General features: G+C 37.7%; 2 protein-coding genes across 8 annotated transcripts; one reads left to right on the top strand and one right to left on the bottom strand.

Annotated features, from left to right (window-relative positions):
- Positions 1 to 62409: 62409 nt before the first annotated feature.
- Positions 62410 to 106101, bottom strand: GTF2E1 (general transcription factor IIE subunit 1). Of its 6 annotated transcripts, none has more exons than XM_047726126.1 (7): positions 105597 to 105695; positions 102350 to 102492; positions 100414 to 100880; positions 83757 to 83958; positions 76212 to 76450; positions 71696 to 72119; positions 62410 to 62647 (listed from the first exon to the last, which is right to left on the bottom strand). In XM_047726126.1, exons 3-7 carry the CDS (start codon positions 100859 to 100861, stop codon positions 62641 to 62643), a joined length of 1320 nt encoding a protein of 439 aa, XP_047582082.1. In that variant the 5' UTR covers positions 100862 to 100880; positions 102350 to 102492; positions 105597 to 105695; the 3' UTR covers positions 62410 to 62640. The 6 variants fall into 6 exon arrangements, with proteins under 6 accessions (XP_047582082.1, XP_047582086.1, XP_047582109.1 ...); XM_047726130.1 differs by lacking the exon at positions 105597 to 105695 and adding an exon at positions 105426 to 105588; XM_047726153.1 differs by lacking the exons at positions 102350 to 102492; positions 105597 to 105695 and adding an exon at positions 105826 to 106101.
- On the top strand, positions 105859 to 137666 carry RABL3 (RAB, member of RAS oncogene family like 3). 2 transcript variants are annotated; one of them, XR_007126657.1, is made up of 8 exons: positions 105859 to 105927; positions 110498 to 110589; positions 119791 to 119920; positions 123476 to 123590; positions 127385 to 127535; positions 129356 to 129478; positions 131655 to 131726; positions 135346 to 135384. XR_007126657.1 is itself a non-coding variant. In XM_047726174.1 (8 exons), the coding sequence occupies exons 1-8, from the start codon at positions 105882 to 105884 to the stop codon at positions 136011 to 136013; spliced, it is 711 nt and encodes a 236-aa protein (XP_047582130.1). In that variant the 5' UTR covers positions 105860 to 105881; the 3' UTR covers positions 136014 to 137666. The 2 variants fall into 2 exon arrangements, 1 of the variants encoding a protein (XP_047582130.1); XM_047726174.1 differs by lacking the exon at positions 129356 to 129478 and adding an exon at positions 135948 to 137666 and having other exon boundaries at positions 105860 to 105927.
- Positions 137667 to 144179: the final 6513 nt, after the last annotated feature.

Raw genomic sequence — 144179 nt, 5'->3', positions numbered from 1 at the left:
TTTTCTCTCTGATAAATTCTGCTACCACCCTTGGCCAATCTTTTACACACCCTTTTCTCATGTTATTCTGACTGCCAATGACCCACTGAATTAAGTCCACATCTTTATTTGGGCTCTACTTATCTAACTTTATCCATACTACTCCCCTTTTCCTATATGTTGTCTTTGCCCCAGTCAAGCCCAGGATCTTCTGTCACTTTACCCCTACATCTCTGTTCATAAGGTTCTCTTCATCTAGAATTTTCTCCACCCCCTTCTTTTTTTTTTTTTTTAATGAAAAAGCCAAGGCTCAGAGAAGTTTGATGATTTTCCTGAGGTACTGCAAGTGATTGAGTGGATTTAAACCTATTCTTCTGATCCTCAGGATAGTCTTTTCTTTCCTTAACCTCAACTGCTGGCTTCAGAATCAGATTAATACAGGATAAAATCCATAGATGGAAATTCAATATACATTTGTGGTATCTGCCTGATTATAAAACACTACCAGCTCAGGACATTAGCCTCTGAAGACTGTCTCCCTTATACTGGACCCTAGCCATGGCAAATGAAGACATTTTGACATACCCAGCCAAATTATTCTGAAAAATTAATTTTAATAGCTTTTCATCCCTTAAAGAAAACTTAAAACTTAACATTAAAAAAAATGATTGTGGGTTGCTCACGATGTTTTTCAAAGTTACTGAAATTCTCCAAATTTATATTAAATCATTAGGGGCATTGCTCCTAGTTGTCCTAGGTTTGTACTTTAAGCTGCACCCAAAGTTCCAGCACTGTTTTGTTTTTTTTTTTATGAGTCTAAAAAAGGATCAGATAGCATATGTTCAAGCTGAGCAAGCTACTAGGATGCCAATAGTATGTTTCTGTAAACTTTCGATTGTAGATTTCCTATGCAAATAGGATTTCTCAGAGTTCTGGTTAGTGTTGCTTTTAGATCGAGACATGACCTCTTAGTTTAAACAGATATCAAAGATTACTAGACTCTTACCCGAAGTCTTTCTTAGGTGTCCCTAAAATGCTGAGATCTGTATTTGTGATCTGGCTGCAAGCTGCAAGCTTGCTGAATAACCAACATATGTCTTCCTCCATCTTCATTTCCTTTTCTAATGAAGGAAACTAACACTTGTCTCTTTCCATTCTCCCAGGGGTATCAAAGTATTAAGGATATTGTGGACATCATTAAAAGAGAGGTTACATTTTATTACATAAAAATCTTATGAATATAATCACATTATGGCAATAGATGAATTTTATTACATTGTGTACACAATGAGCAGTTTTTTTTAATTTTTTTTTTAAAGATTTTATTTATTTGACAGAGAGAAATCACAAGTAAGCAGAGAGGCAGGCAGAGAGAGAGGAGGAAGCAGGCTCCCCGCTGAGCAGTAAGCCCGATGTGGGGCTCGAACCCAGGACCTGGGATCATGACCTGAGCCGAAGGCAGCGGCTTAACCCACTGAGCCACCCAGGTGCCCCTCAATGAGCAGTTTTTGTTACTCATTTAGTCAGCTGCATTTTGTCATCATCACGTTTATATCAGTTTGAAAAGTCAGATTCTCAGAAATGTAAATATCAAGTTGATTCAGTTTCTCAGAAACATATATATCAAAGTTGATTCAAACTAGCAATACTGATGGCCCTGACAGAACTTTGAGGAGAATTAGAAACTAGGCAGTTGTGAATATTCTTCTCTTTTCTTGGATTTTAGTGTTTGAGTATCAGAGGCTAGTTGCTAATATTCTTCTCTTTTCTTGGATTTTAGTGTTTGAGTATCAGAGGCTAGTTGCTAATAGTAGCAGAAGATGTTAACCCCCTCTTCAAGCCATGATCAAAAGCTAATAATCTTGTGAATACAGTAACTCCTTTCCACTGTCTTCCCAGTAAAAGAAAAACCACACATTATATCGCAAGCCATATATCAGACCATTCTTTTATTAATTTAACATCTACAGAGTATAAAACTTTCTTTGTAATTATGGGGGTGGGAAAGAAAGTTCAAAACTGAATAAGACAGTCTCTGTTATCTAGGAACTCATAATCCAACAAAAATTTCTTACACTATCGATACCATAGTTTGTATTTCATATCTAATAACCGATTTTTTTTTTTTTTTGCTTTGCTTTTTTTTCTAAACCTCAAGGTTTAGACAAGTGGTTCAAAAACTTGGGTCTTGGGACTGGCTCTGACACTGATCAGTCTCTTGGACCTTGACAAGTTTATTTCTCTAGGCTCCAGTGTTCTCATTTGTAACGTTCCAAGCATTAGAGTTCTACTCATTCCTCCAACACTCATCAGCTATTCTTGAAAGACCTACTATATGTGAGGCACTGTTCCGGTTACTTAGGTTACCTTAGTGACGTCAACAGACACATGTTTCTGCCTTCTTTTTCTCTGACATTCTATATGGGAGAAAGACAGACAATGAACATGATAAATGAATAATATAGTATATTAGAAGGTTGTAATGCTTCGGTATAATCAGGAATGTAGGATGGGGAGAAGTTGTAATTTTACACAGAATGATCAGGTGGGACTGAGAAAATGCCATTTAAGCAAAGACTTGACAATGCCCTGTCCAATGCTCTCTCAAAGTATTCTCTCCTATGTGGTAAGAAGGGAAAGAATTAGAGAAGCGCTAGCAAACACCACAGAGATGGTTCAACCTTTCTTTCCTTTGCTTCTTTTCCTTCCTTCCTAGCCAAAGTTAGATATATGACTTAGAACTTCTCTGTCCAGTACATAGGAGTAGCCAGTAGCTCCATGTGGCTGTTGAACTCTTGCAATGCAGTTAGTCCAAATTGAGATATTCTGTCAGTACAAAATACAAAACAGATTTTGAGGAGTGTAAAATAGCTCATTAATGTTTTGCATTGATTGCAAGTTGAAATAATAATATTGTGTATGTTGGGTTAAATAAAATATATTTTAAAATTACATTTTACTTTTTTTAGTGTAGCTATCAGCAATTTTAAAAATAATACATATTGTTCACATTATATTTATATTGGGAAACTCATATCTGGAACATGGGGATTTTTTTTTTTGAGGATTTTTTATTATTATTATTATTTTTTCAGCATAACAGTATTCATTATTTTTGCACCACACCCAGTGCTCCATGCAATCCGTGCCCTCTACAATACCCACCACCTGGTGCCCCCAACCTCCCACCCCCACCCCTTCAAAATTCTCAGATCGTTTTTCAGAGTCCATAGTCTCTCATGGTTCACCTCCCCTTCCAATTTCCCTCAACTCCCTTCTCCTCTCCATCTCCCCTTGTCCTCCATGTTATTTCTTATGCTCCACAAATAAGTGAAACCATATGATAATTGACTCTCTCTGCTTGACTTATTTCACTCAGCATAATCTCTTCCAGCCCCGTCCATGTTACTACAAAACTTGGGTATTCATCCTTTCTTTTTTTCTTTTTCTTTTTTTTTTTTTAAGCTTTATAAACATATATTTTATCCCCAGGGGTACAGGTCTGCGAATCGCCAGATTTACACACTTCATAGCACTCACCATAGCACATACCCTCCCCAATATCCATAATCCCACCCCCCTCTCCCAACCCCCTCCCCCCATCAACCCTCAGTTTGTTTTGAGAGATTAAGAGTCACTTATGGTTTGTCTCCCTCCCAATCCCATCTTGTTTCATTTACTCTTCTCTACCCCCTCAACCCCCCATGTTGCATCTCCTCTCCCTCATATCAGGGAGATCATATGATAGTTGTCTTTCTCCGATTGACTTATTTCGCTAAGCATGATACCCTCTAGTTCCATCCAGGTCGTCGCAAATGGCAAGATTTCATTTCTTTTGATGGCTGCATAGTATTCCATTGTGTATATATACCACATCTTCTTTATCCATTCGTCTGTAGATGGACATCTAGGTTCTTTCCATAGTTTGGCTATTGTAGACATTGCTGCTATAAACATTCGGGTGCACGTGCCCCTTCGGATCACTACGTTTGTATCTTTAGGGTAAATACCCAGCAGTGCAATTGCTGGGTCATAGGGTAGTTCTATTTTCAACATTTTGAGGAACCTCCATGCTGTTTTCCAGAGTGGTTGCACCAGCTTGCATTCCCACCAACAGTGTAGGAGGGTTCCCCTTTCTCCGCATCCTCGCCAGCATCTGTCATTTCCTGACTTGTTAATTTTAGCCATTCTGACTGGTGTGAGGTGATATCTCATGGTGGTTTTGATTTGTATTTCCCTGATGCCGAGTGATATGGAGCACTTTTTCATGTGTCTGTTGGCCATCTGGATGTCTTCTTTGCAGAAATGAACTTTTGGGATTTTATCAAGATCAAAAGCTTTTGCACAGCAAAGGAAACAGTGAACAAAACCAAAAGACAACTGACAGAATGGGAGAAGATATTTGCAAATGACATATCAGATAAAGGGCTAGTGTCCAAAATCTATAAAGAACTTAGCAAACTCAACACCCAAAGAACAAATAATCCAATCAAGAAATGGGCAGAGGACATGGAACATGGGGATTTTGCTGTTAGAGTAAATGTCAGTCTTGCTTTGCTAGGTAAGTCATCTCTCATTTTGCTGAATGTCTTTCCTTTGGCATTCCTCAAAAGTTTTCCCTTTGTGGCTTCTGGGTCAAGGAATGCAATTACAGGGTTCACATTTCTAGAATTCAGAATACTTCACGACCATAATCAAGATTCAATGTGGTAGAAGCAGGAAAGAAAAAGGATTTAGATTCTGGGATAGAACATTGGTATACAAAGGCAAGTCTGAGCAACTATAAGATAGGCTATTTTGATTTGGTTGTTATACTAATTAGAAAGAATTATTTCTATCTTTAATATTCATTCTGAGCTTAATGATAGAAAAAGATGGCTGTCATGAGTGGTGAATGAGAGGAGTGCTGGTATAAAATAGAAACCATTTCTTCAAATCACAGCTGGCCTCAGAGGTCAATAAGCCACTGAGAATCAAACTTGAAATTAGAAGAAAGGCCTATATAAAATACGGGTACCTCTTGTTTTGTGTTCTTTTGTTTTTTATTTTGTTTGTTTGTTTAGAAAGCAAGTTTATAGATGGGAGTCAAATCAATATACAGGTCTGAACGGTTTATTTCTAAAATGCTGAGCTTTCCTTAATCATGTTTTTGGAAGTATTCTAGACCCAGGGAGAATGCTGAAATTTTGTTCAGTTATCTTTCTTTAAGGAGGCAAAGAACTAAATTCTCCAACATAGGAAATCTTCTGTTCTCTTTAGGACGATTCCCTAGTGATAGCAATAGTTATTGAATGACTAGAGATTCCCCAGTCTCCCTTAGGAACCCATCTTAGTATTTAATCTAATAGTAAAGAGCTTTGCGGGTATATAACCAAATATAATATTCTTTAATCTGAGCCCTTTCTTTCTTTCTTTTTTTCTTTTTCTTCCTTCCTTCCTTCCTTCCTTCCTCCCTTCCTCCCTCCCTTCCTCCCTCTTTCTTTCTTTCTCTATCTTTCTTTCCTTCCTTCCTTCCTCTCTCTCTTTCTTCCTTTCTTTCTTTCTTTCTTCTGTCAGTGGAGAACAACTAGTCTCTTAAAATTTTTCAAGTATATAAATAGTTTGAATTCAATTAATTCCTCTTTTCTTCTTCCCTTCAGAATCATTATATTAGTTGCAAAGTTCTACACAGTTGCACAATATTGTTCCCTACCTTACATTTATATTTTTGTGGCTCTGTCTTAAAAACCAACTTGAATTTTTAAAATTGGATTTCATCCTGTTGTTCTATTTTCTCATTTATCAAGGTCACTATGAATTTTTTTTCTTCACCTCATCTTACCGAGTAGATGTATACCTGAATCTATAGTATGAGAAGGTCATAAACCCTGGCACTACTAAAATATATGTTCCAAAAGGGAACCAAGAGAAACTAAGTTCTACTGAAAAACATAGATGAGAAAGAACAAAGAAGGTGATATGAGAATTTCAGTAATTGAAAAACATGTAGGAGCCACTTAACACAGAGCACCAGGGAAGAGGAAAAGATGAATTTACTGAAAATAAAATGATTCTTAAGTAGCCAGGGTTAAATTATATAATCTGGATTATCTCAATTAATAGGCTATTTAGAAATCCCCTGCTCATCCAATTTAAAACAATTCAGTTTAAGTGATTTTATTTAGAGCACTGTTCTTTGAGATCAATGGAGAATAAACCTTGTTCAGGTTCTAAATTCTAGTAATTCTTTGTAGACCAATATCACTACTAGTGAGTTACTCATTCTAACTGCTGTTGTTTTGCTGGGCACCAAACAAAACTCTAACTTATGGGCATCTGGGTGGCTCAATCAGTTAAACATCTGACTCTTAGTTTTGGCTCAGGTCATGATGTCAGGGTCGTTGAGATTGAGCTCCACCTCGAGTTCTGCACTGAGCATGGAGCCTGCCTAAGATTCTCTCTCCCTCTCCCCCTGCCCACCCCTCTCTAAACATAAATAAAATAAAATAAAATAAAAGTTCTAACTGAGAGAAATATAACCTTTTTCCATTAATCTAAAGAATCATTGCCTCAATAAAAATGGAAAATGCTTCTGAGTTAATTGCTTACTGATGGATCAATTATCTTGGGAGTAGAGGGTAGATAATACTGTCTTTTTTGACTGTGTGGGTGGGAAAGGGGAGGATTGCTACAAAAGTGGATGACAATTCCAGGTGTTTGATAAAATTGCAATTATCTAGTTTTTTCACTGTCTTCGTCACAAGTGTATAAACTCCTTGATGGTAGTGATTATGTCTTTTTCATTTTGGGATCTCTTGGTCTAACTTCAGGGCTCAGGACAAAAGGTATTCAATAAGTAACTGTTGAGTGAATGAATAATCTACAGATGAATGAATAAAGCCATCTATTTATTCACAAAGAAAAGTAAGTAGCAATACCAATATTTCAAAGCAAAATTATTCACTTAGTTCTTCCAAATATATGAATAATGACATAGTTTATGTATTATTCCAGTCTATACTGATGAAACATTAAAGTAGTAAAGTCCCCTAATTTTATGTAAGTTAGTTTGAAAGATAAATAATATTAACATGTAAAAAGAAATATATATAGTATATTATATATATTCATTTAGATATAGAAGTGTGTGTATATATATATGTATATAGGTGATCATACATGAAAATGAAAATCACAGTTATCATTAGTGTGACTTAGGTTTAACTGTAGCAAGTAAATCTTGAATCTGATTTTAACTGAATGATGGCCGTGAATTGATGGAGAGATATCGAGAGCCACCCAGGCAAAGGGAAAATTATTAAAAAGTGAACAAAAATAAGAATTAACTAAAGTGGGAAGGAAAATGGTTAGACTATCAATTTGACTTACACCAAGCAGAGAATACTAAGAAATGAAGAAATATTAATACATACCCTATCTACATATCCCTTTATATTTGAGTCAATAGGCAATTAGAAGAAATTGGTTCTTGAGCAAGAGAATTACAAGATGAAAAGTTTGTTGTTGTTTTGTTTTTTTTTAAACATTGTGCCAGGAAGAATTGAGGACCAGAGGAGAAAGTCCAGCTGGGAGGATACTGTAATGATATAAAGGTGCAGTGATTAGGGCCTGTACAGGGATGACTACAGGCTCAAATAGGAAAAGAAAAATGAAAGATATTTAGTAAAACAAACCACAGAACTTTGTACCAGGATGTATATATGGAACAAAGCAAGGAAAAAAAATAGTAAATTTGAGCTGAGTAAGGGGAGATTGAGAATACATGTGTCATTAATGATAAAGGAGAACTTAGGAAAGTATAATATTTTGAAGTGACCTGTTAAGTTTTAGTGTCATTAAAATAAATACAACTAGAAGTAGCTGACTGCTGAGGTTTCCTTCCTCTCAGCCTGATTGCTTCTCTACTCTAGGAATGATTTTCTGTTTATTTGTTTGTTTTATGTTTTGGCTTTGGACTAAATTGTAGACTGACCTCTACCTTTATAGGAAACCTGTATGAGCCTCTGAGCCAAGGCTATTCTTTCATTTATTCATTTATTCAAATGATATGAACTGTGTACCTTCTCTGTGTTAGAAATAATGCTGAGTGCTATTAACACAAAGACAAAAAGATGGCCTCTTAGTAGTTATCCAAACAAATAGTTATAAAAAATATAATTACCAGTGAAACCTAATGAAACCTTACTTTTATCCTTGTTTGAGGGTAAAATTCAGGGTACAGGGGCGCCTGGGTGGCTCAGTGGGTTAAGCCGCTGCCTTCGGCTCAGGTCATGATCTCAGAGTCCTGGGATCGAGCCCCGCATCGGGCTCTCTGCTCAGCGGGGAGCCTGCTTCCTCCTCTCTCTCTGCCTGCCTCTCTGCCTGCTTGTGATCTCTCTCTGTCAAATAAATAAATAAAATCTTTAAAAAAAAAAAATTCAGGGTACAAAATTCATCATGAAACCGTCTCTAACTCTGTCTTCAATCTACTTAGCAGAAAACCCAGCCTTTTCAAAATCCTCCAAAATAGTTAAGGATCCCTTAGAAGGGCCACATGTTTTCTCTCAGCTATCACATGGCATTGCTTTTACATACTAGGGTATGTGGAAAATTCTGGATCTAAATCTACTTCAGTATTGCTAGAATATAAAGTATGGAGTGAAGACTAGTAGGATATAAAGCTGAACAAACAAGAAGTCAAATATTCATAGTGGATCTGTCTGGCCTCTGTAAGATTTCTTCATAATTTGCTTTTATGAAATGGGACCTAGTCTTCATAGGAATATTCCACAGAACTTTGTTCAGAGGAACAATGAAAAGCAAACAGATCTCTTTGTTCTGCATACTTGGAAATCTTTTGGTTTGAAATGGCAGTTTTTTCTTTTTTGTGAAATGCTGCCATTTGCCCATTTGCCTTTTTTGGATTCTCCATCTTTCTGTTTCTCATCTTTTTTGTCTGGTAACAGAGTCTGTCACCAGTTTTTCTCGTGTTCTTCATAGCCATGTAATTTCCTAGTCCTCTACCTTTAGGCTTGATCACTGCTTTGGAACTTTTTCCTAAGAGGGTCCTTAGAGCTGCCTGATCTTTAACTTTTGCCTGCTTTGCTGGCAGAGGAAAGGAATCTGTTCTCTCCCCAAGAGGTGCCATCCTGCCCCCTGCAGTAGTGTTGGCTCTCTATTTTCAGGTTTTCCCAAGTCTATCTTTGTTTCAAACTGCAACTCATTATCTGCCTCCAGTTCCTTAGATTAGCCCCTTTCTCTTGTCTTCTTTTTATGTAGTTGATAATGCTCTTTTCAATTCTCCAGAGATATCCTAGACCAGTGCTTTTTGTACTTTAAATTACATAGGAATCATCTGGGGGTCATGTTAAAACACAGATTTTAATTTAGTAGGTCTGGGGGCTGAGATTCTGAATTGCTAACAGTATCCTAGGTGAAGCCACTGGTCCATGGATCACACTCTAAATAGCAGGGTTCTGAAGACTTACTTCTGGGGTCTACCCTAGCTCTGGTCTAAGTAAGCTACCTCATTTGAAAATGAAATGGTGGTCACCACTGCATCTGCCTGCCCTAGTTATAGTTCCTTTCACTGCATACCTGGATCCCTGATCTTCCAGCTACACCTCTTGGGGGACTCAACATGAGTTCAAGTGCAGTTAACCTCATGTCTGGTCACCAAATGTCAGGGAACTTCACATAAGTGCTTCTACCACTCACCTCCAAGGTTTCCAAAGCAGCTCTCTGTGTCTTCCTGTTTTTCTTTCTATAGCTATTGCCATCTTTGGATATCGTTTCACTCCTAGCTTGGTTACAGATTGGGACACAGACTTCTTAGCTCCTTAGTCTCACAGTCTTTTAAGGTCCATAGGCACTATTGGTTTTAGAATGTTCTTTCTGTTTTGGCAAAACAGTTTTGTTTTTGTTTTTGTTTTTTCTACTATGTTTGTAGAAAGAAATTATAAACATAAGGAAGTTACAGAGATTTAAACTCTTAAAATCCTGGTCCCTGTTTTGGAACTGTAGCTCTCTTCCTCTGAGATGGTAAAATGAATGCCTAAAATCCCTTCCCTCTGTTATCAAAGTCCTACTTTATTCTGGATACTTCCTACCAATCACCTCTCCCTGTTTGGTTTTGTGATCTCCCTCCTTGTTTGCTCTCCAATATCTGACCCACCTTCTCATGACACTGGTCCTTTTCCTGCTCCAAACTATCCAACTCACCATTTTGCTTCCAAGGAGGGAAAGAACTAGGAAAACCCTGTTGGTTTGACAGCAATCTTCTAGGTGTTTTAGAATGCTGACTTTGCCAGTCTTACTTGACTTTGTTCCCCTGGACTGCAGATCTGGCTCCTGACAAGTACTTTGGACCTCAGTTTTGTTAGCACTATGACTTTGTCAACTGCCTGGGCATGCCATTGAACTGATTATTTTCTGCCATTGAATTTGGAGTCCTTGTTTCTATCCTCATATTCTGGTTCTAGTTCACAGACCTGTTGCCAAACAACAAGTATTTAGCATAGAGTAGTTAGGGCCAACTCTCACATTTGTACATGACTGACTATTAACAAACTATTTTTGTTACCTTTCAAGAAGTTGGAAAATCCAAATTTCAAATATTATAGATCCAAATATTATAGATTCAAAGTAAATTGAGAGGGAATATGCATTTCTTCAAAAGTTGACCCACTAATCCTCAACTGCACTGGCCCCTTTGTATATGCTGTTCTCTTTTAACACTCTCCCCCATCCCAGCTCTTTATATGGCTCATTCCTTCTTCTCGTTTATGTCTTAGCTTAAACATAAACTTTTAGGGACACTGAAGTCCTATCTAAGAAGTTTACAACTTCTTGCTTCATCTTTTATTCTTCTTATCTTTTTCATTGCCTAATCACAAGTTGAACTTGTTTATTTACTCATCTCATTAATTTTTTTTAAAATCTATTTGGTAGGCTATAAATTCTACGGGACACAGGAACTGAGTCTGGTTAGCCAAAATTACCAGCATACTGATTTAAATAAATATATAAACCAGCATGTTATATTGTAGGTATTCAATAAATACTTGATAAATAGATACTTAAATTGGATCTAACCTTGGTATAAGACAAATATGCCTGAATTAACTCAACCAAAAGAGTGCTTTAAGAGCCTCTCAGTGATGATGGAGGTCCAAAACTCTGAGTTGAAACAGGTTGAATGGGAAGGCTGTAGAGTCAGGTGGAGTTCTATAATTCCAGAAATTCCAGACAGATTTCAAGACTAAGCAATCAAGTACATCTGGTCACTTGACCTAGTTTTTACTGAAATCCCCCCCTGAGACCATCAAACATGATCAATTACTGGATTAACAGACAAAGGATTAATGGTGCCTCCTTGTTCAAATGGTTTGAAAGCTGGTATAAGACATTTATATTTTTAGTCTGTCCCTTGAAAGATTCTTCTTTTTTCTCTGCCCTTAAGTTATTTGTTATAGCTCCTGTATATGACTGAAAAGGTTATCCCCTATTGATTTTTAGAGTTTTTTTTTTTTTTCAGTACATTTAAAGAAACAGATTTGAAGTCTCTAGGTGAATCAAGAAGTGAATGGAGAGAAGTACAACATTGTATGATTAAGGAATGGAACTCTGCATAATTTTAGAAAAGTTAAGTATATGGTTAGAGTTCCCTGAAAATAGCACTGAAAAAAATTAAACCACTTTTCAGTCATGGTTGTGAAAAAGGAAAACAGAAACATAGTGAAGGCTTATAGGTAGCATTCTCAATCTCTGTTCTCAGAAGACAGCTCCATTAGGATTAGACTGTTCAACTTTATTAAACCCAGGAAAGGCAAATAAGCTCCATGTAAAAGAATGACACATAAATGAATGTGGGTAAATGTGACTATAAGAGGGGAGGAAGAAGAATGTCCTTTTTTCTATCATAGAAAAAAAAGTTCTTTTCCTGGACTGTGAAACCATTACAACTTCAAAAGAGATTCTTGAACTAAAGCCAAGTATATACATGCCATATGACTCAGCAATTCCATTTATAGAATATATCCAATAGAAAGGCATAAAAACATGTATTGAAATGTATATAGAAGCACTACTTATAGTAGTCTCAAGCTGGAAACGACCCAAATATCTTAACAAAAAAATAGAATGGAAAAATAAACAAATACTATCCTGTGCTGGAGAATTAAGATCTAAAACTGTACACGACAATATAAGACTTCACAAATGTAATAATGAGCAAAAGAAAACAGACTCCAAGAGTATATATGATATGATTCAATGATATAAAATATGAATACAGGCAAATCTATGCTGTTAGAAATCAGGATAGCAGTCATGCTTGAAGAGAAAAGTAAGGACTGGAGAGGAGCACTGGGGTTTAGGGTTTCTAGAATGCTGCTAATATTCTGTTTCTTGATCTGGTTATTGTTTAAATGGTGTATTCAATTTGTGAAAAGTATATGCACTTTTCTATATATTATATATAAGTTTGTAAAAGGTAGTTCTCTTTGCAGACTAAGGGTGCTCTATTTTCCCAACTACCAAATTATTACCCTCTTTTCCTTCTGCTTTCAACCATTTTGGTTGTTATCTTGAAAATTTAAAAGAGGAAAGAGGAACAAGAAACAGTGATTTAAATGGCCAAATGCAAATGAAAAGGGTGAGAATCAAAGAAAGTTATTTTTGTGTGTATGTTGTGTGTGTGTGTGTGTGTTTTGTTTTTTTTAAGGAAAGAAAGGAAGAAAAATAAAGAGAAGGAAAGAAAGGAGAAAAGACATCCCATCACCTAGTGTCATCTCTTATCACTCCCTTCTGGTGCCTGAGTTACTAGACCTTTTTGCTTAGACAGCCTACCTTTTTCCCTTAGCTTATCCAACACAGTACCACAGAGGAGCCAAATTCTGGGAACTTTGTCAGGAAGCTATGGCTGAATGGATAAAAGAAAAAGAAAAGAAGGGTAGGAAAGGGTAAAAAGAAGAAAAGGAAATCACCATCTTCAGTGACGCTCATTACCTACATACTGCTTTGCAAATTTTACCTATTTTCTCATCATTTAACTGTTCAATAGCCACTTTGGGGAATACACTCAATAAAAAGCATTAATTATAGTTTTCAACTCAAATACATTTAAACTAGATACAAGTTCTCCATTTATTCCTTAACATAAGCAATAACACTAAAGTTACTTATTCTTCCAATACCACTACCAGATTTTATCTTATCTCTCTTTCAAACAGTATTTATGTAAGTGAATTGCTTTCATTCTCAAAAATTTCAGTGGCCTACAGGAGATAAAACTAAAAATGACTCTCTGATAAGATTTCTGAGTGCCTGAAAAAACTGACTTGAGTGGGGTTGGTGAGTTAAGTCACAGATAAAAAACAGAGTATAATAGTTTGAGCCCAGATATCACTGATGTATAGGATGAGATGTATAGGTTGGTTTGTAATGGCTCTTATCTATTCCTGGATGTCAGCCTATAACTTCTAAATGAAAAAGCCCAACTGGCTCTTTTGTATGCAGAATTCCAAACCTTCAGAAACATCTGGATAATCGATTTTCCACCTAGAAATGAAGCATTAACATAAATGCTGTTACTATTTTCCAATTAGCTGATAAACTCTGAGAAGTCAAAAGAAACACTGGAGGTAGTCCTAGGTAGAAAAACTCCAACAATCACTGGGGGCCAATTCTTCATTATATAGATGAGGAGACAGAGGTGAAATAACTCACTCAAGTTTATGCAGTGAGTTGGTAACTAGAGCCCCGGCCAGTCCAGCTGGGCATCCATGGGCAATATGTGATGCACATTGTCATACGTTATTTTTAAGTCTCTAGTTTCAGCTCAGTTCAGGGCACAGAATAGAATAGAATAGAAAACTATTTTCAGTTTTACAATTCAAGGTATAATTATCATAGAACTGTGAGTATACATTGCAGAATAAATGGTCCCCAAAAGGTGCTTCTTTAAAAAAATGTGTTCTTACAAGGATATTTTCTTTGTCTTTCATCTTCTCTCCTATAATATTTTCCCTGCTATTTCCCAATTTCACTTAGTTTTTCATTACCTATTTTTCTTCCCTCAATCTTTTCATTTCTATGTTCAGCTGAAAGATGATTTTAAAATAATTACATTGGTGAAAATGTTTACCTAAATTACCTTTCACTAATTTAAAGGGCCTAGTTATAAGAATATTGAAGTAAGGGGGAGCCTGGGTGGCTCAGGCAGTTAGGCATCTGCCTTCAGCTCAGGTCATAATCCTGTGGTCCCGGGATTGAGCCCCACGATGAGCTCTCTGCTCAGTAGGGATCCTATTTTTCCCTTTCCTTCTGCCTGCTGCTCCCCCTGCTGTGCTCTCTCTCTCTGCCAAATACATAAACAAGACCTTAAAAAATTAAAAAAAAAAGAATATTGAAATAGGAATAAAATTCTGTCTTATACAAAATTTTATCCAGTTCTATTTCCTTTTGAAAATTATTCAGAGTTGGGGCGCCTGGGTTGCTCAGTGGTTAAAGCCTCTGCCTTCAGCTCAGGTCATGATCTCAGGGTCCTGGGATCGAGTCCCGCATCGGGCTCTCTGCTCAGCAGGGAGTCTGCCTCCTCCTCCTGTCTCTCTCTGCCTGCCTCTCTGCCTACTTGTAATCTGTCTGTCAAATAAATTAAAAAAAAAATTAAAAAAAAAAAAGAAAATTATTCAGAGCATCATCCTAAATTCTTAAAAATAAATTATTTTTCTCTTTAATCTTGAACAATTGTGGAAATTTAAAGACTATTTGGTAGTAAATAAATGTTTTGTTACATAAGTAAATTTTTTACCAAGTTTTTAAAATAAGAAAGCATTAATATTTTTCCTTTGGGAAAAAAGATGTTTAAAAGAGTTGTCTTAGATACTAGGATATCCTGACATGAGGATATCATCTTATGCAGTTTACAAAGTATTTTAACACAAGTTAAACTTGCTTAATCTTTATGAAGTATGAGAATTAAATGAAGAAACCTTATTATTCCTGTTTCACAGATGAGAAAACTGAGACTAAAAAAAGTTTTGCATATTCATAGCAATTTGGTGGCAAGAAATGACTTAAAACTAGAATTTTCTTCCCTTAAATTCTGTTTTGGTTTTTTTTTTTTAAGTGCTATGAAATGGTTGCTACCCTTCTCCCTTGCTGCCTCCCCTTCCTTATACTCAGGGCCATCCTCATTCCACACCATACTTCTAAGGTAGACTCTTCAGAGAATAAACTCAGGAAGACATATTGAATTAAGAATTCTGGCTGTACAAGCCTCCAACCTCCTACCCAAGTAAAAATTCTGGCAAGGCCATCTGTTTAGTCAAGCATGTGCCTGATGGCTGTGGGAGGATCGACAACTGTACCACCATGGATTCAGGCCCTAGAGAGTAAATATTGAAACATGTGTTTGTTTCTGTACATGTGCCTCAGGGCTCAGTGATGGGCACATTTTAAAAATCTAAATAATAATAGTGATGGTGTTTCTGCCAGCACTATTCCTATTGCAGTACCTGAGCTTCACTTGAAGGAGAGACATGGTCATTTTGCTGATTACACATTCCCTTTCCCATTCATGCAGTATCTCTAACCAAACCCCTGCTGTCCCCATACCTGCCTTGGTTCTTTCCTTCCTACTCTCCCAGCCATATTTTCTATTTTGAAGTGCCCACTGTATATTTATATTCTCCACGGATGTTTGACAATCTATTTCTTCTAAGAAGATGTCTAAGTTCCCTTTCCACTCCTCTATATGATGGGCTACCTCACTCCACATATCTAAGAAGCAAGAAACACAGTCATGAAGTATTTCTTTTTTTTTTAAAGATTTTATTTATTTATTTGACAGAGAGAAATCACAAGTAAGAAGAGAGGCAGGCAGAGAGAGAGGAGGAAGCAGGCTCCCTGCTGAGCAGAAAGCCCGATGCAGGGCTCGAACCCAGGACCTGGGATCATGACCCGAGCCGAAGGCAGCGGCTCAACCCACTGAGCCACCCAGGTGCCCCAGTCATGAGGTATTTCTTGAGTAGAGTATGTATCAGGTGTCATGGGACTATACAAAACAAATAGAAAGCTGTACCAACTCTCAAATACCATCACAACTAATTTGGGAAGCAAAGGATGTGATCTTCTAAGAAAGGCAATCTTAAAATAGGCATCCAATATTATACGTGATGGTACATATAGGATGATCAAGGAAATTCAGAGTAAAGGAATCAGGTGGGGTTGTATGGGATAGCTTTTAGAAAGAAGAGAAACATTGTCAAATGATGATTTAGGTGGGTTAGACCAAATAAACGCCATTGGCATTCCTTCCCCAAAACCCCAAACATACCATCCAATTTTTTTTTTAATTAGTTTTCCAGGAGGACAAAGACGGCAGAGGAGTAGGAGATCTAAGTTTCATCTGGTCCCAGGAATTCAGTTAGATAGTTGTCAAACCACTCTGAACACCTACAAACTCAATAGGAGATTGAAGAAAAGAATAGTGGCAATTCTATGAACAGAAAAGCAACCACTTTCTGGAAGTTCTCTTCTGATTTATTTAATGTATATTTTCCTGGGGTCACTGTTGCCCTTTTAACATTTTGTTCTCTCATTCATCTATTCTTCTCTGGGCAAAATGACAAAGCATAAAATCTCACCTTGGGGGGAAAAAAAAGAAGAAAGAAAGAAAAAGAAAAGAAAAAGAAAAAGATGTACTACCGACTTCTAGGAACCTAATCAATATGGACATTAGTAAGATGTCAAAAGTAGAGTTCAGAATCATAATTATAAAGATACTAGCTGAGCTTGAAAAAAGCATAGAAGATACTAGAGAATCCCTTTCTGGAGAAATAAAAGAACTAAAATCTAACCTATTTGAAATTAAGAAAAAGCTATTAATGAGATGCAATAAAAAATGGAGGCTCTTACTGCTAGGATAAATGATGTAGAAGAGAGAATTAGTGATATAGAAGACCAAATGATGGAGAATACATAAGCTGAGAAAAAGAGAGATAAACAACTACTGGATCATGAGGGGATAATTTGAGAGATAAGTGATACCATAAGATGAAACAATATTAGAAAAATTGGGATCCCTTAAAAAGCAGAAATAGAAAGAGGAGCAGAAGATATATAGGAGCAAGTTATAGCAGAGAACTTCCCTAATTCGGGGAAGGAAACAGGCATCACAATTCAGGAGGCACAGAGAACCCCCCTCAAAATCAATAAAAATAGGTCTGCACTCCATCATCTAATGGTAAAACTTACAAGTCTCAGAGACAAAGAGAAAATCCTGAAAGCAGCTCAGGACAAGAGGTCTGTAACCTACAATGGTAGAAATATTAGATTGGCAGCAGACCTACCCACAGAGACCTGGCAGGCCAGAAAGGATTGGCATGATACATTCAGAACACTAAATGAGAAAAATATGCAGCCAAGAATACTATATCCAGCTGGGCTGTCATTGAAAATAGAAGGAGAGATAAAAAGCTCCCAGGAAAAACAAAAACTAAAAGAATTTGCAACCACCAAACCAGCCCTACAGGAAATATTGAAAGGGGTCCTCTAAGCAAAGAGAGAGCCTAAAAGTAAGAGACCAGAAAGGAACAGAGACAATGTACAGTAACAGTCATCTCATATGCAATACAATGGCATTAAATTCATATCTTTCAATAGTTTTCCTGTACGTAAAAAGAATAAATGTCCCAACCAAAAGACACAGGGTACGAGAATGGATTAAAAAAAAAAAAAAAAAACAAAAACAAAAACAAAACAAGACCACTGATACAAACTGTTGAGACCTGATTTGTGACACAGAATGCTCTTTAGCCTCCATGTATTTGAGTTCTTTCCAACTTTCCTTTTGTGATTGAGTTCTAGTTTCAGAGCACTGTGATCCCAATCTTTTGGTACCAGTTGAGACCTCTTTCCACAGTTTGGCAATTGTGGCCATTGCTGCTATGAACATCGGGGTACAGATGGCCCTTCTTCTCACTACATCTGTATCGTTGGGGTAAATACTCAGTCGTGCAATTGCAGGGTCATAGAGTATCTCTAATTTTAATTTTTGAGGAATCTCCACACTGTTTTCCAAAGTGGCTGCACCAACTTGCATTCCCACTAATAGTGTAAGAGGGTTTGCCTTTCTCCACAACCTCTCTAACACTTGTTGTTTCTTGTCCTGTTAATTTTGGCCATTCTAACTGATGTAAGATGGTATCTCAATGTGGTTTTGATTTGAATCTCCCTGATGACTAGTGATGATGAACATTTTTTTGTGTCTGTTAGTCATTTGTATGTCTTCTTTGGAGAAGTGTCTGTTCATGTCTTCTGCCCATTTTTTGACGTGATTATCTGGTTTTTGGGTGTTGAGTTTGAGGAGTTCTTTATAGAGCTTGGACATCAGCCCTTTGTCTGTAGTGTCATTTGCGAATATCTTCTCCCATTCTGTGGGATGCCTCTCTGTTTGGTTGACTGTTTCCTTTGCTGAGCAGAAGCTTTTGATCTTGATGAAGTCCCACAAGTTCATGTTCACTTTTGCTTCCTTTGCCTTTGGAGACATGTCTTGAAAGAAGTTGCTGTGAACGATGTCAAAGACGTTACTGCCTATGTTGTCTTTTAGGATTTTGATAGATTCCTGCCTCACGTTGAGGTCTTTCATCCATTTCAAGTTTATCTTTGTGTATGGTGTAAGAGAATGGTAGAGTTTGATTCCATATGGTCCTCTCAACTGATGCAGAAAAAGCATTTGGCAAAATACAGCATATCTTCCTGATTAAAACTCTTCAAAGTATAGGGATAGAGGGAACATTCCTCAACTTCATGAAATCTATCTATGAAAAACCCACAGCGAGTATCATTCTCAACAAGGAAAATCTTCCCTCTGAGATCAGGAACACGACAAGTATGCCCAGTCTCTCCACTGTTGTTCAATATGGTACTAAAAGTCCTAGAAACAGCAATCAGACAATCTTCTTATACATTAACAATGAAAATATAGAAAGGGAAATTAGAGAATCAATTCCATTTACTATAGCAACAAGAACCATAGGATACCTGGGAATAAACCTAACCAAAGAGGTTAGGGTCCTGTACTCGAGGAACTACAGAACACTCATGAAAGAAATTGAAGAAGACACAAAAAGATGGAAAAGCATTCCATGCTCATGGATAAGAAGAATAAACATTGTTAAAATATTTGTCTATACTGCCCAGAGCAATCTGTACTTTCAATCCCATCCCAATCAAAATTCCACTGGTATTTTTCAAAGTGCTGGAACAAACAATCCTAAATTTTGCATGGAACCAGAAAAGACCCTGAATTGCTAAGGAAATGTTGAAAAAGAAAAACAAAGCTGGGGGCGTCATGTTGCCTGATTTCAAGCTTTATTACAAAGCTGTGATCACCAAGACAGCATGGTACTGGCACAAAAACAGACACATAGATCAATGGAATAGAGTAGAGAGTCCAGTGGACCCACAACTCTATGGTCAAATAATCTTCAACAAAGCAGGAAAAAATATCCACTGGAAAAAAAGGCAATCTTTATTTTTATTTTATTTTATTTTATTTTACTTTATTTTTATTTTACTTTATTTATTTGAGAGAGGGAAAGAGCACATGCACAAATCGGGGGAGGGGCAAAGGGAGAGGGAAAAGCCGATTTCCCACTGATTAGGGAGCCCAGTGTGAGGCTGGATCCTGGAACTCCAGGATCATGTCCTGAGCCAAAGGCAGCTATTTAACTGACTGAGCCACCCAGGTACCCCCTTAACTTTTTTTTAAAGATTTCCTTATTTGAGAGAGAGGGAGAAAGAGCATAGGGAGAGGGGTAGAGGGAGAGAATCTAAAGCTGACTTCCCACTGAGCACAGAGCCAATGTGGGGTTCGATATCATGACACATGAGATCATGACCTGAGCCAAAATTGAGTCAGATGCTTAACTGACTGAGCCTCCCAGGTGCCCCTATTTTTAACTTTTTGAGGAACATCCATACTATTTACCAGAGTGGCTGCTCCAGTTTTCATTCTCACCAACAGTGTAAGAGGGTTCCCCTTTCTCCACATCCTTGCCAATATCTGTTTTGTCTTGTGTTCTTAATTTTAGCCATTCTGACAGGTGTGATGTGGTATCTCATCATGGTTTTGATTTGCATTTCCCTAATGATGTGTGGTGTTAAGCATTTTTTCATGTGTCTGATAGCCATCTCTGTCTTTGATAAAATGTCTATTTATGTCTTCTGCATAGTTTTTAACTGGGTTATTTTTTTGGGAGGGTATTGTGTTTGAAAAGTTCTTTGCAGGGTTTGGATACTAAAAGCCCTTTAACAGATATCTCATTTGCAAATATCTTCTCCCATTCCATAGGCTGACTTTTAGTTTTGTTGATTATTTCCTTTGCTATGCAGAAGCTTTTTATCTTGATGAAGTCCCATAGTTCATTCTTGCTTTTGTTTCCCTTGCCTCTGGAGACATGTCTAATAAGAAGTTGCTATAGCCAAGCTCAAAGAGGTTGCTGCTTGTGTTCTCCCCTAGGATTTTGATGGCTTCCTATCTCACATTTATGTCTTTCATCCCTTTTAAATTTATTTTTGTGTATGGTGTAAAGAATGGTCCAGTTTCATTCTTCTGCATGTTTTTGTCCAGTTTTCCCAACACCATTTGTTGAAGAGACCGTATTTTTCCACCAAGTATTCTTTCCTGCTTTGTCAAAGATTAGTTGACCACATAGTTGTCGGTTAATTTTTAGGTTTTCTATTCTGTTCAATTGATAAAGGTGCAGAAATTAAATAGTATGCTCATAAATACCTTGTAAATCAAAGGAGAAATCACAAAGTATATTATTGGTACTTTGAGATAAACAAAATGAAAACAAAATATACTAAAACTTATGGGATGCAGCTAAAGTAGTATTTAAAGCAAAATTTATAGCTCTATGTGTGTAGGTTAAAAAAGATAGGGGTGACATCACCCAGATGGTAACATAGGAGGTTCTTGAATTTTCTTCCTCCCATGGATGCACCAAATAGACAGTTATATAAGGATCGATCCTAAGAAAAATTGAGAAGCTAGATGAACAACTCCTACACATTAGGTGACTGAGAAAATACACACATCAAAATAGGTAGGAAATGCTGAGACATAATTTTGTCATAAATTGGTATAATACCTTATAACCATGAGGGAATGTCTAACTCTCAGTATCTCCCTGAGGAGTGAAGGTTTTGGACCACACATATCATTCCCTAACTTTTAAGTCACCCTCCCCAAGGGATGGGGCCCAAATCACCTATCTCTGGGATCCAATGACGTTTGCATTCATAAGTCTAACAAGACAATAGCAAACAAAGAAGGAGTTATCAAAAAGGTGCATGAACTATCCTCTCAGGCTCAGCACAGAATGAGCAGACAAAAACACCCATTTCCCAGTTTTCCCCTGGAAGAGATTTGACTGCATAATTTACTGCGGCTACCTGAGAGTCTAGCCTCTAATAAGCCCACATCGGATGCTGACTGGAATCTTCTCCAGAGCCTGAAAGAGCCAGTCGGCATTCCCTCACCTTCTCTCTCTGGCTCATTCCAACAGCAAAAACCAGCATCAGCTGGAAAGGAGCTAGTCCACACATCTAGCATCCCAACTTTTATGGCTGCCAAGTGAAGGACAGACCCCCCCCCCCCCACAAATTACCTTGCTCTGATAACCAATAGGGTTTACATTTAGAGTCCCACAGGATAGATAATAGCAAATAAAGAAGAAGCTTTTAAAAAGGCATATGAGCTCTGCCTGTGGCTTAATACTCAGGCTCAGCATAGAGAGAACAGGCAAAAATGGCATCTCTGTTTCTCCTTAGAAAAGGTTTACTGCATACTTAACTAGCTGTTGCCTGAGAGTCTGGCTTCCAATCAGCTTTGCATAAGTGATGACTTGGATTGTCCTGGGAGCCCAAAAGAGCTGGTAATTATCCTACATTCTACCTCTGGCTCACTCCAACAATGGAACAAATCTCCAGCTTCTCCCTGGAAGAAGTTTGTCCACATACTTAGCATTCCAACTTTTGCATGTGCCCACCGTCCTCCAAAGGGATGGGCCGTCAAACCACCTAGCTCTTTCTGATAGCCAATGGAGTGTAGTATTCACAAGACCCATGGGACCAAATTAAACAAACAAACAAACAAACAAACAAAAGTAGTTTTCAAATGGATGTACAGGCACTATGCCTTCACACACCCCCAGACTCAGCACAGAGAGAACAGGCAAAAATGCCTATCTCCCAGTTTATCCCTGGAAGGCTTCTGACTTCATATTTTACCAGATGCTGTCTGAAATTCTGACTTCTAATCAGCCTGCATGTGGAAACTAATTGGAATCCTTCCAGAAGCCTAAGTAGACATGTTTCCCATTGCCTCCCCTGTCTCACTCCAACTAACTGCCACCGAAAGGACTGACTTCCAAATTACCTAGATGTAGGAGCTAACAGAGTTTAGTATTCATGAGTCCCCCATAATCACACAAAACAAAGAGGTGGTTCTACTTGGGCTCATAGACACTCCCAGCAACTATTCCCTCTGATTCAGTACAGAATAAATATCAAAAACAAAAACATGCTCCTGATTTCTCCCTGATAGGGGCTAGACTACATATCAAATATCCTGATTTTCCAAGCCTCTGCATGAATGAAGGTCAAGCTTCCAATTAGCCTGCATCATGTAGCTGGGTTGGGGGTGGAGGGGAGAAAGGAATAAGTAGTCTTCTGGGAATCAGAACAGGCATGCATATGGGCGTTTCCCATGCCATCGGACCACCAACAGGCCTCAGTGCAACCTCACCTACTGGGAACAAAAGAACAAAAATAGCAATGGACAAAGGTTTGACAGGCAATCAGGAATTTGGGCTGGGCTGATGGATGAGGTTAATCTCTTACATTAGAGCAATCTATCAAGGCTAAAAAAGGTGGCTTTTTTATTTAATGGGCAAAAACCAACACAGAGTTTCAAGTAAAATGAAGAAATAGAGGTAAATGTCCAAATAAAAGAATAAAATAAATCTCTAAAAACCAACCTTAATGAAATGGAGATAAGTGATTTACATGATCGAGAGCTAAAAATATTGATGAAGATGTTTACTGAGGTCAGAAAAAGAAATGAGAATTTCAGCAAACAGAATATATTTTAAAGTACCAAACAGAAATCATAGAACTGAAGAATATAATAATTGAACTGAAAACTTAAGTAGAGGGGTTCAACAAAAGACCAGATCAAGTAGAAGAAAGAATTAGTGAATTTGAAGACAGGACAGCAGAGTTTATTCAATCAGAAGACCAAAAGAAAAAAGAATGAAGAAGAGTGAATATAGCTTAAGGGACTTATGAGACATCAAGGAGACCAATATATACATTTTAGGTGTCCCAGAGGGCATAATACTATAGAGAGAAAACCCTAAAGACTCCACCAAAAAACTACTAGAACTGATAAATAAATTCAGTAAATGAATACAAAATTAAAACATACAGAAGTCAATTATCTTTCTATACGGTAATAATGAAGTAACAACAAGAGAAATTAAAAACACAATCCCATTTACAATTGCAGCAAAAATAATGAAATACCTAGGAATAAACTTAACCAAAGAAGTGAAAGACTTGTACTCCAAAAACTATAAAACACTGATGAAATTGAAAATTATGCAAACAAATGGAAAGATATTCTGTGTTCATGGATTGGAAGAATAAATATTGTTAAATATCCATTCTACACAAAGTGATCTCCAGATTTAATACAATCTTACCAAAATAGCAATGATGTTTTTCACAGTACTAGTACAAATAATGCTAAAATTTGTATGGAACCATAGAAGACCCCCAAATAGGTAAAGCAATCTTGAAAAAGAACAGCAAAACTAGAGCTATCACAATCCACAATTTTAAGATATACTACAAAGAGGTAGTAATCAAAATAGTATAGTACTGGCACAAAAATAGACACAAAGATCAATGGAACAGAATAAAGAGAGTCCAGAAATAAACCCATGATTGTATGGTCATGTAATCTATGACAAAGGAGGCAAGATCCCACAATGGGAAAAAGATTAGTCTCTTCAACAAGTGGTGTTGGGAAAACTGGACAGCTACATGTAAAAGAATGAAACCACTTTCTTTCACAATACACAAAAATAAACTCAAAATGGATTAAAGACTTAAATGTGAGAGCTGAAACCAGAAAATCCCTAGAAGAAAACAAAGACAGTAATTTCTTTGACATCATCTATAGAAACATTTTTTTTTCTGACAAGGAAAACAAAATCAAATTAAACTCTTAGTAGACTATCCCCAAATAAAAATCTTTTGCATAGTAAAGAAAGCCATCAAAAAGATGTAAAGGCAACCTACTGAATGGGACAAGATATTTGCAAATGATATATCCAATAAAGGGTTAATATCCAAAATATGTAAAGAATGTATACAATTCAACACAAAAAAACCAAACCAAATAATCCAATTAAAAAATGAGCAGAAGACCTGAATCATATTTTTCCAAAAAAGACATACAGATGGCCAACAGACACATGAAAAGGATGTTCAACATCACTAATCATCAGGGAAATGCAAATAAAAACCACAATGAGGTATCACTTTACACTTAACCAGAATGGCTCAAATTAAAACACACACACACACACACACACACACACACATGAAACTAGTGTTGGCAAGGATGCAGAGAAGAGTGAGCCCTTATGTGCTGGGTTGGTGGGAATGCAAACTGGTGAAACCATTCTAGGAAACAGTATGAAGTTTCCTAAAAAACTAAAAATAGAATTACCATACAATCCAGTAATTCCAATACTGGGTATTTACTCAAAGAAAATGAAAACACTAATTCAAAAAGATACATACACCCCTATGTTTATGGCAGTGTTATTAACAAAAAACCAAGTTATGGAAGCAAAACAAGAGTCCATCAATAGGTGAGTAGATAAAAAAAAGATATGGTATATATACACAATGGAATATTACACAGCTATAAAAAATAAAATATTATCATTTGCAACAACATGAATGGACCTAGAGGGTATAATGCTAAGTGAAATAAGTCAGTCACAGAAAGAAAAATACCAAATGATTTCATTAATATGTGAAACTCAAGAAACAAAACAAAAAAGTAAAAAGACACAAGCAAAAAACCAGACTCTTAAATACCGATAACAAATTGGTTGTTGCTAGAAGGGAGGTGGTGGAGGGGTGGGGAGAGTAAAATAGGTGAGGGAAATTAAGAGTATATTTATTGGGATAAGCACTGAAGAATGCATAGAATTGTTAAATCGTTATATTGTATTCCTGAAACTAATATAACATTGTATGTTAATTATACTTGAATCTGAATCTAAAAAAAATAAAAATAAAAAGACCAAATAAACAAATAAATAAACTGATGGATGTGTTAATTAACTTGATTATAGGAATTTTTCACAATATATACATATATCCGACCATCATGTTGTGTACATTAAATATAATACAATTCTACTTCCCAATTATACATCAATAAACCTGGGGGGGAAAAGTTTTAAAAATCATAAGTCAGTAGTCTAATCTTCTACCTGATGAAATGAGAAAAAGTCTACTTAAATCAAACAGAAAGAAGAATATAATAAATATAATAGAAGAAATAAATGAAATAGAAAATAGAAAAATATCAAGAAAATAAAAATTGATTCTTAAAAAAATTCACCAATTAATATATCTGTTAGACTGACCAAGAAAAGAAAAAGAGAGAATATCCAAATTACTAAAGTCAAGAATAAAAGAGGGCATTATTAATGACCTCACAGAAATGAAAAGGTTACACAGAAATACTATGAACAACTGTATGCCAGGAAAATACATAATGTAGATGAAAATGGACAAATTCCTAGAAGGACACAAACTACCAAAATGACTTGAGAAGAAATATAAGATCTGACTACACCTAAACAAGATTTGAATTATTTACTGACATACTTTCTCCCCCAAAAGCCCAGCTTTTCAATATTTCACAAATTCTTCCAAAAAGGAAAAGGGGAGAAACAATTCCTAACTGATTCTATGAGGCTATTAGTATCCTAGTACAAAAATGAAACAAACAAATTCCAAGGGTGGGGGGGTACTACAGACTAATATCACTTCTCAGTACAGACACAAAATTCCACAGCAGAACACCAGAAAATAGAATTATACAACCCAACCAACTGGGATTCATGCCAGGAATGCATTGGTAGTATGACATACAAAAATAAATGGATGTGATACATCATATTAATAAACTAAAGGACAAGACCACATGAGGTAGTAGAGCGTAATGGTAGTCGCATGAGCTGGGACCAACTATCCAGTTTTCTCTAGTAACCCTAGCCATTTGCTATGTGACCCAGGGCAAGTCAAAAACATAATTATGCCTTTTCTCTTGATGATTTTGAGGATTAATTTAATAGAATGTAAATGACTTAGAAGAGTGCTTAGGAGCTAGGAGCTAACAGGGTTTAGTATTCATGAGTCTCCTGCTCACAACTAGTACATAGTGCTAGTAAGTTCTGGTCAAATATTTTCTGTTGTAATTATATGGCTACTTCAAAAAAATTTTTTTAACTAAACTTGCTAAGGATCATAAAATTTTTTACTTATTTAACTCCAAATTGTATTTGTGGCTGTGCCACAAGTCTCAATTGACATGTTCAATTTACTATCTTTAAATGCTATAGAAATATTTCTTAAGGAACTAGAAAAAGATGAGCAAAGCTCAGAGGTAATAGAAGTAAGGAAATAACAAAGATTAGAGCAGAAATAAATGAAATAGGCGCACCTCGGTGGCACAGTCAGCTAAGCTTTGAATACTGGTTTTGGTTGGTTTTGTAATCTCAGAGGAAGTCTGCTTGGGATTCTCTCTCTGTCCTTCTGCCCCTCCTGCTTGTGCTCCCTCACTCTCTAAAATAAATAATTAGATCTTGAAAAAGAAATAAACAAAATAAAGACTAAAAAGACAAAGAAAAGATCAATGAAGCCAAGAGCTGATTCTTTGGAAAAAAAAAAAAAACCCAAAATTGACAAAGCTTTAGCTGGGTTCATCAAAAGTAAAAAAGGGAAAGGACCTAAATAAATAAAGTCAGAAATGTTACAACAGATAACAAAGGATCATAAGAAACTATATAAATAATTTTATGCCAATAATGTGGACAACTTAGAAGTTGATAAATTCCTAGAAACATACAGCCTACCAAGACTTTCATCTTTCTCATGATGAAAGAGAAAATATGAACAGACTGATTACTAGTAAAGAGATCAAATCAGTGATAATAATAATAAAAATTAACAAACAAAATTCTAGGACCAGATGACTTCACTGGTGAATTATACTGAACATTCAAAGAAGAATTAATACCAATCCTTCTCAAACTCTTCCCAAAAAGAAGAGGAGGGAAAGTTTCCAAACTCATTTTACAACACCAGCATTAACCCTGATTGATACCAAAAACAGACAAGGATTTCACAAGAAAAGAAAATTACAGGCCAATAGCCCTGAAGAACATAGATCTAAAAATCCTCAATAGAATAGTAGCAAATCAAATTCAACAATATATTAAAAAGATCACACACCATTATAAAGTGGGACTTATTCCAGTGATGCAAGGATGATTCAACATCCACAAAATCAGTTAATGTGATATATCATATTAACAAAATGAAAGAAAAAAATCATATGATCATCTTAATAGATATACAAAAGCATTTAACAAAACTCAACATACATTCATGATAAAAACTCTTAATAGAGTGGGTGTAGAGGGAGTATACCTCAACATAATAAAGGCTAGTATATAACAAGCCCACAGCTAACATTATACTTAGTGGTGAAAAGCTGAAAGCCTTTACTCTAAGATCAGGAATAAGATAAGGATGCCACACTTGCCAATTTTATTCAAAATAATATTTGAAATCTACCCAGAGCAATTAGGCAAGATAAATAATACATACATACATGCATACATACTATTCAGAAGGGAGAAGTAAAATCATTACTATTTGCAATAACATGATATTATATATAGAAAACTATAAAGGTGGAATCAGAAGAAAACTGTTAGAATTAATAAAGGAATTCAGTAAAGTTGTAGGATACAAATTCATACATAAAAATCTGTTGTATTTATATATCCTAATAAAGGACTATCAGAAAGAGAAACTAAGAAAACAATCTCACTTACAATTACATCAAAAAGAGTAAAAAACACCTAGGAATAAATTTAACCAAAGAGATGAAAGACCTGTATATTCAAAACTACAGTACATTAGTGAAAGAAGTTGAAGAAGACACAAATAATGGAAAACTATTCTACACTCATGAATTAAAAGAAGTACTAATTTTAAAATGTCTATATTACCAAAAGCAATATACAGATTCGGTGCAATCTCCATAAAAATTCTAATGGTAGGGGCACCTGGGTGACCCATTTAGCTTAGCAACCAACTCTTGGTTTCAGCTCAGGTCATGATCTCAGGGTTGTGAGATGGAGCTCTGCCCTGAGCTCCACACCCAGTGTGGAGTCTTCTCAAAATTCTTTCTTCCCCCTTCCCCCTCCCCTTTGCTCCTCCCCCTGCTTGCACTCTCTCCCTCTTTCTCTCTCTCAAATAAATAAATAAAATCTCTTAAAAAATAAAAGATTTCTAATTTTAAAAAATTCTAATGATATTTTCCAAAATACTAGAACAAATGATTCTATAATTTGTATGGACCATAAGAGACTCCAATTGCCAAAGTAATCCTGAGAAAAAAGAACAAAGTTGGAGGCATCATGCTTTCTGATTTCAAACTATATTTTAAAGCTACAGTACTTAAGCAGTGTGGTATTGGCATAAAAACAGACATATAAATCAATGGGACAGAATAGAGAGACCAGAAATAAAACCACACATATATGGCCAATTAATCTTCAACAAAAAAGACAAGAACATATAATGGAGAAACATTAATAAATGTTGCTGAGAAAATTAGCTATATGCAAAAGAATGAAGCTGGGCAACTATCTTACACCATACACAAAAATTAACTCAAAATGGATTAAAGACTTGAACAAAAGACCTTGTCGCAGCTGGCGCAACAAATTGACCAGGAACGTGAGGGTAAGAGGATGAAGAAAAGAACTCGAGAAGCAGAGAGATGGGGGCAGGAGGAGCACTGAGGAGGATGTCCAACAGTGCTAAGTTTATTCAAAGCATTAAGGCCATATATATAGTGATATTTCAATAGGAGAAACAATACATCTGTGTCTAGTTAAACAACCGTGAGTTCCCATAATAAGTTTCACAAGTAACTATAAGCAGACCTCGTGACGCCAAATGGCTGATGCCAGTACAATTGTTCTGTATTGATACAGCAAACCTGAAAGTAATTTATGGGCTGTACTAGGGCAGCAAGGACCAGCTACGAACTTATGACCCCAACCGAATTGTTCTCATTTGTTTAGCAAGCGTGTGAAAAGTCACGTAGGTGAGCGCACAACACATAGCACAGACCCTTTCTCAGTGCTACTCAACTTTTCCTGTCCTAAACCTTTTGTTAGGTTATTCGGACTTTCAAGGAGACACAAGTCAGGACCTAGTTTGGTCCTTGTCTCAAGCCTTATTGCGGCCTCCCACAAGACCTGAAAGCATAAAACTCCCACAAGAAAACAGAGGCAGTAAGCACTTTGACAAGCATCTTAGCAATGATTTTTTTAATCTGACATCAAAAGTAAAAGCAACAAAAGCAAAAGAAACAAGTGGGGCTACCTCAAACTAAAAAGCATCTCCACAGCAAAGGAAACAATTAACAGAATAAAAAGAATAGGAGAAAATATTTGGAAACGATATACATAATAGGAGGCTAATATCCAAAATATATAAAGGATTCCTACAACTCAATAGCAAAACAGCAACAACAAAATCCAATTAAAAATGGAAAGAATGTCTGAATAGACATGTTTCCAAAGAAGACATACAGATGGTCAACAGGTACATAAAAAGATGCTCTACATCATAAATCATCAGAGAAATGCAAATCAAAACCACAACAAGATACCATCTCATACCTGTTAGAATGGCTATTATCAAAAAGACTAGAAAAAACAAGTATTAGTGAGGATGTGGAAAAAAGAGAACACTTGTGTGCTGTTGGAGAGAATGCAGAGTGGTACAGCCATTATGGAAAACAGAATGGAAGTTCCTCAAAAGTTAAAAAACAGAACTATCATATGTTCCAGAAATTCCACTTCTGGGTATTTATTCAAAGAAAACAAAACCACTAATTTGAAAATATGTATGGGTCCCCATGTTTGTTGCAGCATTACAATAGCCAAGATTTGGAAACAACTTATGTCCATCAATGGATGAAAGGATAAAGAAATTGTGGCTATACACTTACACACACACACAAAGGAATATTATTCAGCCATCAGAAAGAATGAACTCTTGTTATTTGTGACAAAATGGAAGGTCCTTAATGGCATTATACTAAGAGAATACATCACAGAGAGAAAGACATACACCAAAAGACCTTTCTTATAAGTGGGATCCGGATAAAGGTGTGTCTTTCCAAGCTCATAGATACAGAGAACTGATTGGTGGTTGCCAGAGGCAGAGGGTAGAGGTAGGAGAAATGGGTGAATTGTTTTGTTTTTTTAGTTTAAATTATTTTTTTAAAAAGGAATGTTATCGAGAATTAACAAATGCTTTCAGCAATTAAAATAAACTTATCAATATAAAAAAATTACTATAATCAAAACCTTGATATCCCCCTGCTTAAACCTACTCTTCCTCAAATATTTTCCTTCTTAGAAAATGACACCATAGAGTTTCTGAGGCCAAAAAGAATTTTAAGTTCTCTTTGGTTTCTTTTTATTCTCCCTCATATTCAATATTCAATGCACAAACTTTTCAAAAATCATCCCAATCCATCCACTTTCTGCCTCCTCAGCAGTAGCATGCTAGTCCAAGCTGTTCTCATCTTTGTTATTACCATACTAGCCTCCTGACTGGCTTCTCTGCTTTCACTCCAGCTCCCATACATGCTAGACTCCACATGACAGCCAGAATCACACTTTTAAGCTGTAAACCAGATCATGACAGTTTTTACCATGCCTTACCTCCATAATCTGGTCCCTGGATACTTTCCTGACTTCTAATATTAACTTTTCCTACTTTCAAAGCCAAAGCTGTGTTGATCTTTTAACATGATCTTTGTGTTGATCTTTTAACATGACATCATATTCTTGTTCCAGGGCCTTCGCATTTGCTGTTTCCTCTGCAGGAACACCTTTCCCTCATGGCTCCCTCTCTCAATTCACTCAGATCTGTACTCAAATGTTACTACCTCAGAGAGGATTTCTCTGGCCAGTCTATCTAAAATAGGACCCTTCTTCTCAATCTTTTTACCCTGTTTATATTTCTTCATAACATTTACTGCTACTTGACTTCACACATTTATCACTTGTTTATTGTCTGTTTCTTCCCATTCAAGTTTAAGCTCCATGATTTTGTTGTTTTGTTCATTGCTGCATTCTTGGTGCTGAGAGAATTAACCAGCACGTGGTAAGTTATCAACAAATGCTTGGCAAATGAAGGAAGAAACAGCCAATCAGGAGATCAAAAAGAAAGTAGCAAAGACAATATTATTTAGAGAAGCCATATGTTTCTCAGAGAATTGGAGAAAGCAGACAGTCTCCAGGACAGCTTTGGCTCCCGCCAGATTTCCAGACTCAATTATAGTCCAAGTATATCCTCAGGATAGCCACCCCTCTTCCTCATTTGTCTCTGTTCCTTACAATCAAAAGAACTTAACCTGAAATTGTTGCTAGGATTGGGTTGTCAAATATTAGGCATGAAGAAGTGTTACTCTGGATTACTGGCTCTGGATTACTACCAGGGTGAGGAACAGGGGCATCTCCCCACCTTAGTATGAGAAAGTAGAAGTATGAAATTTGGGGAGGTAAGGCTGGAAAGATAAGCCATGGGCTGGGATATCTTGGGCCCCTGAAAGACAAATTTTTCAGGAACTTTGTGGTCACTGCCTTAGAGTATTTCTGGGGAACGAAAGTAAAGAATAGTAGTTTATTACTTTTCACTTTCTTAAGTAAAGTACAGCAGGAAAGGAGTAATCTTTGTTTCCAGGTTGCCCAGATAGTTGCATATGGAGATAAACAGGAGCAGTGTGTAATCTTTTTGCCTCTGTCCTATGTCTTACAAATCAACATGGTAGGGATCATCCACACCAATGCAAAGAAGAGAAAAATTATTTTGCCCCATATGGGAGTATCAGGCAGAACAGGTCTGCACTGCAGGATGTTCCCTTATAGGTAACTCCTGCAATAGTGTGAGAATTCAGACAGTATTACTGGTGTCCAAAAGACAAACTCCTCTCCAGATAATCGAGAGTATAAGCTGATACTTATGGGGACCCCCTGGTCCTTGTCATGTATTCTGTCATCTGTATAAAGATGGCCTTAGAGGGCAAGCTTGTGAGGAGGGAGCAGGCATTACTGTAGATTGACAGCCTGGAGTGCAAGTAGGCAATGGATGAACTGTATATACACCCACAGGGTTTTTCCTAGAGGTATTGCTCTCTTCAAGCACCCTAATGTTGTAAATTTAACCTGGTTATAAAGCATAACCTTTGCCCCGTTGCTTTAACAATTGTTGCTGAGCAAACCAGGCAGGCTTCAGATCCCAGGATTGTTTAATTTGTTAGTAAATGTTTCCCAGTTGCCTTTCTTTGTTATCTCAATTCATAAGAAGAAATGAACGTTTACAAGCTATAATATAAACTTCAATAAATTCAAATAGACACCTGCGTTCTCTTCTGCCACATTTAACAACCGTGAATATTCAGCTATTTAAATATTAAAATGATCATTTTTTAAATAGTCATTTTAAAAATTACAATGAAACTCATCTTAGTCTTTGTTTCAGAAACTTTTTTCTTATTCAAAATTTGAAACTCTGGATCTATTCATTAGGATTAGGTATGCCAGTTGGTAACAGTGACTTAAACAAGGTAGGACTTGATTTCTCTATCTGGTAAAAGTAAGGTGACCCAGGCTACTATGAGAATTGACAATCCTCAGGTATTAATTTTCTTTCCAGCTCACTGTTTTGACATTCTTCTGACAAAGTCTTTGTCTTCAAGGTCCAAGAGACTAGCTAGAGTTCAGTCATCACCTTATTTTTTTCAGATGGAATGATGGAGAAAGGGATGAAGGTAAATGGGGGAAAACACTGACCAGATGCCTTTTAAGATGGTTTCCTAGAAGATGCTGCACAATATTTCTTTTTATTTCACATTAGCTAGGATTTAATCACTTGGCCATCTCAGCTACAAGGAGACCTGGAAATATCTATACTCTGACCGGCTATATACATTGATAAATATTGGGAGTTATATTATTAACAAGAGAAAAGAATAAATATTGAGGTTAATAACCCACTGTTATGCCACTCTTCAGGCTAGAGCTCTGGAAATTCTGTTTTCAGAGCACGTTAGCCACAGTTGTTGCTAAGGATGAGAAGATTAATCCATGTAATTATGAAGATATGCCTAGCTAGAGGTAGAATATAAGTGGAGGTGAACAAATAGGTTAGAAAGCAGGGATAGAATGTTTTGAGTTTAAAATATAAAAAGGAAATTACTAATAAAAAGTACAAATGGGGGTTGAAAAGGAGGGCTATGCTCTTAATGAATATTTCAACTGCTCTTCATGCTATAGAAGGGGGAGGGTAGCAGGGTTGAGAGAGGATCATGTTAAAATGTTAAATGATGAGTAAAAGCAGGGGTTGACAAATTGTCCGGCTCACCATTTTTGTAAATAAAGTTATAGAACATAGCTACACTTGTCACTTACATCTTTTTTATTATTTTTGTATTTTTGTATTTAAGTATAATTAACACACAGTGTTATATTAGTTTCAGGTATACAGTATAATGATTCAACAATTCTATACATTATTAAGTTCATCACTTAATCACTTAATCATCCTTACCTATTTTACCCATCCCTCCATCAACCTCCCTCTGGCAACCACCAGTTTGTTATCTGTATTTAAGAGTCTGGTTTTCTGTCTCTTTTTTCCGTTGTTCATTTGTTTTGTTTCTTAAATTCCACATGAGTGAAATCATATAGTATTCATCTTTTTCTGACATATTTCACTTAGTATTATATCCCCTAGATCCATCCATATTGTTGTAAATGGTAAGATTTCACTTTTTTACAGCTTAATATTCCTGTGTATGTGTGTGTGTATTACATCTTTATCCATTCATCTATAGGTGGACACTTGGGTTGCTTCTATAGGTTGGTTATTGTAAATAATGCTTCAATAAACATAGGTGTGCATATATCTTTCTGAATTAATGTTTTTATTTTCTTTGCATAAATAAGCAGTTAGAGGAATTACCAGATAATATGGTAATTCTATTTTTAATTTTTTGAGGAAACCCCATACTGTTATCCATAGTGACTGTACCAATTTATGTTCTATCAATGGTGCATGCAGGTTCCTTTTTCTCCACATCCTTGCCAACACTTGGTATTTCTTGTCTTTTTTATTCTAGCCATTCTGACAAGTGTAAGGTGATATCTCATCGTGGTTTTGACTTGCATTTCCCTGATGAGTAATGAGCATTTGAGTAATGAGTAGTTGAGCACCTTTTATGTGTCTGTTGCTCATTTGTATGTCTATTACAAAATTTTGGATATATATCTTTTTGGATATTTTGGATATATATCTTATCAGATGTCATTTGCAAATATCTTCTGCCATTTAGTAGGTTGCCTTTTTGTTTTCTTGATGGTTTCCTTGACTATACAAAAGCTTTTTTATTTTGGTGTCTAGGCCAAATAGTTTATTCTTGTTTTTGTTTCCCTTGCCTGAGAATATATATCTAGAAAAAGGTTCTATGGTTGATGTCAAAGAAATTATTACCTATGTTTTCTTCCAGGAGTGTTAAGGTTTCAGGTCTCACACTGAGGTCTTTTAAGTCATTGTAAGGGGATTGTTTTTAAATTTCTCTTTCTGCTACTTCATTATTAGTGTATAGAAAGGTAACTGATTTCCGTATATTAGTTTTATATCTACCAATTCTGGTAGCTTTTTTGGTAGTCTTTGGGGTTTTCTATGTACACTATCATGTCATCCATAACTACAGAAAATTTTATTTCTTTCTTACCAATTTAGATGCCTTTTATTTCTTTTTCTTTTTATTTCTTTTTCTTGTATGGTTGCTACAGATAGTAATTCCAGTACTATGTTGAATAAAAGTGGTGAGAAAGTACATCTTTGTCTCATTCCTGATCTTAGGGGGAAAGCTCTCAATTTTTCACAATTGAGTATGATGTTGGCTGTGTGTTTTTCATATATAGCCTTCATTATGTTAAGGTGAGTTTCCTCTAAGCCCACTTTGTTGAGAGTTTTTATCATGAATTAATGGACCAATATAATGGTTAAATGTTTTTTCTGTATTTATTGAGATGATCATATGTGTTCATCAGAGATATTGGCCTGTAGTTTCTTAGGTTGGAGAGATTGGGGGTTGTTTCTGATAGTGTCTTTATTTGGTTTTGGTATCAGGGTAATGCTGGCCTCAAAGACTGAATTTGGAAGCTTTTCTCCCTCTTTTATTTTCTGGAATAGTTTGAGAAAAATAGGTTTTAACTCTAAAAATGTTTGGTAGAATTCACCTGTGAGGCCATCTGGTCCTGGACTTTTGTTTGTTGGGAGGTTTGGTTTTTTTGGTTTTTATTTTTTATTGTTACTGATTGAATTTCATTGCTAGTAATCAGTCTTTTCAAATTTTCTATTTCTTTCTGATTGAATTTTGGAAGATTTTATGTTCCTAGAAATTTATCTATTTCTTCTAGGTTGTTCAGTCTGTTGGTATATAATTTTTCATAATATTCTCTTATATTGCCTCATATTTCTGTCATGCTGGTTGTTATTTCTCCTTGCCTATGGCTGCTATATAAAGGCTGAGTTGGGTAGCTGCAGCAGAGACCATGTGGTATGCAAAGCTGAAATGAAAGTATTTGCTATCAGGACTCTTACAGAAAAAGTTTGTTGACCACTGGTTGAAATACCTGAATGAGGCAGCTCAATCTCTGACCTTAATACTTGGTGTGTTTTTAAAGCAGTTTCAGTGGATTATAAATAAGATCTGAGCTATGATCATAAGGAGGCAATAGTTGTATATTATTGAAGAATGAGCAATATTTCTTTTCTTAAATAATATGTTGTCATTTGCTCTGGAGAAGTTCCTATTTTGTATTGTAGCTTGTGTTCTCTCTGGACTGCACATTCTCTCATTTCCATTAGATTCTTTGAATGACTATTGGAACAGCTGAATATGGACCAAGGCTCTTATATAATAATATCTATATATATTATATAGATATATAATAATAATAATCCCCAAGGAGTCATCACACATATTGTTGCTGCTGTTGCTTTAATATAAAATGGAGATATTTAATTTTCTTAAGTTAATAAATTTACCTAATAAGCAAATTATTAAATAAATAAATTTACCCAAATAAGCAAAAAATCAATGTGCAAAACAAAATTAAAGAAAAGGAAATTATCTTTCAAATTCCAGATTAAATGTCACCTCCTCCATGAGGGTTTCATGATCTACTAGATGGAATTAATCTTAGCCTCCTCCATCTTCACTAGTATGCAGCTTGTACTTCTATTGAATCTGTCACATTATGCTTTGTTTTGATATTGTCAATCTATCTCCTTCTCTAGATGTGAATCCCTTAGTAGTTTAACTTTCATCTTGTTAGCTTGAATGCCCAATGCCTGGTACAATGCCTGGCACCTAATAAGTGCTCAATAAATGTTGGTTGAGTTAAAATGTGAAAAGAGCCAATGATTAGCCTCTACCACATCTCTTCTCTTTCTTCCATATTGTAGAAGTTGTCAGATTTGCCTCCAGCCCATATTGTTTGGTCCATTATATTCTTTTTCCCTTCTCATTTTATTGGCTCATTAATGGATCTACATAAACTATATATTGTGCAAAAATGTGGTTTTCACACAGAAATTTTGAAAATATGGCTTTTCTTCTATCCCTAGAACTTTTCACTCTTTGCTACTTTTCTTCCCTGGACAATATCTTACCTCACCTCTTTCCATGTCCTGAAATTATATTTACCTTTGTGCACTCTGCCAAGCAGTGAAAACAGAAGAAAGAGAAGGGGCTTTATTTTCCTATATTCCCCACCTCCATTCCTCTTGCTCTACCAATCCAAAATACTTGGACCTGTCTTGGCAAAAACTGACTGTGGTAAGAAGTACAGCATCTTCCCTGCCCTGAATTTTAAGCTTCATAATACAGAAAGCTTCTCTTCTTACCTCCACTTCATCAAAACACTGCTTTTGTTACAAAGACATATTATTCCTAAGTTTTAAAAACAAACTTATGAAAAACTAATCATGATGAAAATGGGAATCTACAAGAATAGCTACTGCCATGATGCCTTCTGCAGGCCATGGAATGGCTCTGTCTTTATTAGCAAAAAGCCCATGACAAAGGCCAAAGAATGGGTTCCTTTCTGGCTCTAGTCTACTGTCTGTGGGCCCTTTTGCCTTTTACTGGTGCTGCTGCCAGGGCTGTCTCTTAGAGTTACAGCTTCCTAGGCACCCGCCAGATGCAGCTGCCAGGCTGAAAGGAAAGAAGAATTGATTTCTGTTTCCAACTTGAGAATGTCCTCACTGCTCTGACCTTGAACAGACTATTTCACTTTCTTGCCAGTCCTCAGTACATAGCCAGAATTTTGCCCTCAGCACTGTTTTGATGCATTTCCCCAGGATTTTTTTTCTTTGCTTCTTCTTTGTGGCCTCTCATCTTGGCTGGCCCTGTGCCCTGATTCTCTCCAAACCCAGCAGGTCCTCCTCGCCAACCAGGATAATAATGGGCACTAAGAGAGCTGCAGTACTGGCTCTTGGCAGGCTGACAGGCACCAGGGAGGACCAGTGGCTGGGAGAGAACCAGGGTTACCTGGTCCATCTCTCCTAGTCTGAGAATCTCCTTGACCTTTGTAAACAAAGAGAAACTGGTCCTAATATCAAGGTGTTGTGACCTTTGACAGGACCTATTTTTGCCTCCTTTCTTCATTTATGTATAAGATTAAAATAAGACCAGGAAAGCACAAATATTCACATAGATAAAATCAATGTCAGAGTAGTAGCAAGATCTCCTTGGAAAAAAGCAGAGATTGTTTGGGGCTAGAGCTATTAAAGATTTGAGGATGTAGTGCAGAAGCACTCAAATCCTATCAGACTTCCCTGCAGTAAGGTCCAAACTGGATTAGGTAACTTTGTAGTCAAGTAATTATGCTTTTCTTTCCAGTGAGGGTATCTTATTTTCAGAAGTCAGGCTTATCTAGGAAATACTGATTCTTTCATAGTACTTCTATTCTAGAACCTTTTATGCATACCCACAGTCCATTCCTCTGCCCCCAGACCACATTCCATCAAAAGGTGGCAGGGTGACTCTCTGAAGCAAACTTTAGCCTTACTGCTAGGAAACAAAATGGAGATTCTTAGTTTCCTCTCCAAGCTGGAAGTCAGAAAAAAAGAGACACACGATCTGGTACCAGTTCTATCTCAGCTACTTGAGCAAGATGCTTTACCTCTCTCAGTCTCAGTTTCTTTTCCCTACAAAGTAAAAAGACTAAATCTTTCTCTAAGTTGCCTTTTAGACTCTGCTGCAATAATTCATTCTTAACTGCATCAAGTGTATCACAGCTCTGAGGGCAAGAGGAAAATGACTCTCAGATGCACTGATTTCTCTTCACAACCCAAACAGAACCTTTACAGAGGATATTCCCAGGTAACCTTAGACATGGGGGGGAAGAGAGATATGATTAAAGAAAGATATACTCCAGAGTCATTGGACATAGATTCCTCTTGAGAATCTGTAGCATCAACTCATTTTCCTCTACTGGTGTCTACAGAGGCAGCAAGAATCATCATCATCATCTTCTTTTTTTTTTTTTCTTTAAGAATCATCTTCCTTAAACATCATCCCTGCCCTCCACTGTCCCTCCAGTTTAGTACACATGGAATGAGCACTTTATGTGCTGGGCACTATGAGAAATGCAAAAATTAATTAGGTAAGATGGCTTTTCAAATCAAGCTCATGATATACAGTAGGAACAAGGACCCAGCAAGGCAAAAACCCAAGGGTCCTGGTTGAAGAGTCATTCTGATCCTCTTTTTCACATTCTCAGGAAGGGAATTAAGTAGAGGTACAGAAGGTCTTTGACATCATACACACCTGGATTCAAATTTGAACAAATTAATCTCTGTCATTCAGTTTTCTCAATCTTCAAAATGATATAATAATAAAACCTCTCTCAAAGGATTAGTGAGATAATCCATGTAAAAGTTCTTACTGTCTCGCCACAAATGATTTTTGAAGGCTTTTATGTACTTTGGAAGATAACTAAGGATATAATTTTGAGTGGACAAGTGGTTTCCTCCCTCATGAATTTTCTGTGTGGGGCAAACACTAATTAGATACTATACAAATATATATGTTTAAATAGTGATAAGTGGTATGTATCATTTGAGTCCTCCAGGGGGCAGATGAGAAGACAGAATTAGAAGCATAAGAGATTTATTGGGGGTAATGCCTGAGAACCATTGAGAGCACAAGAAGCAGAACTGGGCAGGAAGAGCTTCAGACTGCAATGCAGATCTGTCAAAGACTTGGCTAGTTTGAGAGGGACTTAGAAGCACAATTGCCTATTTGAGGAATCCTACATTGGACAGAAATGACCAGGACCACCCACTAGGACCACCCACTGTGTCCAGTGGTTAGATTTGGGCTGCCCAGGAAGAATGTGGCCTTGGCTAGAAACCTGAGGCACAGCCAGAAAGCACTAAAAGAAGGCACTCGGTCAACTGCACACTTTGCAGCTGAATAGCAAATTCTTGAAGGGAGATCCACTTGGTATACCTCCATGGATGCCCATGCTATGAAGGAAAGCTATAAGAAAGGTTAATGTAGAACCTAACCTAGGCTTCCTTGACAGTGTTATCCAAATGGAGATGTTTAGGACAGGCCGTATTAGCCAGACCAAGAAGGGCAGGCAGCAGTCGTCCAGGGTAAGAAAGAACCCCTGTGAACCATGAAGCCAGGAGAAGAGACCAAAATAAGGGCACCTGGGCGGCTCAGTTGGTTAAGCAGCCAATACTTGATTTTGGCTCAGATAAGGATCTCAGTCCTGGGATTGAGCCCCGCGTTGAGCCCCCATTGAGTCCCACATTGAGCTCCTCACTCATCAGGGAGTCTGTTTGAGGATTCTCTCCCTCCCCCTCCCCCAACTCATGTGTGTGCACATGTTCTCTCTCTCAAATAAATAAATCTTTTTTTTTTTTTTTTTTTTTAAAGAGTGACCAAAGAGGGGCGCCTGGGTGGCTCAGCGGGTTAAGCCGCTGCCTTCCGCTCGGGTCATGATCTCGGAGTCCTGGGATCGAGCCCCGCATCGGGCTCTCTGCTTTCTCGGGGAGCCTGCCTCCTCCTCTCTCTCTGCCTGCCTCTCTGCCTGCTTGTGATCTCTCTGTCAAAAAAAAAAAAAAAAAAAAAAGAGTGACCAAAGAGAATAAGACTTGAAGCTTAAGAGGTTTGAGCAAGATCTGGCAGGACCTAGAAGGTCAAGTTAAGGATTTGGTCTTTATCATAAGAGCAAAGAAAAGCTGGTGCATGGGTGCCTGGGTGGCTCAGCGGGTTAAAGCCTCTGCCTTCGGCTCAGGTCATGGTCCCAGGGTTCTGGGATTGAGCCCCACATCGGGCTCTCTGCTCAGCAGGGAGCCTGCTTCCTCCTCTCTCTCTGCCAGCCTCTCTGCCTACTTGTGATCTTTGTCTGTTAAATAAATAAATAAAATCTTTAAAAAAAAAAAAGAAAGAAAAGCTGGTGAAGGATTTTAAGAAGGGTAAGGGAGGAGCCAATAACATGATCAGATTTGCATTTTAAAAAACTGTGCCTGCTATGTTGAGGGAAGAATTAGCAGAACAAGAGGAAATAGAGGGAGACCATTTAAGAGATTCCTGCACAAACCTTGTATATAGTAAGCCCTCAAAAAATAAGACTGATCATCATTGTTAATAATTATAAGTCTCAACGGCATAGTATTACTTTTGTTCCCTGCATTAAATCTAGACATTTTTGCATTTCCTTTAAGCTCTCTACCAATTACCTTTGGCCTAGTCTTCATTCATCACAAATCATATGATTTAATAACCTCACGTTTTATTGCTTTGTTTTAAACATTCTGCTTCATTATAATGACCTTACTCTTGCCTTAAACAATTTATACATTTTTACTCCAAATCAGAGTTCATGCCCATCTGGATGCCCTTCCCCATTCTCTGCCAAAAATTATTATTTTTTTCTCTTCCCAATTCTGATAAAGTCCTCCCAGTGCACTCTGCCTAGCTTGATATTCGTCCCATTGCACCATCCTTCTGGCGCTAACAGAGCTCTCTGTGAGGCTATGGTACATGTATTACAATGCGTTCATTTCATACTATTTTCACTTCTTTTGAACTCCTAGGAACCAAAGACTTTAGGAGATTTTATGTACTTAGAATAAGAAAATGTAGAATATCTTATCTTTCCAGAAGTTTATCATTTAAAAAAAAATTTTTTTAAAGGAAAGAATAGTTATAAATTGTTGATACAGATTGTTTGTGATAGAGAATAGGAGCAAATGGGAAATAAAAAACCGCCAGAAAAGGAAAAATAAATGTGACATGCCAGGAAAAAGTAGCTAATAATAATAGAAACAAATTGTATTTAGCACTTACCTTGTACCAGTCACTATTCTAAGAACTTATATATATCATCTCATTTAATTTCTCACAACAACTATATGAAGCATGACTCTTGTTCCTATTTATAAGGTCGAATGATGAAGATCACCCAGTATCCTGAGCTCTGAAGAGAAAGAACATTTTTTTCTTCAGCAAATTGTTATTGAGCTTTAGTTGTACCATGTGGTGTGGAGGGGAGAGGGTCACTGGAAAAGCTGATGGAATCCAAATTACTTCAGAGATGAAGTTGAAGAGGGAAATAAGGATTGTAGGAAGCACAAGGAGAAGATGCAGATAAGAAGGAAGTAGGATTTGGAAAGGAGAAGAGTTCACAAGATATTTTAAAGATGCTTTGCCTATCTCTTCTTCAACTCCTTAGGAAACTTTAGGGAAGATCTACATTGCCCTTTAGAATTTTCTGCCTCAGGTTTTCTTGAGTCTCTATGAATGTGCTGAGTCTGGCCTTGTTGAGAGCCTGATAGCCCAGCTCCTTCAGATATTGTTGGGAGGTAAGTTCTCAAAGAATTTTGAGAAGGTGTGAATTAAAGAAATTAACTTTAGAGAGAGAAGCACCTCTTTCCCTGGATCTGTAGGGTTAGATGAGGAACTAAGGATGGGGAGCATTTTCTCTATGTCAGTAAAGGAAGATTTTGAAAGAGCAGTTCCATGGAATGACGTCAATGCCATGTGCTAAAAATGAAAGTGGAATCTTGGAGCAGAAACCTTAGAACCTCCAAGTTTATCAAAGCAGTCTGAAGGCTTAGGGAGACCAAAGAATAGAGGCGACATTGAGGCCACAGTGAAGGTGAAGAGCCTAAACTACCACTGAATGTGGGCTAAGTCTGCACTGTTCTGCTTCCTCTTGCTTAACATTCTGCTCACTGACTTTCCCCCCAACCCAGGAAACAGACTTCACCTCTTATCTTCAAGTTGCTGGCAGGAAGAATGAGCAAAGCTTTGCTCAAAGAAGAGCTACCGTAACTAAATAATCATAATTAGTGTGATAGTGCAGGGAGAGAAACTCCATTTCTTTTGTAGAATTCAGGACCTTATTTGCATTTGAAAAAATCTCATTAGAGCAATATATTAGATTATATTTTCCAGGAAGATATTTTGGAACAGCCACAGTAGTCTCTTGCATGTGTGCACATGCATGCGTGCACACACACACACACGCACACACACACTCTTCATTTTCCAATTAAAAGTACATACATACTTTCTCAGTTAAAAAGCATTCAGAAAGTAAGATAAACTGATCACTAGATGTTCCTAAATTTAAAGAGAGAAAGACTTGTGAGGGTTTAAAGAGAAATAGACTGGGAGTTTAGAGGAAAAGACATTAGGGAAAGCTATATGGCAAGGTTAAGAAACTTATAGAAATTAATGCTATTTAAAAATCATCCTGTTAAACATACTTCTAAGGGTATTAGTCCATTTCATTGAGTAGGTGGTTGTAAAATAATTTCTTGTTTCAGACATTTTAATTGGGTGACCATTATTCATGGGGATCCTCTCCTGGTGCTAGAGTTGAAATCAGCATGTTCAATTCTTCGACAGGGTATGGTAAATCCCCCAATCCAAAGGGGTTCCATATAGCTACCATGCACCAAAAATCACCCCCAAAGAGTTTTTACTCTAGGCTAAACCACTTTCTATGTTAGGCTATTTATTTTCATTCTCCCTTACCCTTACCTTGAAATATACTTCATAGTTTTCTCTTTGTTCAACAATCACAGAAAATCAAACTAGGATTGCCAAGAACAGTAATGGTCATCTTGTCCTATTCTCTCATTTTATAGGTAAGAAAATGAGAACGAAATAGGTTAATTTCCTTGGGATCATGCAGCTGGTTGAAGGGAGGGGTGGTGAAAGCCCTAGAACCAGGGTCCCCTCCCACAGGCCTCCTGCTATGCTAGCTGCTCTTCAGTAGCTTTCCTGGGGCAGTTCTCTCATCTTCTGATTTTCCCTCCCAGGGGCCTTTGCCAGCTCATTACGGTTCCCCTATGACACGGAACTCACCATGACTCATACACACAATATGTTTATGCAAGGGCAATCTCAAATGCCCTGATTTGTTTCCTAAACACGTTTTGTGGCCTTTCGGCCTACTTTGCACATCAGGCATATGTCTCATTTTAAGTAGGCTGGGCCAAATGGCTTCCTTCTACAGGGAGTCTTAAAATAGGAAAAAGGAACTTAACAGAAAATCCTCTGTTTTTTAAAAGAAAATTTAAAATAAAACAAATGTTTTATTTGTGTTTTTTATTTGTATAAGTTTTATACAGAACAGTAGAACACTAGAAAACAGAACAGAACACTAGAAAAGTCATGATACTATTATTTTACTGTCCACTGTAAAGATCACTATGATGTACTTCCTCCAGGCTGTCCTCCTAGGCATCACAGTTTAATATCCTTGTACCTAATCTTCAACTTGATTTAGCTCACACAAGTATTGAAAAAAACAGAATATAAACTATCTTTCTCTTCCTCAGGATAGTGAAAGGACATCCAGAGAACACCCATACATCTTGAGCCTCACCCAACACATAATTGGGAGTTTAAATAATTTTTTTCTCTTATTTTATGGCTGGGGGGTTGTGGCAGAGAATGCTTCTTCTTACTTAATATCCATATTTACCTTTTACCTTACACCAATTTTATTTAAGGCAACTAACTGTCAAGCTTAAAAACTATATTTCTACAGACTATCTTTCAATTAGGATAGGTCATATGAAACAGATTTGATGAAAGATGTCAGCAGAAATAACAGGGTATAATACTGCAGAGAATCCTCTTTAAAGGGGACACTGATAAATGCATGTGCGCTCCCTTCTTCATCCTACCTGCATTGTAGATGCGACGGCTGGAGCTGCAGAAATCGACTGTGAACATGCGGCCATCTTGAAGATGGAAGCTACAGGCTAAGGATGTCGGCATCTGAAAGAATCAGACTGGGACATCCATGGCATTGTGGTGTTACTATACCAGCTCTGGACTACCAACTTCCCAACTTTATGTTATTTAAGAGAAAGTATATGTCCATCTGGCTTAAGTCACACTTTCATCAGATTTCTTTTTTCTTTCTTACCTTCTTTCTTTTTTTAACTTAAAGCTAAACATTACTAGCTGATACAGTGGGCGGGTGGAGGGAGGCGGTCAGCAGACAACCCCGGAATGTTTCCAGGGAGAGTTTCCCCTTAAATGCCTTTTTTGGATGCCCTTAATGGTTCTTCAAAGTCTGGATCTTTTGGTTACTTGGGATCCCCCAGTCCTCCCTTTGCATCCTTACCACCCACACTGGTGCCTTGGCAAGGCCATACCCTCACACCTTTGACTCTTTGGACTTGACTCTCTGGACTCGCAGGGCTGGATTCTTTCCCTCTTAACTTCACTATTTTAAGTTGCATTCCCAGAAAGGGTCTGGCTTTACCTGGGAAGCTGCTGTTCCCTCTAAACCCCACCTCCCCCTCACTCCTACCTTTTTCTCAATTTAGTTTGTGCACCTGCTTACTGGTCATTCTGACCAGCTTTCCACTAAATGCTTAACAGAAGATTTACATGTAGCATTTCTTTGTAGGACATCCTATAAGATCTTCTTAAATTTTATCTAAAATTTCCAGATTTTTCGTTTCCCTTCCTTACAGTCTCTATCAAACCAACTAGTACCCAAATAATTCCAGCAAGGGGTAGTCATGGCTGATTAGACCCATCTGAAAATATATCCATAGGTGATTAATGAAGAAGCTTCTGGCTCTATGAAATTTCCCTCTGAAGGTTAGCCATAGAAATAAGGAGGTCCTTATTTATTTTACCCCTTAATCTTTTTCATTGAGTTATGGTTCTGATACCCCAGGATCTCTTGGGGTCCAGGTTTACTTAATGGATAGTGAGAACTTTCTTTAAAACCTGTGGCTATAAATAAACAATGTAAAGCAGAAAAGTAAACAGTAACATAGTTGCCTAGATTTTAGTGGTAAGTAAAATTCTTCCCTGGGCTATCACTCAGTAACATTAGCTTGTGATTATAAATTAGTCTGGTCAAGTATTTTCTCCTTGGATTTTCCCCCCATAACCTAAGTCCTCAGGGAAGTGATCTTTCTGGTCCAAGTTTTCTACTAATAAAGCACTCACAGGAGTGCTTTATTAACTAATGTGATTTAAATTGGCTCATGTGTGTTCCCATTTCTATAAGAGCATGACTTGAGATAAGGAAATAAAGAGACCTTGTTGGCTGCCCCTGGGGGGAATGAGTCAGAGAAGACTGAGTTGGAGGAGATGGAGGGCTAGAGCAGTGGCTCTCAGCACAGCTGTTTCAGGCTTGGCTCTCAAAAACTTATCATTGCATCATTGATCTCAATGAATTGAGAACTGGTGTAAAAGACATCAAAAAGGTAGCACAAGGGCAGTTGTAAAACTTAGGGCCCTCCATGGCTTCCTTCTCTGTCTATAACAGGGGCTGCTCAGAAGATCTAATCCAGAAATTAAATAATTTCTTCCCTAGGGAATGTCATTTACCTCCCTGTATTATGCAGAGCAATTCTACACACACACACAACTTTTTTTTTTTAAAGATTTTATTTATTTATTTGACAGGGACAGATCACAAGTAGGCAGAAAGGCAGGCAGAGAGAGAGAGAGAGAGGGAAGTAGGCTCCCTGCTGAGAAGAAAGCCCGATGCGGGACTCTATCCCAGGACCCTGAGATCATGACCTGAGCCGAAGGCAGCGGCTTAACCCGCTGAGCCACCTAGGTGACCCCCCACACACAACTTTTAACCCTGCTACCCATCATGACTTGACAAGCAGAGAGCATTCTAGCTACCAGGACCCTCTCTCAGAATTATAAATAGTGGAACATTATTTTCTCTTACACACAGATTAAAAACATGATGAAAATGGCTCCAAATCAATTCAGGTGGTGGAATTATCAGTAGTTTCTTTTTTCTTTCATCTTTCTATTTTCAGTTTTCCCATACTTTCTTTGATTATATTACATATTAATGAGCCCTAACATTTCCTGAGTACTGACTCTCCAGAGCCAGGCACTCTGCTAAGCACATTATATATTTTACTTTATTCTTCTTTACAAATCTATGGGTTTACATGTAAAGAAATTAAAGAAATTAAGTAACTTATCAATGGGGAGCCTACACCTGAATTCGGATTTATCTGATATTAAAGTCAAGTCTCTTAGCTCCTACACTATTACTTTTATAATGGAAAAAGTACACATTTAAAAAAAGATTTTATTTATTTATTCATTTGAGAGAGAGTAAGAGTAAGAGAACACAAGCAGGGAGAGCTGCAGAGGGAGAAGGAGAAGCAGGTTCCTGGATAAGCAGGCAGCCCAATGCGGGGCTCCATCCCAGGACACTGGGTTCATGACCTGAGCCAAAAGCAGATGCTGAACCAACTGAGACACCCAGGCACCCCAAAAGTACACATTTTTAGAATAATTACAAGATGTTGAAACTAGAAACTTAAGTCATGGATTTATCTTCAGGTTTGATAGTATATGTAGTATGGTGGTTAAGAGCATGGATTCTGGAGCCAGAATTTGTGAACTCCTGGCTTCCCATCTTGCTAGCTCTGTGACCCTGAGCAAGTGACATAACTTCTCCATGCCGTATTTTCTCCATCTAGTAAATGGAGATAAAATAACACCTACCACAGTGTTATTGTGAAAGTTAAATGAATCATATTTGTAAAATGCTTAAATAGTTCCGGGCACATAGTAAGTGTTATGGAAATCATTTGTTATTGTTGTTATTCTTGTTGTTGTTTATTATTATTGGTATTTTATTCCAAAAGATTTTGAAGCCAGGCTTGTATTCTTTTGAAAAGAAATTTGGGCTATAATTCTCCTAAGCTCCTAGATCAAGGCTTTTAAGAATGAGACTGCCTGCCTTTTCCTATGGGATAACTATAAGGTAAAGAATAATGGAGGATGGTGATCAATCTCTTTTGGGGCTGAACAGAAGCACTTTGCAGGAAGAAGACTCTTGGTATCATTTTAACCGATATCATTTAACTGAAACTTCCTGTTCATCTTTTTTTTTCCCTTTGTGTAATACATTAACTAGAATTATCATTAATTAGAATGATCATATTACCAAAGGTTTATTCATCATTTTTATTTTTTTTTTAAAGATTTTATTTATTTATTTGACAGAGAGAGATCACAAGTAGATGGAGAGGAAGGCAGAGAGAGAGAGAGAGAGAGGGAAGCAGGCTTCTTGCTGAGCAGAGAGCCCGATGTGGGACTCGATCCCAGGACCCTGAGATCATGACCTGAGCCGAAGGCAGCAGCTTAACCCACTGAGCCACCCAGGCGCCCCTTATTCATCATTTTTAAAAGCAGGAAAGAAAGTTTCTAGGATTTACCAAATAAAACTCAAAGAAATTAAGGCCCAATTTGTGGAATAGTAAAAATATTTTTACAACAAGAAGGATAATTCCCTAATATAGGCTCAAAAATTAAAATGAGTCTTTCCATTTTAAAGTAAATGTATGAGTACAAAAGCTTGAGTGTCACTATGGGGGAGAATGGCTAAGGGGCTCATGCTTTCCAAGGGGGAGGTCCTTACTCAGAAAGTCACAGGCCTTGAATCCTCAGGCCTGATCCTCCAGCTGATGTCAGGAGCTTCTGTATTGATGCCCAAGAAAAAATATGAACTATCAGGTGAAATCAAGGAAATGAATCCAACTGGAGAAAAGACAGAGACAATGGTGGTTCCTTTGGTATAGGGAATATAAATTAAACAAATAATGCTTCCTCACCACTCACCTGGCCTCCATGCAGTAAAAGTAAGGTCTCCTCCCAGGTACCCTTAGCCAGAGTACTTCTAGAATCTGGGAGGTCCCTCTCTTTGGGACAATATCTCAACTGTTGAAAAGCCCCTATGCTAACCTGACACTGTCTCTTTAAGTTTTACTCCTTGGTCTAGCTCTTCATCTTGACAGAGAAGAACAAATTTATTTTGCCGTCACAGAAAAACCTTTAAAATATTTGCAGACAATGATATGGTGTTTTGTAGGTTTGGGTTTTTTGTTTGTTTGTTTTTTGTTGTCTTTCTGGTTAACTTTTTTTTTTTCTGTCCACACTAACAGTGACCATTTCTATGAACTATCTCTGATTTCCTGACTCTCCTTATCCTATTTGCCTTACTCTGGATGGTCAATATCCCCCAAGAATTGTGGTCCCTACCACAGAACCCAGTACTTGAGTGTGGTCTGACCACAGCCCACTGCAATAGGACCAGGGCTGCCTGTTATCTCTACTTCAATTCCATTCATGCAGTCAAATATTGGGTTGTTTTTTTTTTTCCCCAAGAGACACATCATGGTTTTGGCAAATATTCAACTTGTGGTTAAATTTCCCAGTTCTTTCATATAAATACTGTCCAGGTAATCTCCTCCATCCTAATCCTAAATAGCTGGTTTTCTTTCTTTCATTTTTTTTTACTCTAAATATAAAATTCTGCAGTATTTCTGATACACTTCATCTTATTGAGATAGACAAAACACTCCAGACTGTCTAGACAATTTTGAATTCTGATTTAGTTATGTTATTCTGCTCTCTAGCTTTGTCTCACTTGTAGGCTTAGTAAAAATGCTATAACCTATTGATGCATTGCAAAAGTAAAGCAAACTTTTCTGACATTATTGAAAGTGTAGGCTTGGATACACTGTGCAGAAAGACTTCTAAATTAGCTTGAGCAATTTATAGACAGTCTTTTTCAATTCTCTCCAGCCCACCTGCATGACATATAATACAAGGCATACAAAGAAGAAAAAGAGGTCTTTTTAGTGTGGGTAGTGAGCAAGGAGAATAGGAAAGTAGTAGTGACACTACCTGTACTTTCCTCCCGATTCTCCTATTTTTGGTCTCAGGATTGGACACCCTTGTGGTCTGATCCAGGAGTACTCCCCTGGAGGTAGATGGGGCCAATGATGAGTTCATAATTCCTCCTAGACCGTGGCTCATTCTAGCCACCCTATTACCCTGTACAGGAAGATCAGAGGCAAGAGGTTGGTATCAAGGCATCATTTGAAGAGAATGGACGTAAATGTCCTAGCCCCAGTCTGTACAAGATTCAGCCCTCTAATTGGTCTCATCTTCCTGACACCAATCATCACTTCCTCCCTCTTCCCTTTACTTCCACAAGATTGGTACCAGACAGAAAAGGAATTTTTCCCTCATTGATTTATTTCTTCTTAACTAGACCCAGTCAGAGGAACTGGAGCCTCACTTTTATTAGCTTAGTGCTAGGAAAACCAAGTGTACTAATAAAGTTAATGAACAGAGCAATTTTATGGCCAGAGACTGCTGACCAGTATGTTTTCTCTGATACTGTTGAAATGAGAACATACTCTAAACCTAAACATACTCAGTCTGACATTTACTCCCCTCCCAAAGAGAAATAATCATAATAATCATTTCTAGGAAGTTTCCTTACCTGAGCTGCTATGGACTCCTTTTTCCTCATATTCCAAAGTCAGATAATCCAAATGTCCTCCACATCAGAGTGGGAGCCATAAAACAATAGTGTACAGGGAACAGGATAATATTAGGGAGCTGGCCCCAGAATCAGATCTGGATTTCAGTACCAGCTTCTCTATCGACTAGCTATGGGATACTGGGTAGATAAAAATACAATTGATATGTTAAGACTTATTCGGAAGTTTGTAAATTAGTACAGTCCTGGAATCTATGAAGTGCTTAATAAATATTAGTTATTTTCTTTTTTTTTAAAGATTTTATTTTAGTTATTTGACAGACAGAGATCACAAGTAGGCAGAGAGGCAAGCAGGGAGGGGGGAAGCAGGGTCCCTGCTGAACAGAGATCCTGATGTAGGGTTTGATCCCAGGACCCTGGGATCATGACCTGAGCTGAAGGCAGAGGCTTTAACCCACTGAGCCACCCAGGCGCCCCAATATTAGTTATTTTCAAATAGTTTTCTAATATATATGTTCATTTCTTTTTTTTTTTTAAAGATTTATTTATTTGAGAGAGAGAGAGAGCAAGACCATGAGCAAGAGGGGCAGAGGGAGAGGGAGAGAGAATCTTAAATAGACTCTGTGCTGAGCACGAAGCCCATTGTGGGGCTCGATCTCACAACACCAGGATTATGACCTGAGCTGAAACCAAGAGTCAGAGGCTTAACTGACTGTGCCACCCAGGCACCCCCAGCTTGCTCTTTTCTAGTATTCAGTTGCTATGCTTTCATCATAAAGAAACACTGTAATAGTTGTCACCAGGTCCTTAGAATCCTAGCATATCATTAGAGACCTAGTATGACCCTCCTTTTGCAGATGAAGAAATTGAGGCCCAGGTAGGAAAAAGGACTTTTTCAAAGCACACAGTCAGTGAATGGTAGAGCCAGGCCTCTAAAGCAAGTATTCTGGTCCCTAACCCCCAATCCTATCCCCAGTTATATACTCCTTTTTTTTTTTTCTTTCCAGGAAGGAGTAAGAATTAGCTGTTTAACCAAATGCAGATTTAGATACTAGTATATATGATATATAATTATATATATACATATAATTATATATATACATATAATTATATATATACATATAATTATATATATATATAATTCTGTATAGAGAAATTTAAAGTATTATCTACAATGATTTAGCAAATGCGTAGCACAGTGAAGTTTATGCTGAAAACTCTCACTTCAAAACCCTGTTCACTAAGCAATATGGAATCATGGAAAGAACATAGAACTTGGAACTGAGTAGGCTTAGATTCAAATCCCAATTCTACTACTTACTGCCTGCATGACCTTTAGTGATTTGTTCAACACCTTTGAATTTAATTTCTTCATCTAGAAAATGGGGATATTAACCCTATCAATGTTTTTTGTGAACGTCAAGTACGGGGGCACAATCCCCACCATACATTGGCACCCCTCTTGATTCCCCTGATTTTGGTGCTCTGCAGGAAGCAAGACACTCTCAGGAGCTTGTGAGATGGGAACTATGTTTGAAAGGAAAGATAGTGATCTGTTTTCTTTGCCACTAGTGGAACGGGAACATGGTACTTGGAGTTTCCCCTCAAGTTTGCTTGTGAGCATAAAGTTGTTTTGTAGAAGACATCAGCTCAGGAAGTATGACAAGACCTGGGATTACTTACCATGGGTATATTGTATCTAGATTGTTCAATGCTGGGCCTTGGTTTTATTGGCTGGACATAGAGCCACCTATGAACCAGGATTATATATATCCTAATCCTCGCAACCCTCCCTTGGTAAACCTTCTTATGCATTAGGTATTTATAAATATTTATGGCAGGAAAAAGGAGTAAGGGAGGGAGGGAGGGAGGGAAGGAAAAGAAGAGATGAAGGAAAGAAGAAAGGAAGGTTGTTTCAAGGATGCAACAGTGACTGGCTCTTGAGAAGTAGGAAATAATATTTTGTTTTGAGAGTTAATCTATACAATCAATCCATAATGGATCAGATCAGTATATGCAAAGTCATCTTAAAGAAATAGTATAGATTCTTAGACAAATAAAACTTTTTTAAAAAATCAGTTGTTCCCCAACCTGGCTAATGATCCCTGTGAACATTCAGATTCCTAAACCCTTCCACAGACCCAATACATTAGAATTTCTAGTAGATCCAAAAAGGTCTTTATTTCATTATAAGTCTACAAGATGCTTTTGGGGCAATCAGCCCCACCCTGGCCAGCAGACTGGCTTTGGGAACTATAGTCCCACTGTAAGAAGTATGAAAATGAGAGGCACCTGGGTGGCTCAGTGGGTTAAGCCTCTGCCTTTGGCTCAGGTCATGATCTCAAGGTCCTGGGATTGAGCCCCGCATCTGGCTCTCTGCTCAGCAAGGAGCCTGCTTCCCCCCTTCTCTCTCTCTCTGCCTGCCTCTCGGCCTGCTTTTGCGATCTGTCAAATAAATAAAAATCTTAAAAAAAAAAAGAAGTATCAAAATGATTAACACATATAAAGAGCAATGTGTAGTAAGAAAAGGGTTGTTCAGCAAAGGAAATGAGGGGAAAGGGCACACTTGGCACAGTCTAACTAAGGCAAGCAAGGTCCTGGAATTTGATCCCCTGCCAGAAACATCTAGAACATCTGGAGGGTAGATTCCTGTTAAGAAGATGCAGAGATGAGCAGAGCCTGACATTATTGAACATTTGAATCATCTAAATCCTCTTGTCAAAGTTCCTTGCTCACTGAGCAACATTCTGATGATCTCTCTTCCCTTGCAACTGGCCTATAGGGAGAAAAGGAGATCAGGTCAAATGTTTTTCCAACTGTAAATTAATAAACTTGTATTCTGGTTATATGTCAGTCTCTTGTGAGTTAGTATGAGTCAGCATCCCTGAGTCTGATCAACTCAGGAGCTCTGCCAAGATTGAGTTTCTGATGCTGCAAAGCTGAGAGCCTGAACTGGGACCCCAGTGGATTCACGAGTAAAAGTATCCCATTCAGGCTCCACAAAGCCAGCTGGTTAGCCTCTCCTGGGGAGAAGAGGTAAAAAGGAGCCCACTTCCCAGGGAAACACAAGATGAAGGACTTTCTTGATACTGCATGTGCTTTACTGGGTACATGAATTTGAAAGAAAGGGTTAGGTTCTTATAATAAGAACCTGTTTCTCGGAGATGAGGAATCTGAGCACAGTCACTTACCTCAGACCAAAAGTAAATGACACAGCTAGGACCAGAATCTGGATCTTTTGACTCATATTTTCCTCACTTCTTCTCTCATTTAATAAAGAGAATACCCTAAACAGAACCCTAAAGGGGCACTAGAAACACCTGAGTAAGAGTAGGGCTGCATTTACATGCGTGTATGGGGGCTGGGTTAAAGACACAGATATGCAGGGACAACTTGAGAGAAGAGTAGTAGAGAAATCAGATCAGTGGTGATAAGAAAGTGCATCAGAATTTTTTCTTATCCAAGAGGACTGAGAAATGATTTAATTTAATTGAACATATTATTTGTTGAGCACCTATTGTGTCGAAGGCCTTTTGTGTTAGGTGCTACCAAGAGGAGCAGAACTCAGGAAAGAACACTTTTTAACATGTATTTTGGTGTGATGAAGATTGAACCCCAAATCTTTTTTCCTTCTTTATGATAGCATCGAAGAGTGCAATCCACCCTGAGGGTGTTTAAAGGGAGGTGGGAGAGAGGAGATTGTGGTAGTTGAGAGGCTGACTGTAATTGGGACTCTGGCAGCCAAGATCATTTGGAAACCCGGGCTTGATAACATCTCATCAGGGTTGGATGCTTGTGTAAAATCCTAGGGCCGGAGCGGGTGGGGAAGATGCAGCTTCCTCAACACTTTTTCATCATTGTATTTTATCTTAGGTCTTTAAGTCCTTGGTAACTTCACCAGTGACAGCTCCCAAAATAAGTCCTGTTTTTTTTTTTTTTTTTTAATGCTTTTTGTAATCACATGAAAACAAAATCTAGATTTTGGAGATCCAGGAATTATGCAAGGGGCAAGTCTCTGGGCTCCTCTTTCTCCTGCAGTGACACATGGTTCCGCATGACCCACAGTTGGGACAAGGGGCTGCAGCCAGACCTCTTTTAATGAGCCCACAAACACTGCTCTGTGGCTTGCCTCAGTTCTCATATTTTGCAAACTGATTGATCCATTTTTCTCTGTATAAATCTGTACATTCTGGTGTGAGCAAACATTCTGGGGTGGCAAAGGGAGAGAAAGCTGCCTGTTCCCCACCCAATCGGTTCATGTCTGGCTGGATCAGCCTCCCACCTCTCTGGCTGATTCATCAGGCTCAGTCTATTCAAACAGATGGGACTTCTATTTAGGTATTTTAATAGCATGTATTTAATATACCCTATTGAGAATTTGATCTTACAGAGGTTTGATGAAGTGTTGATGTGTTAGGCTTACTAGGCAAACAACTTCTCAAACCAGATAATTTAAATCAATTCAATCGAGTATGTAACTAAGGGCCTACTGTGTGTCAGTGTGTGCCCAGCGTTGAGTTAATAGAGCCAGAAAAGAAATGGAATGCTTAGCAGACAGGCCCTTGGGAGCTCCTTTCTCTGGGGAGAAATAGTGCATGCGTGGATGTCTTGGTAATTTTATGAACATTTTTGACTGCCTACAATGTGCAAGAGGTTTACACAAGCAAGCAGCTAAATAGGGTAGTGCCCACACCTCTTTTACACCAAGGTTACATCAAACATTTCAAGGGGAAATGGCTCTTTTGTGTCATAAGAAAAGCACCTAAATTGAATGTTCTTCAGTGCATCATGTTCCTTCTTGACACCATGCTGTTGCTTTTACTGCGCTAACTTTAAGAGATATCCAATCTTTCACTCTGTTGTGCTTATCCAAATGTCATCTTTTTTTTTCTTTAGATCAGATCTGACCTTTTCCAAAAACTTCTTACTCCTAAATTTCAGGCAATAATGGTATCTGTTCTTCACAACCTTTATTGTTAGTAACATGTGTTTTAGGACTTTAATTTAGTACCTAATAGCTTATACTGTCTTATATTTGTCTCTAATCTTTCAGGTTTGTGAGACTTGGATAATCAATACTATAAGCTCTTTGAGGGTAAAACTCAATTCGTACTTATTTAATCAATATTTGTTGAGCAACTACTTTGCCCCAAACACCATTGTAGGAGAAACAAATATAAATAAGAAAATATTCTTGCTTTCAAGGAGCTCATATATGTTGGCTACTGTGAAATGGAATCCGAATCTCCTTCTGTAAAGTACTTAGCCCTGTGTCAGATACATAGTAAGTCTACTAAAAATGGACACCATTATTAATTATTATTTCACTGAGACTGGATGGGAGGCTGGAAAGTAGAGATAAGAATGGAGATAGGAAGCTACAACTGTTAGGTTTGGAGGTGTGTAATGGAAAACCCAAATCAAATGGCTTAGGCAGCAAAGGGAATTTATTGGCTTTTCTAACTGAGAAAGACCAGAGTTACAATAATGATTGCTTATGATTCAGTCAGGGCTTTGGCTTCATTTCTTTATTACTCCTTTTGGTACTATCCATGTGTTGGCTTTATCCTCAGTCTGGTTGTAAGATGGCTGTAGTAATTCCAGGCTTCATATTTACACATAACATCCAAAGGAAGGGAGTATTCATCTCTTCTGGTGGCTCTCTTAAAAGTGAGAAAACTTCTTTCCTCAAGACCCCAGCAAATCTCCTTTCTTATCTCAGTGTACCAAGTGAGTCACAAGCCTCAACCAATTCCTTGACCAAGGAGTGTCATGGACTGCTTGGCTTAGGTTAGTTAGGTTCCTTGTGCAGACAGGGTGAGATTACTGTGAGTCAGAATGGCCTGCTTATACTGCAGTTAACAGCCAGCCAACTCCCAAATCTCAGTGGCTTAATACAGCAAAAATTTATTTCTTGCTCTCTACAGGCCAATGTAGGTCAGCAGGGGGAGCTCTACCATTATGGTCACTCTGGGACCCAGGCTGATGGGAGGCTTCATCTTGACAAATGATTTAGCATCACTGTAGCAGGGGGAAAGTGACCTGGTGAATCCTACACTGGCTCTTAAAAGTCTTCCACCTGGAAATTATGTAGATCACTTCTATTCACATTTTATTGGCCAAAGCAAGTCACATGGCCACACCTAACTAGGAAATGCAATCTTACTATGTGTCTAGGAAAACTAGAATATTTACAAATAGCCTGAATCATGACTACAAATACTCCTGGCTCAATCAGGACCGACTGTATGTATGACTGTAGAGTTAGCTTCTCCTTAAGTACATGTACTTCTTTGGAAAGGAGATCCCTTAGCAAAAATCAGGTACTACTAGGAAGGGAGCAATGGATGTTGAATAGGCAACCAGTAATGTTTATCACAGAGGTTATATGCAGGCAAACTGATCTCAGACATCAAAGAAATGGAGAAAGCAAGATAACATATAGTTTGGCAAAGGTCAAGAAGGAGAGAAGCAACCACTGTAGGAATGTAGCCATCTAGAGATCTGCACAGCTCGAAGGGCCCAGGTGAAAATAAGCAGCATAGCCAGTAGGACATGAGTTAGTTCTTTGCTGCTGCACTCCCCAGCCCAGGCATAGGAGCATAAAAATCAGATCAGGAAGATATGCAGGGATGATGGATGATTTGAAGGGCTTTGTGGGAGATCTTCAGTTGTTAAAGAAGTGGAAGAACTGAAGAAGTCAATGGGTTCTCAAATGGCCAATGGGGCCAAAGTTATAATATAACCCAGAGGCAGTCACATTTTGAAACTAGTTTGTCTTTGAGAAGTAACCTCTAACAGTAACAAAGATTTGTGGTACAGACAGATGAAATGGAATCCAAATCATAGAAAATGGAGAACAACCAACTGAGAGAGATACTGAAATAAAGATGAGGACTTCTGTCCCACTAGGCCTACCCATAAAAAGAGGGTCTCCATGGGAGAGGAGAGTGTGATTTTACATTAGACCCATGTTTCTACCCAGGGGAGGCAACAACAGAATATAAAAGAGAGACTTCTTCTAGATCCACAGTCGGGAAACTTGAGTTTGAGGTCCAACGATGAATATAAATACAATGTGGTCAAATCATTATAAATTTTTTCAACTTGTTTCCTTAACTGAAGAAAGAAGGTAATAATCTCTCTTCTACCTTCCTGAGAGCTTTATGTGAAGATCCAATGAGATAGGAAAGTGACTTGGTAGACTATAAAGCCCTGGATGGATTGTGTGTATGGGACTATAATACTGATGCGATCAGTGGGAATAGTTAAGGAGGTTTAGGATTTAGGTGAAATGCTATCTCCAAGTGAATAAGACCCAAAGGGAAATACAGAGTGAAGGTAGAGTTATCAGTGGGCTGCCAGGCATTGTGTCAGACTTTTTTCTCTTTCAAGATCTTATTTAAATGCAAGATAGTTCACATATAGTGTAGTATGTTTTGGGGATAGAATTTAGTGATTCAGCATTTGCATATAACACCCAGTGCTCATTATATTAAGTGTCGTCCTTAATGCCCATAACCCAGATACCCCATCCCCCCACACAACTCCCCTCCAGCAACCCTGTTTGTTCCCTATATTTGAGTCTCTTATGATTTGCTTCCTTCTGTCTTTATCTTATTTTCCCTTCCCTTCCCCTATGTTCATTTTGTTTCTTAAATGCCACATGAGTGAAGTCATATGGTATTTGTCTTTCTCTGACTTATTTCACCTAGCATTATACACTTTAGTTCCATCCACATCATTCAAATGGCAAGATTGCATTCTTTCTGAAATTATATATATATATATATATATATATATATATATATATATATATATATATGTATATATATGAAATCTTTTTTTTAAGATTTTATTTATTTATTTGACAGAAAGAGCACAAGCAGGGAGAGCAGGGGAGGGAGAAGTGTGGGGCTCAATCCCAGGACCCTGTGATCACACCTGAGATGAAGGCAGCCACTTAACCAACTGAGCTACCCATGCTCCCCTCATACCTTTTTCTATTGATCAGTTGATGGACATTTGGGCTCTCCATGTTTTGGTTATTGTGGATAGTGATGCTATAAACATTTGTGGTGCCTGTGCCCCTTCGAATCAGTATTTTTGTATCCTTTGGATAAACACCTAGCAGCGTAATTGCAGGGTAGTTCTATTTTTAACTTTTTGAGGAACCTCCATACTCTTTTCCAGAGTGGCTGCACCAGTTTGCATTCTTACCATATCCTTTCTCTGCATTCCTGCCAACATCTGTTATTTCCTGACTTATTAATTTTAGCCATTCTGACTGGTGTGAGGTGGTATCTCATTGGGGTTTTGATTTGTATTTCCCTGATGATGTGTGACTAAGCCAACAAATTAGGAAATCTGGAAGAAATGGATAAATTCCTAGAAACATATAAACTACCAAAACTGAAGCAGGAAGAAATAGAAAATCTAAACAGACCCATAGCCAACAAAGAAACTGAATCAGTAATCAAAAAATCTAAGGCCAGCTAACTTTCCAGGGGAATTCTACCAAACATTTAAAGAGTTAATACCTATTCTTCTCAAACTGTTCCAAAAGACAGAAATGGAAGGTAAACTTCCAAACTCATTCAATGAAGCCAGCATTAACTTGATTCTAAAATCACAAATACCCCTAATGAACGTGGATGCAAAAATTCTCAACAAGATATTAGCTAATCAGAGCCAACAGTATATTAAAAAAGATTATTCACCACAATCAAGTAGAATTGATTCCTGGGCTGCAGGGATGGTTCAATATCTGCAAATCAATCAACATGATATACCACATTAATAAAAGAAAGGATAAGAACCATATGAGCCTCTCAATAGATGCAGAAAAAGCATTTGATAAAATACAGCATCCACTCTTGAAAAAAAACCTCAAGGAAGTAGGGACAGAGGAAACCTATACATCAATGTCATAAAGGCTATATACAAAAGGCCCACAACTAATATCATTTTCAATGGGGAAAAACTGAGAGCTTTCCCCCTAAGGTCAGGAACAAGACAAGATGGCCACTCTCACCACTGTTGTTCAACATAGTACTAGAAGTCCTAGCCGCAGCAGTCAGACAACAAAAAGAAATAAAATGCATCCAAATAGGCAAGGAAGAAGTCCAACTTTCACTCCTCATAGACATGATACTTTATGTAGAAAACGCAAAAAAACCCCACTCAAAAATTGCGAAAACTGATAGACAAATTCAGCAAAGTCACAGGATTTCCATACGCCAATAATGAAGCAGCAGAAAGAAATCAAGGAATCGATCCCATTTAAAATTGCACCAAAAACCGTAAGATGCCTAGGAATAAGCCTAATTAAAGAGGCAAAAGATCTGTACTCTGAAAAGTACAGAACACTTCTGAAAGAAACTAAGGAAAACACAAAGAAATGGAAAAACATTCCATGCTCATGGATTGGAAGAACGAATATTGTTAACATGTCCATACTTCCCAAAGCAATCTACACATTCAATGAAATCCCTATCAAAATAACACTAGCCTTTTTCAGAGTTGAAGCAAACAATTCTAAAATTTGTATGGAACCAGAAAACACCCTGAATAGCCAAAGTAATGTTGAATAAGCCAAGACTTTTAATTGCAAGGGATAGAGCGCCAACTAAAATTGACCTGAGAATAAAATGTACCAACCCACGTAACAATTACAAGAGTAAAATGGCTTTGAGCGTGGCAGGACTCAAGTGTTACGGTTAGAAGTCTTTCTCCATTTCTAGTGTCTGCCTTCATTTTCAGACAGGTTGTCCTCAATTGGTGACAAAGATTGTTGCCATCAACTACCAGTTAAGTAACTCTAGTAGAAAAAGAGAGTGCCTTTTTCTCATTTCAATAAAAATCCTGAGGTAACTCTGTCTGGCCTGATCATATGCTCCTCTCTGAATCAATCACTATGACTGGCATCAATCCCAGCTGAATCACATGGAAGGAGCATGGGGGAGTAAATGAAAACCACCCACTCCTATCATAGGAAATAGGCTAAAAGGTTTGTTCCAGAAGGGATGATTATGGAGACACAGGACAGAGGAAGGAAGAAAAACAAGGGAGAATTCAAGGCAAAGGGAAAAAGGCAAGTTTAATAACGGACTCACCAAGGGCACTTGGGGATGGGTACATGGTTTAATAAAATAGCTGCCGAAAAAGAGATCTGTCCACCAAAAGAGACATGTTTAAGAATTCCCAAAGTGGCCCATTGCACTCTTTGAGAAAAAGTACTCGAGGAGGCAAAAGTAGGCACTGTTACAGACTTACAGTCAGTTCTTTGCTTAGTAGGTGCTTTTGTCCCTGTTAGGGGTGAGGGAGGCAGGGAGGGAAAAGATAGTGTCTGTCTTATGGGAGGTAAACTAATGCATGAGGCATGGCCATAGATGCCCATAACACTGCCATAACTTTGTAGCTCAGTAGGAAAAACAGCAAAGAAATTATCACTAAATTTACTAGAAGTTACAGCCTGTCAAAGAGATGTGAAATCTGACACACAAAGCACAGTAGGTCCTCTCCACCCACCCACAAAACATAAAGGCCCACCCTGTTGTGCCTTTTTTCCACCCTCCTACATACACATTACACCTGCGCACAGGCACGTAACAGCAGGGAAGGATTCTCTTGAAACACTATCAGAATCACTGTTTCGATCTCCCAGGTAGATCACTACCCTGAAATGAAAAGCTGCCAGCCTCCCATTTTTGAAGCCAGTGGAAGAGGGCTGATTAAAGCTGACTTCATCCTGAGCAAATATTTATGAAAGGCAATTTAGTTCTGGATCCCTCATCTGGATCTTAACAGTTGTCCTCACCACCACCCTGACTGGTACACTTCCAAGCATGTTCAACAGAAGGACCTCACTTCATATTTAACCAAATGAAGACATTAGCCCATTTCTGAGCCTGGACTTAAGGCTTAACTATGTGACAGAGAATAGGAGCGAAGAGATCACAGTTCCAAGTGAGGGTACTGGGAGGCCAGGATAAGTGTCTCTTACGACTTAGAGTCTGAATACCAGAAATGGATGTAAAGAGGAACTCAGAAGCTAATTTCTCCAGGAAAGAAAATCCATGACTCTTGAATTCTTACCTCATATGTAGCCCTTCTATTACTCTGTCCTCTGTAGCTGCTGCCAGGAAAGGCTGTCTGGTTAGAAACCCTAGAATTCTGGTATTCTCTGCTGACCCTCACATCCAATACAGACATCTGGGTTATAAGCCTTTCTATAATCCCCAATGAATGACATTAATTATCACACACAGTTCTGACAAATGTATCACTTTAAAAACAAATGGCACAGAAACACAGAACTATTATATGACCCAGCAATTTCACCCTAGGTATATAACCCCCAAATTGAAAACAGGTATTCAAATGCTTGTACACAAATATTCACAGCAGTATTATTCACCACAGACAAAATGTGGAAACAATCTAAATGTCCATCAACAGCTGAATGGATAAACAAATTGTGATATATATAGATATATATATATATCTAGATAGATATCTATCTATCTATAGATATCTAGATAGATATCTATCTATCTATAGATATCTAGATAGATATCTATCTATATATATATATATACATACACAATGGAATATATTCAGCCATAGAAAGGAGTGAAGTACTGATACATGCATGCCACATGGATAAACCCTGAAAACACAATGCCAGAGAAGTGAAAGAAGCCAGACATAAAGATCACAAACTATACAATTCCATTTATACAAAGTATCCAGAATAGGTAAATCCTCAGACAGAAGATTGGCGGTTGCCAAGGACTGTGAGGAGGGGAGAATGTTGACCAACTGCTTAATGGGTACTGAGTTTTCTTCTGGGATGATGAGAATGTTTGGAAACTAGGTTGATATATTGTGAAGGAACTAAATGCCAATGAATTATACACTTTAAAATGGTTAATTTTATGTCATGTGTATTTTACCACAATAAAGACATCCCATAATAAGCAGTGAGGGATACTGATCAGTTGGCATATACCTTTATCCCCTTACTCCTTCCCTTCTTTCTACCTGAAGGTGTAAGTGGATCAGCCATTAGGTGCCCATGAAGCAACAAACATTTGCCAAGAATGGGTCTTTGATATCACGAAGAAAACCACAGTAACATCAATTTTATTATGAGACAAATAAAACCCCCCATTGAAGAAATAGCACGTTCTTTGTTCTTACAAACTTCCTCTTCAAAAAATGACCTTAACACAGACTAAGTGAACAAATTCACACATAAGCCTTAGGTTAGATTTGTTATATGTACTTTTGGTTGGATGGTTTCACCAGTTGCCGGGAAAATGCCCTTTGCTACGCAGATCAGCACTCACCATCTGTAAGCATTCCAAAAGGGAGACAAAAAATACAAAACAGCATCACAAACATTAGGTATACAAGTAACAACAGAAACTGAAAATAACTATCTTTTATATAAAGGCCATAGTTTACTCCTGGCCTGAACAAACATAATTGTGTAGTCATTCAGTATGTATTGATGACTACTTACTATGTGCCAGGCACCGAAGCAGAGATGGGAGCCAGAACACTACCATGAGCAAGAAAGATAAATTCTCTGCCCTCGCGGAGCTTACATTCTAGCGAGAAGGCGATGCAAACAATAAACATATAAGCAATTTCGCATACAATATATATGAATACAATGCATAGGAAGAAACATGGTGGGCTTAAGGACCAGCTCTTAGCTCCTCCATCTCTGGCACAGCTCTGCAGGGTCCTCAGTCCCCTCAGTCCCCTAGGAGTCAGCAGCACTTTCAACACCGTAGCCTTAGTCTCAAGTAGTCAAAAACATCTCAGTTCCCCACTACCATTGCTGACATTATCCCCACATTTTATCTAACTTCAGGAAAAAAAAAAAATAAAAAACCATGCCTCACCCCAACCAATCCCAAACCTAAAAGGTGAAAAATTAAACCCAAAGCAAAATCCATTCTTGTTCCCAAGGACAAAGAGCCTACAAACAAAACAAAGCCTATCTTTCTGGTAGAGAGCCAGGGAGGAAAGGAGGGTGGACACAGCATTCAGGTCAAAAACTTGTATATGAGGAAAAATGCAAATAATAACTAAGTACGAAAGATGTAACTTTAGCACCTGAAGAAAATGCCCTTGACCAGTGCTGTCCTAGAAATATAATGCAAGGTACAAATGAGAGTCATTTTTGCAATTTAAAATCTTCTAACAGGAACACAAAAGTAAAGAGAGGTAAATTAATTTCAATAGTATATTTCCTCTAACCCAAATACCTACAGTATTATATTTTTAACATATAATCAATATAAACATTATTAATATGGTATTTTACATTCTGTATTCATTCCCATACCGAACCTTCAAAATTTGGTATGTATTTTATGTTTATATAAAATTTATATATAGTACAGCTCAATCTGGACTAGATACATTTCAAGTACTCAGTAGCCACATGTGGCTAGGGGCCACCTTATTGAACAGTGTAGCCCTAGAAAAAAAAAATTACCTTTTCATGAACATTAAAGCTAATGGTTCCCTAGAACTGAAGCTTTTAGCTGTCTTTTTGGCTGTTCCAAGCTATATACTGGCACCCTCCATTCTTAGTCCTGGGGACATAGCCTTGGTACTGTGAATCACAAGTTAACATAATTAACTGATTAAGAGACTATACATATATTTGCAAGTTCAAGCGGGGAACAAAATGATCAGCCTTGGTGGGAAAAAGGATGTGTTCACCTTGCCCATTCATCTGTCGATCCATCCATTCAACATTTATTGGGCCTACAATATGCCAGAATTAATTCTATATGCTAGTATCCTGCCTGCAGGGAGTTTATCCTTTTAGAGGAAGAGTTGAGAGACATAAATAATTAAATAATAAACAAGTTCATTTCAAACAGTAATTTTTCTAGGAAGAAAATAAAACTGGAAAATACCATCATGAATGGAAGAGGAGATTACTTTAACTAATAGGGCAGAGGCTTCTCTGAGAAGGTAGCATTTAACCTGAAAATAAATGAACAGGGACATGAGTGGAGAACAGTGTTTTACACAAAGAAAATCAGGCAAAGACTTAAGGCAGAAAAAAGCTTGGTATATTTGCAAAACAGAGAGAACGTCAATGTGGTTATAGAGTAGTTAACAAGGAGGAATAGCAGAAGGTCATAAAAGTAGCCAAAAGCCAGATCACTTAAGGCCCAAAGAAAAGGGTATGGGCTTTAGACATTATTCTAAGAAAAAAAATCAGTGAGGGGTTCTGGGTGGGGGGGGCGGGGAATCATTTGACTTACATTTAAAACAAGACTGTGTGGAGGGAATAACCAAATCCCTGCATGTTTGGGGGATGGTTTAAGAGTGAAAGTGGGGAGACCAGTTGGCAGGCTGCTGTAGGAGCCAAAAAGAGGTGACGTGGCATGGAGTAGGCTGGTAGTGGTAGAAGTTGTGAGAAGTCAGATTTAAAGATTTTTTTTTTTTTTTTAATTTGACAGAGAGAGATCACAAGTAGACGGAGAGGAAGGCAGAGAGAGAGAGAGAGGGAAGCAGGCTTCTTGCTGAGCAGAGAGCCCGATGTGGGACTCGATCCCAGGACCCTGAGATCATGACCTGAGCCGAAGGCAGCGGCTTAACCCACTGAGCCACCCAGGCGCCCCGAGAAGTCAGATTTAGAATATCCTTTCAATTTATCAGCAGTTCCTGTCAGCTCTACCTTCAAAATTAGATTATATAGATTGTATTTTGAATCTACAGGACATGCTGATGAATTACATTGTGAGATGAAAAAAGGAAAGGCTGGCTAACTAATAGAATTTTGCCTGGAGTATATAGTTGGAATGATGATGCCACTTATGGAGATGGGGAGCTGAAACAGGAGCAAAACATGCCCCTCCTTCTGAATTTCCAATCTCAGTAAATGGAACCACCATCCAGACACCTGAGCTTCATCCAAGGTACTGCCCTATTCAGTCACCATTATCCACTAATTCTGTCTTCCCAGTTTCTCAAATCTGTCCCCTCCTTCCCATCCCTGACTTGGTTCATTAGACCAAATTACCTACCAACACTACTGAAACTGCCTTAATAATCCACAGTTTTAAACTCCCAACTTAATTTCAATGCTACAAATTATTCCCCTGCTAACAATTCTCCAACAATCTCTATGAAGAGTAATTTGGCATTACCTATCAAAGTTTAAAACGGACAAGCCCTCTGATTGGCTCTCCTTTATGATTCCATCCTATAGAAATACTCAAAGAACAAAAATATGAGGGCACTTTAATAGTGGAAAACTAGATACTACCTAAATGCCATTCAATAAGGAAACTGTTACATAAACATCACACAACTGTATTATAAAATTCTATTTAGTCCTTTATTTATGTATTTATTTAAGTAGACTCCACACTGGGTGGAGCTTGAACTCACCACCAATCCTGAGATCAAGACCTGAGCTGAGATCAAGAGTCTCATGCCCAACTGACTGAACCATCCAGATGCCCCTAGTCCTTATTTTTTAAAATGAAGCAGATCTAAATATATTGATATGAGAAGATATCCAAGATACTTGAAAAGCAAATGGCAATGAATACGTGGTTGCATTTATTGAAAAAGCACCACAGTGTATCTAGAAGTTCAGTGTGTATGTTGTTTCTAAAGGCCTAGAGAAGGTCTGGGATGACAAACATCAAATTATCAATAATGGTTTACCTCAGGGTAGTGAGATGGGAATGGGTTGAGGTGGGGGTTCTTTTTTTAAAACTATATATATTTATCATTGGATGGATTTTTAAATAAAGTATTTCTATAACAGCAACAAAACTGTACAACCATCCTCTATGCCCTAACGTGATTCAAGGCACTTTAGGACCTCGCACTAGCCTTCTCTTCAGACTAGTTTCTCAGACTTACTTACATTAGGTAGGTGAGAGTATGCTTTTGTGTGATGGGAAATGTGGGTTGATTGTTGAAACTGGGTCATGTACTAGGTCTATCTGCTTTGCAACTGGAAGAAAAAAGGCATCCTCTAGTACTCAGAATGGAAAACTCTTTCTAAAGAGAAGTAAGGGGTGCCTGGGTGGCTCAGTGGGTTAAAGCCTCTGCCTTCAGCTCAGGTCACGATCCCAGGGTCTTGGGATGAAGCCCCACATCGGGCTCTCTGCTCAGCAGGGAGCCTACTCTCCCCCTCCATCACCCCCAGCCCCGCCTGCCTCTCTGCATACTTGTGATCTCTGTCAAGTAAATGAATAAAATCTTTTAAAAAAATAAAATAAAATAAAGAGAAGTTAAGGTGCTCATTTCTCTCCTTGAGGGCACAGCATAATCAGTTTATTCCTTTAGTTCTTCAAAAGAAGAAATAAAACTTCATGACTCTTTTCTCAACCCATTTGCCTTTACGTGGTTTAAGAGTACCTGTACTTATCTTGTTCAGTTTGCTTCTTTCATAATATAAAAGGCCAACAGAATAGACAGTAAATTGACCATAACACCAGTTCCTTTCTGAAAATATTCATTTCCCCAAGAGATTTTTAGGTAGTTAAAGAAAAACAAACTGATAGCATTCCAGCTAGTGATCTGCTAGAGATAACACATGAGAAATAGCTTTGGTGGAAACAAAAAATGCTAAACAGAAGGTAGAATTAGACCTATTTCTAAATTCTAAAGAGTTTCATATTTGTTTTTTGATTTCCACTTCTTACTTTTTTAGACTTAGGAATAAAGAGTACAGGAAAATATATATTTAAGTCTTTCTATTGTTGTCCTGGCTGGGAATCTAGCCATAGAACCAACTGGTAGAAAGAAAAGGAACTGCTCTTCCCAATCTTGTTCCCATCCAGTGTCCAATTCTCTCAAAAGAGTACCAAAAAGAGTTATGAAATATTCAATTATTTCGTCCTCAGTCATTCAGATAGAAATGAAGCACCTTGACGAGATAGGAAAAGAGAAACCTAATTAGCAATTGTTTAGGATGAAGTTTGCTGCCTTATAATCCTAAACCTAAACCTATAAATAATCCTAAACCTAAACCTATAAACCTAATCCACCTACAGCAGTCCCTCAAATGAAATATCCTTCACCTGGTTTGAATTGCTATTGCACAGCAGAAAACTTGTTGGCTGTGTTGTTATTATTAGGCCGCATTTACCTCCATAAGACATCAGAGCAGAAAGGAATCACTGTGATTCTAGCATAATCCTCTCCTTATTGACAGCTGAGAAACTGGTCCAGAAAGACTGCATCAGGTGTCATCCTGCAAGTGTCTATTTAACCTGGAGCTGGGACCAGAACCTAGTCTTCTGAGCTGGAGGCATGCCAAACTGGATAATTTCTTTTTTTAATCATCTAAACTTAACACTCCTTAAGTAGTAGAAATACTAAGTATTATTTTGGAGAAAAGGGGCAACTAAATGAGAAAAAGGCTTCCACTTCAAGGACAGATAGAATGAAAGCAGTTCTCCACCCAATATAAGGTTATATGGATCACCTAAAGGCCTAGACTGTTTATTTATCACCTTACTTTTGGCAAAGGATAATGAATAATATTATTTAGTGGCATGGGAAGAGAAAAAATTTCCTTTAAAGTCAGTTAACCTCTCATGCTGATCCTTTAAAGTGGGAAAATGGCTCTTTGGTTAGGGAAACATCTTGGATAGGCCACTTTGGACATAAGAGCTTTCAAGGTACTACTTGAAATAGAAATAAAATAAAGAAATGTTCTTTCCTCTAGTACATTTATAACTTTCCAAGGTCTTTGGGGAAAAAAGGGTGATGAAGAGAAGGAAACAGGAAGCTAAAGCTGAAATTTTAGCAAGATTTGAAAGCAGGATTCTATTTGGAATGAAACGTGAGGATGGTAGAATAGAAACTCTTTAAGAACAAGGATCTATATGATCTACTCTTGTATTTCTTGACTCTGCGATGCCTAAATAAGATGGCCCATCGCTGCCCACCTCCTCCCCACTACTGTAAAAACTTCAGTGAATATCTGCTACATAGGCCATGGGAGTTGGAATAGGTGGTGTAGAAGAGGAAGAGAAGCTAGGGAAGCAAATAGGCAGAGTAGGAGGAGCCCTTTCCACAACTCGCCCCACCAAATAAAAGAGAAATGAAACTGGAAGAAGTATCCCATGATATGAAAAGTGTTCTATTTAAATCTTACAGGAGAATGAAGGGTTGGGACACCTGGGCAGCTGATATTCGAATAATAATAATACAGCCAACTTCGGAGATGAGTTCCAGGCCATCCCTTATTACAGGCTGAAAGTAGTAACAATTCCAGCCACCCTGAAATCCACAGACACTGTGATTACATCTACTGACCAACCTCCTGTGTGAGCTTGCCCTTACTAGAGCTTCAGAGGCTGACAATTGGCAGGGTTCCCATTTTTAGTCATTTTTGTCACTGACTGGCTTTTCTCACCAGATTATAATGCCATTCAGTAGACATAAATCTGTCTGATGAAGTAATTTCAAACTCTATTGAGTCCTTAGGTATGTTGTTGAAGTCTAAAATTTTACATACTGAATTATATTTTTCTATTAATTTTGAAAATCAGAGACCTTTCTCTAAGGAAATGATGAACCCAGGATTTTTTAAAAGTACCTAAGTCACATCTACAAGTCCTAGTATTAATATAAAAAGTTTGCTTTTATTACCCTATTTCTTTAATGCTACTGCACATTTTCTACATGCACTTCTTTAAATATCTATTGGATCCTTTTTCTAAAACGGGAGTATCTTTTCCATTATAACACATTAAGACTGTAATTGTCATCTCTAATTATATATATCTTTAAATACAAATATCTACCTCACAGGTTTGCTTATACAGGATTAAATGAGTCAATATATGTAAAGACACATAGTAAGTACTATTAGAAACTTTCTTCTTTACACACACACGTGGAAAAACAATCCTTCTATACTTAACACATAATGGATATCTTTTCCCATCAATATATTCTTTTTAATAGCTACAGGACTACATGGAAACATAGTTTAATTCCTGATCAATACATATTTAGAACATCCATGTATCTATATCCCATTTCAAACAGTGTTGCAATAAATACTTATCCATACTTGTATCTTCACTCACGACATTCTTCTGTAGCACAAATTCCATACATACACACACACACACACACACACAGAGAACAAACCATGCCTTGAGGTATGCTCATATGTACAGCAGAGGAAGAAATAAAGCCTGAAGACTGAGAAGGAATAGCCAATGAAGTAAGGAGAACCAAGACAGCATAATGGCTAGGATACCAAATGAAAATGTTTCAAGGAGAAAGCATGGATTGATAGCATCAAAAACTGAAAAACAGCCAAAAAGACTGAGGAGTAAAGGTTTGTTACATAGGACACTTATGACTGGAGAAAGCCATTTCAGTGTAGTAATCGGGCAAGACACAAACCGCAAACAGGGAGGAAAGAAATATGTAACTAGTTTATATGATTCTCTGAGAAGCTGGTAGATAACAGAAAAAGAAAAACTAGAACAGTAGCTCTAGGAAGTAGAACATGCAAGTTGTCAGACTCCAGAAAAAATATCCAGAAACATTTATTGACTAAAATAAAGAGCTTAGAGTTCTCTTACAACTATATTTTTTTTTCTTTTTTAGGATTACTTATTTGAGAGAGTGAGCAAGCAAGTGGGGGGAGGGGCAGAGGGAGAGAGGGAATCCTGAGCAGACTCCCCACTGAGTGCAGAGCCCAATGTAGGGCTCAATCCCATGACCCTGAGATCACGACCCAAGGTGAAATCAAGAGTCTGAAGCTTAACTGACCTAGCCATCCAGGTGCCCCTGAAACTATGTTTTTAAACACCTGATTTATGTTTTATTTAAATGAGTTCTTTCTAGAACTATGAAAGTTTAAAAACAATGTTTAAAAGTTGAATAGGCCCATACAAACAAGATACATACATAAAGTCTTAAGGCAGCTTATTGCCAGAGAAAATTTATACCATGTAACAACTGCATCTGTTATTTGAAACATGACTATTAGGAGAAAGAAGTCTGAAACATTGCTTTAATGGGAAGAGTATTCATTTTAATTATGCTCCAAGATGTTACAGACCTAGAAATTAACAAATTTCAGTCAGTATAAAATAGATTTACTGTCAATATTCAGTCATGAATACAGCTTAGGTAAATGAAACAATCACTTCATACAAGGCTCAGATACTCTAAAATCTATCTTCACGCATGTACTATAAAATGATAAATACTTAAAAATGACAATGCAAGGAAAAAATATTACAAAAAATACAATTGCTATAGCCCCTTGCATGAAAGTTCTTTATTTTTAAAGTTCTGCTTTAGGGGATAATACCATGCTACAGATCAGAACCAAAAATAAACTATGTTCCTTGAGGTTACAATGTTCAACAATGTAGTGGACGCACTCTAAAACACCATGTCTGACAAGAATCAAAAAGAGAGACAAAGAAAGGACTTCAATGATGTTGAGAGAAAAGAGAAAAGTCATCAATTGTTATATGCTGATTTCTGCTGGAATGGCCTCATTAGACAATTTCTAACACTGTAGAAGACAGGAGAAGGAAAGGGACCAGTCTTAGCTTTCCATAAAGGATTTATGAATCAGCACAAACTCAGGCAATTCTAAAAGGCACTGTTTCCAATGCTCTCCACTCTTCAACCCTGTAGGAACTCCTTGTTCCTATACCCATGTTTTTTTCCTAATTTTTTCATAAGGGTTTACCAAGTATACTTTGTTTTCTACCATCCAACATCCAAACCAAAGGGCATTAAGCAAAACAACAGACTGTCTGTCAAGTCAGTTCGAAAGACATAAATTTTGGTTTAGATATTAATCAAGAGATTTAGGCACACTTATCACTCTTCCTCCCCTCACATATTGACTCCAATCCTCAACCATGTGGCAATATGCAGTTTTAAGATTTTTTTTGTCTCTCATCAATAATTTGTCTGTTGCCAAGCTGTTTGGCAGCAATACTGGGACTTGTTTAGAATGCTTGGTCAGAACAGATTTTTAAAAGGATGTGATCAGTGAATTAGTGATCATAGTGGGCTTCTACAGGCAGATGGGAAGAATTTACCTCACAGATCTCCTGCACTCATTTCAGAAGGGAGAAAAATGGGTCTCAAAAAGGAAAAAGATTAGGGTAAACATGAAATACAGTAAGATATTAATACTGTAGTAACAGCAGGGAAGGAAATGCTTATATAGCCAACCTACCTGTGGGGAAGCTTCTGGCATAAAAAAATCAAACCTTCTCTCCCATTACTGTTTAGCTGCTTTACTTTGAGAAGGGCAGAATGCCAAAAAAAACCCTTTCCTTCAACGGTAAGAAATTTCTTTTTGAAATGAGCATTAGAGAAAGGAAGAAAAGGTAGGGAAAGCTCACTCAAAAAGGTCCTCAAACATGCGTTGTCCCATTGCTATGTATGCTTCCTTTTCCTCTGGTGTCATCTGCGCCACCAGCTCTGGCCGCTGGCTCACTTCACTGTAGGAGAATGGACGGCCAGCCACCATAACAATGGGATCATCTGCTACTTCCTCAAACTCATCGTCCTCCTCCTCATCCTCGTCCCGATGATGCGCTGCCACAGCTGCTGGTCGAGGTGGGGAGTCATCATCTGACTCACTGGTCTCACTTTCTGAGTCACTGCCATTGGCAGTGGTCACGGGAGCAGCTGCCCCCACTGAGCCTGCTGTGGCTGAGGGGGTCTTCTTCTCATGAATGAGTAGTGCTCGCATGACCTCTTCATTATCATCTGGCCCTGCACGGCCCTCCTCACGCTCCTGAAATGCATCTATATCTATACCACCTGGAAAGAAAAAACCAGAATGTCAATTTCCTTACGTAGAAAAGGCATTTTTTATAACTAAGACTTCACTAGTTCCAGTTTTTAAGGAACTGTCCATAACATATTAAAAATATTTCTCACAAACTGGAACTTAAGTAGCATGGTTTAAATACATGTGTTTTAAGAATAAAAAAGCCTGAATTTGAATCTGGGTCCTTTCAGATGTAAGCTGTACTGCTTTGGTCAAGTTTTTAGTCTGTGAATTTCAGTACCCTTTCCTGTAAAAAGGAGTGATAAGAACATCTACCTTACAGAGCTCTGGATAAGAACATATGTAATTATGTCTAAGAAGGACCAAGTACTGTAGCTGGTAAAACGGGAAATCAAAACATGGCTCCTCATCTTGCTTCAAGTAAAAGCCAAAAGCTTTACAATGGCTTAGAGAGTGCTATAATATTTGGGACCCCTCCTGCTCACATGCTCTTACCTACCTCTGCTCTTTCCCTTTGCTTATTCTTCTCTAGTGACAGTAGCCCCATGGTATTCCCTATATATATAACATTCACTCCGACCTTAAGGCCTTTGTACTCCCTGTTTCCTCTACCTGGGATATTTTTCCTCTATGTTGCATAGCTAACTCCCTCACATCCTTTATGTTTTTATTCAAATGTCACCTTCTTATAATTCACCCCACCCTATACTCCCAATGCTCTATTTTTTTCCCCATAGCACTTACTTTCTAACATAATAATTCTTGTCTACAGTCCCTATTACCTCCTTTTCCAAGAGGTACGTTCTCCACAAGCAGATATTTCTCTTTTTTATTCAATGATATATCCCAAGTACCCAAAATAGTGCCTACCACTTATTAGGCACCAAATGAATACATGAGTGAATAAATGCAATTTTATTTTCCTGAAACAAACTCCGCATACTTTGAACTCTTTATAAAAAGGAATCTAGTATCAGGAATGAAGGTTCTCTCATCTCACCGCACACCTCCTATCATTTTGCCTATATATCACACCTGAAAAATTACAGATGAAAATTTAAGAAAAACACTTATATTCTGTATTCTGAGTACCAAATATACTGCTACTTAAAACATATAAAAGGATTAAAAATGTTGTTTGGAACCTAACTCCTTGATTCAAATCCTGATTCTAACACCTATTAACTATGATTTTGGCTAGGTTACTTCATTTTTCTGCTTCAATTTTCTCAAGTACAAAAAGGGGGGAAAATGAGTACATACGTCACTGGATAATTGTGGGGATTAAGTGAATATCTGTGAAGTGTTTAGAATGAGCCTGGCACTTAGCTTACTGTTATCTATCATCAACATCGTCACCAAGAAAAGGCTCAGAAATTACCAATTCCAGCCATGAATGAAGTGAGAGCATCTTCTCATTCACATATTAGAATGGATTAGTGTAATCCTGCACAATTTAGAAAGTGTAGAACTCCTGAGATATGAGATTGGGCAGCTTAAGAGACAGAAAGGAAACAGGAATTAAGAAGTTAAAAGTTCTAGTCAGAGAATATAGGCTTTTGATAACACGGATGTAAAAATGAGAATTAAAATCAAACTTTACTACTTTAAAACACTGCTAAAGGCTGAGGCTCCTTCCAAGAGTCCTTACTGCCAATGCAGTATTGCAACAGGGAGAAAAAAAAAGGAATTGTCTCTAAGGCAATCATCACTCCTATAAGAATTTTCCAATAAGCTTAATATTATCAACATAATAGTTTGATTAATGTTTAAAGTAAACATAAAATTAGGGGAAGCACAATTTAGTTCTGTAAACTAAATCATCATATCTAAAAGATTTATGACAAAGGTCTTGAGAGGTTTGGGGAAAAAAGGAACTGCTCTGTTACAGATGAAGACAGACAACAAAAAATGAGGATAAATGAGCAAATATCTGGATGGTAAAGTAGAAACACTAGCTCTAGGAACAGTCTTATTTAAGTTATAAGTTACAAAAAAGACATACATAATGGGAAACTGTCAAGTTCACTGGTGATGCTAAGCAATTCTGGATGCTTAAATAAGGCCAAGCTGATGGCAAAAAAAAAAAAAAAAAAAAAAAAAAAAAAACCCCAACACAGGAAGAGCTGAGAGTGGGCAGAAAACTGGCGGATTTATTTCTATACTAGCAAGGGTAAGAAAATCTGCCTATAGAAAAACAATCTAAAACATATTGAAAGACCTGGTCCAAGTTATCTGATACAGGGCAAGGAAGGATCTTTAAAAATCCCCGTACATGGTTCCAAAGTTGTTGGTCTTAAAATATTGCTTCTTGACCCAAAGTAACAAAGTATCAGATAAAAACCAGAAGGACATTTTAAGTAAAACTCAAATCATTTATGATGGATCCATGCATAAACATATATTGTTCTGGTTACTAGATCTAAAGTAAAGTATATTATGGTTGGAGAAGGTCTAGACAAAGACAATTTAAATAAAACCAAAAAATGTAGATGTAGGTGACTTCAGGAAAGAGGACTATTAGTAAGAAAAGTAGAAGGAAAGAGAATTAGAATAGATCACTATGCTTTCAGTATAGTAATGAGCACATGATTAAGGTCTGTAAAATTCTAAAAATATTAAAATAACTTGAAGTCTGAGGAAAATTAAGTGTAGGACAAACAAGACTCTCTTCACACATTCACTAGAGCCTATTCTATCATAAAACTTAATACAAATTTAGACATGAGAGTATACTATCCTATTTTATACAGAAAGAAAATATTCACAAATCAGAATTGGGTAGACTTGATAACTTTTTAAGGGCCCTTATGATTCAAATTCTATCATTCTAGGAATTGTAAACATTGAATGTTAAGCTTATAAGCATAACTGCATATGACATGGGCTAACAATGGTTTCATTTAATTCAATTCTGTTTCTAAGTTCAAAGAAAAGGTTTGGTAGCTTTAAGAATAGGCAAGAAGCCAAGTTGGGGAAAACAAGCCTACTAAATAGTTGACACTATCACTCCTATATAAAGTAAAACAATTTGAATCAAATATAACTAAACATCATAGCCAAGCTTTTCAGCGCTAAGGAGGGTGGGTAAAGTATGACTGCCAAAGAAAATTTTTTTTCTGATTGTGATTGAAATCAAAACACCAAAATGAATCCTACTAGAGGCATTATCTGATTTTATTATCACTACCCAACTCCATACTACTACTTAATTCTTAGGATACATAGTTAAAGAAATGCTAATATAAAGGGGGAAGAGGTTAGGAGAAATACCAAAAAACAGGCAGCTTTCAGTTTCAGGGATTAAAGAACCATACTCAGGTGATGTCTTAGAAATGATACCTAACCTGGGTGTAAGGCCATGTAGATTCTACCGCCGACAAAACCTAACCAGAAGTACTAACTCCCTTTCATCTTTGCTTCCCAGTTTCCGAGCAATCTTTGTCCAGTCTGAGCCTCACATTTTCTACTTTTTTAGTCCCATACATCACCACCCAAGTCTTTGAATCCAGTAACTTTACAGGTTTAAAAAGTAAATTGCTGCAGTGCTCAAACTGCTGGTTACTATGTAATTCTTAAGTCTTTGGGGATCACTGAGAGTTCTAAAATCTTCTAATATGGAGTTCTGTCAGTCTTCTTAGATGATAAGAATCCTTAATCCTTTAACCAGGTGGCTCCTTTTTATATATTTCAGGTAGCACAAACACAATTGGTATTTATGAGGAGACAATATAAACAAGTTTGGACTGTATATAGTTTTGGTTCCCAATTCAGAGAAATAAAAAGGAATATAAGTTAGGGTAACAGAAGAACAAAAAGAAGAGGTGAATTTGGCCACTTTGAACATAATAGGACTTTTCCATGAAATTAAGACAAAGAAATGGTAATTTCTTAATTCTAAAAATGGAGATTTAAAATTTACTTATTATTTCAATGAAGTTGAAGGATAATACAAGTATATATTGGTTAGTTTTAAAGCTTATTAATTTCTTACTTCCTGGCATAACACAACTGTTTTGTAAAACAGATATAATGAATTACCAATAAAACTAAGAATTGCCCACTAAGTCGATTTTCCACTGAACCCAAAATATATTCATTTTAATGACTTCTACTCTTACCTTCCTTCATCTCTTCAGAACTATATGCTCCTTGGACAGTGCTCTCTCTCAACCAAATGGGTCTCTCTTTGGCAGATTTCCCCTCCAGTGAGGCTCGATGATCTTCTTGGTCATCCATGTTAATGACAACATTCTGAGTGTATAGGTCCTCATAGGAGGGACCTTTGGTGGCCCATGCTTCCCGGTGGTGCCCACCTGGCAGGCCAGCAGCTCCTGCAGTAGTTGCTGCCCGGTCCTTGCTATAAAAAAGATGAGAAGAGGGCAAGAAGAAAAAGTAAAGTCTTGGTGTTGGAAAAGAAGCACAACTGGGGAGGTGGTTACTGAAGAAATAAATGCTATCTAGCAATCATATACACACGCTTTAGCAATTCTGAGAAATCGCTTATAACACAGGGTATCATATTTGTATTTAAGTTCCTCAAACACTGGGTCCACTGGCACGTATATAAATGAATGAGGTTTCATAATTTAAGATGTCTCAATAAATCTACTTAAGAGGGGAGAATAATAAAGGTGACATAATCCACTTAAAGACAATAGCTGGCAAAAATCTCTCAGTCACACCTTTCAAGAGTATTCTGTTTAAAAACAAAAAAACCCCAAACAAACAAAACACGTTACCTTTTTAAAAACCTCTCTCATCTCAACCAAAGGATTCAGAGTGGTTCTGTGTGCTTTTTTCTCTTTGTGTGCTGAGAAGCTAAAAAAGTATTCTACAAAACCAGGCCTCAACTTAGAATTAATGTTTCCCTCCTGCTATTCACCAAATAAGGTACATCATTATGCATAATTAATCTCTTTTATACTGAGTTGTATCGTCCCATTTCTGTACCTACACTGACCCTGGTATCTATCCCCAACCATTATTTCCACCCTGCAGTAACCATGATCTATTTTTCAGTCTATTTTGCTTTGCTTTATATCTCTACCACCCATGATCTACTTGCCTGTTCCAGGCCTGATCATTCCTTATCTTTCCCTAGTTACTTATGTTTCCTCATCTCTGTTAGTTAAGTCAGGTTTTCAGTCTTTTGGCAGTTCTGTGTCTTATCTGCTTGTTTCACTTTCAATCTGTTCTTCATTCTTTTTTTTTAAGATTTTATTATTTATTTAAGAGAGAAGACAGTGCACTAGAAAGAGAGAGAGAGAGAGAGCAAGCACAAGTGGGGGCGGGGAGCAGTCTCTGGCTGAGCAGGAAGCCCACCATGCCGCTCCATCCCAGAACCTGGATTCATACCCTGAGCTGAAGGCCTTGTCTTTCTGTGCCTGCTTCTGATGTGTTTTCTACATGAACTTCTATGTATAACTCTCCCTTGATCTCTATGTTTTATCCCATAAACTATCTCCATGTTTCATGAACTATCTGCTTACTTAGTGCCCGCTCTTGATACCTTTTGTTATATTCCCTTAAGTGTCTACTAACTCTCTTGGCCCATTTCTTTACTTCTCTTCCATTTTTCTCTGAATCTCTTCCATGGATCCTAGACTATCTTCTGCGTGGAGACCTGTCTCATTGTGCCTAATGAATAAATGCTCATTTGGCTTTATGCCCTGTCCAACTCCACTCTCTCAGAAACCATTCACTATTTTCCCTTTTCTTTGGTCCTACTTCATCTCTGCTTACTCCATTGCTCTTCATTTCTTCCTGGGCCCACTGTATCTACTTGAGTTTTTGGTCTCATGCTTGGTTGAGGTTTCTCTGAGGTACATCTCTGTCCATGTATCTGACGGGCCCATTACATCTCTCCCTGAGAATACTGTGTCTGGTCATCCTCTGGCAGTAATCATGGGCTTATCCTATCTCTCCTGTTCTTCCTCTGGATATTTACAAGCCCACTCTCTCACTTCTATTATTAACAAAAAAAAAAAAAAAAAAAAAAAAAAAAAGTGCTCTTTCCAGTCATCCAAACCACAATGATCCATGCCTCTAGTGGTACTAGAGCTGCTCTGTAAACCATTCTTTCCCATAGCTTTTGTATCATGTCAACTCCTGCCTCTAGCAGTACCCAGGGCTGCTTTGTAAACCATTCTGTCACATAGCTTTTGTACCAGTTATTTATTCTCCCATTCTGAGTCTAGGCCTACTAGGCATCTCTCCATATCCCATCTATCTATTTGCACATTATATTTTAAAAGTCTTATGTTACAGATGCAAATAACTGGTTTCTCTCTACCTCTTCTTTCTTTCTACAATCATCTAATGTTACTTTTTGCCCTATTACTGTGTCTGTCTCAATTTAATCCCTATCTGTTCCTAGTCACTTTCTGTGTCTATCCTGTTCCATGTTATCTTCTAAAAGGCTGTGTCACTGCCTTCACTAGAATCTTACTGTTTGCTTTGGTATAAGTTAGCTTTTTGAATTCAGATCTCCCCTGAGCATTCACTTTTCTTTCTCTTCCTTTCTCTCTCAACCTGATCTGTGTTTGTTTCTGTGCTCAGTCAACATTCTGACCCTCTCCTTTCTTACCCAGTTTCCCTGACTCCTTTTCAGGTCTCTTCCATCCTCAGTCAGCATCCTTATCTTGCTGCATTGAGCCTGTCTGCCCCAAATGTGTCTCCCTGAGCTAGCCTTATGCCTTTTCTGTCTCTCTACACCCACTCAATGTTTCTCTAGCTCTGACCTGGCAAACTACATCTGTCCTTATCTTTCTCTCCTTCATCCAGACTCTTAAATGATTTCCTCACTCTTTCTGAAGCTACTGTTTTTCTCTCTATATAACCTAGAACACACAGTTTTCACCTATGCTCTATCTTTAGCATTAAATCTGAAAACTATCTTCTGAAGGTCAACAAGTATTCAGTACTTGAGTAGAGAACAAGAAGAGTAAAGAAAAAGAACAGGACATCTAAAATAAATGTTAACATGGGATTACTTTTAAAAGTCTTTGTTTTCAGTACTCCATTATGGAAACTCAAGACCAGTTTTACTCCAGTTTGAAGCAGGAGGGATTTCACCCCAAGTCAAACAAAAAAAAGTTTTTTTAAGATTTGTTTACTTATTTTAGATGGGGGAGGGGAGAAGGAAAAGGAAACAGAGAATCCCAAGCAGACTCCCCACTGAGCACAGAGGTGGACACAGGGCTCGATCCCATTACCCCAAGATCACCACCTGAGCTGAAATCAAGAGTTAGATGCTCAACTGACTGACCACCCAGATGCCCCTGCAAAAATCTTTAAATTTGGAAGAACTTTTTAAAAATATAATCCAGATATCAACCCTCAACTCTATGGTCAAATAATCTTTGACAAAGCAGGAAAAAATATCCAGTGGGGGGAAAAAAAACAGTCTCTTCAATAAATGGTATTGAGAAAATTGGACAGCTATGTATTAAAGAATGAAATTCAACCATTCCCTTACACCATACACAAAGATAAACTCGAAATGGATGAAAAACCTCAACATGAGCCAGGAATCTATCAAAATCCTAGAAGAGAACATAGGCAGTAACTTCTTCGATATCGGCCCCAGCAACTTCTTTCAAGACATGTCTCCAAAGGAAAAAGAAACAAAAGCAAAAATGAACTTGTGGGACTTCATCAAGATCAAAAGCTTCTGCATAGCAAAGGAAACAGTCAACAAAACAAAGAGGCAACCCACAGGATGGGAGAAGATATTCGCAAATGACACTACAGACAAACAGCTAATATCCAAGATCCATAAAGAACTCCTCAAACTCAACACCCAAAAAACATATAATCATGACAAAAAATGGGCAGAAGACACAAACAGACTCTTCACCAAAGTGTATATCTTCATCAAAGAAGATATACAAATGGCTAACAACCCATGAAAAGATGTTCATCATCATTAGCCACCAGGGAAAGTCAAATCAAAACCACACTGAGATACCACATTATACAAATGGCAAAAATTAATAGGAGAGGAAACAACAAGTGTTGGAGAGGTTGTGGAGAAAGGGGAACCCTCTTACACTGTTGGTGGGAATGCAAGTTGGTGTAGCCCCTTTGGAAAACACTGTGGAGATTCCTCAAAAAATTAAAAATAGAGCTACCCTATGTTCCTGCAATTGCACTACCGGGTATTTACCCCAACGATACAGATGTAGTGAAAAGAAGGGCCATCTGTACCCCAATGTTCATAGCAGCAATGGCCACAATCGCCAAACTGTGGAAAGAGCCAAGGTGCCCTTCAACAGACGAATAAAGAAGATATGGTCCATATATACAATGGACTATTACATAGCCATCAGAAAGGATGAATACCCAACTTTGTATCAACATGGACGGGACTGGAGGAGATTATGCTGAGTGAAATAAGTTAAGCAGAGAAAGTCAATTATCATATGGTTTCACTTACATGTGGAGCATAAGGAATAACATGTAGGACATTAGGAGAAGGAAAGGAAAAGTGAACCGGGGGAAATTAGAGGGGGAGACAAAGCATGAGAGACTGTGGACTCTCAGAAATAAACTGAGGGTTTGGGAGAGAAGTGGGGTGGGAGATGGGTGAGCCTGGTTGTGGCTATGAAGGAGGGCACGTTTTGCATGGAGCACTGGGTGTGGTGCATAAACAATGAATCTTGGAACTGAAAAAATAAAAAAATAAAATTAAAAATAAATAAGTAAAAATAAATAAAAGGTACTTTTAACTATGGACAGTTGAGTGTACAGATTTTATTTCTACCTTTACAACAGTTACAGACAAATCTAATAGCAAATGTGACACTAAAGATAATCAAGATGAGAGACAGGTTCACTCCTTCTGCATATTTAAATTTCTTCTATGGAAAGAATGTACACATTCTACTTAAAGATGACAAAAGTGACAATTCAGTTTTGAATTTTTTTACATTATTTAAGAAATTTTAGAAATTTTAAGACCTATAACTCACTCAGGGGTGAGGGAGGAATATTTCAAAACTAAAATTTTAAAGATCTTTAAGGTGAGTGTTAGGTAAGAGATGACAAAAAAGGAGAGATTGCTGACAAAAAAAACTCTATTTAAGAGAGAGAGACTTTTTAAATATCACCAATGGGTTGACTTGCTGAAAGGCTGGAACTGTCTATCAGCTCTTGAGTTAAGACTACAGAGTTCTACAGAGGCAGCCTCTGGTTTCTAATCTAGGGATAAACTAGAATTTAATTAGTTACAGATCAGTAACCCAAGTAACAATGAAGCCACTTGTTTCTTTTTTTAATCAATTAATTACTATCATCTCTGAGCTCTCATGCCATCCTATTTGATGTTTCTCTTCTTATACCGGGAGCAAGACAGCTATTATACAACTGTTATGCTCCGAAGCAGATCCTACAGTGCAGAAAGGCTAAATCAATACCATTTCCAGGATGTCATATCCAAGCAGTGGAGCTTGTCAAATGCTTGGTGAGGCCATCTCAGCCAAGGTAACACCTTCTAACCCAGTTCCAATAGTCCTTCTCCTGACCACATGAAAGCAACTGGACTTACTTCTGGCTGGCTGCTCCAGCTACTCCATTCTAGCTCTCTTGCCTGCCTCCATTTCTCCCTTTCTTCCCTAGTGACCAACCTGTCAGCCTTTCCTGATCAGTCTGTTTCCTCTGTTTCCTGATTCTTCTTAATCCCTGGAGTAACCATCATTCCTAATGAGAAACCAGGTGACTAGATACAGAGCTACTATCATGCCTCCAGCATTGCTGTACCACCAAGACTTGTCTCTGGCATGGAGTGAGGGATATTTTTATAAATACAGTTCCTTGAATGGGAGATGAACTGTGTAAGGAGGAGAATATTAGAGATGGGATGTCAGTGGTGTGCTGAATGAATGCTACTGTAATGGGAAAGCATCTTTATAAGCAGAAAAATCACTATATTTAGAGGAAGAAACACAAGAATGATTCACAGATACTATTACATTGTGTAGAAAACAATCAGAGAATGTTGAAGCATATTTCAACATGAAATGACCCACAGGCTTGGAAAATTATATGTTTTTGTAAAATCAATTTCCTCATAGGCTTCTATGTCAGGGTTATGGTATTACTTAAGCCAACAGAAAGAGATATAAAAAATACTTCTTGATAAGAAACCAAATGACCAGTACAAAAATTAGAAGGTATCTGTGATGTGGATGATATTAGTTGCCTACCAATTGTGGTTTCTTTCTTTGTTTGCTTATTGATCTTATTCAAATACCAATGGCTATTTGCTGCAAAGGACTCAGGGATCTTCTCCAGCCCTAAGAGGTAAACCCTCACTAATCTAAGCAGCGACCATGTGATCTCACTTCCTTTGCCAGATGCTGGTTTAGAAATAAACATATGCAGCAATTCTGGCTGGTGAGACAATGGGGGATAGAGTAGGATGAAGGTTGTCCTCTGGGAAAGCCTTCTTCAATCTTAAAAGATGACAACAGGAAGAAGCAGTTCCCTTTTCTACATTTGGACATTTTCTTCTACTTGCAGAAAAAAAGACAAAGCCATCAGAGGCTAGCCCCTCTTGTGGTCCCAAGAGGAAAACCAATAGCTGAGTTCATCAGAGCATAAACATGGAACAAATTTAGATCCTTGAGTATGTAACTGAGCTGTGAAATTACTTCTGAACTATACTACCTCAGCATTTCTGGTGATAGCAGGCAGGTTTTTCTTACTGTTTAAGCCACCTCTGGTTTGGTTTTCTGTTATCACAGATAAAGGCATCCTAACTAATCCATGACACTAGGCTAGAAAATTCTTAACAACTTATATAGACATAAAACTTTCTATACAATTGGATGGTTCTTAACCATCCAAAAGAAACTCAAGTTGCTCAGGACTGACCAGAATTGGCTTTTCTATAACATCAGTACCACAGCATATACAATACTGAGAGTGCTCCTGAAAACCATACAGTTACAACACCGGGTTCTATGGAAAGGTATAAACTATAAGCCTCCATGTGGCACCAGAAAAGGGGCAGAGTAGAACACTCCCTAACCCAATTCACATTTATGTTTTGCAAAAAAGAATATAAACAACTTTCTATGGCACATCAAAAGCAAGGTTACCTTTGTAATTCAAACTTTAAAGCACACTAATAAAAACAGGGAGCCACAGTAAAAAGTATTAACCCATATGTAATACCTACTATACTTTACTTTCAAAGAAGTTGCACTGAAAACTAAGACAAGAAATGTACAGTTAAAGCTTCAAAGTAAAGAAAAAAAGAGAGAGAGAGAGAGCACACAAATGCTTTATTCCTCAAAGAACTTCGTCCTTCAGGACTTGGCTAGGAAAATTCAAATATCCCCAAGAGGCACTTCCAGTTTAGGATTAGCTAACAATTGGCTGATTTGCAGTGGGTCCAAGCAGACTGAGTTCTTAAATAGTCAAACTTGACTCTTTAAAGATTTTTGCCCAAGGCCCACACCATTCTGCTTTCAGTACAAACAAATTTCATCACAGGCACAAGTTAATAAGACAAATGTGGTAAAACTGAGAAACTCTGTAACATCCGCTTTTAATGTCGTGGGTATCTTATTTACTCACTACTGCTCTCAAAAGTACTGGGAGTTAAAACAAGGGCCAGCTTAAAAGTGTTCTTGGTGAGAGCACAGGTCAACACTAACCTTTGTTTCAAAGCTGGTATTTCTGTGGGTTCTGGCTCAAGTATCTCATAGGCCAAGTTCACATCCTCTGTTTCCCGAAGCAAAGCATAAATGGGCTCAATTTGTTCATTAAATCTTGCCAAAAGTGTGCGTGCATCTTTTTTGGGCATTGCTGATTCATCTTCTTCTACCTCTGTATGGCAAAAAGTACAGCGGAAAGTTCCTACAGAGGAAACAAAAGTCTCAGGTCAGGCAAGAGAAATTCTCAAGACTAGTTTTTAACCAGAGTTGTATCTCTATCCTCCTCTAACATGTTATTATTGAAACTTTCAAATGCAGAAAAGTTCAAAGAATTTTACAGTGAACATCAATGTGCCCGCCAATGAGATTCTACAATCAATATTTATCACCTACCTGGCCACCTATCACTTTTAATGCATTTCAAGGTAATTTCACTTCTACCTGCAGCACAGCAAAGTTTTTCATCATATTTATACTTAAATACACTTAAAACCAAATTTTTTACAACTTGCCACTGAAACCTGTACCCTTCTCCAGCTGCCTTGCTTTTTGTACATTACAAATTGGGGCCTGCATTATAAGGAAAGCCAAACAATACCTAGAGCCAAGTCCCTAGGCATCCTGTACATTGTCACAAGGCTGTTTTCTCAAACTTATTAACCATTTATACCTAAACATACTTAACCAATCCATTTCCAAAGTTAAAGTTCAAGAAGTCTTTATTGTTCTTACTTTTATATCCCTCACACTCAACTCGTAACTAAATTGTAGTAATTCCTTAGAAACATCTGAGGTTTTTCACATCTACCGTTCTTTCACTAATCCAGGCCACCATTACTTAGCCTGAAACAGCTGCCTAAATCTGATCTTTGAACCCCTAGGTTCTCCCTCTCCAATTCCAGTTTCCTATGCCACCACTTTTGTCCTCTCATCCCCCCACTCCTAAGTCTGTCTGGTAGCTGAATTTAATTTTTTCTTTAAGATTTTATTTATTCATTTGACAGAGAGAGAGAGCAAGAGAGCACACACAGCAGGGAGAGTAGCAGGCAGAGGGAGAGGGAGAAGTAAGCTTCCTGCTGAACAGGGAGCTCAACATGGGGCTCGATCCCAGGACCCTGGGATCACGACCTGAGCCAAAGGCAGATGCTTAACCAACTGAGCCACCCAGGCACCTCTGGTGGCTGAATTTCTTAAGTCAACAACATTAAATCTAAATTTCTCATCCTAATACTCTATAATTTGGCCCAAAAACATCATAACCCAACCACAGTCCTTTACCTGTCAAGTAAATTCAAATACTTGAAAGATAATATCCTAGATATTATATTTATTTTATTTGTATAGTGCTTTCTGTTTATAAAATACTTCCATGTATACTTTTTGATCCTTATACCAAACCTATAAAGCGGCATCAGAATTGAGGCTCTAAGGAGTTTTGTGACTGGTCCAAAGTCACAGAGCCAATAAAAGAAGTTATAGGAGCTATTGTGTATTTTGTACTTACTAAGTTATCACCAACCCTCGGAAGTTGGTATAAATACAGAGGTCCTAAGGGGATAAGTAAATTGCTTAAGATGATATAACTACTAATTGTTGGTAGGGAGGAGTCAAACCCAAACTCACACTCTTAAACATTACTTAATAGTCCATACCAGTAGCCCCACTTGGATTTCCAGTTTGGTTCCTAATGCCAGAGATATGCACCTTTCATTTCTAACCCAATCTACCTGAGGAATTAAAAAAAATAATCTACGTACTTAGTACCTGGCCCACATTAAGCATGCAAACATTTACCTTTAAAAAGCTCTATATGTGATTGATACATATGGATTGAGACATGCTCTAAACCCCTCTTTTCCTGGTAAGGAGTAAACAGACTAGGCATCTCTAACTCAAAGTAACACTAGATCCTATTGATACATTTCAAGTAGAGTAAGTTTCACTGCCACTTCTCACATAAATAGCCAATATCGTGCAAATTCTTTGCTCATATACCCTGTCTAAAATACTCTTCATTCATCTTCCTGCTGCTAAAATGGTACCTGACCTTTTATATCTATTCCAAATAAGTGAGAAAGAGAGAAAAGCAGCCCCTTACAGCAAGGAGGTGGCCCAGCACTCATAGCTAGGCTGTAGTGTTTTCCTGTCAGACAGAATCTCACAGGTTACCAACATCAGCTGAAGTCTTCTGTGTCCATGATGGAAGTGAGGCAAAACCAAGCCTGTCTGAGTCTGAGTCTGACAGAGTACAAGCAAAACAAGGTCTCTGTGTAATCACACAAAATAATCCCACTGCCATGAGTGACTGTCGCTTCTTTACCAATTATAGTCCTAGTCTCACCCTGTCCTCATCCGCTAGATAAGATTTATTAAGACACCCAAATCCTAGAATTATCCCCATTCCTGACAGTACCCAATACAAAGCAAACCACCACCATTTCCCTGAATTCTCTCCAAATTACCTATCAAAGCCCAAATTCTCTAAGTCTGTAAAGCATGTTCTTCCCAAGAAACTCCATGGTACTCCATGTGGCTTCCTTTGCTGCAGAAAGCAACAATAAACCCAACTTTGTTTACCTGTGGGTACAAAGTACCTAATGGTCCTTAACTACTGGACATCAACATAAAGACTCTAGCTTAACCAACTGGACAAGGATATTATTTACCAAAATAGAGAAAGAACAAGTTATTTTTGCTTTGCAGAGAAAAGATGAAAAGTTGCTTTAGATATCTGAATCCATATTGCCCACTGGCCATCAAAATGGCTATGTTAGAAGCCAATTCTTATAACCACTTCGAGTTCAAGAATGGGATTTAGACAGAAATTCTGATGGAGAATCAACAACATAGAGGTAACTAAAGCTAAAAAGTAAGTCAGAGTATCTAAAAAGGTAAGAAGAGTGAATAGCATAAGCAATCAAGATATAAACCCAAAAAGGAGGAAGCCTTGAGATAAAAGGTACAACCAGAAGGATAGGATGTCTCAAGGAGGAAATGGGATGGTGTTAATTTTCAAGGTCAACAAGAACTGAAAACCAGCTTTTACATTTAGTAACAAAGGATAATTAGAAAACTTGGCTAGAGAGGTTTTAGTTGGTATGCTCTCTTATTCTCTAACTATTCCAGGCTGCCTCAGCCTCTTCTCTTCAACAAAAACATAAAGAATATAATCCAGACAAAAGTGAAAAAATAAATCATATGAAGTCTAAATCAGAGTTCAAATACCTGCTGAATTTAAAAAAAAAAAAAAAAAACCACACTGATGTGGGATTAGGTTCACTATTGAAAGATGGATGGGCACTTTCAGAGACCATCAATGAAAACTAGAGAATAATGCAGAAAAGTTATCTAATTCAGTAGTTTTCAAAATTATTTTTAAAGGAAAAAAAATCCCCTTCCTCAAATGAAATACCTAACAGATAAACATAAAAAGCAAATGTTCTCTTGAGGCACACAGAAAGACAGCTAAGACAAATGGTAACACTATAATCCTCTGAACATAACTTCAAAGCATTACAGCCCAGCCTCCTCAATGTCTTGCACCACACAGAGACTTTGCTGCAGAGCCTTTGTACTTACTATTCACTCTGCTCAGAATGTTCTTCCCTTCAGACAGTCAAATGGCTAGTCTCCTAACTTACTTCAGTTCCTCACTCAAACGTCACCTCAGTTAGGCTTCCTTAGCCAACAATATCTAAAATTTCAGCATTGTTGTCTTCCCTTTATCCCCCTTAACATTTGTCACCATCCAACATATTATTTCATTTATCTAATGTATCAGGTTACCTATCATTAAAATTGTCATGTTACAACCAAAAAAAAAATCTCAAATATCCCATTTCTCTTTTGAAGACAGCATACATTCCAAACTTCAGCTAAGTAAACAAATCAACATGCTTGTCAGTGTAGTGCCTCCATATAAAATAGCAATGCTTTTATTTTGGAAAAAGAGAGAGAAAAAAGGAGATTACAGTTAACATCATCATTTGACAGAAGGAAATCTCAGAATAACAGTCCTTTAACTTGACTCAATCTGATTTTGCGGAAAATAAAAGAAGGGGAAAAGAGAAGATAGCATGTAGTCATAAGGAATTCTAGCCTAATCCCAGTAAGCTTCCAGAGACCCAGGCTTACTTTAGATTTAAGATTTAACAAGTTATTTACAGCAAGGCCTATTTTGCCGTTCTGAGAAGAGTAGCTTTTATATTACTGTCAAGAACTGTGCAAGATCTGAGATTTTTATCCTACTTGTAAGTTAACAAATTATCCTTGCAGTTTCATGGATGCTAGAGAAAGACATAAGACTCCTAGGTCAAAAATAAAGAACTTTATTACTCATGGCAATAACAGTAGCCAGTGTCCGCTTTTGTGCCAGTTCTCTGAGCCCCAGTTCCCACTGAGTGATGCAAAGAGGGATGGGTGACAACTGTATATGCAGTGAGTTACGTTACAGGGGACCCTGAAGTTAAGGAACCCAACTTTCTTACAAAGAGCACAAACATGCCTATCTTTGCTCTAGAAGGTAATGTCTTTACGATACTAGACAATAAGAAAACGTGCTCTGGAGGGAAACTCTATTTTTATTATACTGAACAATAAGGAAACTTGCCCTTTGCTCTAGAGAGAATATATCTTCTGAGGCTAAATAAACATCCATGAAAAAAAATAGTCCAGAAAAAAGGCAGTCACTACCTCTGCTTGCAAGACATTCATAACATGTGACAAATCATGAAGTACTGTCTCCCAACAATCATCACGTCTGGGTAACATTATAAAAGGAAACGACAGCCTGACATCTTAAGTTCTATGTTTATCACAAAAACACAAATTGTAAATAAGAACCATCCTGTCAAAAGACAGGTCTGATATCCAAGAAGAAAAAGAAGAAATTCTACATTTTACAAAAAAAGACTTAAGATGACCTTAATAAACCAGAGCATTTTTTTAAAGTTTCAGTGAACATTAAAAAATGAAAATCAGTTTGGGGTGCCTGGGTGGCTCAGTTAGGCATCTGACTCTTGATTTTGGCTCAGGTTATGATCTCAGGGTTGTGAGATCAAGCCCAGTATTGGGCTCTGTGCTGGGTGCAGCGCCTGCTTAGGATTCTCCCTTCCTCTCTGGGAAAAAAAAAAAAAAAAAGGTTTAAAAAAATGCAAGTAACCTTTCTCAAAATAAGAGGTGGCACTGGAGGGGGTGGGGGGGGCCTTGGCACACACTATGTACTAAGTTCCCTTCTACTGAGTAGGTGGTGGTAGAACACACAAAGACACAAAATCTATCATCAAGAAGCTTAAAGCTTAGTAGAAATGAAAGGTATCTAGAGACTAATGTGAGATCAGTCCAAAAATAAAGTACATTAAGTGTTCGGGAGTTCAAAGAAGGAATACGACTTCTAGCTGAAAGCAATTGTTGTAGAGCTCAAGGAAAGGGAGAGGAGAATAGGACATTCTAGACCATCATAAGGAAAGTAGTTGAAAATAATGCTTAACTGCAGTTTTGGTGTAGTAGGAATAGAGTTATCAAAAAGAATCATAGTTAACAGGATAAACTAGGGTAGTCACGGTGAGTCTTCAATGCCAAGCCTCATTTTGATTTTGATTTTTGAGTAAAAGAAAAGTGATTGAAGGATTCTGGGAAAGAACATGAGGCCATCAAAACTACCATTTGTAATTATTGATCTACCTCAGTGGATTGAGATAGTCTTCCAACAAGCCAGTTCTTCACTGAGTGTAAACATAAAAATTACTAGTGGAATTTTTAAATAATACGCAGTCTCCCCTCCAGAGATGCTAATTCAATAGGTCTAGAGTGGGGCTCAGGAATGTAAATTTTGAAAATTCCGCAAGGAATTTTAACAAATACTTCTGGTGGAGAGCTGCTGTTAAATAATCGGTATGATAAATATCCCAACTTTTCTTGTAACTGGACCACTCTGTACTATGTAGTGTGCATTGATTATACTACTTAAGTATGAGAGAAGAAACAAGTTGAAACTCAGAGGTCTATGATATCTTTCATTTCAAGATTAAGAAGGCAAAAACTGGAAACAGTGAACAGTGACCGAGCCACCCAGAGGGGAACATGCAAATTAGATGTAAGAATGTGGCAGCAGGGAGAAAATGAGTCTACAAAGACAGACAAAGCAGGACAAATGATGGGATTAGGAGAAAAAAAGAGTCCAAAGATAACACATTTGTTTGATCATCTACACTCAGAAACCACAAAAGAACTAAGAAAGCTATTCACAAATATTCCCATGTGCTCTTCACAGCCAAGTCTGTACCAACTGTATTATCCAAATCTAACATACAAGGGAATAAAACTCAGAGTTTTAGGTTTACCAGGTCATAACTTAAAAACAAAAATCAATAAGTTTGGATGCAAATATGAATGTTCCTGACTCAAAAACTAAAAGCACTTCACTACCCTGAGTTACACATTTTTTCCCCAACCTACATCCCTGCCAGCTACAATTTAGCAAACTTACCCCATGTATATACATAGGTTCTAATTTCTTAAAATATAAAACAGGAGAGGATTTGTAACAAGCATTAAGTGCCTATTACATGCCCAGCATTTATTCAGCTGAGTCTTAATGCATCAGGTTCACCAGAAGATCAAAATATATCCAGTTGTAGATAACTAATAGGTATTGAAAGTAGGGAGAAAAAAGATCTTTTACAAAGAGATATTTCAAACTATATTTTAGGGTTGTTCTTTCAATAGTATATGAATGCCCCAACTCTATGACTTGGGACTCTTCTAATGAAGGGAAGTTATCACTCCAAAATGAGAAAAGAAATGGAGACCTAATTGTTGGCATGAGAGTGGGGAGGAGGAACGAGGAGGGGAAAGAAGTGGTTTATACAATTTTAACTTTCTCCCAAAATTAAAAAAAATGTAAAAACAAAAATGAAACTGAGGGCAGGGGAATGGAGTGGGGAGGGGAGAGAAGGGTTAGGAACAAAAGAATAAAAAAATAAGAAAAGTTCAACAAAATTCAAACGTTTTTCTTTTGCTTAACACAGAAGGAGAAAATTTATTATGCTGGCCAAAGTATTCCACTTCACTCTTTCTAACATGCTATTCATTTTAGCAAACATCACACTTATTTTAATTATCTGCATATTCAGTCAAGGAACAATAAATATAAATAAAACTAAAGTGAAAAAATGTTTATCTTCCTTACTTTGAAAAAAGGAAAATGTTTTGGAAGTTTGTCATAATTGAGGAAAAGGGCGGAAGATATGAATCAACTCCCTAAACAGACATTATTTAAAATTCTATTTTTTCACTTTCCACTCCAGTACATGCAATGAATAGGTCATCAGCTAATGGCCAGAATTCCCTGTCAAAGATTTGCAAAGAGTATTAATTGCAACTGGATTACTCAGCCATTTTCCTACCCCCCCCCCCCCCCCCCAAAAATCAAAACAGGCCCAATTGCGTTGATATGGCACAGGTGCTGTAGTACTGAAGCTAGAGCCATGCTGCAGCCCAAATCCTCAAGGCTAGCCCAGGAAACAGCGAAAGGCAAATGTCTGCTACCACACAGCCCTCACCCTAGTGTAAGGGCCTATTTAGCCAGAGTGATTTCACCTCGGTTGAACAGCCATTTTGTTGTTTATGCAGTAAAACTTAAACTGACCCTGCCCACCCCCCCAACCCCCCAACGAGGAACTTCCTTAGAAACAAGTCTGGGAAACCAGTAAAATAAGGCCCACCAGCCCCTGATGAAAGAGCCCATATACCAGGACATGTCAGGTCAGGGAAAGATAACAGAGCCCAGATGCAAGGACAAGTCAGGCCAGGTGGAGACATCCAATCAGTAAAGCGCACATACTATCTCCCTGACTAACAAAGAATGCGGGCTGCCTTTTGGGTGCCAATTCTGACCAAGGTGATAGGCTAGTTCAAATAGCTACTATGGGGTGAATTGTAATTCAATTGGCCACCGGTGTGTGACCTAGCATGACTGTGCAGCTTTCTCTGTATGTTGCAATCTCACTGGCCACCTGTGTGTGGCCAGGCCCAACCACATGGCCTTTGCTCTATAAAAGTTAGTCTGTGAGGCTGGGAAGGGTCGCCCTCTCTGTAAGAGGTGGCCCCAGCTGGTTGGTTTGGTTCTCGATGCTTGGCGCGAAATAAAGATCTGCTTTACCGTCACTTTGTATCAGTTTCGTCCTTTTGTCCATGGACCCTTCACTAGGTGCGATTGATGTCCTAAAACTTCCCACCTTCTATGTCTAACCCATCATCTTCTGAGCTGTTTTTGTAGAGCTCACATTCTAGTGGGAATTAGTCAAGACAAAAAAATAACACCAGGTGTTGATAAGTATAATAAAGAAAAAGAGGATAAAGGAAAAGAAGCACAATGGAAAGGGGTATGCTCTATGGTGCAAGAAACTTGGGGAAGGCCCCTCTGATAAAGCAAGTGAGAAGAGACTTAAAAGCTATAATGGAGTCAGATATTTGGCAAGAAGACAAGGCATGTAAATAAGCAAGTAAGTGAAGATATGCTTGGTGCAGGCAAGGCAAAAATAAATGGCCAGTACAATGGTTGTGGAGAGAACACGAGAGAGAGAGAGAGAGAGAGAGAATGAGTCTCCAAAATTGGGGGGTGGGGGGCAGATAAAAGACCTTATAGGTTCTGTTAAAGACTTTGACTTTTTTGAATGATGGGAGAGGCCTCTGGAGGGTTTTGAACAGAAGAGTGAAGAGTCTAATGTGCTTTTTAAGAAGGGTCACTGGCTACTGTGACAAACAGTCCATATGGACAGCAAGAGTGAAAGCATGGAGGCTAGTTAAGAGAACAATGCAAAATCTAAGCAAGAGATAATGGCTAAAATAACTTATCTAGACAATCCTGTGAAAAAAACTGAACAAACTCCTCTCACTCAAAAACTTCCAGGAAAAACAAAATAAAACAAAAGGCAATTGATAGTTCCATGTTAAAACCAAGTAACTAGGACTAGAACTCTGAGGATTTTAATGAGATAAAGAGGAAACTATAAAACTTCAAGACATATCACTAACATATGGGATTAATTTTACCATACTGTATAAATCCAACCACCATATATACCTTAGGAAGCATAGTTGGACATTGTTTCCCTTCTCAATGAATATTTCATGCGTTACATATACATGGGGAAAGGGAGTGAACTGGAATCTTTGGAAAATAAAACTGACAAAAAATTGTAAATATTATTCTCCATTATGCCACAAAGTGTTTCTGAAGATGGCCTAATTAAATAGAACATACTTCCTACATAAATACTACTACAACCAAGAGTTTCGATTCCTAACCAAGGCTTTCAAATTAACCCCAAATGACTAACATCATCTTCTAAAAGCAGTGATAAAACCCTAGCCTAAAATATCTACTATTTCCCAAAACAAAGGGTGTTCTGAAATTAGAGTTGAGAGAAACCATATATGGTATAGAACAGACTGAACTTATCATTTTACACATGCTAAAAAAAGATCTAGAATGATTACAGGATTCACCCAACGTGAAAATTACTAACATAACCCAAGACTAAAAGTTAAGACTCTAGAATCCTAATACACCATCACTTTACTGTCATAGCTACTGCTTAAAGAAACAAAACAAAACAAAACTTCTGAAAATGACATGTCCACTGAATACAATGATTATGCAAAAGGACTCAATTGTAGTTAAGTACCCTAAAAAATCCCTGACAATACTATCAGAATTAATCAAAATTTAAATTTTAAAGCTGATATAGCAACAACATATTTAATGACAAATCACTTTGCTTTCTTAGACTTCAAAAGGGCTTGGGGGCAGTGAGGTGGGGTTGGAGAGGTAAGATAGAAGAACTGGAAGAATAACCACAAAACAATAGTTGTTAATACAATGAAAGGCAGTGAGAACCGGAACTAGGTTGAGTGGGAGAGCAGAGTGGAAAACTAGGTTTGCCATTTGAGTCCTTAATACATCTACCTTAATATATTAGTTATGTATTTTTAACAGAAAGAAAACAAATGTTAATTTGAATCCTCCAAAATCACTCAACTCTCTCTTAACTAATATTCAGAAGTCACACAGTCATTCTTAGGCTATTCTTTGAAAGCATCATCATGTTCTTTGTTATAACTTTTATAACTCAAAATATTCAGGGGCTTATATATTAAAATGCTAGTCTCAAAAGTCACTTTTTAATTCTAATTTCCAAACTATTTCATAAAGCAAATTTCTTCAGTTTAATTGGGCAAGGGGAAACGTATGGGAAAAGAAATTGTTATTATAAAATATCAATAGACACGACAAGAACATAGTAATATATTTCCTATAATTATTTCACTATAATAAAAAGTTATTTGAAAAACTATCTTATAACAATTCGCTGTAGAACATGTAAGACTGTAAAATATTCATCTGTTTGCATGGGGAAAATAAAAGCAGCTTTTATGAATTTTTCAACTGAGAAGAGCTCAAATGTATTTGTGAATGACACACTCTAAAACTCAACTTAAATGAAATTGGCTTCTGTCTTCCCTTAACTGGACACATCTGTATTTGGTGTAATCATACAACATTCCCAGATTCTGGAACTCACTATAAAGGGGAAGAAATGTACTATGACTGGGAAGCAAAACAACAAATTGAAGTATACTACTAATGTAAAAATTAAAGCCTGCAATAAGTTCTCTAAATTAGGCCTAAATTGAATCCATTTCAACATGCACTGAGCAGACAAAAAAAAAAAAAAAAAACAAAACAAAAAAACAAACCTGTGGCTTTGATATAACTATTTGAAAGACAATAATCAAAAGAATACTGTATGCCAGCATCAAACTAAAAAGCAACCTTTCACAAATTAGCTTCTATGTAATCAGCATCAAAATACAAAAAGGATTAAACACACACAAAACAATTTATTTAAAAAAAAGTCCTCAAATCCTCAAGATTAAAGCAACAATATTTTTTAAAACATCAGACCTAAAGATTTTAGACAGGTAAAAGTGGGAAGGCACTTGTCCCTTACAATCTTTCCCTAACTTCTTTTTATTTTTATTTTCTAATTTATTCTAATAAGCACCTCTCCCCCCCAAAAAAAACATATCCACACCTCTGAGCTTTCTAGTATGATGTTCTCATGAATCCATCCTGGGCAAGATTCCAAATCAGCAAAATGAGCAAAATAATCCTAGAAAGATGTTTGTGTGTGTGGTTGTGTTGTTAGCATTTCAGGAATTGAAAATACTGCTTATGAGACATCTCCTAAGTAGAAAGAGATGAAGACATGAAAAAGGAGCGGGATATATGAATGTAAATATTATTAACAAGTCTTTAAAGGTCTCACAAACACAGGACCCTAACAGTTTAAAAATATTAGGTTAAGGAAATTGAGGAATTTTCATGATATGGGGATCAAGAAACTGACCTTATAAACCAAAAAGCTTCACCTGCAGTCGTAAGGCAAGAAAGGATTCCTAGGATTTAACCCCAAATTTATATACGATATCCCAAGTAGATATGGAGTTCACATGAAATTTCCAAGTGACTCAGAACTAAGCAGTGGAAGAGTCAGAACATTGTGGCTCTTTTTAAGAGTTATTTATGGGGGCACCTGGGTGGCTCAGTTGATTTGGCGTCTGCCTTCAGCTTGGGTCATGATCCCAGGGTTCTGGGATCAAGCCCCACATCGGGTTGCCTGCTTCTCCCTCTCCGCCCTGCTCATGCTCATACTCACTCTCTCTCTCAAATAAATAAATAAATAAATCTTAAAAAAAAGAGTTATTTATGAGACACTTATTTTCTTTTGCAGTAAGTTATTAAAGACTTCTTTTATACTAATCCTAAAATCTGTCTCTAAGTCTTTTCCATGGAGCCAAACAAAACAAGCTGAATATTCTTTCTTAATATGCAATCGTAAACATCCTAGAAATCTATATAGCCCTAGCTTCATTACTTTGTAGGATCCTCCAAACCCTAGAGCAAAACACAGGTATGTGTAAGTGTACCCACCCAGACATCAGTTGATGAGTTAAACTAGATAAAATAATCTCTAAATCCCTAAGATCTTATTAAATACTTAGTTAAAAGACTTTTTTTAAATTTAACTTATTTAAAAGTTTATTTAAAATGGGATTCTCAGGGACGCCTGGGTCCCTTGGTTAAGCATCTGCCTTCAGTTTAGGTCATGATCCCAGGGTCCTGGGATCAAGTCCCACATTAGACTCCCCGCTCTATGGGGAGTCTGCTTCTTCCTCTCCTTCTGCCTGATGCTCCCCCTGCTTATGAGCTCTCTAATAAATAAATAAAATCTTTTTTAAAAAAATAAAATAAAATGGGATTCTTGGGTCTCTAGGTAAATTCAGTAATGGGGCTCCCAAACTATTTCAAAATCAAACACCTAATAATTTATCTCCCCCACAGCCCTGGATGAAACTAAGTATCATATATGCCTTTAAAGAAATATAAAACTATATTCTTTCATCCACTATTCCTACTGCTGAGAATTCTTAAGGAAAAACTTAAGCAGGAACAAAATGCTATATACACAGAAGTGTTCAAAGCATCATTATCTATACCAACAAAAAATAGATAAAATCAAAGTGCCCAAAAAGGGTAGAAAGGAAAACTAAGGGGGAAAACACACACACACACACACACACACCTATTAAAACACATTTTGAACATTAGATAAAAGCAGGATAGTTTGGTATATTAAGGAACCAAGAGATCACAAACTATCTTTGGCTATGATTGTAATTACAGGTAATATGTAAAAGGACAATGGTTCTGTGGGTAATTTTTTTCTCTCTTCAAAATTTTCTCTGGCATTATGGCTGCATAATTTTTAAATGAAAAATGAAAAATATAAAGCTATTTCTATATCATCTAACCTTGACATCTAAAAAAGAATATGAACTTCCCTTCCTTTTGGGGAAGCATGTTACTGAATTTAACTTACAAGTGCCATTAACTAAATCACCCACAGTTAAGACTACCAAAGTAGAAGAAATACTAAGTCTACCTACATGGTCACAAAGCTTGCTAAATCTAAAACATGCATTTATGAACCACAAGATGCTTTTTGCTGATCTGAAATATTTTATGTCATGTGGTCTTTGTTTTGTTTACATAAAACTCCCATATTTCATTAAAACAGGTTTTGCTGACCACCAAATGTGTGTCGGTTTAACCCCCTGCAATTCCCTGTGACACCAGCTGGGTGTCCTAACGTCCGACTTAGTTATGACTACTTGGAGATAGCATCAGACTCCACAAGTTGAGGGCTTGGTCCCACAAAACTGCCCCACACCGCCCCTGCAACCAGTTAGAAGTCCAGGTTATCATGGGTGCTTCTGACCAACAAGCTATAGATGGGAGGTTCCAAAGACCTTCTCCTTGGATTCAGCTGATTTGCTAAAGCAGCTCACAGAACTCAGGGATATACTCACTTACGTTTACCAGTTTAATAAAGGATATGATAAAGGATACAGATGAATATCCAAATGGAAGAGATGTGTAGGGCCAACTATTTAGGAAGGGGTGCAGAGCTTCCATGTCCTCTCCAAGTGTACGGCTTCCCCTGAACCTCCACATGTTCACCAACCTGGAAGCTCCCTGAATCCCATACTATTGGGATTTTTATGGAAGCTTTCTCAAATAGGCATGATCACTCAACTCCACTTTCAGCCCTTCTCCCTTCTCAAGAGAATAGGAGGTGGGCTGAAAATTCTAAGCTTGGTCTTGGCGTAGTCTTTCGGGTGACAAGCCTTCACCTAGGAGCCATCCAGGAACCCACCCAGAGTGACCTCATTAAAACAGAAGACACTCTTCTCACAAGGGTTTCAGAAGCCAGGGTCAAAGACCAAATATTAGAATAAAAGAGGTTATGAGTGCTCTTATCACTTAGGAAACTATAAGAGTTTTAGGGGCTCTGTGCAAGGAACTGGGGGTGGAGACCAATATGTTCTTCTATTATCTCACACATACCAACCATCAAACATTTGGAGAGAGTTCAACCCAAGAACAACAATGGCAAAATCTAAATGGGAAGTATGGAAAGAATCCACAATCTTTAGGGAAAAAAAAGAGATGGGGTAGGGAAAAGCTATAAACTGAAGTAGAAAAATCACTGGCTTCTATCAATTAATGCTGATAAAACAATTCTTGCTGAACTCAGAATTTCCTGACCCTAGAATTTCTGGACACTCATCTAAGACTCAATACCCTTTGTCCAGTGGCAGAAAGCTGCCCATACGCTTGAGTTAAAAACTTTTTATCAGGTTGGGGCGCCTGGGTGACTCAGTGGTTGGGCGGCTGCCTTCAGCTCAGGTCATGATCCCAGGGTCTGGGATTGAGCCCCACGTGGGGCTCCTTGCTCAGCTGGGACCCTGCTTCTCTCTTTGCCTGCCACTCCCCCTGCTTGTGATTTCTCTCTCTCTCTCTCTGACAAAGAAACAAAATCTTAAAAAAAAAAAAAACTTTTTATCAGGTTAACAGTAAAGTCTAGAAAGCTTTAAATCTAATTCCTGAATGTCCACTAATTACTAAGATTAACCACAGTTCAACCCAGTAATTGTTGGAAATGGAAATGGGAGATAGATGCCCATCAAATGCCCCCATCATTTCGTCAGAAATATCATCAATCTCCAATAACAACCAGGAAGGAGAATAGCTTTGTACAAGACTGGGCTTAGAATGAAAACTATAATTCTGTCGATTTAAAGACAGCATAAAGATTATAGCAGAAAAAGTTCCCTCCTTTCCCTCCTTCTCCTCTGATACATATACCAAATGCGTTTTTCCCATCTTCTTTAAAATAGCAGGGGAGGGCACGGTAAGGGAACAGAGAGAAAAAGACCAAGATTACTAAAGGGAATGTATAACCGAGGGATGGTGTCAAGGCATTAATAATGAAAACACAAAAACACCAGAAAGGACACACAGACTGGGACCTAATATCACTGAATCAGCACATTCTCTCCTTAAGGGCAAAGTCCAAATGAAAAGCCAAATTATAATCAAAAGGCAGGTATATTCTCAGAACAAAGTTTCCCGATGACTAAGAATATTCAATCATGATACCATAGGCTTCACTGTATGGACAGAAATTACAATTAAGTTGACTATTAGTGTTGGCTGATCAGTGATTCAAAAAACTTGATTCAAATAATCTTGACTATATTTCAGCATTAGGCCACTTCCTACACAGGCCAACTGTTGATGTCAACTAGTTTCATTCAGACAATAACCCTATGTAAAACACAAAGAGCTTTATGGATCCATCTCCTAAATACTGATATATTAGTGGAAATATCTCCCTTTAGAAAGTCTCATGAAATTAGATAAGAATCAAATGAATAAATGTAGTAGAAGCACATTACTTTAGGTTATGCTCTCTGAAGGACACCTTCCACTGTAGTCAACAGTGATGAAGACGACCACTGTAATCTAACATCTGCAGAGCATCAGAAAACCAAAACCCAGAGCTCCTTTAAGAAATCTGTTAGAGTGAATGGCAAAATGACGATACTTTTCTAGTCTCTTCTCCAGATATATTCTACAACATTCCACTATATCAAACTCAAGCAATTCTTCTACTCAGGATGGTTAAAATTTTCTTACAACTTTCTTTCCTAGTTAATCTTTAACTTTTTTTGCAATAAAACATTTCCTGTGTGAAAAGTTTAAATTACATTTTTCAGATAGTTTTTTAAAAGGCAGATCTATGAACTACAAAGTTCACTCAAATTCTGCCATAACAAGGGGCCAATCTAACTTTATAATATTGGCTCTCTCTAAAGATTTTTGCCTCTAGAAAATATTACAAAATTGATACACTGAGTCATTAGCAAAATTATAGTCTCTTTTACAGTTTACAAATAACAAAACAACTAAACAGCCTAGCACTTTAAAGTTTCTGTTAATACTAGACATACTGCACTTTTAGAAAATGCATGTTTTACAATCCTGTGTTGATAAGAAAAAAAATCCTTAATACTGAAGCATTGAATTAAATGAAGCAATTATAGATGATGTTGACAATTATCTTCCACTAATGAATGGCTGAGACTAAATATCTACTTGTTAACTTGGAAAAGTTGTCCATCTTATTTCATGTGGCTAACTCCTATCTTTTAGCTCTCAGTCTTACTTAACTTCTTCCAGAGGCCTTCTCCAAAGGCAGATTAGATGCCCTAGTTACATATTACCAGTAACACTTTGTACTTCCACTAACAAAGCGTTTAAATACACTGTTTTGTACCTTTCTGGCAGTGACTGGCACAAGCAGGCACTCAAATAACTGTTGAATGAAGAAGTTAAAAGTAAACATGTCAGAATGACTTCAAAGTGGTAGAGAAGTCAACCCTTCAGATCAGGCTCTGGCTGCAAATAAGGGGTGGGAATGGGAGCAGAGGTAGGAGGGTCATGGGTGGAAGGGTACACTCCTTTGTGAATGAGAAAGGCTGTGAAAAAGCTTCTAAAAGTAATATGGTGGTCAAACATTACAGTAAGACTAAGAATGACCATAGGTGGACTTATACTAATCCATTCACTTTTATAATTATTTACACGATTGGTTTAAAAATTAGATGAATCAATTTAAGAAAAACAATACATATTTTATTTTTAAGTTACTTGAAAGACTCATAAATTGGAAAAAAATCTCACCTGTCATGGGATCAAAGAGCTGATTAGCTTCTAAGTCTGTAAAAGTACTACTACAGACAGGACATTTGAAGGAAGCCCGGTTGGTGGAATCTCTCTCATCAGTTTCAATCCTCCGTCTCATGTGGTCCAATTTATATTTTACCACATTAACAAGAGTGCGATAATTAATAAAGTAGTAGTTATGGCGAGTGGTTTTCCCATCTGCAGCAGTCTCTACCCTCATTCTGCATTTGATGAACTTGTCTCCCTTTAAATTATTCAAAACTGATCGAAGTTGCTTCCGATCAAACTTGAGCAGCTCCAGCATATCCTCCTCTTTGACACAGGGGTTCCGGATCAAGATGTCCAAGGCCAAAGCATGCTCAATGCCATAAAACCCCCGGATCACATACTTGGCTAACCTCTTCAATGCTGCAGGAACCTCAGTGAGGACATCAGGATCTGCCATCTTTAGCAGCGAACTTCAACTTTAAATAAACCAAATTCAGAAAAAAAGAGATTAGTTAGGCATAAGGACATAGTAATCATTTTAAATCTAGAATAATCAACCCATTAGGTAGCTGGCAGCTACCACCCTTGAAATGCCACAAAGGTACTCAAAACATTGTTTTAAAAGACTCACAATGTCTAAGCGTTAAAACAGAGAATAAGACTCTTCTCTAGAGTACAAGGATTACACTTAAAAAGCTTGACATATTTCTTAAATGTTAATTTTTATGATCTACAGTGCTTCATTCTAAAAAGTAACTTACTACTTATAGCAATGATATATTGTATCAAGCCCACTTTATTTCAGAAAGAGGGGAAAAAAAAGATAAATGAGGTCTCACTACCGTTAATGCTATAGATCTTCGGGAATGAGGTAAACCCCTGAGAAACTTAGCAGACAGCATATCCTTACAGTGTCTTTATTTCTTGAGTAAAATTTTTCTAACAAATCTATTCAGGGTCTTTTACATAATCACGCTCTCACAATAAAATCACAAAAAGCCAATAAACACATAAGTAATCCCTGGATGAGTGTTTGGCAAAATTACTGTTATAAATCTGAAAGAAATTAACACTTAGATCCAGATAGCTTTACCAACCTTGCAAAGTTAAACCTGATGACCAATTAAGTAAACAGTCCTTAAATTTAAAAAAAAAAAAAAAAAAGCCCAAGATACCCTTAAGTACTGGATCCCTTCCTGCAGGACAAAGCAGAGGCTAACTGTACCCAATTCTCATGTCATGACCCAGAAGACTGTCTTCTACAAGTCCAAACTGGCATGGGCTAGACTCACGTGGCTGTTTAAAAAAAAAGCCTATGCTTTGGAATTCAATTAGCCTGCATTTTAGCAGCTATATGATCCTGAACAAATCCCTTAAACAACTTTACATTTTACTCTGAGAAATAAGTATATCAATTACCTAAATGAGGCTACTGTAGTGAATGAGAATATTAACCAATATGCTTATTAGAAGTACTTGTTGATAAGGATAGCTTCCATATTGATTTAGTATGTCTCATACTAGAAATGACTAGGCTACCTACACACGCTACATCTAGTGAAATTTCCCTACACTATAGAGAAATTCTTAACAGAGACATCCCACTGAACTGTTTCAGTGGAGAATTATATTCTGTTATTACCACTAGGTTCTATCGAAACTTTTATTTATAATCAGTGGTTATCAATGAAATCAGACTTAATAGCTTTTTTAGAATATTTTTAGATCCACCGTACTATACTATCAAGATATTCCTAAACAACCAATCTATTTTGGGGGAGAAATACAATGTCCTATGTGTAATAAAGAAAAAGGAAAGTCAATTATAATATTTCAGATTATAAATAATCAAGCGTGGCTATATACAGGAGATAAAGCAGCACCTAGATCCTGAGGTCCTAGAACCTTCCTGTCATCCCAACACTTAAGGATGCTGAGCAACTACCTGGGTTCAGCACCAGAATAGCATCATAGCAACTGGGTACATTTTGTTCTTCTTTCCAATTTGACCTATACATTGTACTTGATCCCAGTTTTTTGTTTGCTTGTTTTACATGTCAACAGTTGGCAGAACACAACACAAAACCTCTGAAATATCCAAGAGACCAAATATGGCACACAAATGTCAAAATAAATTACTTTTTCAGTATTATTTCCTACAGTTATATTGGCCTCCCTGGCCTCTCACCCCATACATTCCATTTTCTAGACCAGTGATTTTCAACCCTGGCTATAAAGCAGAATCATCTGGGGAGCATTTAAAAATACCCATCCTGGGCCCCACTCCCAGAGATTCTGTTTCAGCTGGTCTGGGAGAGCCAGACTAGGCATCATGTTATTATTTTTTTTTTTAAGATTTTATTTATTTATTTGACAGACAAGATCACAAGTAGGAGAGAGGCAGGCAGAGAGAGGAAGGGAAGCAGGCTCCCCACCAAGCAGAGCGCCCAATGTGGGGCTCGATCCCAGGACCCTGGGATCATGACCTGAGCCAAAGGCGGAGGCTTTAACTCACCGAGCCACCCAGGTGCCCCGGCATCATGTTATTTTAAAAGCTCTTTAGGTGACTCCAGTACACAGAAAAGTCTCTGACCACTGTTTCAGACAAATTTGGTGGGTCGCTATTACGTGTCCTGCCAATGCACATTATCATTTTGCCTGTTTCCTTTGCCTGAAACACCTGAGGGGTCCCTAAAGATTTGAGCAAGGGAGTGTTATGAGGCACCCTGCAGGACAATAGTTCTGGGTTTTGAATCCCAGTTCCACCATTTCCTAGACTGTGACCCTGGAAAATTCTGTTTCCTCATATACAAAAGTGACTGACAGCACCTTCCTCATAGATTTGAAGTATGGATTAAATGAGATAATTCAGGTAAAGTGTTCTGCTTTCAGGGCTGGAATCATAAGAGTACCATTAAATACTGGCATTGATAATAAGACCCTCTATTAGGAAAGTGACTCTTAGAACAATAAGAGAAATGAACTGAAGTATTGAAGATGGAGGCACTGAAAGAAATATTAGGAGCCAAAGTAACCAAACCTAAACTAAGGAAGATAGGGCAGGATGAATGAAATGTATTATAGAAACAAAATTAAAAGAATCTGATAATATGTTGAAAATGGAGTAACAGAGTAGGAAAATTTTAAGTAGTAATTCGGGTTTTTTTCTTTTTTTTACAATATTTTTTATTGGTAAAATACAAATAACGTATAATTTATCAATTAACCATTTTTAAGTACACGGTTTAGTATTAAATATAATCATAATGCTGTACAATCACCACCATCCATCTCCATAACTCTTTTCATCCTGTAAAAGTGAAACACTACACCCATTAAACAATGACCTATTTATTATTATTAAATAATAACATATAGCTATTTGCTTTAAGCCAGTGTAGCTAGGAAGAGAATACTGCTACTGTGAAAAATGGGCTAACACCCGAAAAAGGAAGAGGTTCGTAAGAAATGAGGCATTCACTTTTAGATGCTTGTGTGTCTGAGGAAATAGAAGGGAATAGTCCATAAGGATGTCCAGCAGGTAGCTGAACAAAAGAAAGTGAAGCTCAAAGAAGGCAGCTGTTCAGCTTATCTCTAAATTCTAAAATCATCCTTCCTGACCATTTTGTTCTCTCTGCAGACCTCTACTTCCCCACTTAAAATGAATCTCCTACTCAGTCTTTGGATTTGTTAAGTTACTTAAGTCAGAGGTCTCAAACTGACAGCCTCTGTCACATTGTTTGACCCAAAGAACATTTTGAAAATTTTCTGAATTAGTTGTCAACACTGAAAAATTGTTAAATTTCACATAAATTTCCATTTTAAGCTTGAAAACTGGAAATATCTAAGGAAAAAAGTGAGACCGCGTTCCCACACGAAACAATAACCTGAAGCTGAAGAGAACAGTTGACAGTTTTAAACACAGAAGGAAACTGGATGGTCTCTGCAGACTTTTGGAAGTATGACCTTATAGCACCAACTTCTGCTTCTTCTTTTTAGACTCAGAGTCCATCAGTCAACTCCTAGCCTCACCCACCTCCCTACCCATCCAGACCCCCAAAGGGAAGTTGGTTTTGTTTTTGAACCATGTTTTCTCATCATACAAAAATTTAATAGACAGGCACAGGCACAGAGTTGGAGAAACAAAGTTGAAATGAATGCTTTCTCTGCACTGTTTATCCTTGTCAGCCTCATCTCCAGGCACACTGTTCTCTCAATTCCATGAGCCACGCATGGTTTCTCCATCACCAGGCCTGGAAGAAACAGCACATGCTGTTCTTTATGCCCACAAAGCTAAGCTCAAACTCCTTCACATATAAAATGACATTTCTCAGAGAGACCTTCCCAGATTCCCCTTGGTAGCTTAAAATGTTCCCCTTTCACACAGAGCTCTTCCCCTTTCTTCCTTGAAGTGAGCAGATTTGTACTTTCTTCATGTCTCTTGTTCACCACTTTGCAACATCCAGCCAAGCTAATCAAGCCCTTTCATAAAACTTTCCCTAAGTCTCCAAAACACGTGTTCATCCAATATGCCCACCCAGCCAGCTTCCGCCTTCCCCCCATACCCAGTTCACTTCCTCCACTGCTGCTTCCAGAGTAGAAAAAGAGAGGCTACTGAAAACCCTCACCTTAAACTTCAAATGGCTTTAAGCAGGAGGGGACAGGCTCAAATTCGCTATTTTAAAAGATTATGCTGACTACAGGATGTGAAATAAAGGAAAAAGAAGTAGATGCGGGAGCCCAGTTAGATTATTTCAGTATACCACTATTCCAGTTCTAGAAGAACTTGGATCCTATACGACTAACTGTGATTTTTTTCAGTTACCATGTTTCATGGTATTTTCCACACCTTCACACACAAAGCGGCATATCACCGCAAAACCTGTGGACCAGATGCCCTCCAAGAACTCGGTTCAGTAATGTTCTCTCCTTCCCACTGACAGACCCCGAGCCCGTAAATTCCCTCGGAAAGTGCCAGGTGAGTCCTGGGGCCACACTCGGCACATCCAAGCCCGTCCTACCCGAGGTCGCACACTGGCCGCTCCGGGGTCAATGGTTCTTTGGAGGACCAAATCAAGAGAGTAGCTAAGGGGAGGCGGGTAGCTAAGGAGAAAGAGGGGGGAAAAGAGGAAAATCCTGAAATGCGACGCGGACTAGGGAATCGAGAACAAGGAACAGGTAACAAGGTTTACCAAAACGAATCCTCGAACACTCCCACTAGAGCTTCCCTCAGCGCCTCAACTACCGGCTTAAACGAGCCACGCCACATGTGCGACAAAGAAAACGCCTGATTCCTGCGACCGGCTTTGGAACCCACCCACCACTTTTTTAACCAGGCCAGCCAATCAGCACAGTGAGGCCTTCAATCAAGACAGGCACGCCCTGACTAGCCAATGAAATTGAAGGTTTTCCCTTCCATACCCAGCTCTGGTTGGCCTACCATCCCGGAACAGGCGTTAACTCCAGGCTGTAGCAAGATGGCGTCCCTGGATCGGGTGAAAGTACTGGTATTGGGAGACTCAGGTGAGCGATTTAATCCACCTTTAGGGCTCCCGATACTTTTTGAGTTATCCGATAACTCTCTTCCTTCACTATTTTTCCGCTCCCGCAACAATCTGGCTCCGGCCGCGGCTGAAAGCCCTCTCAAGGTCTAAAAACTACACTTCCCAGAGGACTTCTCTGTACTTGAGGAAGGTGGCGTTGCGCGGGTGGGGCGGGATGCGGGGGCGCGGAGGCCCGGCCTTTCCCCGCCTTCGCAGCTTTCCAAGTCGGTCTCCCTGGCGACCACAGCCTAGCTTGTATTGTCAGTTCCTTTGTTTTAAAAGATATGCGGACATTGAGTATTGTATCAGGCGCTGTGAAGTTGGGGCCCTGCTTTCAAGAGATTTTGATCACTAAGGAATTCAAACATGCACTAAGAAGAATGATACTGTTCCAAATGCTTTACATATATCAATTCTTTTAATCTGATAGCAGCCCTATTAACCCCATTTTACAGATGAAAAAAGTGAAGAGGAGAGAGGTAAATGACAGAACCTCCCACGCACTTAAAACACTAAGCCATATTATGAAATGAAATATTGAGTGGTAGTCCTATTTTACTCTCAACTGGGTTTCTTGATTTGTTTGTTCTCTGTAATCCTAATTGAAAACTATTATGTGCTAGGTTGTAAGAGCAATTAAGATAAAGCCATATTATGAAACAGGTGGGATTTAATGCTGAGCTCAGTTAAATCCTAGTGTTAAAATTCTTCTTTTGACACCTTGGACTTTTGAGAACTAAAATTGAAGTCTGCATTTCCTCCTCCTGCCTGTCTACCCTCTTTTTTTTTTTTTTTTTAACCATAACTTTCACTTCTGTGCTCTTTAAGAACTTGGAATAAATGCTAACCTTGCATTTCATAGATGTGATTTTCTGGAGTTGACCTGTAAATATGTTCTGTGAGCAGAGACATTGTACCAGATGCTTGAAGGTGGAGAGAATATACCCCAAACAGCTTGAAAACTAGCCTTACAGACTGTGTACAATTGTGGAGAGGAGGAGGTTAAGAACATTTCCACATTGCCTGAAGATTATTTGCATTGCAAAATATTTTATAGATAGCATTATTTAATATTCTGTTAAGAAAGTTGCATTATGGGGGCACCTGGGTGGCTCAGTGGGTTAAGCCTCTGCCTTTGGCTCAGGTCATGATCTCAGGGTCCTGGGATCGAGTCCCGCATCGGGCTCTCCGCTCAGCGGAGAACCTGCTTCCTCCTCTATCTCTCTCTGCCTGCCTCTCTGCCTACTTGTGATCTCTCTCTCTGTGAAATAAATAAATAAATAAATCTTTAAAAAAAAAAAAAAAGAAAGTTGCATTATGAAATTCTATGAATATAATCCATTTTGTCAACTCCAGTTCTTTAGCTTGAAGTGGTGCTGAAATTGTTTTAATGAAGTCACTCAGTTTTATATAAATGAATAAAGTAATGATGATCTAAAGGGACTTGGCACCAAGTAAAATTCGAGACTGGAATCCAGAGCTAACATGGTTCATGATACCTGAAGTGGTGTTCTTTTTCACTTTTAATTCGCTTTTCTATTGCATCTAACAAGCCCTTGATGTTACAGATTGTTGGAACTAGTCGACTTTTTCTTTTTCACAAAAATACTTAAGTACCTGCTACACAGTAGGCACTATAGTAAGTGCTGAGGCTGTGGAATCAATGCATTACATAACAGGGTTGAATTGGCTGCTGCATTAAATGTGGAAAAGTGATCAGGCAGTTAGTAAGCTTTTCTTTTTCCTTATAGTTTAGCTGTAAAATAGAAGACGTAGTCATGCCCACTGGATTGATTTTATCACACATTCATGGATGTTAGGTATGTGTGCTGTCAGTTATTACCTTTTTATCAGTTCCCTTTTAACATTAATTTACTGACAGGTAAGGATATACTTTTTACACTTCATCTGCCTTTGTATTTGAACTTTGAGTAAAGGCTTATTTCCCCTGTGAAATTTTGAGGAGTTCATAAATATATAAAAGAATGACTTGAGGGGCGCCTGGGTGGCTCAGTGGATTAAGCTCTGCCTTCAGCTCAGGTCATGGTTTCAGGGTCCTGGGATTGAGCCCTGCATCCGCCCCTCTGCTCAGCAGGGAGTCTGCTTCCCCCTCTCGGTCTGCCCCTATGCCTACTTGTGATCTCTCTCTGTGTATCAAATAAATAAATAAAATATTTAAAAAAAAAAAAAAGAATGACTTGAAATTTAGAGACGTGTTTTGTATCCCCTAGAAATATTTGATAATTTAGTAAGGAATCCTCAAAGTCTAACTAATACACACATATTTTTTTCCTCTTTGTTCTGTCAAAGATAAGGGATGAGCTTAGCACATTACCAACAATTATATTTGAAGCTGGTATTTATTTAATTATTTTGGACCTTTTCCCCCCATGCAAATCAAGTGCATTCTTTTGATCTAATTTGGTTGTTTGGTGAAGACAGAATTAGTACCTCCCAAAATTCTTAAAGAAATGAATAGTTAGCCAATTTTCCTGGCACTTCCATTGTTCTTACTCTTGACAGTTTATCCAGTGTCAGTCAATTCTTACCATTCACAGCAGTTAATTCGTGGAGAACCATACAGTATTACTGCATAGATCCATTTACTGACACGGTTATGCTTAACTGGAAGTTCAAGGCTTTCATCAGACTGATAACTAAGTTCTTAGATACATGCCTCCATCATAAACAGCCTATATGCAAACACGGAAATCAACAGTATGTCCTAAGGTCACAGATATTAGATGCAGTGCAGTAGATAGAAAGAGCCAAATTTGAATACTCAAAAATCTTAAATGTCGGTATTGAAAAATATAAAAAGAATTAAAGGGAAACCTGGGAAAATACTGGATTCAATTATATGAGACAGCTAATATAGAAAGAAGTTATGTAAATTGATAACACCAAAAGCCATTAGGTAAATGGGCAGAGAACATCAACAGATAATTCATAAGAGAAGAAATATAACTGATTAACAAAAGTAGGTGTAATGTAGATCTTTACCAGAAGGTAAAGAAATGCAGACTAAAGCAAGATGTCACTTTTTTCTTTTGTCAAATTAACACAGTTGAAAAGCAACTACATACATACTGTTGAGGTGCAATAGGACCTGCAGGCTTATATGTATGCCTGGTAACAAAGTAACCAGATGAAAGTTGTCAACATATATCAAGAAGTTGAAGTGTTCATTGCCTTTTACATACTAATTTTGCTTCTGGGAAGGTATACTAAGGAAATAATTTGAATTTGAAATGAAAATTGAAACAGTCCTCTCAGCATAACAAAAGATGTAAAACACCCTAAATATCTAATAATGAGAGGGAATGGTTATATAAATTGTTGTCTACTCTCTGAACTACTGTGGAGACATTAAAAATGTTTGTGAAGATTCTGTAATAACATGGAAAATTTTAGCTACTAAATAAATACTAATTAAGGCCCTGTTCTGAATACTGGAAATAAAAACGATGAGTAAAACCCAGTCCCAACCCTCAAAGAACTTAAGAGAGTGGATAAAACCTTAAAGAAGTGTAATAATGTGTTTTCTGTGCTTTGTAGAAAAATGTACAGGGTACAGTGGAGACCCAGAGGATGGTGGATGGTGTCCTTAGTTCTATCTCTGTGGAATTCAAAAGGACTTTATAACTAGAAAGATGCTGAGTCTTGAAAGATTAATTCACCAGGCCAATGAGGAAGGGGAAGTGAAGGGGGAGGATGGGGAGGATGTTCCAGATAGATCCAGCTATTCAAGCAAAGGTGTAAATTGTATTGTTTTTAAGTACACCATGTGCATATTCATAGTAACAATGTGCTTTTGGCGAAACCCTGCTTGTGGTATTAAATAAACTTACATGTTCCTCATGGGGCTCTTCAGGCAATTTTTTCTTTTTTAAAAAAATTCTTTCCAGATTGTCTCTGAATACAACTTTTTATAATAAACATAACTTGTAGGTTCATACAGGGTAATGCACACAAAGAGATGGTCTAAATTTTTGATACAACTAGTATTGCATAAACAATCACCAACTATACTTGTTATCATGGCACCCCAAGATGCTGTTAATTGATTGAGTGACTCTACATACAGGTATACAGAAGAACTCATTCTCTTCCCTATTCACATAGATGTCCTAATGCTATATCTGGCATTAATAACTACATTACCGTGAGCCCAAGGGATCTACAAGAAAATAGGGTGCTGCCTTAGAGGAGGGACTGGAGTGTTTCTCTTTTTCCAAATGGTTAAGTCTGAGCCAAGTTGTTGGCTGCCTTTTAAAAATCAGTATATGAGAAAACTAGAGTGTCTATAGAATTGTGAAATGGTGAATCCCTGTCACTGACTGTATTCAAGCACAATTTGAGAGAACCACTGTCTTTAATCATCTTCCTTTTATCATTAAAGCTTATTAAATGGTTGGTACAGTGTAACCATCTTTTAAACAACCATACTTTATATATCATTATTACTGACATATGTTCAGACTTACTTGTGTCATAATAAATATTTCAGCGTATCTCTTGTATGACTAGGGTTCTTTTATCTTTTACAGGTGTTGGGAAATCTTCACTGGTTCATCTTCTGTGTCAAAATCAAGTACTGGGAAATCCGTCATGGACTGTGGGCTGTTCAGTAGATGTCAGAGTATGTGTTTCTGATATTTTAGTTTTTCTGTAGTCGTATTAAAGATACATCCTTCAAACTACATGATCGAATTACAGTACTGTAGTCAAAATTAATAATAATAGCTGGGCTTTATTAACTACCTTCTCTGTTCTAGATACTATGCCAAATGCCTTACATGTCTTTTCTAACTTAATCTTTTTAAACTGTGAGGTATAGCTGCAGAAACTAAGGCATAGAGAAATAAAGTATCTCAATCAAGTTGACTCAGTGCAAAAAAGCAAAATCAAGACTTGATCTTAAGTAGTCTTAATCCAGTCTACAGCCGGTATGGACTCAGGTATACACCCTGAATGGACCCGATCTTGTCTAAATAGTGTTAATCCAGAGAGTTCAGTTTTCACTGCTGTGCTATATATCTAGAGTTCACTTAACACACTCCCTAAATAATTCTATCTAATTCTTTGGCACTAAGACAGACAACTTTTGGCTAGAAATATATGTAAAGGCAAAAGCTTCTGGAGCCTTAGGTCTAGGGCTTCTGTTCCACTTCACATTTGGGAAACTCAGGTGCAGTGTCCACCAAATTAACCATCTTTGCAGATACTGTTGGTCTTTGCTAATCCCAGCTAGTCCTTTTCGAATGTCTCTTCTGCTAGCATACATCTCTCCATTGAGTTAAGAAATAAGTAGCGAAGGAATGATAATTAGATCGATTGACAATTAGTTTCTTTTAGTTCTTTGAAGCTCTTCCACAGATTGTGACTTACATTGCTGCTGATTGGAAATCTTTTGTCAGCCTAGTTACTCCTTTTGAAGGTAATTTCTTCTATTTGCTTTTAGAAGATTTTTTTTTGGATGTTCTGTGGTTTTACTAATATATGTCTAGATATGGGTTTGTTTTTAGTCATCCTATCAGAAGGTTGTGCCTCTCAACAACTGTATTCATTTTTCAGAATTTTTAGCCATTATCTATTGTCTTCCCTCATTCCCTCTATCCCCTCCTTTTGCACTTCTATTAAATTTTTGTCCTGTATGTCTTAATTGTACTTCCATGTTTTCTGTTGTACTTCCATGTTTTCTGTTCTTTATTTATCCTTTGTGTATTCTGGATCATGTGCTCATATCTGCCTTCCAGTTAATTAAGAATCTCTTCAACTATGTCTAATCTGCTTTTTAATATATGCACTAAGTTTTTCATCTTTTTAACTGTAATTTTTTATCTCTAGATACTCCTTTTGGTTCTTTTTCAAATGTTAAGATTTTTCACAATATCCTGATCTTTCATTATGGCTTTACTTTTTATTTTAATCACTTTCAACATACTATTATATGGTTTCTTTTGGATTATTTTTTTTTTCTGAGTGAGTCTAGGTATTCTAACGTGCTTTGTATGCCAACCATGTTTCTTGAAAAATGTGTCTCTTTGTATGGTTTATAATTCTTTGAAGATGATCAGTTCTTCAGCAGAATTTTTTTTCCCTCTTCTCTGTAGAAGTTCTGTGTGCTGTGTTGTGGAAGTATGGTACTTTTTCATTTCTGTTGGCTCCAGAGCCCTAGGGATTTTAGTGGTACTTGAAATTTCTAAGCCAAGAGTTTCCATTCCATCTAGATAATGTATATTCTCCAAATACTTGATTAGAGTACAGGCCTGTGGTTTCCATTTTTTTGTGGACCTTTTATTCTGTACCAACCCTACCTAGGGTCTCTGACAGAAAGTTTTTCCTGCTTTCCTGAGCCAGTGAATGGTTTTTCCTACTCTCTTTTACTGCCTGGGCCAGATTTCTTGACGGGAACTGTCATCTGGTCTTTCTCACTCACCTATGTATATTCTTGCCTTAAAAGCCAGAAAACAGATCTCTATTCCTGGATGGGCACTAAAACTCCAGGGACTGGCCCCTGAAGCTATCTCTGAATCTAGGTCAGTTCCTACTTCTCACTCTGTTTTTTTTTTTTTTAAAGATTTTATTTATTTATTTGTCAGAGAGAGAGGAGCTAGAGCGAGCACAGGCAGACAGAAAGTGGCAGGCAGAGGCAGAGGGAGAAGCAGGCTCCCTGCCAAGCAAGGAGCCCGATGTGGGACTCGATCCCAGGATGCTGGGATCATGACCTGAGCTGAAGGCAGCTGCTCAACCAACTGAGCCACCCAGGCGTCCCCTCTCACTCTGTTTTTAAGTTCTTTTCTAGCATCTGAGTATTTTCCTTTCTTTTTCTTGAGCTTGTCCTCCTTATTTTTAAAAAACATTTTTATGGCACCTCTATGAATTGGAAGTCAGAATGTCTGTGAATGTCTGTGTCATTTCAGCCTGCCATGTCCCCAAATTCTTAGCTGTAGAAGAAAACAAATACTAGATAATAAATTCAGTTGGCAACTTGTCAATAGCAAGTTCTGGACAAAATTTCCTTATGGACTTTCCTAAATCCCTTTCTGTGAGAGAGCACAACATTGAAAAGAAGAGAGACATGAAAAGACATTTCTCCAAAGAATATATACAAATGGCGAACAGACACTTGGAAAATGCTCAACATCACTCAGCCTCAGAGATATCAAAATCAGCACCACTATGAGATACCACCTCACACCAGTCAGAATGGCTAAAATTAACAACTCGGAAAACAACAGATGTTGGTGAGGCCTTGCATAAAGGGGAACCTTTGTACAGTGTTGGTAGGAATGCAAACTGGTGCAACCACTCTGGAAATCAGTATGGAGGCTCCTCAAAGAGTTAAAAATAAGGGCACCTGATGCAACATGGGGGGTTAAGGGGGTAGGAGAAGAATAAATGAAACAAGATGGGATTGGGAGGGAGACAAACCATAAGTGACCCTTAATCTCACAAAACAAACTGAGGGTTGCTGGGGGGAGGGGGGTTGGGAGAAGGGGGGGTGGGGTTATGGATATTGGGGAGGGTACGTGCTATGGTGAGTGCTGTGAAGTGTGTAAACCTGGCGATTCACAGACCTGTACCCCTGGAGATAAAAATATATTATATGTTTATAAAAAATTAAAAAATTTCAAAAAAAATTTAAAAATAGGGGCACCTAGGTGGTTCACTGGGTTAAGCCTCTGCCTTCAGCTCAGGTGATGGTCTCAGGGTCCTGGGATCGAATTCCGCATCGGGCTCTCTGCTCAGCGGGGTGTCTGCTTCCCCCTCTCTCTCTGCCTTTCTCTCTGCCTACTTGTGATCGATCTCTCTCTCTCTCTCTCTGTTAAATAAATAAATAAAATATAAAAAAAAAAAATACAGCAACCCTACAACCCAGCAATTGCACTACTAGGTATTTATCCAAAGGATACTAACATAGTGATTTGAAGGGGCACATGCACTCCAATGTTTATAGCAACGATGTCCACAATACCCAAAATATGGAAAGAGCCCAGATGTCCATCAACACATGAACAGATAAAGAAGATGTGTTTTATATATATACGTATGTGTGTGTATTTATGTGTATATGAATATATGTGTGTGTATATATATGTGTGTGTGTGTGTGTATACACGCGCATACCACACACACAATGGAATATACTCAGTCGTCCATTTGCAATTCTATAAAAGGAACTAGAGAGTATCTGTCATGTTAAGTGAATAAAGTTGAAGAAAGACATATGATTTCACTCATGCATTGCATTTAAGAAACAAAATAGATAAACATAGGGGAAAGGAAGGAAAAATAAAATAACATGAAGCGAGAGGGAGGCAATCCATAAGAGACTCTTAACTTTAGAAACAAACTGAGGGTTGCTGGAAGGGAGGTGAGTGAGAAGAAGGGGTAATTGGGTTATAGGCATTAGGGAGGGCACTTGATATTATGAACACTGGGTGTTATATGCAATTGATGAGTCACTAAATTCTACTCTGGTAACTGATAAAACAATGTATGTTAACTAAATTGGATGTAAATAAAGAATTTAAAAAAAATAAATTCAGAGTTAAACTCCCACTTCCTGGGGCAGTTCCCATATGCCTTTTGCTTCCTCAAGAGTGACCTTAGACTAATCAGTTTACTTCTCTGAGCCTCAGTATATCTTCTGCAAAATAGAGGTAAATTATATCTGCTTTAGCTAGCCTACAGGTTTGTAGGTGATGTTATACTGTGACTGATTTTACCAGAATGAGTATGGCACTCACTCCTGTAAAGCCAGCTGGCCTGAATTGCGTTATTGTCAAAGAATGGGGCATATGGAGGTGAAAGTTACCTTGCTTTTGTTAACTTTTCACTATATCTTGGGCTTGTTGGTCTCTGTCCTCCATCTTTGAGAAGAATGCATTTCTTGAACGACGACATGAATAAAAGGCATTTTTAAATGATAATCTTAAGGAAAGTTGCCACAGACATGTGAATTGTTTTAACTATTGCTATAATAAAGTGAACAGTTCTTTCCTCTAGCAAGAATGATTAAATCTGATAAAACCATTACGTAAATAGCTTGGAAGAACACTTTCTTCTGTAGCAGCTTTAAATTGCAGTTACAGCTTCTGTGTTATTAAAACCTGAGAGAAGATATCTCCAGAATCCTTGTAGATCCATGAATACACTCTCTTCAAAACTCTTAGGAACAGTTGCCCCATTTAGCTCATTTCACATCTAAGAGCCAACTAAAAATAGAGCTGATAAAGGTGATAATGTAATTGTTTAATTTGAAGTACTGGGTGAACTAATGAGCTTAATGTATATACTCAGTAATTACTAACATTTTGGATTTAGTATGTAGTGGAGAGGTATTCATACTGAATTGAAGGGAAAAGAGAAAAGTTTTATTTTGTAGTATTCCTTATTCATTACTCTTCTAATTTTGTTGCCCCAAGTCTAATGGGACTAATATAAATGCATGGCTACTCTTTTTTTTTTTAAAGCTTTTTTTTTTTAAGATTTTATTTATTTATTTGACAGAGAGATCACAAGTAGGCAGAGAGGCAGGCAGAGAGAGAGAGAGAGAGGGAAGCAGGCTCCCTGCTGAGCAGAGAGCCCGATGTGGGACTCGATCCCAGGACCCTGAGATCATGACCTGAGCCGAAGGCAGCGGCTTAACCCACTGAGCCACCCAGGTGCCCCTGGCTACTCTTAATTATAAAAATAAGACTTACAGAAACTAATCTTTTCACAAATTATAAATAAGGAAATTGACTTGTCATTTCTAGTTCACTTTAATGGGATTTTAACTTTCTAATTTACACATTGCATACAATCAATATTTATTGACTTTCTCTTTGGGCAGCATAATAATGTGCAAGCACTGAGGAGAAATTAAAAAAGAACAGATAATCTCTATCCTCGCTAAGAATGTGAAGTAATGTCTAGTAGGTGGGATAAGGTTTATATATATGAATGATTTTAGAAATAATAATACAAATGATAGCTAATATTTCTTAGTGCTTACTTTGGCTAGGCACCCATTTTACATACTAGTTCATGTAATTCCCACAACAACCCTTCAAGGGAGGTACTGATATTGCCCCTATTTGATACATGAAGCAGTGGTGGTACAGACAGAGTTGTTAAATGTCTTGCTCAAGGTCACATCGCTAGTAAGTGATAGGGTTGGGATTCAAACTCAGTCAGTCTGGTTAAAGAGCCTGTGCTCTTGGGTACTGCTCTGTACTGCCTCTTGTTCCAGAGTGGTATTAATAAAAAAGTATTCCACTGCTATTACATACAATAACCACTAGAGTAATGTGGCAATTTAAATTTAAATTAACTGAAATGAAAAATTTAGCTCCTCAGTTGAGCTAACCACATTTGAACTGCCCAAGAGACACATGTTGCCAGTGGTTACTATACCGGACATTTCTATCATTACAGAAGGTCCTGAGATAGCACTGATAGAGAATATAAGTGTTACAGCAGCTCAAGAGAAAAAGTGATATGCTTATAAAGAATGGAAAATTATAGGGACAACGAGGTGGCTCAGTGCGTTAGGCTTCTGCCTTTGGCTCAGGTCATGGTTTCGGGGTCCTGGTATCGAGCCCCACATTGGGCTGTCTGCTCAGCGGGGAGCCTGCTTCCATCTCTCACTCTGCCTGCTTGCTTGTGATTTCTCTCTCTCTGCCAAATAAATATATAAAATCTTTTTTTTTAAAAAAAAGAATGGAAAACTATATTGGGTGTTAATGACTGAATGGACTATTCCTCAAGAAGAGGGATCTATATATATTATAGGTAAAGAAGAAGGAAATGATAATAAATTTAGTTCTGGATATGATGAAGGGAAAGATCTATGAGCTATCTAACTGAAACTGTCCAGAAGGCATTCAGAGATGAGGTAGGGAAGTTCAAGAGAGAATTATGAGTTGGAATCATCTGCATGGTAATAATCCCAGACCTTGAGAGTTGATGCATTTTTCCAGAAAGCAAATTTAGAAGGAGAAGAGCTGAAGGAAAACCTTGGGGTATATTTGGAGAGTTGTAGATGGGAAGAGGGATCAGAGAAAGATTGGTCAAAGAGGTAAGAGGTGATGAAATACCAGAAGAGCAAAGGGAGATGAGAATTTTATGAAGGAAGGATTGAGTTTTGTTAATGAAATGCTATAGACATATGAGGAGTTAGAGAGAAAAAAGAATTGGTAGTAATGAAGTCATTGCTAACCTTTGAAAATGTGATGGAATATAAGTAGCAGAAACCAAATGATGTGAATAGGCAGTGAGGAAATAGAGAGGTTTAAATCAATTTTGCACAAAGTAGAGGTTAAATAAAGGAGTGAATGGGTACAGAATACAAGAGAAAAGTAACTTTTAAAAAAATAGGGGATATGAGTTTGGCTAAAAGCAAAGTAAACTTACTGGAAAGGAAGAGGCAATCAGCAGCAACCGTTATATTATTCGTTCATTCATTTGTTCGTTTAGTACGTATATTGCCTACCTACTAGGTATCAGACACAGCAAGGAATTGGAGGTATAGCAGCAAATTAGACGAGTTCAATTCCTACTCCTCTAGTACACTCTCCTAGTTGCTCTTTTTTATTCTTGTTTCTTTTCTACCAACTCTCTCCTAAGACCTCCTGCCTTCTTGCAGGCATACATACTAAAACCATACTATTAGAGAGCATCTACAGCATCCAGTGTTCTTTCTGGATGTGTATCATTTTCTTTACTAAATTTCTTTCTGCTTTTTATTTACTTATTTTGGGAAGGGGTACAATATACTTTATTGATGTTACATGACCCTTCTTTAAGGGGTATGGGATGGAAACTGTAAAGAGGTCAGGAGATTCTCCATGTGTTGGGGGGTGAGGTAGGGCAAGGACTCCTCAACAGCTGAGGGCCTCTCTTTTCCTGTTGCTGTCACTGGGTCTGGTGGTCCAGGGAGCTCTTATTCCTTAGAGGCCATATGGACCATAAGGTCCACCACCCCACTGCTATAGCCAAATTCATTGTCCTACCAGGAAATGAGCTTGCCAAAGTGGTCATAGAGGGCAATGCCAGCTCCAACTGTGATACATAGTATGAAAGGTGTTAAGGATCACTCTTAAGGTGTTGGCCCTTTAAGTAATTGGAAGGATGAAATTGCCTTTTACTAGGAGAAAAACAGGCTTAAGGGGAAGATCGGGAAATTATTTTCAGGTATGTTAACTTTGAGATGCCTATTAGACATCCAAATTCTTGTCTGGTGGATATGGTACCCTGAAGTTCAAGGGACTAGTCCCGTCAGGATATAAATTTGGAATTGATCAACATAATGATCACATTTAAAATCATAAGGTTAGATGACATTGTCAAGAGAGTCAGTAAGAAAAGAGATCCAAGAACCCAACCTTGGATTACAATTAGAGGTCAGAGAGGTAAAGACAACCCAATGGAGACTGAAAAGGATTTAGCCTGTGAAATGGGAAGAAAACCAGGAGAGTGTGATAACGTGGAAGCTAAGTGAAAAAAGTACTGCAAGGCATAGGAGTGGTTAGTTGTATCAGATGGGAGAGTAAGATGAAAACTGCTCATTGATCACTAGATTTAGTAACATGGAAGCCATTGGTGACCTCGATAAGGAATGTTTCAGTGGATAATTGGGGCACAAGTGTGGTAAGAATGAGTTCAAAAGAGAATATAAGGGAAAGAATTTGAGACTGTTGAGAATAGACAACTCTCTAGAGGGCTTTTGCTGTAAAAAGAAATAGAGAAGTGCTATAATAACTGGAAGAGGACATGAGGTCAAGAGAAGGTTATTTTAAGATGGGAAAAAAATATGTTTGTATATTGGTGGAAGTACTTCAACAGAGTGGGAAACTTTGATGATAAAAAGGAGAATTGAGGGGCGCCTGGGTGGCTCAGTGGGTTAAGCCGCTGCCTTCGGCTCAGGTCATGATCTCAGGGTCCTGGGATCAAATCCCACATCGGGCTCTCTGCTCAGCAAGAAGCCTGCTTCCCTCTCTCTCTCTCTCTGCCTTCCTCTCCGTCTACTTGTGATCTCTCTCTGTCAAATAAATAAATAAAAATCTTTAAAAAAAAAAAAAAGGAGAATTGATAGAACTACACCTTTGATAAGAAACAGGTGATGGGATCTCATGCATAAGAAGAGGGTTTGGCCATGGGGACATAGTTTATCTGTAATGGCTGAAGGGAAAGCAGATTATATGGGCACAGATGCAGGGAGGTGGATAGATATATGAAGAGCAGGTTGTAGAAATTCTCTTCTGATTGCTTCTGTCTCAGAAAGCAAGGTTCTTAGTCATTCTTAAGGTTGAGGAAGAGATATGGGAAATTGGAAAAAAAATAAAATATGAAATCATTATGTAAGAGAGGAAAAGAGGAAATGGACTATGAAACTGATTAAAGGGCAGTTCCAAAGGGAGACTTGAATTTAAAATGAATCTAGTTATCTTAAATACATATTTTTCTGAGTTTCTCATCCAGCTAGCTGTTTACAGACCTGGAATTGGGAAAAGGTAGATATAGTCAAGGTTGGAATTTTGTCAGTTGAATACAGCGTGACAGAAGGGCAAAGGAGTGACTAAAATGATGAATCATAGCATTTATACTTACGAAGGAAGTGAGGATTTGGAAGTGGAAGGGGAGCTGTAAATAGTGGTAGGATTAGTATAGAGAGTTGGAGTATTAGAGGGAGGAAGCTTGAAAGACAGGAGACGATCAGAGTCAGAGGTAGTATGGGAATGATATGAAAGAGTCACGCAGATATGGCATGTCCAGTGCTCTAAACTAGAATGAGGGTGCTACCAGTGTTCTTAGAGGCCAAAATAATTATTTTGATGGATTGATTTGTTAGGTTCATGACTACAAAGAAGGAACCCCAGAAGAGAAGACCTACTATATAGAATTATGGGATGTTGGCGGTTCTGTGGGCAGTGCCAGCAGTGTGAAAAGCACCAGAGCAGTGTTCTACAACTCTGTAAATGGTAAAGCATTTTTTATTTCTACCATATATTAATGGCCTAGGAGTATAGATAATCTTATATAGGATGCTGTGGGACACTAGCCACATCTTATTTTAAGAAGGCTCTAATATACACACAACTCTTAATTTAAATCTGCATATCACATTTGAATTTGTGTTTCTAGATTCTAACCATGTTATTCAGAACATTAAATATTTTCTTTAGGTGTTTGTATTGATATTATTGTCATAAACTAAATAAAATTTTGTTTTGGGTACTTGACATAAAACCTGGAACTTTCAAAACACTGTCTGCCGGGAGTGCCATTTCTCCAGTCAGTGGAGTACATCCAATAGAAGGAACCATTAGGAGTCCCATCGTCTAACCCAGATGTCACAGAGATAGAGGGATTTCTTTCATCTGCCCCTTACAAAGAATCCTATGTAATTATAAAGAGCTGCCTAAGAGTGTTATTAGGGGTGCAGATAATCAGATACCTAGAGCAGACTTCCAGATGGAGGTGTGTAATAGAGGACATAATTGGGATTCATAGAGTTCCAGGGACTACACCACTGATACCTGTAATTTGCCTATAACGGGTTTTTTTGTCTTCTGCCCCTTTTTGAGTTCATTTTTTAAATGCCTTTTTTTTTTAACTGTGTAATGTAATTTCAACTTGTCTCTGATTGATGTCCAAGATTGGCACCTCACCCTTTTCTTTCTGGTAGATGCTTAGCTCTTAATTGCACCTCATTTACACTATGTTTAGATCACACTCAGTGTCAGATAAACATTGCGGTTACTCAGTGCCTTCTTCATTCCTTGTATTCCTCTTTCAATATCCTATCTTCCCATGTCATAAGGTGTTGTGGATACTACAAAATGAAGCAGAGAAGGTACTTGGCATTGGATACATACTATAAAATACAGTATGAGTTATAGTAGTTCAGACCTGTGCCCCATTTAGCTCAGAATTCTACCTGAATGTGTCACAATCTGCTTGAAGAAACAAAACATTCGTAAGTGAAACAAAACACAGTTATAAGACGGTACACTAATATATGACATTGTCATATAAGAAAGTACATGATAAATGGCATATATTAATAGAATGTATATAAATGAGAAAAACAGTAAGACTGGTATAGTGTTAGGTGACTTCTTAGAGAATAGGAAAGAAAGAAATGAAGCCTGGTTTAGATCTAGAATCAAGTGATAAACTTGGATTTTATCAGTCAAATAACTTGTCAAAGCTGTTATCAATCCAATCTGACAGAGAAGTTTGTACATATAACACTTTTGCTATTTAGATCTTTTTGAGAAAGAGTTCAGATAAAAATTACAAATAAATAATAAACTTAGCATTGAAGGTTCTTTACTCCATCTACCATCTTTAGTTTCCTAAGAAATGGAACATAAGACTCACGCCATTCAAATGTGCAGACTTTATTCTTAGCATAACTTTCTTCTCTTAATACCCTACCTTCCTTCCTCGCACTGTGATGAGAAAGGCTGGCAATCCCTAAAGGAAACCTGTGAAGTGTCTCTACCTCTTTCTAAGGTCAGAACATACTCTGATCAACCGTCACACTGACTTCTTTCCTTTAGGCCCCACTATGGCCCTTCTAGCCCATAGTCTATAAAGCAAAAATTCTCAGCCCAAATGAAAGTAGGAAAATAAGGGAAAAGGGTGCTCAGATGCACTTAAAAGCGCAAAAGCCTTAAATAGAGATCCTCAAAAAATAAACTCCTCCCTATCCAGCCACTAGCTCATCTAGGTCTTTGTAATCCTTTAATCTCCCACCCAAAATTCTCACCCATAGTTTTTTGATATTTATGTCTGGGAAGTAAAGGAGAGGAGAAAATATCTACCACTCTTTGGCCTTAAAGTGACTTATTCTGCTTTCCCCTGATCTTTTACTGTCAGATTACATGAATTCAAATTCTGGCTACCTCACTTACCATGTGACTTCAGGCAAGTGACTCAGTCTCATTGAGCCTTAGTTTCCACATACGTAAAAATGAAGATGCTAATTCTTTCTCATAAAACTGTTCTGAAAAGCAAATTAGATAACACATGTAAGGCATAATGTATAGCACCTCAGTGCTGAATAGATGTTAGCTGTATTCTTGAATGGTAACTCTTTATTCTTTTTTTAAATCTGTCCTGTATCTTGTATCCTTATTGCCTAACAGAAGCCCTTACTATGGAAGGTAGAGGGAGTACAGTTGATTGTGGGGCAAGTAGCAGATCTCTATTTCTCTGTCCCAGATGCCAGGGGGGATACAGATTTATCTGAGCTAGCTAGACAAAACAGCTGTAACTTGCACAAGCACCTTATTTGCACAAATGTCTCTAAAAACCAGAGGAGCCAAGTAATTTTAACTCTTACGCCCTTCTTTTTCGAATTGACATATCTCACATTTTTTTTTTTTAAGATTTTTATTTATTTATTTGACAGAAAGAGACACAGTGAGAGAGGGAACACAAGCAGGGGGAGTGGGAGAGGGAGATGTGGGCTTCCCGCTGAGCAGGGAGCCCCATGCAGGCCTGATCGCAGGACTCTGGGATCATGACCTAAGCCAAAGGCAGATACTTAACGACTGAGCTACCCAGGCCTCCCACATATCTCACATCTTGAAGGTAGAAGAATCCTCAGTTTCACATCCTCTCATCATAGTAGAATCTAGATAATATAGGGAAAGGTTGGGGGTTTGAAAATCTGTAGTCTTTTGACCACAAGCTAATAGTCTAAATTCTACTAGGCATTAAAGCTTTTCCTCTTTTGTCTATAATATTATAATAGTTATCTGCTTTGTTTGTCTGCTATCTTATTTGATTCTATTAATTGTATTTCTGAGCCTCATTACATTTTGTTATTTTTCTCAATCTCTCAAAAGTCCATATATTTTCTACCATTCATACTTTTTGACTATCTTTTCCTACCCTCTTCTAGTGACATATTTCTTTTGCTTTATTGACTAAGGTATTGAGCTTTTTATAGCTAGCCATTAATTCAAAGAACTAAAAAATTTAGATTTTTGAGTTGATTAGGCTCAGGTGATTTGTCAGCTGAACAGTAAGCAATTATATCAAATTAAATCAATATCTTTTTAATAAATTTTTATGATTTAGTATTTTATTGAGTATAAGTAATAGTGTATGTGTGATATCTATGACAGTACTATGCACAGTGGAGAAACAATTAACTTTGGTAGGAATATAATTTCTTATATACTTGATTCCTTTTGTTGATGAGGTAGTTCAGTTAGGACCAGGCAGAGCAGGCAGTCATTAAGTGTTGAATGAAGGAAAAAAAGATAGTCTAAAATGACATTTTGTCAGCCCTTGTAGAATTAAAAAGAGTTATATAACTGACAAAGAAAATTCTGTTATTAATTATTTGTAGAAATTTGTAGAGGAAATTTTAAATTCATTGTGTGAGTTTGTTACTAATACTTAAATGCTAGGTTTATTCAGCATCCTAACACTTGTATTCACTAAGCTTCCCTTTGCCAGTGTGAAGTGAAGAGGAATTGTTCCAGTACTGACATTATTTTCTTTGATTGTTTTAGGTATTATTTTAGTACATGACTTAACAAATAAGAAGTCATCCCAAAACTTGTATCGTTGGTCATTGGAAGCTCTCAACAGGGACTTGGTGCCAACTGGAGTATTGGTAACAAATGGGTAAGCCCAGATTTCTTCACTTGCAGTGTGAAATAGTACAGCAGTCTTGGGATTGTACCCTCCAGAATAACACTTTCTAACACTTTGTAAGAATAACACTTTGTTTGATTTACAAATTTTTTCTCCCAGTCTGTAGATCATCTTTTCATTCTCTTAACTGTCATCTCTCAAGCATTAGTTTTTCGTCGTGATGCAGTGTTATTGTGCTTTCGGTATCAACTCTGCTTAATCTCAGATCATGTAGGTTTTCTCCTGTGTTTCTTTTAGACAGTTTATTATTGAAGGTTTACTTTTAGATCTGTGATCTGTTTTGAGTTAATTATAATGTGTGAGGTTTTGATTGAGGATGACTTTCGTGTATGAATGTCCAGTTGTTCTAACACCATTTTTTAAAAAGATGATCCTTTCTCCATTGAATTGCTTTTACTCCTTTGCCAAAAATCAGTTGACCATATTTATATGTTTCTGTTTTGAGACTATAATTCTGTACAGTTGATCTGTGTGTCTATACCTTGACCAATATAACACTGTTTTTATTATTTTTTTTTAAGATTTTATTTATTTATTTGACAGACAGTAGTAGGCAAGTAGGCAGAGAGAGAGAAGAGGAAGCAGACTCCCCACTGAGCAAAGAGCCCAATGTGGGGCTCGATCCCAGGACTCTGGGATCATGACCTGAGCCGAAGTCAGAGGCTTTAACCCACTGAGCCACCCAGGCGCCCCAACACTGTCTTTATTATTGCAGCATTATCGTATGTCTTGAAATGAGGCATTGTACTTCCTTCCTTTTCAAAATTGTTTAGCAATTCTAGTTCATTTGCTTTTCCATATAAATTTGAAATCAACTTGTCTATATTGTCAAAAAGTCGGCTTGGATTTTGATTGAATTGCATTAAGTCTGTAGATCAAATTAGGGAGAATTTTTGTTGCATCTTCCAATCCATGAACACAGTTTGTCTCTCCATTTATTTTTTAAAGCAAATCCTAGACAATTGTATCATTTCATCTATATATATTTCTGTGTATTTTTATTAGAGGTAATTGTATCTTTCTATCTGTGTAATATTTGTTACACATATTTTATCTGTAATTTTTTTTTTTTAAAGATTTTATTTATTTATTTGACAGAGAAAAATCACAAGTAGGCAGAGAGGCAGGCAGAGAGAGAGGAGGAAGCAGGCTCCCTGCTGAGCAGAAAGCCCGATGTGGGGCTCGAACCCAGGACCTGGGATCATGACCTGAGCCGAAGGCAGCGGCTTAACCCACTGAGCCACCCAGGCGCCCCTATCTGTAATTTAATTAAAGATAACTATGTCATTTATATGTATTTCTGTGCTTAACTTTATATGATAAGGACTTTTTAATATAACCAAAATATAATTGTCACACTTAAATTTTGCGAATAATTCTTCAGTATCAAATATTATTTTAATTTCCCAAATGTCTTATAAATGTTGGTTTGTTCAAAATAGTATATAGATGTGGTCTACTCATTGTATTTAGTTTATTAAGTTTCTTTTTAATCTTACTTTCCCCTCCCTTTTTTTGTTTTTCTTTCTTTTACTCTCTGGCAGTTTGTGAAAGATGACTTGCTTGTCCTACTAGTTTCTTGTATTCTGGATTTTGCTGACTGTATCCTTGTAATGAGTGTCTGCTTAACTTGTTTCTCTGAATCCTACGTTTTCCCTAAAATGGTAGTTAAATATAAAAAGAAGGTCTAAAAAATGCAGGGTTTTGGTTTTTGTTCTTGCCAAGGTAGTATTGTACTTATAATTACAATACCTGGTTGTCTGTCTCTTTGTGATGTTATCATGTCACCAGCCTTGTTATCCGTGATAAAATTCACCATCAGTTTTTTACCTGTTGGTTTTTAAAAAAAAAAAAAAAAAGATTTGAGATCAAAATTCAAATTGGATATAAGATTAATGAAAAAGTGAATAAAAAGAAAAGCTAAAAAGATAAGTAAACAAATTAAATATATATGGCAACATAGATATTACATGTGTAATACATATATATGTTGATTGCAACATATATATCATGTGCCATGTCTGTACGTATATTATATATACAGTATATCAGTATGTATATTTATTAATGTATGAGAAATTATACAGGACTACAAGTGACAGAGATAAATGTCTATCAAAGATGATGGTTGATAAAATATATACAAAAACTTATATGTGTGCTAGAGTTGTTGAGTATATAGGAAAAGGAAATATTCCTAAAGGAGGACACTCTCAAAACTTTATTCTCTAATAAGGCAAATTTCAATTTTAGACAATGTCTCCTAAATTAGTGTTGATATTGATAAACAGAATCAAAGGCCTTGAACTCATGCTGTCATTGACTTTAATGCAATAAATAGAATGATAATATTTTTAAGAAATGGGGGTTTAAAAGAAAAAGAAATGGGGGTTACATAGTTCAAAACACCTGTGTTCCAAGGCTGAACAATAACTGAAGCTCGGTAAGATAATTGTGAAGGGCAAAAAGATTTGATAATTTTGCACACACCCACTTACATATCCCAAGTTTAGATTATTCAAAGAGAAAGAAAAATAATGTCAAAGGAAGAAGAAAAGCTAGCTCAACTGGGTTTTATTGACTGTATTGTGCAATATTGATTTCCTGTCATAAGGTGTTTGCAGCCGGATTTTGCTGACTATTGTAAATTGAGCTTGTAACATGCCAGAAATCCAAATGTGTTTTATTTCTCATATGTGAATAGAATTTAAATTAATTGATCAATATTGGGCTTTATATTTCTTTCAGTAATAGAAGGAACACCACTGTGTCCTTTAGTTAAAAATAGGGAGAGAAAAAAAAAATTGTAATAGCCAGTGACCCAAGGCCCCTAACTGTAAGTGATTCATATCGCCTGTCCTCTGTCTCCTGTCCTCTGTCTCCCATGGCTCTTAGGACAAACAATTATTTGGCACTTAATTCTTTCCTTTTACTATTCATTTTGCATTTCAGCCACTTCTTTTCCTTTCCATTTGTTGAATCCACCTTTCCCCAGGTTATAGCATCATCTATGGTTGATTTTTCTGGCCTTCAGCCTTCTTGTTTCTTAATTTCCTAAAATGATCTATTTTTCTTTATTATTCATAGGCAGAAATGTAGGTATAGAACTTATGCATACCCCAGAAGCTTGCCATTTTTCCCTCTGGCAAAAGGTGTGAGTGCCATGCCAGGTTCTTATGTTTTTGCTCTACCGAGGTTTGAATCCAGTCTCTCTCTCTACCTAAAAAAATTCCTGAGCTGTTAGCCTCCGAAGACAGAGCTTTAGGAGAAGTCAAGTCAACCTACTTTCAGATACCTATTGGGCATTCATTTATTCGAGTAGTCTATAGACTCAGGAAAATAAAATTTGAGTAGTTAGATGAGTAGTTGGAACTCCATAGATGGCGAGGATGGGTTGATATATGAACAAGTAAATGGAAGAAATTGGGACAAAAGTAAGTTTATAGGTGGTGGATGAGCAAGAGTCAGTAAAGTATGAGTAAAATAGTACAAGCTACCTGCATTTAAACATTATGCATCTATATCAAAGTAAATTCTACTCAGCTGTTTTGTTTTTAAGGATTTTATATATTTATTTGTCGAGAGAGAGAGAGAGAGAGAGAGAGCGCACAAGCAGGGGGAGCAGCAGGCAGAAGGAGAAGCAGGCTCCCCACTGAGCAAGGAGCCCAATGTGGGACTCGATCCCAAGATCCTGCTATCATGACGCTTAACCAACTGAGCCACCAGGCATCCCTTATTCACCTCTTCATTATTATTTATCACAGGGATTATGACCGGGAACAGTTTGCTGATAACCAGATCCCACTGTTGGTAATAGGGACTAAACTGGATCAGATTCATGAAAACAAGCGCCACGAAGTTTTAACTAGAACTGCTTTCCTGGCTGAGGATTTCAATGCAGAAGAAATTAATTTGGTATGTGTTCTCACTAATGTATACTTGTGTTATCACTGGATAAAGGCAAAACCAAAGACTTAACGAGTCACAAATTCTTTTTTTTTTTAAGATTTTTTTTTTTTTCTTTTTTAATCTGACAGAGATCACAAGTAGGCAGAGAGACAGGCAGAGATGGGGTGGAGGGGGAAGCCGGCTTCCGCTGAGCAGAGAACCTGATGCGGGGCTCCATCCCAGGACCCCAGGATCATGACTTGAGCCAAAGGCAGAGGCTTTAACCCACTGAGCCACCCAGGTGCTTTATACTAAAATCAGGCATTTGGGTTCTGGTCCAAAATGTAATGAAGGTTAGAATCAACATAGACTGTCAGATGGGGACAGTCAGTCCAACTTCCTTGAATGCTGATCTGTTGGAATGTTCAAACTTTGTCCTATGAATAATATAAATCTTGGGCTTTTTCTTAAAAAGATTTTTTAAGATCACACCAAAATAATTAAATTAGGGTAACAAAGAAGGGTCACTGACACCTTAATTATTCTTGCTTTAGAAAAGCCTCTTAGTTTCTTAAGCTGCAGAATTTAACTTAAAGGGCAAACAAATAGATAAATGAGAAAGCTACAAATTGTAAACTAGGAGTGCTTCATGAGCATAGAGTTTCTTCCTGAGATATGTAGCTCAGTTTGAACCGAACACTAAAAAGGCTAAGAAAAGTTCTCAAATAAGCCAGATAGTGTTGCCCAGAGAAGGATCTTGGCCAACAGCCTCGGTCACCATTTAAATGTCATTGTTCACAAGTTGGATTTCTGCGATGTATTCAGTGCCCTGGCAATTCCAGACATACGGTGGTAGTGGCTGTTTCATGATACTAGTGACTATCATATACTGAACACTTAATTTGTGCCACACACTGTTCTAGTGCTTTATGTACATTATCTCATACTTGTCTTCACATCAACACTATAAGGTAGGTGCTGTAACTATTTCCATTTTAAAGATTAGAACTAGAAAGAGGTAAGTAGGCCATGGTTATACGGGTCAAACCAGGCACTCTGACTCCCAAGCCAGTGCTCTACAATTAAGCCTATTTTCCACTTAATTATTGTCCAGCTAACATTTAGAATCTCAGAGTTGAAAGAACTCTTAGAAATCATCTAGATCACTAATTACCCAAACCTGACTGCATACTCATGTTATCAATGTAGCTGTGAAAAAATTTGAATAAGTGCCGCACAGCTGGAGCTTTTCATTCATAAGGTCTGACAAGAGGACCAGAACTGTAATTTAACTAATGACTCAGGTAATTTTGATGCCCTTAACCCTGTACATCAACATTTGTGAACACTGCTTGCTTCAGACCAACCTCTCCCCCATAACTGCATCAACTTCTGCCTGCCATTCCATTGTTTTTTACATTCTGCATTGCCATGGGGGGTCCCTTATTTTTCTCACCTGCCACCATGGAATATTCAGTGTAAATGCCCTAGCTGGTTGCACTGGACCATAGTATTCCAGAGGACTTCTGTTAACATAGAGTATATCATATCTTTGTTGAAGCAGTGCTGAAGTTACTTTGTTTGAACATTATTTGCAGTGGGAAATTACCATTGAATACACTTAATTTGTTCCAGAAATTACTTTCAGTGTATTTTGGAATATATCTATTTGTAGTACTCCTGGGTTTTTGTGACCATCACCTGGGTATGTATTTTTCCTATTTTCCTTGCAAAGGGAGGGCCATCTTTTAATTGTTAACAAGATATAAAGGTACTCAGGTGGTGGTACTTTGGCACACATGGTTTCCACAGAGTTCACATACAACATACTTTTGGCCTGTTATCAGTGTACAGATTCAAGAACACAGCAGAGACAACAGGAGGGTTTTGAGGATGCAGGGGAAGAAAAAATGAGGAGGAAAATTTGATACGAGTTTCAAAAAGAAATAGCAGTCAGAAAGACTCAGCAAGTAAGTATAAAGCCTCCAGTAAAAATGTAACGTGACAATATTCGTGCTAGCATCTTTGGTTACTATATGAATTTACTTAAAACTATTTTTAAAAAGACATAAGAATCAACATAAATGTCTATATCAAAGATGGAATCAAAGTTACCATCTTATGCCTAAAAAACAAGTTGGTTTAAATTATAAATAGGGAGATGATTACTTGTTTTTTAAAATCCTGTTAGGCTTATTGTGTCTAGGACAGATTTTTCTCTGTTTACTTCAAAGTGATTATATTGAAGCATCTTCCCTAGTTAATATTCCTTTCACAAGCTTAGATAAGCTATTTAAAGCTATTAATCTTCAGTCTTTGCCCTCAGCCATGATCAGTGGCAGATGGCTCTTTAAACTCTAAAATTCTCATCCTAAGATCATAGGGTTTCTCTGGCCTGGTCAACCTGTAACTGGAAGCCCTAGAATTAAGTTTTGGGAGGTTCTGCTTGTTTGCTGTTTGATTTGGTTTTTATATTTAGCACTGTAGCTCTATTTGGAGTCATCTCTAAAGTGTTGACATTGTGATGACTAATCAATATCCATTTTGTAAAACATGTCTAACACAAGTCTACCTCAGGTTTGTCTCTTACGTGCCCCAATTGCCATGTAAATGTGTTCAGACGTTATTTCAAGTACAACAGTTTACACGATGATGTTTCAGTCTATTTGATCCATTCATGGAATTAACTTTTATTACGTTAGGCGCTTTTGTGCCGGAAAATTCAATCTGATGGCATTTTCTTAGCATGAAAAGAGAAGGGAACTAATATTTCAGTATCTGCTATGTATGTGCCAGACATGCATTATCTTACTTAATTTTCACAAAAATCCTGTGGGATAAGTATTACGTTATCCTCATAACACAAATGAGTAAGCCCAAGTCTAAAGGCATAGTAATCTAACCAGTGTCACATAATGTAGAGATACTATGACAGATACTTAGATTCAAAACTTGCTGGCTTCAAAGACCTAATTTTTCTAGTACTCTAATGATTTTTGTAAAGTTTGTTGTAGTCTCTTTTTTTGTGTGGTTTTGGAAAATGTATTCCAGCTTCCAGCCAAAATTAAAAATGTGAGCCTCAAAATATTATATGTGGATATAATAGGTGATTATTAGAAAATTTACCAGAAAAGAATCGTGTGGGCTTAAGAGATTACAAAACAGAATAAATGCAATAGCAGTGATTTCAGGAATTGCCCAAGGGACACAGACCATCTGCAACTGAAAGACAAATACAATCTTTGTAAAGGAGCTTACACGCTATCTTCAGAGTTTGGTCTTAGGTGGCATTTGAAGTAAAATTCAAAGTGCTCTATCTCTTAAGGTGGCGAGTTAATTATTACAAGCAAAAGCAACTTAACATTGAAATTCCAGGAAAGGATAATAAACCCTTTGAGATCTTTACTGATCATTGTAATTTACTAGTTACCTCATTTCAATGTTCCAGATTGTTTGGTCTCTTCTGGGCACCATTTTTTTCCCTATTTTTCAAAATTCTATTTAATAGTAATATATCTATCATTCATTATTATTTATCATTAAAAATAATACTTAATGATATTTAATAATAAACTTACTCTTTATTGTTTATTACTATCAAAAAATATATCATTCATTATTATCTTTATGGCCTACCAAATGGTGTAGTACTTTGCATTCAATGAGTGAGAAATCCCAGGCAATTGTTCTGTGTGTTCTTTGCTCCTCTAACTCCTTATTTTCATAATTCCTGCTATTCATATCAACTGCATAGTACTTAATTAGATGATGCTAGTGGGTAACTAGTACTAAAAAATTAAGTGTTAACAGTTTTTAATGGCTGTTTCTGCTCTTAGGGTAAATGTAGGTGAGTCACATGATTAGTGTCTTGGTTTTGTTATTGGATTAGCAATCCTGTCTTCCTTTATGAATTATTTGATGATGAATACATTGGTTCAGTGTCTTTTAAAATTCAATAAATAGCAAAAAGTGGCCTTACCTTCCTTTAGCACTTTGTGCGTCATAACTTGAAAATTACTTGAATATTTTATGAGAGTATTATGCCTAACATTTTATTATAGAAATACGCAACCAGGAACAGTAATGACTAACAAAGAGCTTATGTTTCTTAACTTTTAATGGCGCATCTTGTGTTTTATCTTCTAGGATTGCACGAATCCACGGTATTTAGCTGCAGGTTCTTCCAATGCTGTCAAGCTCAGTAGGTTTTTTGATAAGGTAATAGCTTCAATTAAGTTATTTTTAAAGTTAATTTATATATTATGAGAGTTTAAATTCTTTGTAGAATGCTTTGTCCTTTTATTCCTTCATCCTGAACTTCATAGCCTGAATACTTGTTTTGCTCTCTCTTATCTGTTGGTATAATTGCTCAAGTCCTGCTGACGTATTTATTTTATCACCAGTGTTCTCTAAGCAAAGGATGAAAGCTACGAGATTTAAATGAGTTATTTTAAAAGTTACCAGATTTCCCTCCTTAAAACGGATTATATTTTCCTATTTTCCAGCTCTTTTTGTACTTACTCACATCCCCTCAACCCCCACGAACCCAGGAGATTCTGCTTAGTTGAAGCCCTGAGTTCTTTTTCCTCTCTCAGCTAATATTCTCCACATAAATGTTACCTTTATTTTTAAGGTTATGTCATCTCCTAGATTCCCTAATTTTTCTTATCAGAAAGCTTGTGTTCCAAATATTGACTCTTGCTAGCATCATCTTATGGCCTGAACTGGAATGAAATTGTTGAATGACTCAGCATACCTGTGATTTTGAGCACTGTTTGTCTTTCCTTCACAAGGCCGTGTGGCTGCATCACACATAGTATTGACCAAGTTTAAGGTGTTTGCCTAATGTTGACATGACAAAGTAAAGTGAAAGAGAACATATTTCTGTATGTAGTATTGAAAAAGATTAATTTCTGTATTACATTTCCTTTTAAGGATACAAGAAAAACACAGCCCTTCTCATAACTCTTCTTTATGAATCATTTTTCTTTTACCATTGAGGGATCTCATATTTCGCCCTTTTGTCCATTATGTCATGATAAGATAAGCCCCACACCCCTTTGACCACTGGGAAATTTTGCTTCATTGCACAACTTCCCAACTGGAGTGTGGCAGAGACAGTACAGGTGTGCTGACATAGTCCCTCAGTTCAAGCAGCCACAGTCCGTCGGGCTGAGTGATCGGCAACCCCCTTCATTTAACCCAGTGTGCAGTACAAATATTAGTATTTTCTAAACATGCCATGACGTGAAAAATGTTGGGAAGCACTGCAAGGGACCAGATTTTCTCTCCACATTTTTTTCAAACTTCAAACATAAGAACTTCTGTTTCATTTAGACCCGTGTCCCCATCTGATATAATCTTCTGTGCCCTGAGAACAACAGCTTACAGATCTTTGTCTGACTCAGAAAGATTCCACAATATATTGCTTAAATTTGTTAATAATTTGTTAATTTGGAAGTTGGTGAAGGGAATAAAAAGGTAAAAACTTTCAGTTATAAAATGTATAAGTCACAGGAATGAAAAGTACAGCATAGAGAATATACTCAATAATATTATAGTAACTTTGGTGACAGATGGTAACTGCATTTACTGCATTTTGTAATGTATATAATTGTCAAATTACTATGGTGTAATAACCGGAAACTAATATAATATTGTATGCCAACTATACTTCAATAAAAAACAAGTTCTTTAAAATATGTAGTGGTGGGGCGCCTGGGTGGCTCAGTCAGTTAAGCAACTGCCTTCGGCTCAGATCATGATCCTGGAGTCCTGGGATTGAGTCCCGCATTGGGCTGCCTGCTTAGCGGGGAGTTTGCTTCTCCCTCTGACCCTCCCCCACTCTCATGCTCACTCTCTCTCACTCTCATTGTCTCTCAAATAAATAAATAAAATCTTTTTTAAAAAAATTCATAGTAAGTTAGATCCTAGAAAAACAATGGGTTATAGACTCGGGTTGTGACCCGAGTTGTTCGGCAAGACTTGATTTTTTTTTTTTTAAAGATTTTATTTATTTATTTGACAGAGAGAGTTCACAAGTAGAGAGGCAGGCAGAGAGAGAGAGGGAAGCAGGCTCCTTGCTGAGCAGAGAGCCCGATGCGGGAATCGATCCCAGGACCCTGAGATCACGACCTGAGCCGAAGGCAGCGGCTTAACCCACTGAGCCACCCAGGCGCCCCTCGGCAAGACTTGATTTAAAAAAAATCAGAGGGAGCTTGGTTAGTTTTAAGTTTTAAGAAGATAACAAGATTTGGTAAGAGAAAGACACTGCAAGTTGAAAGTAGGGAATTATGAGCAACAACAAAAAGGTACCTTCTCTCTTCATTACCTAAATCTCAGTGAAAGGTATGTGGATTAGGAAGTTGGCCAGACCTCCAGACTAAGGTGGTTGCCTGAAACCACAGGACCCAGCAACTAAATTTTGTCCAGTTTTCTATTTTAGTATAAAGATTTATTTTCCAAGAGGGAACCTAGGTCCTCCTCCAGATTCCCGTTAGGAGTGATTCCTCCCTCCTTTAAAATGTTAGGATTTTCCTGGCGTATTTGGAGGGAAAGAAAATCAGCCTCTTCTTGGTTTTTGTGGGATTGAGCATTTTGAGATCTAGGCATCATAAACCAGCTTTTCTACCTTTGGGACCAGCAAATGCAACCTTACCCTCGGTCTCCTGGAGCTAAAAGTAACCCAGCCACAGTCTCAAAGAGAGAAAGAATCCAGATGATTTGGCCATCAAGCCAGTGAAAGCAAGGTAGCACAGCCCTGGAAGAAGATGCCATGCTCTTATTTAGGGGAATTCTTAGTTTCATAATTCTGGATTCCAGTGTCTTAGATTTAATCTGCAGCTAATGGTTTTTCTTAGCCACAACAATTCTGTGTAAAGAAAATCATACTGCGTCTGCAAACATGACAGTTTGTCCAGTGTTAGAATTCGTCATTTTTTAAAAGATTTATTTATTTGAGGGAGAGAGCAGGCATGCCAAGCCAGGGGGATGGGCAAAGGAAGAGGGAAAGAAGCAGACCCCCCATTGAGCTCCTATCACCACCCTAAGATCGTGGCCTGAGCCAAGACCAAGACTTAGATGCTTAACTGACTGAGCCACCCAGGTACCCCTCATTATTTTTTTTTTAATTATTTTCTGTCATCTGAATTTTAATCTCTAAACACATTTTAAACTCATTATATTAGGGCATATATTCTGAGAGCATTTTTTCAGTAGTAGTGATGGATTTGTGCAGATACATCCACTGCTTTACCTCATTTCTCCTGCTGACCAAATACAGACGGTTCTGAAACTACTGAATCAAGGGTGTGGATTCAGACCATGGAAAGGAGCTCATTGAATGCTTCTGATCTCCATTGAGGACCTACTGAATTTATCACAGTGTTCACCCTGGGGATATGGCAGTTCACATAGTTTACAAACTCCTCTGTAAGGAATAGCTGGACTATTGTAGTAGTAAAAGTGCTCTGCTTTTATCTTGTGGATTCTGTTTTGTATACCTGGGCTGACTGCTGGAAATTTGAGCCAGATTTGCTTCCATACACTGAGAACTGCATGAGTTATTATTATGTCATTCACTGATTATTTAGTCATTTTTGTGTGTTCATTTATTTTTCGATCTATTATTAATGCTTTGGGGAAAGAGGCAAGCTTTTATGGAAATACGCCCACATCTTATTAGCTCTAGATGTAACTCATTGTACTAAATGTCCATAACTATTGAAAAGACTCTTAATTTAGATATATGCCTTTTAGTCCCATTAGTGGCAACTGCAGTGAACCACTTCTCCAGGGATAGTTGTTAAGCCCTAAAGTCTTTATTTGTTTCTCACAGGTCATAGAGAAGAGATACTTTCTGAGAGAAGGTAATCAGGTCTGTATCTGTTCTTAATAAAGTGGGTTATTAAACTCAGGGAGAGGTGATTTCCAAATTTAGTTTCAGAAGTGGTTGAAAAAGGGGGGGGGGAATCTTTTGTAGGCACAAGCGTTTTCTTCTGTCCTCAGCACAAAAGAAAAAAAAAATCAGATCAAGGGAAAATAAGGTTCCAAGAAACAAAAAAAAACGCTGGGATAAGGTTATTCTATTCTATTATAATATAATAGAAGGAAATCATTTGCTTAAGACTGCAGAAGTATAATTGCAGAACCCATCACAATGCAGGCAATTCCGATAAAAGTGCAACTGGTGGGTGTTATGAGATTGACCTTCCTCTCCCCTGATTTAGATGACACTACCACCAATTTGTTGGCAAATGTTTTCCATTTCGGTAGAATTTATTTTACTATTTGATCAGAGTAAAACCTCAGAGAGACAGTTCTTTAAGGAACAACAACAGGCCAACATACAGACACAGGAAATAAGGGAGAAAATAGTAAAAGCTATTAGCATTTGAACTCCGCATGCTGACTTAACGTGATTCTCTTTCTTGCGGACAGATTCCCGGCTTTCCTGATCGGAAAAGGTTTGGGGGAGGAACATTAAAGAGCCTTCATTACGACTGAATCACACTCATCATCTGGAAGAGTGAGCAAGCCGTGGCAGTCATGCACAGCCTCCTTCTTGCCATGTTGATGATTAATGTTGCAGCCTTTTCACAGAATCATCTTAAAAGGCCACCCTTCAGCCGCACCTTTCAATGGAAAGCTGAAAGGAAGTGACCGTGTGGGAGGTCCAAACTTTGTCCCTGTCCTCTCTGCTCCTCACCTTTCTGTCCCTGTTTCTAGATTATGTAAAAGCCCTGTGGAAATAGGAGATGTTGTCAAAGTGATGCAGTAAATGAGCAGTGACAGAGTGCTGCAGAGAAAATTTACTCTTCCCAGAACTGGAAGGTTTTTATAGGTCTGTAATTTTCCCCACACTCCTTGCTGGAGGCTTAATTAAATACTTCAGAAATGTATCTCTGTTGTTTGACCCTCTTGAGGGGAAAGGTTATGTTAACCAGCCCTGGGTCATGCAACCCAAACAGTCTCTGTCATTTTCAGAGAAGCAAAATGGTGTTATTTAATTGTGGCCCCTCTCATCGCACACAGGGATGCCTTAAGAATAGCAGCCCTAGTCTCCCACTCCTATGCTTTGCAAGTGGTTTGGTGGCTAGAAGAGGCAGGCTCAGAGCTGGAGTTAAATATAGATTAATAATACATAGAGAATGGCAGTACCAGAAAAGAAGAATTCTCCCAGAGATGGACAGCTCACTCACTAAATCCTTCACTCTAGGTTCCAGATGTCTACACTGTCTTATTGTGTTCTATTTGGAAATAGGTGGGGTGAGATCTCAGACCTGTATGAGAGCACCAAGAGAGAATTACGGCCTCTTTGGTTTCTGGGTTTTTTGTTTTTTTTTTTAAGGAAAGTCAGCTCCTGAAATGCCTCTTAACTGTAGTCAGTAAACTAAGAATTTTATTCTCTGTGTCAACAATGTATTTATGGAGAGAAGTAAAAATAAGTTCCACAGCAACACATTTACATGAATTATGGACTAGGATTCTTAGATTTCATAATCCAACGTTTTTTGAGGGTGGTGGTGTATATGTGCGTATGCATAATTGTTCATCGTTACTTTTTTTACCCATCTTTTCTGCTTGTTTAATTCTCTCTGCCCTGGTTCTTTAATATATAGACCTCATTTCCAAAAACTGCAATTTGCTGCCTTATTCAACACCCATTTTCCTGCTTTGGCTCTGCAGCAGGTCAAAAATCACTCCTGATTTTGTTCCATATTAACAAATAATAATAAGCACACAATTTCAGCTTTGCATTTTAAAACTAGGCAAAAAACACTAAATTCACTTTCTCTTGCATTTTAATTAAATTTCAGAAGTCCTTTGGAAATCCAGGTATGCTAAAAAGAGGCACTTAGAATAAGAACATTAGGCAGTGCTTTTAGAAAAGCAGTTGTAGCAATTTGGAAAAGGATTTTTAAAGCACTTTTCGTCAGCTAGAATATTCTCCAGTCTTTCTTCGCATCCTCGGCCACAAGACTTAGCCCTGATTTTTTTCCCACAAAAGGGAGCTATGCAAATCAGGCTCTGTATGTGGAGTTTGGCACAAGCCTGTTGTGACAGAGACTTGCAGGTAGGAAGCAGAAAGTCAATGCATAGACAAAGACCTGAGCCAACTAAAGCTCTTTGTATTCCTCTTTTAAGAAATAAATTTTTTAGGGCGCCTGGGTGGCTCAGTGGGTTAGGCCGCTACCTTCGGCTCGGGTCATGATCTCAGGGTCCTGGGATCGAGTCCCAAATCGGGCTCTCTGCTCAGCAGGGAGCCTGCTTCTCTCTCTCTCTCTCTCTCTCTCTCTCTCTCTCTCTGCCTGCCTCTCCATCTACTTGTGATCTGTCAAATAAATAAATAAAATCTTTAAAAAATAAAAATAAATTAAAAAAAATAAATTTTTTAAAATTAGGATATAAAAAAATAAAATACAACAACACGAAAACAAAAATTACCATATAACCTTTTCCTCCTCTCCCTCTTTCTTCCTCTTTCTTGCCCTTCATTAAAAAAAAAAAAAAAAATCTCAGTTTCTTTATTTTCTCCCTTATTAAAAAATAAAAGTCACTCATCACTGATGGCTTCAGGGTTCTTGAAAACAGAACAGTACTCCTCAACTCCCATTTCTTCTTGCTGTCAGGCTTGACTCCCTAGATTGTAGTTTTCTGGGAAAAAAATGATTTTTAATCTATAGTAAATTTGCTGCAAGTATTAGTAACAGCAAAACAAGGCTGTTTGCCAAAATGAATGTTGTTATGTTATTAGCCAAAGTTCTTGAAAAAGAAACATAATTTTTCCTAAGATTTCCTGAGACCCGCTCATCAGAATTGCTTTTGGATAGTCAACCAATGTAAATACTGAAATACTTCCTGAAAAGTGTTAATTAAATCTTTAATTTTCTTGATGAAACAAGTGACTGGCAATAGAGAAAGGTTGGTTTTTTTTTTTTTCCTGTTGTGATTTAGATGTCTAACAAATATTACTTATGGTGGAGGCAACCAGAAGTGAAGGCATATGGTCACTCCTCTGTCCCTGAGGTGGTAGGGCCCTCTGTTGGAGTCCAACTAAAGATTGGATTGGCCTCTCCACATCCAAGCTCTGAAAAGAATTGCTGCTCCCAAAGGGGTCAGTCCATATCAGCTATATCTCCAGTTCTCAGAACTCCCTAGAAACTGAGGCATCCATGGTGGATTCCGAGTGCCTTGACACTGCTGTTTATCTGTCCATTCTGAAAACGGACTGCGTGGGACTGACGTGCTGGGCCTTCAGACTGAGATGAAGAGCTCTAATTGCTGCCATGACCAGAGCTTTTGCGCGTCCATTTCAACAGTGTACGCCGGAGCACCCCGCCTAGGGAGGACCTTCTATGGGTTTTTAATGTTGGTTTAATTGAAATTTTTAAGGCATGAGTAGCATCTATTTTAAGAAGTTTGAAGATCTAAAAGGATGTCTGCATTGACTTAATATCTGTTAAAATTCCAAGGAGGATACTGTTTGGGGGAAAGAGGAAAAGGAAATAAAAAATTCATTCCTCTGTAGTCCCCAGACTGAATTAAATCACTGTGGTAGGAGAGGAAAGTTTCTGGGAGATCTAGCCCTGGAGAGAACACCGAGCCCTTCAAATATTCTCTGGTATGTTTTCCTGAGGCAAAATTTGAGCTTGAGCCTACCAGGGCTGCTCAGTAGAGTACGAGAAAGGGGTCCGACTTTCAGTAACTATTAGCATCTCCATTAAAAGGCTCAGAGCAATGGCTTTTAAACTCAAATGTGCATTAAATTCCTCTGAAGTTTTTAAAATGCAAATCTTGGGATTTCATCTCTCCCACTTGCCAAATTCTGTGTACATAGGACAGAGCCAAGGTTTTATATTTTTCACAGACAAACCAGGTGATTCTGATGCAGATAGTCCAGGAGCCACACTTTAGGAAAGATGATAAACTCCTATCACAGAGAATACATCAATCTAGGCTCTCTACTTAATGGCACCTTTACAGTTCATCAGAATTCACCTTGGGCTTCCTTTCCATGATCTCACCTTAATGAACTGAGCTGCTTGTCCCTCAGGGTTATACATGCCACAGCAATCATGAAATGACGGTCACATCCTCTATTGGCAAAACAGGAAATGATTGTTTCTGATGTACTGCTACCATTTTTATTATTACCATGTTCTATGTTCTAGGTGTATCTATTTCTAATAAGATGCCCTGCTATCTTATCTGCGGTCCCTTTCTTGTACCACATTTGTTTTCTCAGCGGGCTAATCACTAAACTTTACCAAGGTCATCAGTAAGTACTGGTCAAAGACGAAACCCCTGAACTCCCAACAAATATGTAAAATCTTGCTCAGTACATCTACCAGTGCCGTCTGTTTCTTGGAGACCCTCTAACTATAACTCCTCTAAGTCCATCCTGGAGTGATTACTCTGCAGGCTTGTCACACTCCTTCACATTGCCCTATAATAATCCCCAGCTCCCAGGATGTAATGTTTTCTATTTTCTTGGTGTGGATCAGTGGTCATCCAACTGGGATGGGTATAAATATCCCCCCGCAAGACTTTCAGTATCCCCAAGAGGTACATGGGCCTAGATAAGTTTAGGGTAATCATTTTCCAAGCCATCAATCTGCACGTGTATGCTAAAGTTGATCAGCTTGTGAATACAGCTCAATGCCAGTTACTTCCCACTTGTGCGTGCTTTCACAATCGTCCTTTTCCCGCAACAAAAAAAGATACCTCTTACATTGGAATATGATATATTGCCCCAGGGAGTATATGTCTTAGGATGCCAACAAAAGGACAATTCTAAATATTTTATTTAAGGACTTTATTCCACTCACACAATTACTATTAAAGAAAAGTACAGACCTCTCAAGGAAGTGTTCCTGAGAGCAAAGTAAAGAATTTTGGTAAGAAACATCCAAGGCTGGGGAGCCTGGGTGGCTCAGTGGGTTAAGCCTCTGCCTTGGGCTCAGGTCATGATCTCAGGGTCCTGGGATCAATCCCCACATCCGGCTCTCTGCTCTGCAGGGAGCCTGCTTCCCCCTCTCTCTCTGCCTGTCTCTCTGCCTACTTATGATCTCTCTCTCTCTCTCTCTCTCTCTCTCTGTCAAATAAATAAAATCTTAAAAAAAAAAAAAATCCAAGGCTGCGGCACATTCTTTCCTGGCAAGGCTTCTTGCTTGATCTATCAAAATACCAAATAACGTTTTTGTGAAAAATAATTATACAGCCAAAGGAGTATAAAATTAATGTATTTTCCCTACTCTTTCTGAGTAAATGAGTTAGAAAAGGCCCATCCAAATGAAAGGGTAACATTTAAAGTCAGTGATTCCAATAGGTGAGTAACCAAGCCTCTTCCAAGCAGGTTTCCAATTATGTCCTTGCAACAAAATTAAAGGAGAACCTAACTCAGTTGTTGATAAGTCATTAAAAATTATGTTTAATGATAGATCACTATTTGATTTTTGATATTTAATTCAGAAGGAGCAGTGATATTGTAATAAAATTCCTTATTTCTGACGAATTTTTTCAACTCATCTGTAAAACCAAAAAATAAGATTAAATGATGCTGAATCCTGTCTTATTCCAGAAATAATAATTACAAGTGAGAATTGTTAATTCCATGGATATATGAACTAATGGGGGAGGCATCCACCTTATTAAGAGAAATATTTCCAGAAAAAATTTACCTTTTATTTTTATTATTTATCAAAATATATAATATGTCTGGATTACTGTCCTAGAGAAGAATCTTCCAGTTTCCTGACTGTAGGTTAAAATACTTCCTGATAGCATTCTCTTGAAGTACAATGAAAGAAGGGGTCTGGAGTATTAGTCAATCACTTCTTACACTTGGTGTGGGACCTACTCTCCACTCCTTGTTACTTGTGAGTCTGGAAGTCCTCTGACTTTTCTTCTGGAGCGTTTGTAGAGCATAAACAATTTGTACTAGAATCTGGGAGAAGCAGATATCTGGTTTCTCTGATTCCTGGTCCTTTTCAAATTCTCCACCTCACACGTTCCCTGTATCAGTTCACTGACTCTATCCTCCTCACCTGGTTTTAGCGTCTTTGTTCTTGTTGCTCACAACTTTGATACTCTGACTCTGTCTGGTTCAGGATTTGTTTGCCTTGTCCTACACAACGTGCTCTCTCCACTGGGTGTCTTTTGAATGCTAAAAACTACACCCTGCCCAGAGGGCAGGCCTCTTCCCCAGCTCCAGTTGTCTCCCAAAACTCTCCCCTTCCAGATCTTTCCCTCACTAGACACCTCCATTCTGCCCTAAACATGGTTCTTTAAAGACACTGCTCTTCCTTTTCTCCGTGTTTGCACACACTCTTTCCTCTGCTCGTGCCTTATCCAATTCATTCTATGCTACTTGGCTCAGATATCATCTACTTTGGGAAGCCTTCCCTGCCCTCCTATTCAGGACTATGTGCCCCTCAATCCCTCTAATTGCACCCGGGCTCTTCCCTGTCACAGCAAGTATGGTTCTGTTATAAAAGCCCGTTTATTTTAGTCTTCTCCAGCATGTGCTCTAGTGAGAACAGGACTACGTTAGTCATCCTTGTATCCTCTACTTCTCAAAGGATCTGGCACATAGCAGGTCCTCAAAAACTGTAAAATAAAGCAATGAGTGTGTGATTGCATTAATTAAGATGGAAAATCATCAGACATAAAATCAGATAATTCCTGAGTTTTATTTATTCTCATATCCCCTGTGTATATAGCACAGTGCGTGGCACATAGTAGTTACATAAAGACATGATTTATTGCGTCACAATCATAAAAACAGAAAAAGGAAACACAGTTAAGGCAGTTGGGAGAAATCCATAAAGTTCAGGGATAGGTTATTCAATTTTCAAATATCTTCAAGCCTCTCAAAGTAATTTTCATCCGGTCAGGGATCTGTGACCACTTTCTTATGCTTTTGGAAATCTCCTGCACCTTGGGAAAGAACTTAGACACTTCTTAAATCTGCTTTCACAACTGATTCAGTGGAAAGAACATAAGAATTTATGGTAAAATAAAGCAGTAATGCTTTTCCCTTGTCTTTTATTGACTCTCATTTTTTTTTCCCTAACCATCAAAGACGAACTTCCAGGATCAATAGATTTAAGATCCAAAGTACTCATAAACTCAGATGTAAGAAATATGTTTTCTTGAATTCATTTTTGATTTTGAGTTTGCATGCTGCAGTCGTAACAAAAACAGACTCAGTAAAACTGGGGCCTCCCTCAATACACACCACTTCCTCCCAGGTGTGTATATAAATTCCGGGGAAGCTTGCATAATAACAGAGTCATCTGTCTATGCTGACATATGCTGAGATGTCCTATAACTGCCTGGAACTTAGGCTTCAAGCCACACAGTGTGCTACCAACCTGTCATTTATTGCTTTAGTCTGTCCCCCTCCCTGCTATTGCCTCATACACAGGCAAATCATTCTGCTGCAACCGCAGTGTGCTGGAGCCTGGGGACCTCTGGAGGGAACTTAGACCCATTTATGTGGGGCAGAGGGTCTAAACTGGCAGCCCATAGTTTCAAACCTACATGCATGTTCTTTACATCATTGTATCTGTTATCTCCCACTGCTTAACAAACCACCCCAAAACTTAATAGCATAAAACACACCATTCTGTTTGCTTCCAATTCTATGAGTCAGCAGTTTGGACAAGGCTTTGCTGGTGGTTCTCCTGCTGTTTTCACCTGGGATCATTCCTATGTCTGTCATTATCTGGCAGACCGATTGCCTCACTCACCTGTCCAGCAGTTAGTGCTGACTAACCTGCCCGAACCTCTCTCTTTGTGTAGTTTCTCATTCTCAAGGAGACTAACCCAGCTTCTTGGCATGGTCATCTCAAGAAGTGGACAAATCCCGAGGCACAAGTACTTTTCAAGCCCGTGTGTGTGTTGTGTTTGCTCTTAACCAAAATTTAGGATTTAAGGAGTGAAGAAAAAGATTACTCTCACTGGGGAGAGCAGCAAAGTCAACATTACAAAAGAGCATGCATACCAGGATGGAAGAAAATTGTGGACATTTTTGCAATCTATCACAATGGTTTTATTCATTCATTCATTCATTCATTCGTTCGTTCGTTTCTGGTTGCCAGTGTTTAAAAATTGGAGCTTCATAAAGAAGTCTTAAACTTGACAAACCACCTAGCCTACTTTTCCTGCCTGGTCTGTTGCATTAAATTTTGTGATAATAAAACTTAGTTTATAAGATTGTTTTTGTGAAGTTAAATGAGATAATGTCTGTGGAAAAATCTGGCACAAACAGGTACTTGATATATGGTTTCTTTCTTCCTGAATACAATTAGCCAAGAAATGAATGTCTGACCATGGCTAAGGAGAACAGCCAAGATGAAGGATAAAGGAGTCATAGAAAAGGTAGCTGGAAAGTAATTTCTCAATCTGTTTTTAGAAGGATAAACATATTAGGAAACAAGAGTCTTGATGAATTTATAAAAAACACTTCATGTATTTAAGAAATGAAAAGGAAAGGTAGTAAACATCTCGGTTTGCTTTAAGTGAAGCACTTCAGGCTCTGGAAAGTTCACCCAGCTCATCCCTTGGAGGCACATGCAGACTCTCTCTAGCCCCTATCCCTGTTTCAAGCTGTTGTGTGTAAACACCTGTGTCCAAACACAGTTCATTCTGTCACACTCTGCAGAG

This window comes from Lutra lutra, chromosome 1 (assembly GCF_902655055.1).
Source record: "Lutra lutra chromosome 1, mLutLut1.2, whole genome shotgun sequence".
NCBI classification, from domain to species: domain Eukaryota; kingdom Metazoa; phylum Chordata; class Mammalia; order Carnivora; family Mustelidae; genus Lutra; species Lutra lutra.
Note: the sequence above shows the minus strand (reverse complement) of the source record. Positions and strands in the feature narration are given on the sequence as shown.

Excerpts from the sequence above, each read along its gene's own strand:
- GTF2E1 (XM_047726153.1), bottom strand. The coding sequence starts at position 100,861 with ATGGCAGATCCTGATGTCCTCACTGAGGTTCCTGCAGCATTGAAGAGG. Across the intron at positions 83,959-100,413 it reads GCTCTTTGATCCCATGACAG|GAACTTTCCGCTGTACTTTT; the intron begins GTGAGATTTTTT and ends TTTCCTCTGTAG. Across the intron at positions 72,120-76,211 it reads TTCTGAAGAGATGAAGGAAG|GTGGTATAGATATAGATGCA; the intron begins GTAAGAGTAGAA and ends TTTTCTTTCCAG.
- RABL3 (XM_047726174.1), top strand. The coding sequence starts at position 105,882 with ATGGCGTCCCTGGATCGGGTGAAAGTACTGGTATTGGGAGACTCAG. Across the intron at positions 119,921-123,475 it reads GTTCTACAACTCTGTAAATG|GTATTATTTTAGTACATGAC; the intron begins GTAAAGCATTTT and ends TGATTGTTTTAG. Across the intron at positions 135,385-135,947 it reads TTCTGAGAGAAGGTAATCAG|ATTCCCGGCTTTCCTGATCG; the intron begins GTCTGTATCTGT and ends TCTTGCGGACAG.